Source organism: Schistocerca gregaria, chromosome 1 (assembly GCF_023897955.1).
Source record: "Schistocerca gregaria isolate iqSchGreg1 chromosome 1, iqSchGreg1.2, whole genome shotgun sequence".
Classification (NCBI taxonomy): Eukaryota; Metazoa; Arthropoda; class Insecta; order Orthoptera; family Acrididae; genus Schistocerca; species Schistocerca gregaria.
In genome coordinates, this window is record NC_064920.1 from 1,130,159,768 (window position 1) to 1,130,303,946 (window position 144,179).

Here is a 144,179-nt window from a genome sequence, read left to right on the forward strand (position 1 = left end):
ATTTTGTCTTTCGAGGTGTTTCGAACTATTACTATAAATTCACCATGCTTCCCAGCACTTCCCGTTCACCATTACACTATCAGTGATTTGTCAAATAGATTTCTTGCAATTATACAATTATCACTATCAGTGATATATCAGACAGATTTCTTGCAATTATACCTACATCAAATTTATGTGTATGTCTAATAACTATCACTCTACGCCTTTTTTTATTCAAAATGTTGCGTTTCTTAATATGATTACTGTACATGAACAGAGAAGCGTATGTTATAAAAAAAGGGTAATTTAACTGAATGATTTTCACATATTTATTATTTTGAATTATGCGTTGTTTTATTGTTTGGTTAGTGTTTATAAAGCAGATGTTACGCCATTTCGGAATAGGACAGTCAGCTAGAAACGGAGCTTTATTTTCGGATATCTTAAGCTTCATGCTACTGCTTGCCAAAAAGATTTCAACACTCTTGAAAGTGTTTCACGAAGTGGTATGTTGTGTTTCAGTACCTGTGCCGAGTCCGAATCTCGTCCGACTCAGCTGAATGAAACATCGCTGTTTCGATACCATTAGTCTGTTCTAAGCACAGGTGTACTGAACAACCTTATTTTGAAACAACGATACAGTTTCTGTGCCTGGCTCGAGATCGAATCTGGTCCGGTTATCCGAGACAGGGGCGGAATGAAACACCACTGTTTCGAAACAGTGAAGCACAGCAGTTCCGAAACACTGAAACAGTCCCACATATCGATACACTGTATCGAAGTATAGAAACAGTGGCCAAGTCTAGTGGAAAGTCTCTGGAGCATCTGCTGTCGACAGAAGTACAGTTAGTCGCTGGGCACAGAGGGTAAGGTCATCAGAAGCCGGTTCGGCGGAGCTCCACGATTTGCAGCCGTCGGGGCGACCATCCACGGCTGTCGCACCTGACATGATACAGTGAGCTTACACTTCTTTGGGCCCTTAAAGAATTCCGTTCGTGGAAGACATTTTGAGGATGATGAGGAGGTGATTGACACAGTGGAGCTCTGGCTCCGCCACCAGGACAAGGATTGGTAACGACAGGACATACACGACATTGTTTCGCGCTGGAGGAAGGCCGTAGAACAGGATGAAGACTACGTGGAAAAATTGGGCGTGTAAATAAAACACCATTCTTTTGTGTGTGTAATTCTCATTATATTCATTTAACAACAGTCGAAGAAAAAAATGGTTCAAATGGCTCTGAGCACTATGGGACTTAACATCTTTGGTCATTAGTCCCCTAGAACTTAGAACTACTTAAACCTAACTAACCTAAGGACATCATACACATCCATGCCCGAGACAGGATTCGGACATGCGAGTGTAGCGAAGGAAAAAAAATGCTGTGGATTTCGTTCTGGACAACCCTCATTTTAACAGCAGAATAGCACAACAGCGAGTGCATTTATACTAATTTCCATCCAGGAAATACACACGCCTTATTCAGTTACTCGTGTTATGAAAGAAACTTTGTAATTCCATCATGATTGTTTATGTCTTATATATATCTGCTACTTTCATAGTATATTCGATACATGTATGGCTCAGACATTGTAATATTACTTTCGTGGAATCCTGCATTTATACTGATTTCCACCACTGTGTAAGAGGAGCAGAGACGAAAGGAGAATCTTCTCACAAGGGAACCTCCCCATCGCAACCCCCTCAGATTTAGTTATAAGTTGGCACAGTGGATAGACCTTGAAAAACTGAACTCAGATCAGTCGAGAAAACAGGAAGAAGTGGTGCTGAACTATGAAAAAAAATAATCAAAATATACAAACTGAGTAGTCCATGTGCAACATCGGCAACATCAAGGAGAATTTAAGCTCAGGAGCGCCGTTCGTTCATTGACGTCTCTGTTCACTGTAATAAGTTTAGTGTCTGTGTTTTGCGACCGCACCGCAAAACCGTGCGATTAGTAAACGAAAGGACGTGCCTCTCGAATGGGAAACGAAAACATTTGATCGCAAGGTCATAGGTCAACCGATTCCTCCACAGGAAAACACGTCTGATATAATCTATATGACACTGGTGATGGCATGTGCGTCACATGACAGGAATATGTTGTCGACCCACCTAACTTGTACACTTAGCGAATGGGTAAAAAGATTCTTCTACCTTGCCCGATTTAGGTTTTCTTGTGGATGTGATAATCACTCCCAAAAAAGTGATGAAAACATAAGTGTTTGTCACATAAACTGAAAATAAAAAATTAAACTTTTCACTTGAGGGAAGACTCGAACCTTCCTGTTCCATAGCTGCTCTCGCTGACCACGGGACCACAGCGTTCCTTAACTCCTACTGTCCTTAATGTTGCCTATGTTCACATGGACTAATCAGTTAGTATATTTTACTTATTATTTTCATTGCTCCACACAACTGCTTCCAGTTTTCTCGATTGATCTGTGTTCAGTTTTTCAAGGCCTATCCACTGTGCCAACTTGTAACTAAATCTAAGGGGGGTGCGATGGGGAGGTTTCCTTGTCAGCAGTGGTATGGGCCGCAAATGGGAGAATTTACTGACAAACAGGAACTAGACAAAAGTATGGAAACACTGAGAGAAATGCATCCTTGAACATAAATGCAGCAGCTAGCCAAGCCTGCAGGTTCCGCTGTTATATTTGATCACGAACAACGCCAGTGCAATGGGTTCAACACGTTGCGTGTATCAGTCGTGGTTAGAACCAGTGTTCTGAGTAGTTGTGAGTGCATTATGTCGGAGCGAATTCGAACGTGAGCAAACTGTTGGTCCTCGTATGGTGGGGGCTTCTGTTACCAAGGCAGACGAAGTGATTGGTGTTTCGAGAAGCAACCTGTCAAAGACTTCTACCGCATGCAGGGAAAGCGGAAATGCAGCATCCGTTAAATAAGGTATTACACGACACACCTACTATGTACAAGTTAGGTGTAGACGAGCTGCCGCCTATGGGCAGAATGGGTGAAGTTGTTTTTGATCGCCTCGGGCTGAAACGGCGATTTCAGCAGATGGTTTGTCCGTCGGGGAGAATCGGATCAGTTCTGGTCCGCCGTGGATCTGCGCATGCGCAGTAGAAGAGGTGCACATCTACGTGTGTGTGCATTTAAAGCGGGCTTTCTGCTTGTTATTGTTTCCACGTGTGCTCAGTAGACGATCATTACATGAGCCGTTGGGGGGATCTTTTGGCTATTGTGCGATATATTTACACGATTTTGCAGTGAGAAATTTTGTATAAATACGGAATAAAACAAACGAAAACTCTTTTTTTTGTGTTGCCATTGACAAAAGCTGTGTAGCGCATCTACTGAAATTGTGTCATCACAAAAACGGAATGAAACAAAGCAAGTATAATCGTGCTTACAGAGGCATACAGCGAAGAAAGTTGTCTACATATTCCTTTAGACACACTGGACCACAATGAGATACGTCTGCAAACATTTCATTCTGAGTTTATATGTTTTACGTAAAAGAGCATATAATCTTACTTTTGATATGCGAACGTATCATCTTAACTGGTGAGGGTAGCGCATGTGTTTGATTTGATCGCATGTTTTATATTAGTTCAGCACGCCATGAGGGATAGTTCTGAGAGAATAACCGGAAGAGTCACAATAGTTGTGTCGACCGCGACTGGTGAGAACTATAAAAGCCTTTCTCCACCTTTGCGATCGCACTATTGTGAAATAGCGTTTCTCATTGCTGTATCACTTGCGCGAATCCCGTCACATACAGTCGACAAGGCACATCCATTATGGCGAAGTTTCTAAATTCCTGTGGATCTTCGGGCCTCATCTCCTTCATTAAAAGCTACTACACCGACGGAAAAAAGTCGGAACGTCAAGAAGGCGATGTGTGACGTAAACGAATGTTGACAGGCATGTTTCTACAACTGAAAGATGAGATCTACTCATATTTCGCGCGAGTCGCATAAGAGTAGCGCCCCAATGAGGTTGCAAATCAGGTACACTTTAAATACAGGCTATAACAGTTCTGAGCGTTGGTTAAATTCGAAACTGGATGTGGCCAGTTGATGTTCATCTACGTCTACGTGATTTCTCTGCTATTCACAATAAAGAGTCTAGCAAAGGGTTCAATGAACCACCTTCAAGCTGTTTAACGTTCCACTCTTGTAACGCCCCACAGTGGGCCAGAATCTTGAAAACGTGGCCAAAAAGGGAAAAAAAAGTTTAAAGATGGGGATTTTGGACTATCAGGTTGGCAGCAGCAATGCTGGGACAACTGAATGCCGGCTGTGGGGACGACCAGATGTTCATTGGTCGGTAATATCTCAGGTCAAATGCGGCAGTTCATTGTTAGCGTGCACACAGCTGGCCAGGCTACAAAAACAGTCGTGTTGTTGAAGGAAGTTATTTATGTTTTGTGCAAGTGAAGCCAATACTTTCAATATGGAATTATTCCAGGAGGTATATACTAGTGAAAAAACTCATTAAATGATCAATTATGCACGTTTACATTTCAATTAACGTACTACAGGGAAATGAATGATAAAATCGTAAAATGCGCTTAAGAAATAGAGGTTTTTGTAAATTAAGCTTTAAATCCTGCGACTAGTTGCGACTCTGGCTTTGAGCCACGGTTTAAGCGACACTTGCAAAATGTCATTGTTCAGACATCTTCAAAAATGACAGTAGAATCAATTAATTATGAGTTTTATTTGTACAATTTAAATTACAATCGACATGTAGAAGCATTGTAAAGAATAAAATAATTAGAAAAATGACGAAAAGTGTAACACAGACTTTTTTTAAAAATTTCAGTTTCATCTGATCGAGCGTATTCCAGAATCGGATTTTCGAGGGAAAGATATTTTTCTAATAACAAAAGAGTATTTGTCAAATGATTTGGAAGGGGTCATAGAACATTTGGAAAGGTCGTTGACAGAAAAAAGTAGGCATACAATTAAAATTCCCTATGATGTGAGGCCTACCATTTCGATTTTGTTAACAAAGTTAAGAAGCAAGTATATGGAAGCAACTCGGCGACAAGGATATTTTTTCAAGAAGAATGAAACCTGGTTAAATACAATAGTATATATTCCGATTGATTTGAAACCCGCAAGTGTGACTAAATCAACTGGCCGACCTGCCACAAAATTTGAAACATTATCTGATAGGTCTAAAAGAAGGAGAACTGAGGAGATTCGTACGAAGTTCAGTCCTGTCGAATTATCGTTCGCCACGCAAATGAGTCTTCGCTCTTCGGGGCATCCAGATGCTGCGAAGATTGTGAAAGACGTCACACTCTCAAGTCCATCCAAGGTGAAAAAAATACAAGGCAGTCTTGCGATTTGCAACATCATCGCCATCCTCATATGATGCAAAAAAATGGCTCAAATGGCTCTCAGCACTATGGGACTTAACATCTATGGTCGTCAGTCCCCTAGAACTTAGAACTACTTAAACCTAACTAACCTAAGGACATCACACAACACCCAGTCGTCACAAGGCAGAGAAAATCCCTGACCCCGCCGGGAATCGAACCTGGGAACCCGGGTGCATATGATGCAAATGAAGGTCTAGAACTCCTTTTCGACTTCAAATTGTCAAAAGAATCTTACCAACATTTGAGAAATGGAGCTAAAGGAAAAGGGTTAAACACACTATATCCACCGTATTCAGCTGTTTTGGTAGCAAAAAAAGCTTGCTGCCCTCCAGATGTAACCCTCACTTTTACCTAATCAAAAGCTGAGGTACGGTTGCATGCTTTGTTAGACCACACTGCTGAACATGTTCTACTGCTGAAACGAGACGATATTTTACATATGAGGGATTCGGAAATGTCTAATATGGCCCTTATTCGTAAGTGGGGCTTTGACGGAACCTCCGGGCAAAGCATGTATAAAATGAAGTTTTCAGATTCGAGTATTTCAGATGCAACTTGATTTTTCACTTCGCTTGTTCCACTGAAACTTGCAGGTGTAAATGAAGAAACTAAAGAAGAAAAGATCTTGTGGATTAATCCGAAGCCGTCTTCAACCCTCTTTTGCAGACCACTGAAGTTAGAATGAAACAGAGCAAACATCTTTAAATGAGAAATCGTATTACGACAAACAGATCAAACAACTCCAGTATTCGAAACAGTTATTAATGGGAAAGACATTTCCATTAAATACAATTTAAGCATGACCATGGTAAATGGTAAAGTGTGCAATGCTATCACCAACACGAAATCTGCGCAACGGTGCTATCTCTGCAAGGCTACGTTTGCCCAATTTAATAACATTGACAATGTTTTGAAAAAACAAGTTACCGTCGATTATCTGCAGTACGGACTATCAACTCTTCACGCCTGGATTCGATGTTTTGAATGTTGTATTCATTTGGCATACCAAATGAAAACAAAAAAGTAGCAGGCATGTAAAGCAGAAGATAAAGAGGAAAAAGCAACACTGAAAGCCAACATTCAAAAAGCTTTCAAAGAGCAGCTTGGAATTGTAATTGATATGCCGAAACAAGGGTTTGGCAGTACGAATGACGGAAACACCGCTCGACGTTTTTTTGAAAACACTCCAACATCAGCGCTGATAACTGGAGTTTCCGAAGAACTAATCCACCGTTTCCATATAATTTTGCAGACGATTTCGAGCGACGTCAGATCGACGTTGAAAAGTTTCGAGTATACGCCTTAGCAACTGCCAGGCACTACATGAAAGAATACCCCTTCTGCAACATGCCAACAGCAGTCCATAGATTGTTGATTCACGGTCCAGACATTATTTCTTCGGCCATGTTACCCATCGGTCAACTATCGGAGGATGCTCAGGAATCAACCAATAAGTTGATAAAGCAATATCGCCCGAGTTTTTCTGGAAAGTTTTCAAGAGTTAAGACTATGGAAGACGTGTTCAGGAGATTGTTGGCAACGACAGACCCCTACGTTTGTTCCTTACGCAAATCTTCGCCGAAGAAACTGAAGAGTTTGTCGCCAGAACCCGTTGCCCTCTTAGTTCCTGTGGCGGAAGACTATGAAGATTCAGATGCAGATAATGAGGAAACAGTGTTTGAGCATGATGACGATTCAGTTGAAGCAGAAGATGAAAAAGAATAAGAAAATGAAAACTTGTAAATTAAGTTATAAAAAATTTACAAAATAAATAATTATAATTAAAATGAAATAATTTTTTGTAATATTTTACACCATCTTGTAACCTATATTTGGTCCTTTCTTCGAGTTTTCCATTTTTTTGGTTTATTTTTTAAGCATTAACTACAATAACCCCTAAATACTGACTTTTATATGAATAAAAATATATAAATATAAATAAATAAAAAGACATAGATTTTGACCGCCATCTTGGATCCACGATTTTTAAATTTTTTGAACTCTGTCATCATCAGTAACCTCGATAATTCCCTAAAAATTACTTTTATACGTAAAAAATGATAGTAGTGTACATAGAGCCTGCCATCTTGGGTCCGCCATTTTTTTTCACTTTTTGAGATCATATTCTTAATCAGAAAATCCGTAAACCCTTACATACTAAGTTTAGTACAAATTGAGCAACTACTTCTATTTTGACCAGCTTTTTGGGATTCTGACCCACTGTGCGGCATAGCGAAAACCGAGCTCTTTAATTTTTTTTGTGCGAGTCCTGATTTCTCTTATTTTATCATGATGTAGGTGGGTGCCAACAGAATGTTTTCGCAATCGGACGAGGAAACTGGTGACTGAAATTTCGTGATAAGATCCCATCACAACGAAAAACGCCTATGTTTTAATGATTGCCACTCCAATTCAAATATCATGTCTGCAGCACTATCTCCCCTATTTCGCGATAATACAAAACGAGCTGCCCTGCTTTAAACTTTTTCGATGTCAACCGTCAGTCCCACCTGATGTGGATCCCACACCGCACAGCAATACTCCAGAATAGGGCGCACAAGCGTGATGTAAGCAGTCTCTTTAGTAGACTTGTTGCACCGTCTAAATGTTCTGCCAACGAATCGCAGTCTTTGATTTGCTCTACCCTCAAAATTATCTATGTGGTCGTTCCAATTTAGGTTATTTGTAATTCGGTTCAGTTCAGTCTCTTTATTCATCCGTTAACAATATACATTGTATGGGTGTTGCAATCCTTAAGTATTTACTTGAATTTACATCCTTCAGATTTGTGTGACTTATCGCGTTATCGAAATTTAGCAGATTTCTTTTAGCACCCATGTGAATAACTTCACACTTCTTTTGATTCAGGGTCAACTGCCACTTTTCGCACCACGCAGATATCTTATCTACATCATTTTGCAATTCGTTTGGGTCGTCTGGTGACTTTACAAGACTGTAAATGAGAGCAGCTTGAACAATAGATGGCCTACAACACCTCCTTGGTGAACGTCGGATATTACTTCTGTCTTACGCGATCACTTTCCGTCTGTTACTACGAACTGTGATGTTTCTGACGGGAAATCACGAAGCCAGTCCCACAGCTGGAGTGATATTCCATAGGCATAAGAAGAACTGGAAGTAATCAAGTCAAATTTGATCATTAATTGGTCTTTGAATCGATGAGTAGTAGTGGTGAGATGTGATTTAAAATATAAATGCAGTTGCGCAAAAATGCTTTCAGTTTGTGCACACTAATAAACGTTTAAATAAAGTTATAATCCAGTCTACTTCTCCTCTGAACATAAATACGAAAACTGTGGAGAAGTTTGAGAACAGCATTCACAATGGGGCTGCATTTTTACTAGTGCAGTGACTTGCAGGGCCGGCTGCGGTGGCTGTGCGATTCTAGGCGCTGCAGTCCGGAACCGCGGGACTGCTACGGTCGCAGGTTCGAGACGTGTCTCGGGCATGAATGTGTGTGATGTCGTTAGGTTAGTTAGGTTTAAGTAGTTCTAGGGGACTGATGACGTAAGATGTTAAGTCCCATAGTGCTCAGAGCCATTTGAACCATTTTTATTTATTTATAGGGCAGTAACAATTAACTTTAAATTAAGCCCACTGACTATCTTTTAACCTGTAGATCTGCTGAGATGCTAAATCCCAATAAGAATGGAAGAAAATACGCAAAACAAGATTTCCATTTAGGCAACACAAAAACCTGTGGTAATTTTGTTTCCAAGAACGTTTTGAGGTTAATTATAGCTTTTAGAAGACTCGAAAACAGAGTTAATTTAAGCTAAATATAGGTAATATATAGGACTACTCTTCTTTAAGGAAAAACTGGAAGTAATGCAATATGTTAGGTAGAATATCTGATATAGTAACTGAATCACAAATGGCAGTTTACCACAAATGACTCATAGATTACGCAAAGGACAATGCTTGCTACCAAAAGTTCTTTAAAACACTCATTTATTTGCATTGATACTGAATGAAATTCAGGGGTGTTGTATTTTTTGGCAGTAACTGTGAATCACAAATGCTGATTTGCTATAAAATAGATTACATATCCAAAACAGAGAACCCTTGTACTGGTAACTTAAGAAGGTATAGTATAATAAACATCCAAAAATTCTCAAAAATAACCTGTTTCTCGCATAATTATACAATGAAATTGGAGAACAATTTTTCTGAGAGATTATAGGCCTAATATTCTCCAAAATTTTAAAGGAGCACAATTAAGTGGGCTAAGCCTACAATTGACGATGACAGTACAAGTTCGTTGCGGCACTCACGAATGTTAAATATGTCACAATATATTACAATAGAAACAGTTATTGATGTGATTAGTCAAATATTATGCAGAAGCGACATGAACAGTAAACTATGCGAATCTAGAACATCAAATTGGCACACGAATGTTGTACATGTGGTCTCACACAAAGGCAACATGTCGAATTGTTGGAAGAATGAGAATAAATGTTCTGAAACTTATAACATTGTTAATGAACAACATCATGGCAAAGATGGAATTTTATTAACTGCATACTTCATTTTCAATGGTACTGATTCTTGACATTGTCTTTACTGAAAGAAATTCCTCTTTCAATTTATTCTTAGATTACCGGTACACATGAAGAAGGCATTCATCAGCTTAGCGCTGGCTGCTGTTCTGGTGCAGCTGGCTGATGCTCTGCGAACTCAACACAGTAATGGTTTCAAATCGCTGCCCCCCTCAGACTCCATCATGGGCATCTATAATCAAGCAGCCGTCGCCACCAATGGGTATTTATGTGCAGGTATTGGAAGGTGGGTCTGTAGCTAACAAATCTAGTTCTAAAATGTTAAATTATGTCTCTTACACCCACAAGATGAACATAATATGATACTGTATTCAAAAATTGTGACACATGCTATAGTGCAACAAATTCTTTATTACACAGAAAGTATGGAAACACTGTAATCACTTAATACTTCACAATTCCAGTTCACACTGGTCATTATAAATTGCAGAACACACCAAGAGAATAACTCAGATTGTCCATGGTCAAGCCAATCCATCAATAATTCATATAACACCAATCAAAAATCTAGTCCAATTGCAGCCTGCAAGCAGTCAGGTGACAAAGTAAGCTGTAAGCATGATGGAGACTAGCACAGCATGATTCAAAGTGTATTGCAGCAGCTCATTGTCCCAGCAGCCAGGGCAATGTGATGGCCACTGGCTCATTTAATTGTGCCACGCAAGCTATTCATAGTGGATACCATAGGGTATTGATCTCACTGTCAGATACCAGTGATATATTACTAATTAAACTCAGACCGCAACATATGGAAACAGTAAATGGCTATTTTCAGATCTATTATATTATGGTTTTTTGTGTCTGGAGCTTTGCCCAATTTTTATAACCATTTTAATGTTAACTTTTTCATTCTTAACTACTCAACAGAGTACAAGAAGAAGACTGTGCTTTTGATCTATGACAATGCTCATTTAAACAATGTCTTTGACTGTTTATTTGCTACAGTAACTTGTAAAACCAGTATTAAACATTCTGCATCTTTGTGGCTTTTCAGTGATATATTGCAGAAGGGAGGCAATGCTGTTGAGGCTGCAATAGCTGCACTCTTCTGCGAGGGAGTGATCTTTCTGCAGAGCATGGGAATAGGGGGCGGTTTCCTCATGACAATTTACTCTCAAGAGAACCAGACTGCAGTGACATTAAACGCACGTGAAACAGCACCTGCAAGTTCCTATACAGACATGTTCCATGGAAATTCTACACTTTCTCAGTACGGTAAGCCTCTTCTAAGGATTTCAACTTCTTTATAGCTGCCATTTCAGCACATCCTTTTATGTTATGTATTAATCAATTAGTTGCAAGTGTAAGTGGTCAGATGTTGTCGACTGAAACCTTTGCAACATTCCCCTTTCCTGTTTTCCACTATTGGGTCTGACTTCAGGCCATGGCTCATGGCTCGTAGTGACTGAGAGTTCTCTGATGGCACAATCGTACAACAAGGGCACCCTGCACCCGAATGTGTTACTTACCATGCAACAGGATCATGGTGCCATGTTTCAACAGGACAATAGAATACTCATCTGCACATGGCATATGTCTGTATGAACTGTGTATGTGATGTAGAGGTACTCTCATGGCCAGCAAGATCCCCAGCTCTGTCTCTGATTGAGCATGTGGGTCCAGCTCGGATGTCAACACTGCAACAGTCCAGTAGCCAGGAGATCAAGGACCAGTTAAAACAGCTGTTTGCCATCTTACATCACGAGAGGTTGCAAGGGCTTTATGACATCTTTCCCAACCAAATCAGTACAGCATCCAGGACAGAGAGGGTTCTGACTCAATTCTGTAATTACTGAAATAACATTACATAACCTCTCAGCTTGTGAAGTTTCATTTCAGTTCTTCCACCCCTGGGCACTTTTTTGTCAAGCAGTGTAGGGTAGATTGCTAACCACCACTCAGAAGAGGTGTTGAGTAGCAGATAGGCATATTGTAACTAGAGTACTAGGTATTATAAGCTTTCAGACAGAGTCCTCCAGATGTAGAAAAACACACACACATTCGTGCATGCACAGCTCACATATACATGGCCACTCTCATCCCTGGGCACAAAGACCTGGCTGTAGAGGGAGGAAATTAGTGTTTAATGAGGTCATTAGAGACGGAGCGCAAGGTCGGGTGAGGGAAGGATGGGGAAGGAAATTGGCCCTGCCCTTTCAAAGGAAACATCCCAGCATTTGCCTGAAGCGATTTAGGGAAATCACGGAAAACCTAAATCAGATGGCCGGAGATGGGATTGAACTGTCGTGCTCCCGAATGCGAGTCCAGTGTGCTAACCACTGCGACACCTCACTCGGTGACCTGGCTGTAGCGATCAGTGATCTTGGCTGAGGTGGGTAGTGGGGTGTACAGAAGAGGCTTGGAGATAGGAGAGGGGAAGAGAAATAGAAGGGTAAGGGCAGGGAAAGTTACTGTAGTGCAGCCTGGGTGAGTGTACAGGCACATGGCAGGGACGGGATGGTAGGATGATACATGCAGCATAGGAAGGCTGTGTGTTTGGGTGGGGGGGAGGTAGAGAGGGGAGGGAAGGAGAGAAGAAGAGAAGGGAAATGGACTATGGACGTACACTGACAAGGGGGGGGGGGGGGAGGGAGGAGAGGCTAGCAGCATGTGTGAGAATGGTAAAAGGGAATGGGTTGGAGGCAGGTGAGTAGGGGGCTAGTGAAGATTGAGGGGGGTGAGTGTTGTGAGTGTTACAGGAATAAAGGATACATTGTAGGGAGAACTCTCACCTGCACAGACCAGAAAAGTTGTTGGTGGGAAGAATCCAGATGACACAGGTTGTGCAGTAATTGTTGAAATCAAGCACACTGTATTGGGTGGTATGTTTGGCAACTGGGTGATCCAGCTGTTTCTTGGCCACAGTTTGGCAGTGACCATCCAAGTAGACAGACAAGTTTTGGTGGTCATGTCCAGATGGAATTGTACACGGTAGTTGCAACTAACTTGGTAGACTATTTGGCTGCTTTAACAGATGGCCCAGCCTTTGATGGGGTTGGAGGTTGCTGTGACAGTACTGGTGGTAATGGGAGAGTGAAAGAGACAGGTTTTGCATCTAGGTCTATTACATGGATATGAGCCATAGAGCAAGGGATTGAGAGCAGGAGTGAAATACGGACTCCAGTGCATCTGCATAGTCCTTTCCCCTTCTCCACTTCAATCCCCTCACTCCCTCTGCCCCCTCTACCCTTCCAAGCAGGGCCTCCCAAAGTGTCACCTAGTGTCACATTTCCTGGCCTTGCCTTATCTGTGCACACCACATTCCCACAGGCAGTACTACAGAATCTTTCTCCACCCCTACCCCGCTATCCCACATTTCATAATGATGTGAAACATGTCAGTTTAACATAAGGTTTCTTTATGTTTCTTTTTGCTATTATTTTTTATTTGAATTTCATAAGTGAAAATATGGATTGTGAAGGTACTATGAATATCCATAGTTCCTTAAGTAAATGTCTGCAATGTGACCTTGGGTGTGCTCCAGCTATTTTTCTGATTACCCTCTTTTGTACCTGCAGTAGCCACCCCAATTAAGACTGCTGCTCACCACATCAGTCCTTTGTGCCTGGAGAAGGAAGGAAGATTAGTGGTTAGTGTCCTGTTGACAGCATGGTCATTAGAGACAGAGCATAAACTTAAATTACATTCAGATGGGTAAAGAAAAACCTTTTGGAAGAACCATCCCAGCATTTGCCCAGGATGATTTAGGGAAATCTGTTACACAGGAATGAGAAACACCTTAGTAATTTGCAAATATCATGCTGGAATGGAACTATTTAGTACATCCTTTGTCAGTGCTTCAATTACCTATCATTGTCCCCAGAAGTTAGAAATGTCCCTCCCATAACCTTCCCATGTCTCTCAAAGTGGTATTCCATTATCTATACAGTACATTACATCATATTAATTATTGTTCAGTAGGTCATGAATACCACATTTCATAATGATGTGAAACATGTCAGTTTAACATAAGGTTTCTTAATGTTTCTTTTTGCTATTATTTTTTATTTGAATTTCATAAGTGAAAATATGGATTGTGAAGGTACTATGAATATCCATAGTTCCTTAAGTAAATGTCTGCAATGTGACCTTGGGTGTGCTCCAGCTATTTTTCTGATTACCCACTTTTTTGCATTGAATACTTTTTCTCTCAATGATGAACTACCCCAAAATATGATGCTATATCAAAGCAGTGAAAGAAAATACTCATAGTAGGCTAATTTACTGATATGTTTATCATCAAAATTTGCAATAACTCTAGTAGCATAAGCAGCTGAACTCAAACGGTTCAGCATATCAGCAATGTATTTTTCCAATTCAATTTCTCATCAGTGCTCAAACCCAGAAATTTTGAATATTGTGCCTTAGCAACAGACTTCACTTCTGTTTAAAGTCTATATTTATCAATGGTGTTGTACCATTTACTGTACAGAACTGTATATACTGTGTTTTCTCGAAATTTAGTGAGAGTCCATTTGCAGAGAAAAACATTATAATTTTCTGACAGACATTATTTACAATTTCCTTAGCTATTTCTTGTCTGTTGGGTGTGATTAAGTTATAATTCCAATTACTTTGTCTCGGAGTGGGACATCCAGTGATCCAATGATCCTGCATTTTCTATCACTTGGCTCAGAAATCTGAGATATTCTGATTCATCCGTGTGGCACACCTACTCCCAAAGCTTTTCCACATGGTTTATATCCCTGTGGAAGATCCAGATCCAAGACCTCTCTATGCAGTCAGACAGCACAGCTTAATCTAAATCAGTGACAAGCCTTTGCTACTGTATCAGAGGAAGAACCACATGTGCAAGCAGTCATGTCATGTAGCATCTCTCGAACAACTTTTTCATGGCCTTTAATTTTCACATGACCACTAACCCCATTAAACTGCTGTCCACACAGATAAATAGATACCACCAACTGGGTTTCACTACTTTTACCGTAGGAATAGTCGCCAACTTTTAGCATATGGAAGTCAGTAGATTAACATATTTTGCATATTTTCATTCACTGATGTCTTGTGGGATAATATTTTGGAGGAACTACTCACACAGAAAAAACATGTTCATTGCAGGAAAGAAGGTAATTAGAATTACGTTTGGGGTTCCCATGGACACAGCTTGAAGTCAGCTCTTCAACCCTTAAGCAGATACACCTATGTGTAAGGTGCACCAACCATAAATAAAATTGTTTTGCATCATTCTATTCTTGCTGCACAATTACGAGACCTTCATTATTGCTTCAGCAAACATAGTGATAAAGGGGTGAGCAGCAGTAATATAAAATAAACAATGAGTTAAGTGAGAAGAAATTTACATTCCATGAAAAAAAAAGATCCAGCTGACAAGCACAATTTCACAATATGGCAGTTGTCTACCAGATAATTACTAATCGAATAAGCGGATAGCTGGGATGTGATGCAGAGTGCTATAATGAAAGAAAGTTTATTTCATTATTATGTAATTAAACAGTGCTTTAGCTCTTATTATGTAAGTTTATTTTATCATTGTTTAATTAAACTATGATTAAACAGTGCTTTCACTCATACATGCTTACCTTGTTAATATTAACGCTGCTATACTTTATACGTGTACAAAGTATGCCTTGTGCTTGATCATGTTTTGAAAAATGGTGCACCTGCTCTGGTGTAAAGCAGCCAGTAATACTAACCACAACCTCACTGTACATTTATTTTCTTGTGAAATTTGTTATTAACAATCTATTTGAGATTGAAAGTAGCACATATTCAAAAGTGCAATACTTGAAGGAAAAATTATGACATTATCCTTCAATTAATTAAACTTTGACACAGCAAGGGGTGAAATATGCAGCTATAAAATAATCTCTTTAACTACTTACCCAAGGAAATAAAATGTCTGACAAATAACAGATGTGTTTTCAAGTGTAGATAAAGACATTTCTCTCCAACTACTTGTTCTATGCGATAGAGGAATTCTTGAATGTAAGTAGTTTTCATTTTTTATGTGAAGTGTGTGTGCGTTAGTTCTGTTGACACATTCCACAGCACAATGTTTGATGTGAATATGACCTATGGAACAAGTAACTAACTGATCAACAAAGTAACTAACTAGCTCTAGCCAAGAGCAGAGTCTCTCTCTCTTTCTCTCTCTCTCTCTCTATCTCTATCTCTATCTCTATCTCCCAACTGTTAGTCTAACTTCATCCAGCCTAAACCCTCCCCCAAGTCAAGCTGCAGCAATAGGACTATGAAGTCAAGTGTTTATATGGATATGTTTGTGTCTTCTGTATTATTTCTCTGTAAAAGAATTTCATCCAGAAGCTTTGCAATGTTTTCAGTCTTGTTTATATGAGTAAAGACCACTCGACATCTCAAATATATGGTGAATCCAGAGGCTTTACAATGTTTTCAGTCTTGTTTATATGAGTGAAGAGGGAAAGAAAGGAAATATAAAGATATAATTGGAAAATGGAGTCTACATAAATTTACGAACAAAAACAGCCAAAGACTTGTAGAACTCTGCAGAGAACACAACCTTATATCTAAATCAACATACTTTAAGAGGAAGCCAAGTAAACTTAAAACCTGGAAACATCCAGACTGGATGAAGGGGGAGTGGCAGCTAGACCATGTCTGTATGGACAAAAATTTTCATAAGGAGATCCACAATTTTAAAGTACTGAAAGGAGTAGACACAGGCTCAGACCATTATATAGTTAGAATTAAAATCAAATTCACTCCGTTAAAGAAGAGGACCGGAAAAACTAACAAAATAAAAAGGAGGTTGGGCCCACATCAGCTAATTAAAATAATAAATACCAACAAATAACACAAACCATAAAATTAACAGATGATCTAGAACAACTAGTGCCTAATATTAAAAAAGAAGCAGAGAATCTAGCTCCCTTGAACCCATGAAGGAAACACGCATGGTGGACATCAGAATGTGACAAATTCCATGAAGATAGACACCAAGCATGGTTAAAGTTTCAAACACATAAAACTGAAGAAAATGCCATCAACTTAAAAAATGAAAGAAAAAAATTCACACAAAATATTAGAAGAATCAAGAGAGGATTCCATAAAGATATTATAAACTCTATAGAAGGTAATTATAATAAAATCCAACTCCAGGAACTACTATATAATCTTTGGGAAACAACTACAACAATATGAGGCCCCTACACTAATGAAGATGGAAGAATGACACACAGTAACAAGGAAAATGCAGAAATCATGGCAAAAGCATTTAACAAACTCCTGAATTGCGAGGAACCCAAAGAACCCTTACAGATCATCATAAATACCCAAATAAAAACCAAACCTAACAAACTAGACCCTCCAACTTTCCAAGAAGTAGAAAAAATTCTTAAAGAACAAAAAAATTATAAGGCATGTGGAGAAGGTCAGGTTTTTGTTGAAATGTGGAAATATGCAAGTGACGCAGTCAAGACCTCCTTACACATTGCTCTAACAAAAATTTGGGTAACAGAATGATTCCCCGAACATTGGACCACAGCTATCATCCACCCACTACACAAAAAGGGAGATAAGAGCAACCCAGACAACTACAGAGGAATCTCTCTCCTAGACTGCACATACCATATTCTATCCAAGATTCTATATGAAAGAATCAAGGAGCAATTAGAACAGGAGTTAGGGGAATATCAGGGAGGTTTCAGACCATGGAGAAGCTGTTCAGAGCAGATAATTAGTTTAAAATTGATTATGGCATACTACAAGAAACGGAACAAACCTCTGGCAATAACATTTGTAGATTTTGAGAGGGCATATGACTGTCTCCACAGACCTTCAGTATCAAAAATTTTAAGAAATCTAGGACTCCATCCAAAACTAATTAAAATAATACAACTCTCTCTAACCAACACCAAATCAAAAGAGAAGTTTAGACGAGAAAATTCGGAACCATTCCTCATAAAAACAGGCCTAAGACAAGGTGACTGCGTATCACCATTACTGTTCAACTGTGCACTGGAATACATAATGAGAGAATGGTACAAGGACAATCCAAAGACAATAAGAATTGAAAGTGCAAACTGCTTAGGATTCGCTGATGATCTTGCTCTCCTAGCCAACACCGTTCAAGAAGCCAGGCAACAAGTGAAATCACTACAAGAAATATCAGAGAACGTAGGCCTTAGAATCTCATTTGAAAAAACGGAGATTATGTTAAATGATCCACCACTTGCAAACAAAATTACAATAGGAGAACAGGAAAACAAAATTGTTGATAAATTTAAATATTTAGGCAAAATAATAACACAATCTAAATGAGAAACCATCATGGCAGAACAGAATAAAAAAACTGAACTACGCAAATTACATTACTAAAACTACATACAACAACAAAAAAAAAGCCTATCTATAGATGCAAAAGGTTCTAGGCGCTACAGTCCGGAACCGCGGGACTGCTACGGTCGCAGGTTCGAATCCTGCCGCGGGCATGGATGTGTGTGATGTCCTTAGATTAGTTAGGTCTAAGTAGTTCTAAGTTCTAGGGACTGACGACCTAAGATGTTAAGTCCCATAGTGCTCAGAGCCATTTTTGATATAGAAGCAAAATTAAAACACTATAAAACAGTTACACAACCAGAAATAACGTATGCAGCTGAAACTTTCTTCAAAACAACTAATACAGCAGAAATTAACAGAATACTAAAAATAGAAAGAAGAAGAATTAGAACATGTATAAATAAACAGTATAAAATAAATGGACATTGGAGAATAGCATCAAATGAAACAGTATATAAGAAAATAGAACCATTCATGAGCATGATCAGGAAGAAACGCATCTCATTCTTTGGACATCTGATGAGAACTCCAGAAAACAGAATTAGTAAAAAAATAATACAAAAATCGTGGAATAGCAAGAGCGGCATTAAATGGATCATAGAAATTAAGGAAGATATAAAAGAACTCCAAATTACATTAGATGACCTAAAAAACAAGACAGAGAAAACCAGAATACTGTAAGACCCGCAAACCAGATTACAAATGAAAATCCATAAAAGGAGTACAGGAAGAGTGGTCTCAGATGAAGGAAGAAAGAAAATATCTGAAAGAATTAAGAAATATTGGGCAGACAGAAGAGCAAAACACCTTTCATATAAGAATTGACTCTAATAATTATATTACCTAAGTATCATATTAAGTTATTGTTGAGCCAAATTGTATCCCTGTGTAACAACTTGTTTCCAACTTTGTATTTTTGACTAGAGTGGTCCAATGGAGGCCATAAAATAAATAATAAGAAAAGACCACTCGACATCTCAGATATATGGTGAATTATTACTTTTACTACTTCATTTGTTTATATAACCCAATGTGAACATTTTCTACACTTCTTTGATTTAACCTGTACTCTGGCACAGACCATTCCTTCAGTATATTATGATTATTCAAAAATATTCTAGTCCAGCCTCCTTCAGACAACAGTTCCCTATCTCATGTTTGGTTCCAAACAGAACAGTCACAAATGATATAAGTATTTTGTTACATTTTTTGATAGAGTTTATTTAAACTGTATGGTGAGTATTGTCCATTTCTCTGTTTATTAATCTGATATTCACACATAATATTACTGATTTTTTTTGTTGACTGCGTAATTCTAGGTGGGATGGCTGCTGCTGTGCCTGGTGAGCTGAAAGGTTATTGGGAAGCATTTAATACCTATAAAAGTGGGAATGTGACCTGGAGAGATCTTGTGTATCCAGCAGTTAAAATCTGTCAGGAAGGCTTTGAGGTTAATTCCAACTTAGCAGAAATTCTTAAGTCAAATGAGGACAACATTAAAAAAAGTGAGACACTCAGGTAAGTGACATTTACTCAGGCCTTAGGAGTCTGACTTAAGAAAGCAGAAACAATAACACAGTAATAAAAATAGTGTTGCAAGCCAGTTATAAAGTGATATACTTGTAATAATGAAAAGTTAAAGAGACTGTCATTATCAGAGAAGAATTTAGATTCACCCTTACTATAAATGACATGCCAATGATTTATGGGAAATGAAATTAAATGAGAAATGAAGGCATATCCTATCAGAATGTTGTCGAGTGAAATGCTGGCATAACTGGAACTTGGTGTGGGGAACCATATGATGTAAATTCCAGACACATGGAGGCATTCTCTCATCAGTGCCTGCACGAAGTAACACTAAGCCCGCTACACCCTTCTACCATATATACATATATTAAACAGTTATGAATCATATAGAAATGTGCCAAAACTTGTATACCAACTTGTTATGGGGAACAATTCTGAATGTAAATGTTTACATATAAGTGATGTCTACTTTTTAAACATATTCATACATCTCAGTAATAATCATCTCTGTGAGCATGAATCAAATCAGTTATAACAGAATTAATTGCCAATATCCAATTATTACATTAAAACATTAAGCAGTGGCAGGGTTCAAACACAGGACCCATAATATTTTAGTGATTAGTCAAAGATTACCACATCCCTGTAAGCTCCCAAAGGCAGCACATCATCCCCTACCCCTACATTTTTATCTCTCCCCACTCCAAGCCTCCTCCTTTCCCCATCACCCCACACCAGATTGCTGCTCACGTCAAATACAGTCAAAGTCCGCAGTTGAGTCACAGCGGCAGGAGGCATTGGCCATGTTTGTGTGAGTTGTGCTTCTGTGAATGTGTGTGTGTGTGTGTGTGTGTGTTTCCTATTTATGAAGAAGGACCATTTTGTCCAAACGTTTAAATGGTTAGGAGCCTTGTTCCTCGGTCCCGTCTGCGACTCAATAACTGCCCTACCTAATGAATAGTAATCTATCCTTTTCATCTTTTCATATTGTTGCTCACTAGTTGTTGAGTATTTCTCTGCAGTCTGGGACACTTGAGAAATTGGATTAATAAAGGAAATAGAAAAGAACCAAAAAATGGGAGTGGATTTCATCATTAGCAAATAGAACAAGAAATGATGGAAATGATAGCTGTAGTGACCGAGTAAAACACAAACCAGATCCAGGTCACACAAATATGGCTTTACGCAAGCCTCTGAACAATATGGAAATAGCTCTCAGAACTCCACAAGACACACAACAACTGATGTGCATGATACAAACTAGAATACCATAGAGAGAGTCTGCGAGCACTGGTCCACACATATATAGGCGCAGGCTGCCAGTAGATGTTGCAGCGGAGACTGTGCCGCATGCCACTTCCTACCCGTGGCCTATAGTCACTTGCCCTTGCTGATACAGATGGTGGCAGATTCATATGCACAGGGACAGTGCACTCACACCCACAAGCACTAGTAGCAGGATACAGCAATAGTTGTGCATGAAATACCCTTAGTCACTCAAAGTAAGATGTCTTGTAGAGCACTGATGTGGATGTAAAAGTATCCACAGAGACTGAAATTGGAGACTACACAGAAAGAAAGGGCTAAGTCCAAATTTCACGTAAATGAGTTAGTGATGTCATCATGAAATTCATTGGATGTACTTTCAGTTGGGTGAACTTAAATAAATATGATGGGTATAGTCACAGAGTTGTATAAACGGAGAAAATGGGTCAAGTCCATCCATTACATGGACAGAAGGGGTGGAGTCCAGCAGGTGCAGATTTCTGAGCTGTATTGATTTTTTGTCTGCTTTTATGGAAGTCTCTTTGTTGACGTCGTTCAATGCAATGTCATTGTTCATCTTTCTTACATATTGTCAAAGCTGACTCGGAGCAGAATTGACATTAGCTTTTTTTCTTTGTGCTGTGATGGAACTGAATTTTGTGCCGTGATTTGTGTTGTGATAGTGCCACGACATTTAACAGTGCCGCCACGACAGTACGCACAAACGGCGATAGAGGCGCTCCGCAAATCAGATGAGCGCGGGAGCGCCACCTAGCTACGAACGGCACCGGCCGCATGTCACGGCACAGCAGTCGAATACGAGAGACTGAGTTGTAATCATGTGATCAGCTATTGTTTCTAAAGAGAGTGTGAAAATCCACGCAATTATTGTGATTAAAGGTTATAACACTTTTTGGCGACGAGGTCGGGATATTTTCACCGCGTTGTGGATTTGCGTGTTCGTGACGGGGCAAACATGGAACAGCTTATGCAAGCGCTCATTGAACAACAAACACAGCTGACGGCAGCGATTCAGGCGTTGTCGACGTCGCTTACTCATCGTCTGTCTTCCTCTTCTCCGCCTCCATTCCCTCCTTACGACGAGGCCGCTGAAGACTGGGAGAATTATGAGAAGCGTTTGCGGCAACACTTCTTGGCTTTCGGCGTTGTCGACGCTCCTATGTGTAAGTCGTTATTTCTATCTTGGATTTCCCCTCGGGTCTATCAGCTGCTATCTCAGTTAGCCCCTCTGCGGGAACCAGCCTCCCTGTCCTTCCAAGAAATGTGTGACTTATTGTCTGCCTATTATCGAACAAACACCCACGTCGTTGCCGCCCGCGTGGCGTTCTACCGGTGTCGTAAACAGCCCCATCAATCTTACCGGGCTTGGGCGGCGGAACTACATGGCCTGAGTAGGAAATGTCAGTTTGTCACGGACACTCATCACGAGTCTTATGCGGATTCAATGGTTAGGGATGCTATTCTACGGCTTGCTCCTGATAAAGAAGTTCGGCAACGTGCCCTACAACTGCCAAACCCGTCGTTGTCGGAAGTTCTAAGCATCGCTCAATCCTTTGAAGTGTCTCACGCTGCTGGCGCGCAAATAGACGCGTGGTGTGATGTAGGCGCTGTACAGTCAACTCTCGACAAGGACAATTTGCCTGTTGCACAGGAGAACGAAGATGTGGCGGCGGTTCACTCGCGTAAACAACGTCGCGTTGGGCCGCAACGCTCGCAGCGAAACCAGCAACCACAGAAGCCGGTTCGTTCCGCGCTTCCTTCTTGCCCCCGTTGTTTCGTACAGCACGACAGGGCAGCGTGTCCAAAACGTTGGGCCACGTGTAATTCATGTAGGAAAAAAGGCCACATTGCTTCTGTGTGTCAGTCCCATAAAGTTCCTGTCAACGAGGACGAGGCGTCGGACATGGATGTTCACTGTGTGCTTTCTCAAACAAATAAGTTGTTTGTTACTGTTCGTGTTCTGAATAAAGACATCCGCATGCAAGTGGACACTGGCTCTGCAGTAACTCTCATTAATTCTCGCACGTATTTGGCGTTGGGCTCCCCTCCTTTGTCTCCAGTTACGCGCAATCTGAGGACTTATAATCAGCAGAAAATTCCTATCATGGGCCAGTTTGATGCTTCCACTGCCTACAAGTCTGTTGTTCGGCCCCTCACGTTTTATGTGGTGGATCATGCGGGCACTGAAAACCTGTTCGGTTATGATGCTTTCCAGTTGTTTGGGTTCTCCATTGATGATGATGTGCACCTCATATCTGAGGACATTCCGTATCAACAGCTTGATGGATTGTGTTGTGAATTTTCGTCCGTGTTCTCTGCTGGTCTGGGTTGTGCCAAGGATTTTGCAGCCCACATTACTCTTAAACCTACGGCTCGCCCTAAGTTTTTCCGGGCACGCCCTATTCCGGTGGCGTTGCGTGCACCTGTCAAGGCTGAGCTAGACAGGTTAACAGCTTCAGGGATTCTCCTTCCGGTTACCTCCAGCGAATGGGCATCGCCGATCGTGGTGGTTTCTAAACCAAACGGGAGTCTGCGATTGTGTGGTGACTTTAAAGCCACTGTCAACGCTCAGAGCGTCATTGACACTTATCCTCTTCCTCGTCCTGAGGAGTTGTTTACCAAGCTCGCTGGGGGCCAGTTCTTTTCCAAACTTGACTTATCGGAGGCGTACCATCAGTTGCCGTTGGACACTCCTTCCAAGGAATTTCTCGTTATCAACACTCCTTGTGGGTTGTATCAGTACCAGCGATTACCATTTGGCGTCGCTAGCGCACCGGCCATTTTTCAGCGGTTTTTGGAACAGCTCACGGCTTCTGTTCCCGGCTGCATAAACTATCTGGATGACATTGTTGTCACGGGAGCCTCCACTGCGGAGCACCTTCGTAATTTACGTTCACTGTTTCGAGTTTTGCATTCGGCTGGGTTGAGGTGCAATCTGGACAAGTCACAGTTCTTCCAACCCTCCATTGAGTATCTTGGTTTCCAGTTGTCCCGTGAGGGCATACGCCCTCTCCGTGCGCACGTTGCGGCCATTAACGCTCTACCCCGGCCGTCTACGGTCAAAGAACTTCAGGCGTTTCTAGGCAAGATTGCTTATTATCACAAATTCATTCCATCCGCAGCAGCGGTAGCTTATTCTCTGCATCAGCTGTTACGCAAAAACGTCCCCTTCTGTTGGTCCGACGGGTGTGAGCAGGCTTTTGTCCGCCTGAAGGCTCATTTGCAGTCGGCGCCTTGTCTTGCCACATTCCGTCCGGGTCAGCACTTGGTTCTGGCGACTGACGCGTCACAGTATGGCCTAGGGGCTGTTCTCGCCCATCGGTATGAGGATGGGTCGGAACGACCCATTGCCTATGCTTCCAAGACCCTCAACGAGGCGCAACGGCGTTACTCTCAAATCGAAAAGGAGGCGCTCGCTATCATTTATGCTCTAAAAAAGTTCAGCGTTTTTTGTATGGTTCTAAGTTTCACCTCATCACCGACCACAAACCGCTGGTCTCTCTGTTCAGCCCCTCGGCGTCACTTCCGGATAAGGCAGCTCACCGCCTGCAACGTTGGGCCTTATACTTGTCTCGTTTTCATTATGAGATTCACTATCGCCCCACGGCCCAGCACGCAAACGCGGATGCATTGTCGCGATTGCCGATGGGCCCCGACCCTGTTTTCGATCGCGATGAACTCCTCTGTTTCCACATTGATGAGGAAGAACGTCGTGTGGTCGAGGGCTTTCCACTTACAGGTTCGCAGGTCGCGTCAGCTACTGCGCGGGACCCGGTCCTGCGTCGGGTGATCGGTTTTGTACAACGAGGTTGGCCGGACAGGACCGGGGGCCGGGCATCGGATCCCCTTCGCAACTACCATGCCTTGCGCCTTCGTCTGTCTGTTCGTGATGGTGTTGTTCTTCTGGCCACGGATGGCGCATCTCCACGGGTCGTGGTGCCAGCCTCTCTTCGCAAAGATGTTCTCAAACTGTTGCACGGAGGCCATTGGGGTATTTCTCGGACTAAGTCCCTGGCCCGCAGGCACGTTTATTGGCCCGGCATTGATTCGGACATCGCCCATATGGTTGCTGCATGTGGCCAGTGTGCTCAACAACTGGCGGCACCTCGTACAATGCCCTCTCCGTGGCCTGATCCAGCTCAGCCATGGGAACGGGTGCACGCCGACTTTGCTGGCCCCTTCCTCGGTACTTATTGGCTACTGTTGATTGACGCCTTCTCGAAGTTTCCATTTGTTGTTAGATGTCCGTCGCCCACCACTGCGGCGACGACGCTGGCTTTGTCCAAAATCTTTGCGCTAGAAGGTCTTCCATCCACGATCGTCACGGACAATGGCCCTCAGTTCTCTTCGCAGGCCTTCCGTGATTTTTGTACTGGACAAGGGATTCATCATGTTACCGCACCTCCCTTCCATCCGCAATCGAATGGGGAGGTCGAGCGCCTTGTCCGCACTTACAAATGCCAGATGAAAAAATTCCTTAGTGATTTTTCCACAGATGACGCCCTGCTGCAATTTCTGAGTTCTTATCGCTTCACGCCTCTGGGTGATCACAGCCCTGCCGAACTCTTGCATGGCCGCCAACCGCGCACTCTACTGCACCTGCTTCACCCTGTCAGGCCTTGTACTGTGTCCCCTAGTGCGGGAAAATACTCGGTGGGCGCCGACGTGTGGGCACGAGGGTATGGATCTCGCCCTAAATGGATTCCAGGGGTGGTCAAGGCTCTTCGTGGCCGCCGGCTTTGTGAAATCCGTACGGGCGACGGCACGGTTGTTCGCCATTACGACCAGATGCGCCCACGAGTGGTAGCCACGCCTGTGCCACCGCCCCATCCTTCGCCTCCACCAGCTCGAGACGCCAGTCCTGTCGCTGCTGCCGATCTACCGTCCGTGTTGATGCAGCCGCCGTCGCTGCCGCTTCCAAGTACTCCGGAACCGGCCCCAGTCGCGACGCCGCCTTCTCCGGGACCCATCTCGCTGGAGCACACTCCCAGGTCAATGACACCTATGGATGCTGCTCCGGAGTTGTCACCCATCATCTCATCCAGGAGACACGTTCCTCGCACGAGCTTCCGTCCTGGACATTTTCGACCATACTCCCGTGTCTCTGTGCGGGATCTCCTCGGGGCCTCACAAGAGGCCATGGATGTCTCTGCGCTGTCCATGTCTCCAAGGAAGTGAGTGTTTATTTTTTTCAAGGGGGGAAAAGTGTTGTGATAGTGCCACGACATTTAACAGTGCCGCCACGACAGTACGCACAAACGGCGATAGAGGCGCTCCGCAAATCAGATGAGCGCGGGAGCGCCACCTAGCTACGAACGGCACCAGCCGCATGTCACGGCACAGCAGTCGAATACGAGAGACTGAGTTGTAATCATGTGATCAGCTATTGTTTCTAAAGAGAGTGTGAAAATCCACGCAATTATTGTGATTAAAGGTTATAACAATTTGTGCTAACACAGAGCAGCCTTGACATTCACTTCAGCGCTTTGTGGTGTGGTAGAGAGAATTTTGTGTAAAACCCAACTCAGATCAGTCTTTCAACTGGCAATGGAATATCCAGAGTCAAGCTGCAGTGGTAAGTCTAGAAAAAGACAGAAGTATGGTAGACAACCTGATGTATCTAAAAAGCTAAGAACAATTTCACATGAAATACAAGGGCATTGTAACTGCAAGAAGAATTGTACTGATTTGCTAACTGATGCAGAGAAGTCTACATTAATATCTCATTTCAGTTTGCTGAAGGTATGGAATGAGCAAAATTGTCACCTTACAGGACTGATTTCTGTTGACAATGTACTATGCCTAAGGCCTCCCAGAGATGAGACAGTAGCTACTTTACGTGATTATACATTTCATTACAAGGTCACAATAATGAGAGACATTACTGTGACAGAATTGTTTCATTGTCATAAGGTCTTTGTATCACTTCATAGTATTTCAAAGAAAATATTATAAACTATCAGGAATTCCAATTCATAAATGAGGAAAACACAGAAACCAAGTTCATAAACTGTCAACAGAAACAGAGCAAAACATCTGCCCTCACATCAAATCATTTAAAGGACGGTCCAGGCATTACAGCATAAATAAAACTCAGAAACTTTAATTGACACTTGGTTCAGGGAATGGCAATTGAATCTCAATGTAGACAAGTGTAATGTGCTGCGAATACGTAGAAAGATAGATCCCTTATCATTTAGCTACAAAATAGCTGGTCAGCAACTGGAAGCAGTTAATTCCATAAATTATCTGGGAGTACGCATTAGGAAACAATTACTAACAAAGAGATAGAGGGGCTGGCCAGTACTTACCTCAGCTCAGTACAGCCGATAGAAACACAAAAAACAACCGAAAATTTAAGCTCCTAGCTTTCGGAATAAATGTTCCTTCATCCGGGAGGAGAGAGGGGAAAGAAAGGAAAGAAGGGAAAGTGGATTTAGTTACTCACAACCCAGGTTATGAAGCAACAGGGAAAGGAAAACAGGGAAGGTAGCAAGGATGGAGGCATGGTTGTTGAACCATGGAGTGATTTAAAATGAAATGATCATATAAAGTTGATCGTTGGTAAAGCAGATGCCAGACTGAGATTCATTGGAAGAATCCTAAGGAAATGCAATCTGAAAACAAAGGAAGTAGGTTACAGTACGCTTGTTTGCCCACTGCTCGAATACTGCTCAGCAGTGTGGGATCCATACCAGATAGGGTTGATAGAAGAGATAGAGAAGATCCAACGGAGAGCAGCGCGCTTCGTTACAGGATCATATAGTAATCACGAAAGCGTTACGGAGATGACAGATAAACTCCAGTGGAAGACTCTGCAGGAGAGACGCTCAGTAGCTCAGTACGGGCTTTTGTTAAAGTTTCGAGAACATACCTTCACCGAAGAGTCAATCAGTATATTTCTCCCTCCTACGTATATGTCGCGAAGAGACCATGAGGACAAAATCAGAGATTAGAGCCCACACAGAAGCATACCGACAATCCTTCTTTCCACGAACTATACGAGACTGGAATAGAAGGGAGAACCGATAGAGGTACTCAGGGTACCCTCCGCCACACACCGTCAGGTGGCTTGCTGAGTATGGATGTAGATGTAGATGTAGATGTAGAACTCACAATCAAGAAGATGTTCAAGATGCTTCAAGAGACGAATTCTACTTGTTCTATATCATATGGAAATTATCATAAAATATTTAATACAAAATTTAATATCTCATTCAGTTGCCCTCGAAGTGATACATGCAGTACTTGTGATAAGTTTTCTGTAACTTTCAAATCTCTAGAGGCGCAACTCACACATGCAACAAATGCAAAGGAAAGACCAGACTTTCAAAGTAATATTAAGAGAGGGAAGATTGAATATGAACTGCACAGCCATAAAGTTGATGCATTCTGTCAGTATAAAAGACAATCTCGACAGAGCAGTAGAAAGTTTACAAACACAGAATCAATATGTATGGATTTCCAACAAAATCTTCCATAGCCACACATTTCTGTGGAATTAGGTATGATGGCTTAAATGAATATGCTAAGATTCTACATGTAGAGATTAGTACTTTAATTATCAGCTTCATACCACTATACATCAACACACAGTCACTCCAGTTCAGATCTTCAAAATGAACTGAAGGTACATTATCGGCCGTAAACCCCAAAGAAGGCAATTCAAAGATAGGTCACTCGACCAATTGCTTGCTGCCACAGAGCCCCTCCCTCCCTCCTGCCCCTGGCAGAGCAGAGCACTTGTGGCATTATGCTGGGCGGGGGAGGAAGGCATTGGAGACACTGCTCACAGGTGAAGATCCAGGAGCAGTAGGTACATCTTGTGACATAGTCCTTGTGTCACATGGGTGAGCATGGGAGTGGGAGTGGGAGTGGGGCGGAACATCAAAATTGGTTTGGGGGGGGGGGGGGGGGGGAGGGGAGGGAGGAGTGAGTGTGATGGTTAGGAGGTCTGTAGCATTGATGAAAGAAGAGATCACATTGATCTCCACACCTGGGGAGCAGAGGGGGGGGGGGGGGAGGGGGAGTTTGAGGTGTTTGATGATAGAAATGGAAGAGGTGGAAGGGTCATTGGCTGAGTGGGGAGGGTAAAAGAGCTAGGAGGGGAAGGGGGAAAGTGTGTGAATGGTGAGGAAGGGGAACCCTTGCCATCAGGGGCCCAACTCTAACAGGCTGGAGTTGGAGCTACTGCCGAGCAGCCTTCAGTCAGTGAACTGAAACGGTGAGGGGGTGGTCTCATAGGAGGATGTCAAATGTGTTTGATGCAAGAGCTAACACTTTATGAGGGCCAGAATGTGGGCGTTGTAAAGCTGCATGCACGGAGTCTTGCATAACATCAAATAATCACACTTGTTTAATTCCTTGTGAATAAACATGGTCGGAGTGTAGTGAGAACTGGGAGGCAGCACACGCTGTCAAGAAATATGGGAGCGCGCCTACTCTACTAGAGGAGGAAGTTCAGTGTCTACAAGTGAAGGCAAGTCCTCAATGAACTGGGCTGTAAGAACCAATGGCCAATATTTTGGCCAGGGAGGTCTTGATGTCCTCCTTGAAGGATGCACAAATACCCAGGAGATCCCAGGGTAATGCATCAGACCATGAGGAGTTGTGGCATATGAGAGCAGCTTTTCATGTCTGATGCCACTGCTCCACGAGGCCATTAATTTGGGGGCGGTAGGCAGTAGTCCGGGATTGCGTCACCCTGCAGAATTTGTATAATTTGGAAATCTGTTGTAACACAGGATGGACAGCCGAAGTGAGAAATCCATGTGATTACGAAAGACAGGTGTTGACAGATGTGAAAATTACCGAACTATCAGTTTAATAAGTCACAGCTGCAAAATTCTAACGTGAATTCTTTACAGACGAATGGAAAAACTGGTAGAAGCTGACCTCGGGGAAGATCAGTTTGGATTCCGGAGAAATATTGGAACACGTGAGGCAGTACTGACCCTGTGACTTATCTTAGAAAATAGATGAAGGAAAGGCAAACCTACATTTCTAACATTTGTAGACTCAGAGAAAATTTTGACAATGTTAACTGGAATACTATCTTTCAAATTCTGAAGGTGGCAGGGGTAAAATACAGGGAGCGAAAGGCTATTTACAATTTGTACAGAAACCAGATGGCAGTTATAAGAGTCAAGGGACATGAAAGGGAAGCAGTGGTTAGGAAAGGAGTGAGAGAGGGTTGTATCCTCTCCCCGATGTTATTCAATCTGTATATCGAGCAAGCAGTAAAGGAAACACAAGAAAAATTCAGAGTAGGTATTAAAATCCATGCAGAAGGAATAAAAACTTTGAGGTTCGGCGATGACATTGTAATTCTGTCAGAGACAACAAAGGACTTGGGAGAGCAGCTGAATGGAATGTACAGTGTCTTGAAAGGAGGATATAAGATGAACATCAACAAAAGCAAAATGAGGATAATGGAAATGTAGTCGAATTAAGTTGGGTGATGCTGAGGGAATTAGATTAGTAAATGAGGCACTTGAAGTAACAAAGGAGTTTTGCTATTTGGGGAGAAAAATAACTGATGATGGTCAAAGCAGAGAGGATATAAAGTGTAGACTGGCATTGGCAAGGAAAGCATTTCTGAAGAAGAGAAATTTGTTAACATTGAGTATAGATTTAAGTAACTGGAAGTAATTTCTGAAAGCATTTGTACGGAGTGTAGCCATGTACGGAAGTGAAATGTGGACGATAAATAGTTTGGACAAGAAGAGAATAGAAGCTTTCAAAATGTGGTGCTATAGAAGAATGCTGAAGATTAGATGGTTAGATCACATAACTAATGAGGACGTATGGAATAGAATTGGGGAGAAGAGGAGTTTGTGGCACAACTTGACTAGAAGAAGGGATCGATTGGTAGGACATGAAGGCATGAGGCATGAAGGAATCACTAATTTAGTATTGGAGAGCACCGTGGAGGGTAAAAATCGTAGAGGGAGACCAAGAGATGAATACACTAAAAGCAGATTGAGAAGGATGTAGGTTGCAGTAGTTACTTGGAGATGAAGAAGCTTGCACAGCATAGAGTAGCATGGAGAGCTGCATCAAACCTGTCTCAGGACTGAAGACCACAACAATAACAACAACAACAACAACAACATGAAAGAATGAGCAACAGAGTCTGCAGAAATGTCCACCACAGGAGTAGCCCTATTGATAATTGACAGGATGTATATATAGTTTTGTGAGGGGGGAGTGGACCAGCCAAATCAAGGTTTACATGTCTGAGGCAATCTGGGGGTAAATCAAACATGTCAGTCGGGGGTTGCGCATCCCTACCGACTTTGAAGCATTGGCATGCAACACATGCTCATGTCCAGTTGCAGCACTGAGCTTTAATTCCAGGCCACATTAAGGGTTTGGTGATAAACCTGGTCATAGACTTGATGCCTGGCTGGACGAGGTTGTGTATGGCATTGAAAATCTGTCCTCCCACAGATGATGGTGTGAGTGAGTTGAGCCGTCACACTGCAGTGGGACAGGGCTTGATCTTAAGAGATGTGGAACTGTTGTGAGTAATTTTATTATTTCTGTGACATGATGTTGTGCTAGGGCAAGTGCATCAAAATCAATGACACTATCTATGGCATATGGCAGAGATGTTGGAGAGAAGGTCCACATGGTAGACTGGTGGGAACGGGGGTCCCCAGGTGGGTTGTGTAAAGCATCTGCTAGGGGGAAGTTGTCAGTGAAGATCGTAACATCTCTACCCTCAATGTCTTTGCGGAAATAACATATAGCCTCATACACAGCAAGTAGCTTTCTGTTGAATGCTGACCATTTCTTCTGGGAGGGTGATAACTTTTTTGAGAAGAAATGTAGGGGTTGTACTTCATCTCCTACATGCTGTTGCAGGATGGCGCCAATGGAAGAATCACTGGTGTCTGTGGTGATGGAGATTTTGGTATCCATGACTGGATGAGCTAAGGTGACAGCTTGTGCGAGGGCCTGTTTCAAATCCACAAATGTGCACTCCATTTCCTCAGTCCATGGCACTATGTGTGTGCCTGTTGTATGTGGGCCTGACAGAGCATCTGTTAATGGCGTTAGTAGTGATGTAGCCTTAGGGATGTAGCGACAGAAGAAGCGATCTTGAGTTTACGAGGGTTCAGTCTCCGAGCTTTATGTCCAAGGGCCTTCAGTAGTGTGCTGTTTGTGACATGCACCATTGGTGACAGCCAAAACACTGCAGCTGGTGTTGGGGATCACATTGCTCACTAGGTGAGGAAGGAACACTGACCTTAATATCATCCGTCACATGGTGGTTGGTGGCAGCAGCAGGTGGTGATGCTGAACAGCTGGTGCTGCAAAACCTGGAGATCTCCGGTCTGGTGAGGTCGAGGGCATGAATAGTATCCTCGATGAGTCATTGTAATGTGGCTTGATTAGTTTGGAGGTTGCTAATCTGTTGGCATTGAACTACCATGTCACAAGCTGCACTTGCGAGTTTAGCTGTAAGCAAGACACACTCAACTGTAAAAGAGCTAAGAGAACAGTCACAAGGGGGTGGGAGTTGCACTCAAGAGACAGACATGAGAGGAATAGTCATATCAGTAGGTAGATGACACATGGTATTGTACGTTGTATTGATAGAAAACGAGTGGTGGCCTAGTAAACCAATGCCTAGCACTGGGTAACTGATGTTTGCTATGTGGAATGTCCATGGAAACAGCAGAGAGGTGGATAATTCCAACGTGATTAGAGCTGTACCAAGCACATTGATGTTTGAATCGTTTGCGGCCAATAGTAATGTAGGCAAAGGTCGCAGATTTGGAAGTGCAAGTGATGGGGGGATGACGCATGTGTCAGCCCCGCTGTCAATCAAAAACTTTTGGTAATTGGTACCATCGTGCACATACAGGCATCCGCTGACAGGTGAGGCGATATGTGCTGACTGCTCATGACTGTGGCACTGCATATTTTTGCATAAGGTGAGCCACCTAATACACCTCGTGTTGCATGTTTTTCACAGCACATGATGAGTGACAGATGTGAGCGGCATCGCCGAACCTGGCGTGAAGCCAGCATAAGGGATAAAGTGGGTGTGACTGAGTGGCTGTAATAGTACCAGAGGTTGCTGCTATGCTGCACTGTGTGTCACTCGAGGCTGCCGAAGGGAGTGGGGGAGGGGGCAGTCTGCATCACACGAGGTTCATGGTTCAGGCCAACAGATGGAAGCACTCGTGCTGGCTGCTAGCTGCATGGACATGCGCATCTGATACTGGGTGGTGGAGGGGGCAGTACTGCCCTGATGTCACTTGACTGAGAGGAGGATGCTGGAATGTGAAATGAAAGTTCACGCCGGCAAATTATCTTGAAAGCGCAATCCGCCACTACAGCTTCTTGTCGAGTGAGATCGATGTGAGAGGCAGGAGTTGCAGTTGTAATGTTTCCAGGAGTTTCATTAACCAGATGGACCACAGTGTTTCATCTGGCAGGAAGTTACATGTTGCAAGGGTACATAGACGATACCACAGTGTGGGCACAATGAGGTTGCCTAAATGTTCCTTGTGAATAATGTGATGAATGGTCCCATGGTCCCATCAGAAGGTAGCGATAAACATTCACAGATAAGTTCTTTCACAGTTGTGAATTGCACAGTAAGGCAGTATGGGGGGAGGGGGGGGGGGGAGGATGGATGCACCACAGTGTCACTGATTAAGTCCAAATGGTCATATAAATGTCTGGTGAGGCACATGAATTTTGATTCCTTGCAGTGAACACCAGTAGCACGTAAGAGTCCATGAGTGCAAGCCAGGTGTGTAGCTGGTCCTTTACAAATGTAGGCATTTCAGAAATTTGGCATGTGGGACATCCAATAACACAGCATTACTTGGGGGTTGATTGCGTGTAACCATTTGTGTGGTAACACTGGGGAGAGGGGACATGGCAGGCAAAGTTCCTGTTTCAGTCAGGATGCCGGAAAATGTTGCAGTGAGGTAGTAGCATCTCCCACATCCATAACGCACTGCTCGGAATGCGCGATAGTCATGGGAGAGAGTTTTAATTCAGTCGGAAATGTGGTTGGCACTCACGGCACAGCAGACTCAACCTTGGCCAAGGCAAGATGACATGGGTCGGCCAAACCATGTTGTATGAAGTTGGATGCAGTACATATTGAAGCACGAGGCACAGTAGGTGATACATCACTCTCTTGTTTTAAATGTCCGTACATTAGGAAGGCATAGTTAGAGGCAATATGGTGGTGGTCACATGGGCCCTATTAACCATAGCATTCACAGGCACAGTCGAAAAATGTTGAAAGTTTGTGTTCAGAAGTTCTGTTTGCATAGATGGAAGTGGCGGTGGCATTTGGTTCCGTGATAAGTAATGTGCTTGAGTCGTGGTAGGCAAAGGTAGCTGCTGTTGGCTGTTGAAAGGCCACATGGCGTAGCAACAAAAGGTGATAAGAAACACATGAAAACAGTTTGGAACACTTGTTGTCAGGGTCACCAGTGTGGAAGTAAGTATGATGACTTAAATGAATACACTAAAATTCCATGTGTAGAGATAAATACTTAAATTTTTGGCTTGTTAACATCAACACCCTCCCCCATGAACCATGGACCTTGCCGTTGGTGGGGAGGCTTGCGTGCCTCAGCGATACAGATGGCCGCACCGTAGGTGCAACCACAACGGAGGGGTATCTGTTGAGAGGCCAGACAAACGTGTGGTTCCTGAAGAGGGGCAGCAGCCTTTTCAGTAGTTGCAGGGGCAACAGTCTGGATGATTGACTGATCTGGCCTTGCAACATTAACCAAAACGGCGTTGCTGTGCTGGTACTGCGAACGGCTGAAAGCAAGGGGAAACTACAGCCATAATTTTTCCCGAGGACATGCAGCTTTACTGTATGATTAAATGATGATGGCAACCTCTTGGGTAAAATATTCCGGAGGTAAAATCGTCCCCCTTTCGGATCTCCGGGCGGGAAAAAGAAAACTGGCGTTCTACGGATCGGAGCGTGGAATGTCAGATCCCTTAATCGGGCAGGTAGGTTAGAAAATTTAAAAAGGGAAATGGATAGGTTAAAGTTAGATATAGTGGGAATTAGCGAAGTTCGGTGGCAGGAGGAACAAGACTTCTGGTCAGGTGATTACAGGGTTATAAACACAAAATCAAATAGGGGTAATGAAGGAGTAGGTTTAATAATGAATAGGAAAATAGGAATGCGGGTAAGCTACTACAAACAGCATAGTGAACGCATTATTGTGGCCAAGATAGATACGACGCCCACACCTACTACAGTAGTACAAGTTTATATGCCAACTAGCACTGCAGATGACGAAGAAATTGAAGAAATGTACGATGAAATAAAAGAAATTATTCAGATAGTGAAGGGAGACGAAAATTTAATAGTAATGGGTGACTGGAATTCGAGTGTAGGAAAAGGGAGAGAAGGAAACATAGTAGGTGAATATGGATTGGGGCTAAGAAATGAAAGACGAAGCCGCCTAGTAGAATTTTGTACAGAGCACAACTTAGTCATAGGTAACACTTGGTTTAAGAATCATGAAAGAAGGTTGTATACGTGGAAGAACCCTGGAGATACTAAAAGGTATCAGATAGATTATATAATGGTAAGACAGAGATTTAGGAACCAGGTTTTAAGTTGTAAGACATTTCCAGGGGCAGATGTGGACTCTGACCACAATCTATTGGTTATGACCTGTAGATTAAAACTGAAGAAACTGCAAAAATGTGGGAAATTAAGGAGATGGGACCTGGATAAACTGAAAGAACCAGAGGTTGTACAGAGTTTCAGGGAGAGCATAAGGGAGCAATTGACAGGAATGGGGGAAAGAAATACAGTAGAAGAAGAATGGGTAGCTTTGAGGGATGAAGTAGTGAAGGCAGCAGAGGACAAGGTAGGTAAAAAGACGAGGGCTGCTAGAAATCCTTGGGTAACAGAAGAAATATTGAACTTAATTGATGAAAGGAGAAAATATAAAAATGCAGTAAATGAAGCAGGCAAAAAGGAATACAAACGTCTCAAAAATGAGATCTACAGGAAGTGCAAAATGGCTAAACAGGGATGGCTAGAGGACAAATCTAAGGATGTAGAAGCTTATCTCACTAGGGGTAAGATAGATACTGCCTACAGGAAAATTAAAGAGACCTTTGGAGACAAGAGAACCACGTGTATGAATATCAAGAGCTCAGATGGCAACCCAGTTCTAAGCAAAGAAGGGAAGGCAGAAAGGTGGAAGGAGTATATAGAAGGTTTATACAAGGGTGATGTACTTGAGGACAATATTATGGAAATGGAAGAGGATGTAGATGAAGACGAAATGGGTGATACGATACTGCGTGAAGAGTTTGACAGAGCACTGAAAGACCTGAGTCGAAACAAGGCCCCCGGAGTAGACAACATTCCATTAGAACTACTGACGGCCTTGGGAGAGCCAGTCATGACAAAACTTTACCAGCTGGTGAGCAAGATGTATGAGACAGGCGAAATACCCTCAGACTTCAAGAAGAATATAATAATTCCAATCCCAAAGAAAGCAGGTGCTGACAGATGTGAAAATTACCGAACTATCAGTTTAATAAGTCACAGCTGCAAAATACTAACGCGAATTCTTTACAGACGAATGGAAAAACTGGTAGATGCGGACATCGGGGAGGATCAGTTTGGATTCCGTCGAAATGTTGGAACACGTGAGGCAATACTGACCTTACGACTTACCTTAGAAGAAAGATTAAGAAAAGGCAAACCTACGTTTCTAGCATTTGTAGACTTAGAGAAAGCTTTTGACAATGTTGACTGGAATACTCATTTTCAAATTCTAAAGGTGGCGGGGGTAAAATACAGGGAGCAAAAGGCTATTTACAATTTGTACAGAAACCAGATGGCAGTCATAAGAGTCGAGGGGCATGAAAGGGAAGCAGTGGTTGGGAAAGGTGTGAGACAGGGTTGTAGCCTCTCCCCGATGTTATTCAATCTGTATATTGAGCAAGCAGTAAAGGAAACAAAAGAAAAATTTGGAGTAGGTATTAAAATTCATGGAGACGAAGTAAAAACTTTGAGGTTCGCCGATGACATCGTAATTCTGTCAGAGACGGCAAAGGACTTGGAAGAGCAGTTGAACGGAATGGACAGTGTCTTGAAAGGAGGATATAAGATGAACATCAACAAAAGCAAAACGAGGATAATGGAATGTAGTCCAATTAAATTGGGTGATGCTGAGGGAATTATATTAGGAAATGAGACACTTAAAGTAGTAAAGGAGTTTTGCTATTTAGGAAGTAAAATAACTGATGATGGTCGAAGTAGAGAGGATATAAAATGTAGACTGGCAATGGCAAGGAAAGCGTTTCTGAAGAAGAGAAATTTGTTAACATCGAATATAGATTTAAGTGTCAGGAAGTCATTTCTGAAAATATTTGTTTGGAGTGTAGCCATGTATGGAAGTGAAACATGGACGATAACTAGTTTGGACAAGAAAAGAATAGAAGCTTTCAAAATGTGGTGCTACAGAAGAATACTGAAGATAAGGTGGATAGATCACGTAACTAATGAGGAGGTATTGAATAGGATTGGGGAGAAGAGAAGTTTGTGGCACAACTTGACTAGAAGAAGGGATCGGTTGGTAGGACATGTTTTGAGGCATCAAGGGATCACAAATTTAGCATTGGAGGGCAGTGTGGAGGGTAAAAATCGTAGAGGGAGACCGAGAGATGAGTACACTAAGCAGATTCAGAAGGATGTAGGTTGCAGTAGGTACTGGGAGATGAAGAAGCTTGCACAGGATAGAGTAGCATGGAGAGCTGCATCAAACCAGTCTCAGGACTGAAGACCACAACAACAACAACAACATCAACACACAGCCACTCCATTTCAACTCTTCGCAATGAACTGAAGGTCTGTGTGCTATCAGCCGCAAACCCCAAAGAAGGAAATCCAAAGATATGTCATTCGGACGATTGCATGCCACCATGTTTCTAGTGTGTTTGAGCATCAATATTGTAACACAAATCAGTAAATTAAACTAACTCAAAGAAGTTACAAAAAGTTCACAAGTGTTTATGATCAACACAATAATTGTACTTTTTTCAGTAACTGAAAGCTAATCCATGACTGACGGAAAATTACATAACAAAATTGGATACTGACTATAGTTAGTGCACTCATCGATGATTAGGTACTGACTCAGGAGTTGACTTATTGACTACATGCAGTGAACTGAAAATTTTGTGATTGATAATACTGAGCAAAAGACATTAGAACTGCCACAGAAGTTGTTGATTTTACTCTGGGGCCCTGTCTGATGCCTGCTATCATCAATGTCTATGTTACAGAAAGTGCAAAATGGTGAAGTACAGTACTACGACATTTTTAGGAATTAACACGAAAGACAGAAAAAGAGAAACACACAAACATACAATAGGCAGTGGAGTAAATATGTTTAACCACAAACTATATAATTAGAAAGAGGTAAAATAATAGATACAATTTTATTAGAGGGAAATTTTAACATGCACAGGGATTCCAGAAACTTGCTAAAAACTTTTGAGATGGTGAAATTTCCTATTTTGAATAATTAACATAGAAGATGTTATTTTACTAAAAGTATACCTCTCTGGAAGGAGAAAATTTGCATCTGCAAAACTGTATCACTGTAATTTTTGAAAGAATTACACCTTAAGGTTGGAGTATTCTGGAACACAAAAATTGTGAATCGAAATAACTTTTGAAATATTAAACTTTCAGAAATAGTCAAACATTTGTTTGGAAGAGGAAAATGATAGCTTCCAAATAAAGTATTTGAATCTTTAAAAAACATCATTTTGGCAGTTTTGAATTTTGATGTGTGCATGGTTTATAGGTAGAGCCTTTCATAAACTATGAACATTTATTTACATGAAATGTTTCTGTATGAACTAAATGTACTGTTGTTCACAGACATTGGGAAATTACACTGTGAATGAAATATAGCATGAATGAGTATTTAGTCATTTTGTGGAGCCTAATTACGGTATATCCACTACTATAGAAAAGAGATCAGAAAAAGGAAATAAAAATATTCATAGTGAGGTAACTTGAAGAATATATTGCTAATATGTCATTAACTTTTTAATAATTTATAAAGTTTCTCAATTTCCTCATTTTTGAATGTTGGGAGCATAACAGCTTTCTACTGGAATACAGAATCCACTCTGAGACATAATCAAGGGTCACATTCTAATTGGAGATGAGTTTGAATAATGTACAGAAACATCTGGTTGAAAAATTACGAATTATTTAGGAATAAAGGGGATGACTCACCAACAGGCAGAAATGCTTTGTTGTCAATAGGTTCACAAACAGAGGTATGGAGCTTGGCTTGTTTTCAGAATGCACTTCCTTTTTCTAGCTGTAAGGAAAACATGCACACAAGCAACACACTCTCACTCATATGCACTCACCTGACTGTTCTCTTTTGTTTTGTTGTTATGTACATTGCAGCTCAACTGCCTTATTTTGTTTATTTTAATATTACTAAAAGTTACCATGAAAGAGTAAATTTATTGGGAAATGAGAATAAGAATTCCATGACCTTTGAAGACTGATCTTGGAAACATACTGTTATCTATTTTTCATAGTACTTTTATTGGTCACTTTTGATTACTGCTTATCTTATCTATTTTAGCTATATACCCCAGAAGACAATTCTATAAGAAAATAGGGATTAGAAGTTTTTAATATGAAACAGCTTCATGGGGTATTCCTAAATGTAAAACATGCTCAACAGAACTTATTGTGTCATTTATCTTCATGTCACATCTGCTTAGATTATTATGTAGATGAAACCAAGAAATCAAACAATGGGAAGTCCAGAATGAAATTTTCACTCTGCAGCGGAGTGTGCACTGATATGAAACTTCCTGGCAGATTAAAACTATGTGCCCGACCGAGACTCGAACTCAGGACCTCTGCCATTCAGGAGTGCTAGTTCTGCGAGGTTTTCAGGAGAGCTTCTGTAAAGTTTGGAAGGTAGGAGACAAGATACTGGCAGAAATGAAGTTGTGAGGACCAGGTGTGAGTTGTGCTTTGGTAGCTCAGATGGTAGAGCACTTGCCTGCGAAAGACAAAGGTCCCGAGTTCAAGTCTCGGTGAGGCACACAGTTTTAATCTGCCAGGAAGTTTCAATGGGAAGTCCAGGTTGGAATATCTACAATATTATGATACACACTGTAAAGGTGAGGCATTGAGCTGCAGATAGGCACAATGAAAAGAGTGTTACACATTTTGCCTTCAGTGATAGCCTTCTTCAGAAGAGGAAATAGACACACATTCACACAAGCAAGCACACCTTATGCACACATGACCGTAATCTGTAGCAGCTTTGGCATTCTGGCCAGAGCTGCTGGAGGTAGTGGTCATATGCATGAGGTGTGCTCGTTTGTGTGAAGAGTGTGTGTGTGTTTTTACTTTTCTGAAGAAGGCTATGGCAAAAAAGCTAAATGTGCAACAGTCTTTTTGTTGTGCCTGCTTCCAACTCAGTACAGAACCAAGAAATCTCACACATGATGTTTCATTAAGTATGTAGCCTTCAGAAGCTCAATTTTGTTTGAAATTTTATAATATGAGCCATTGTGAGTTAAACACTGGAATTGTTTCCTACAAAACAATTGTTACCCTGTTCAGCAATATTCTTGCCTCTGTCTGACTGTGTAGAGTTTGGGTCCTTGTTTATTTCCAGTAAATAGTTTTTGAAGAGCCCTTACAGTTCTACAAAGGTCACCTATATTGATTAGGAATTGGACCAAAGGCTGTACTGAACTTTGTGGGATATCAGATTTTTATGTTTCCCAATTCTTAGTTTTGTTTCTTCTTGCCATAAAATTTGTCAGCACAAGCTCTCTGCCTCTTGTGAAGATAAAACTTCATATCAATATGTGAGATGCCATTAGATTTCAGGTTTGCTAATAGAATTTTATAATTTGCACAGTAAATGGTCTTGAGATATCACGTGATAGATTAATGTAATACTTTTTGTTGTGAATCTCTGACCCAACTATATTTGTAAGATCCTTTATGTCTTTCTCTCTAGAAATTGCTTTATAAGTGCCAATTTGGAAGACAGTTACAAATTCATACCATGAAAAGTGAGTCAACATGTTTATAAAAGACTGGAAGGAGAAAAATTGACCTGTAATTAGATATAATTTCTTTCTCTCAATTTTTTATAAATTTATGTCACTACTGGATAAACCAACTGATTGCTTATGTTTGTCTATTTAACATGAGGAACACAGCCTGGTACTGATGGTATAATCTTGTTTTTATCCAAATGAGATTATCACATAACAAAACAAGATTTCTGCAGAGTACATCTTTACTATATAGAATAAGACTGCAAAATACCAAAGTTTTCAGAAAAATGTATAATTTAGAAGATAATTTGCCTAGGTCTGCCAGGAGAAATTCTTAGTATGAGGCATATTGCAAATTCTTAACAGCTGTTGTTCTGTAGTTTATTTTATAGGTACTTTCATTAGAAATGGTTAGAGAATGTTACTGTTTACAATATTAGGAAACAGATAGTTTGCTGCTCACCATAAAAATGACCCTTTGAATTTCAGACAGGCACAATGAGTCTTTTGTTGAATGTTGCTATCTGTAATCCTTGATAAAAATATCTCTGGATGTTGCTACCTGTAATTCTTGATAAAAGTATCTAATTTTTTTAAAAAAAATATGTAGCAGTTTTAAATAGCTGCAATATTTATTAAGTCAAACTTACAGCAACAAATGATAAATTAAAAAGCAACTCCAACAGATTGTCCTACAAGTGTTCAGTGTAAGTATCATTTGTTTCACTGAACACATTCTGTTAATACCAACTTCTGATACTTTGCTCAGGAAGTCTGGGTAACTGTTGCAACAAATACTTAAATTTTGTTTCAAATGTTAGGAAAACTGGCACCTGCAAGTGGAAGCACATGCACACAATCTTTTATAATCACCTGAATAATGGCTAAAGAACTGTAGACAACATGATTAGAAAATATTTCTTTATTCATCAATAGTTTATTTGCAAATTTGGCAGACAAATTGTAGTTTGTAGATGTTATCATTCCTAGTACAAGTGCCATCATAATAATTTCTGTGAAACTTTCCCCACGGATTCCACTGGAATGATTAATTTTCAGTGATCCCTGCTAATGAAGTTCTTAGGTTTTATGTTAAGGACATACAAGATTGACATTCAGTTCAAACTTGCTTTGTTACCTTTTATTCTTCAATTTACAAACATTTCAGTATTTTGATAAGCTAACTGTATGCAGCTGAACCTCACACTACAAAATGATGAGAAGCTGGATAGATAAGATCAGAAGGAGTCTCTAATTTTTTCCCCAACTTTTTATTAATGCTATTCCAAATCACAGTCTGAATATATGAACTTAAAAAAAAAACTTTTGTGCTAGATTTCAAACATCCTAGTGCAGCTTCATAAAATTATCCATCCATTGTTTTTCTGAAACAGTAGCAATGCAGTCACAGTAGCAGAGAGCACTGTGGCTACTTGTTTCATAAATTCTACAGATATTGCACGTGTCCCTATGGTGTTTAATAGGTAACAATGTTCTACAATGTTCTCAAGGGTAGCCACATAAAACCTGCAGTTAGGCTACCACGGTGATACAGAAGTCCTATGAAAATAGGTTGAAATAAAGTAAATACATAGGTTCTGAAGTGGTCAAGATGCAAGTGCTATGTGGCTGGACACAACGTAGAGCATGGTATTATCTATGATTGGCAAGTGAATTCTACTCTTATGACCCAAAATGACCAGCATAATTGATCTCATTGAGAATCAAGTGAACCTAACAGTTCACCTCACTGTGTAATTCATGCCATGATTGAACCCCAGCACACTTCAAATTAGAAAGTACCACCACTGGGTCAGATCTAGGCTTTGGATCATTCATTGAGCTTTTTGGTTGTGGTGACATATGAAAAATCTGTCTGTGATCCATTGGTCAATGACATTAATACAATGAAGCAGTGTGTCCATTACACCTGTGCAACTGTTCAGCAGGAGTAAAAGTGCACTCAGAGTGTCTGTGGATTTTTCCTTTACATGCTGCTACTGGTAATGTTTCACACAATGAGTGACAGGAAGTGAACACAAGTTATTAGTTGGATTTCTCATTTGTAATTTCCTATGCTCTGTAAATGAGATGAACTGGTATTTTGTTTCACTTGCTGCAATTTAAGCTGGGCTATTAGATCCAACCCATCACCTCAGTAACTGAGCAGTCAGTGTACATGGCTGCTGTGCAGAGGACCCAGGTTCAATTCCTGGTACTGCCAAGGATTTTTCTTTGAAAGGAGGACTGTTACAGGGTGAACTCAGCCTCATGATGCCAATTGAGGAGCTACTTGACTGAGAAGTAGCAGCTCCATCGTTTGGAAAGTCTGCACAATAGCCAGGAGAGCAGTGTGCTGACCACATGACCATCTGCAGCCTAACCACCACCTCAGAAACTGTGATATAGTTGGTGAAAAAAGATAAATGTCTCTCAGAGCCAAAGTTATAAATTTTATTGTTGGTGGTTTCACTCACTGGAAAAAGAACAACCAAATATTTTTGACAACAAAGATCATAAGACTGAGCTATTCGTATTGTCAACTGCATATTATGACCTGAATGGTTTTCACTAACTATAATAAAATACCAACAGTAGGATGCAACAGAAGAGCTGTAAACTCTGTAAGTGCATGTCAGCCAAGTTTAGAAAGAGGAAAAGCTCTGACAGTGCTAAAAATCACATTTGTTAGCCACTGTTGTAAGGGTTTTTACAATGTGATACTAAATGAAAATAAACTTTTGGATAAAATACACACAACTAAAATTTACTACTCAAATACCTGTGGGTTTGTACCATCATCCTCAATGCAAAATGTGTGAAATTTGTGTTTATATTTGTGTCAAAATTATATATGGAATTCCACATTGGAATGAAAGACTGCATGAAAATAAATTACTATTAAGCCTATATTGATGGTAATTCTATTGTGTCCGGATTTTTCTTCATTTGTCCTGAGTTATTTTAAAAAGCCCTGAGTTTAGCTAAAAATAATACGGGAACCCTAGAAATACATAACAGTGAAGTGGTACTGGTAGCTTTTTGCATAATGAAATAACACTTGCATTGTGTATGTAGTGTAAGTAGTGGCTAGTGTTAAGAAGTGAATGAATAGAGTAGCACTAACTTTTTCGCAAAAATGTACAAGGAAACTGGAACTGTACACTAGGGTCAAATTGAAAAGAATTGCCAAATAATTGAAAGTCCAGGTTGTTGAAGGGGATTGTGTTATTTTAACAGGCTGTACTTCTGTTCAGGAGGATGGAGGCTCTAGCCCTCATCTGCCCGAACTGATTTTGTGTTACATGTTTTTGCTAAATTACTTCAAGAAAATTCTGGTGGACTTCCTGCTATAACCTCATGCCCAGTTACTTGTACTATACTTGCCAAAACAGACCTTTTAGTATGTAAATGTCTATATATATTAATGATATTTTTTATTCTTAAATTTTAATGCAGCAACTTGACAAATACCCTTCTAAAAGTGATCCATGTACGAATGCTGCTACCACCAGCACTACTACTACTACTACTACTACTACTACTACTACTACTACTACTACTACTATTACTGCACGAACTCACTATAAGTAACTATGTGGTAGCTCTCAACATATTCCGAACAAAACCTATTCAGTGATCTCCCATTACCTACGCTTAGTTTTCAGTAAATTTGGTCCTCAGTGGTGTCTAATGAACGAGAAAAACTAAGTTCCACATGAGCTACAGTTTATGCAAACACAATATAATACACAAAATAATTTAAATTTAAATTTTGCCTCTTTGTCTATGGTTTATGTGTATTTATGGTTTAGAATGGGGGGTCTGTATTCTAACGTAAAGAGCTTTAACAAGGTCCAGTCAGATACACTGATGGTAAAAAAATTGCAACACCAAGAAAAGAAGTTGTGTGGCATAAACAAAAAATTGGTAGGTGTGTTTCTACATATGAAAGATGATGTCTATTCAAAATCTGAATCAGTCACATAAGAGTGGTGCTAGTACTGCTGCTACGAAGATACAAATCAGGTTTGCTTTAAATACATGCCGTAATGGTCATGAGCATTAGTAACCTTTGAGATTGGGTGTGATGTGTTCATGTAAGTCAAGAACACCTTTAAGGCAGCAAAGAGGGCATTATCTCACCTCACTGAGTTGCAGTGAGGACATGTAATAGGTCTACAAGAACCTGGATGTTCCTTTTGCGATACTGCAGAAAGATTTGTCAGGAATGTAACCACTGTACATGATTGATGGCAGCAGTGGTTACAAGAATGTAGGATTACAAGAAGACTGGCTCTGGATGACCACTTGACACTACCAAGAGGGAAGACCCTAGTGTTCAGCTTATCACTCTGTTGCATCATACTGAATCTGCAGCAGCAATTTGAGCAACAGTTGGTGCTGCAGTGACGTAACGAACTATTAAAAACTGGTTATTTTAAAGACAGCTCCAGGCCAGATGCCCTGCGGTGCGCTTTCCACAGACCCCAAACCACTGCGGTTTGTGCACTTTGGTTACAAATTTGTATGTCAGTCTGGTGATTTGACCTGTTGTGTTGCCATTCATGAACAGCATTCCAGGGGGTGTTTTCTAACAGGATAATGCTTTCCCAGTCACTGCTGTTATAACCCAATATGCTTTACAAAGTGTTGACATGTTGCCATTGCCTGCTTGATCACCAGATCTGTCTCCAATAGAGCACATATGGGATGTCATCTGATGGCAACTCCAGCGTCATCCACAAACTGAAGTAACCATCCCTGAATTGACTGACCATATGCAACAGGCATGGTACTCCATCCCACAGGCTGACATCTGGCACCTCTATGACACAACATATGCACGTTTGCATGCTTGCATTCAACATTCAGGCAGTTACACCGGTTATTAATGTACCAGCATTTCACATCTGCGATGGCTTATTTCATGTGTACATTAAGCTGTGAGATTGCAATGTTAATCACTTAAATATGTTACCTAGATAAATGTATTCCTAAAATTTAATTCTTCTCCATTAATTATTGTTTGGTGTTCTGATTTTTTCTGTCAGTTTATATATTAGGAATACCTATGTAACAATACGAGAGAACGAAAGTTACTACTCACCATGTAGCAGAGATGAGCTGCGATAGGCACAATAGAAAGATTCGCACAAACATAGCTTTAGTATATTCCTGTATTATTATGCATGAGGAATATATAAACATGGTTGTCACAAGGAAAGCATCCTCTTACAAAGAATGATCATGGACTGTAGTTTCAGCTCTCTGAGACTGCAGATGTGTGTGCAAGTTGCACTTGCATGAGTGTGTGTGTGCGTGTGTGTATGTGTGTCTACTGTTGACAAAGGCCTTAATGGCTGAAAGCTATGTTTGTGTGAATCTTTTTATTGTGGCTATTGCGGCTCAGCATCTCTGCTATATGGTGAGTAGCAACTTCCTGAGGAAAACGCATGTATTAGAAAAATTAAAAAAAATCTTTCCACTTTGCTTGAAGTGATCTGATTACATCAATTTAAGGGCTGTAGCTTCCTGCTGTGTTGTAAATAGCAATTCTTATTGTAAACTGAACTCCAGTCTTATATTATTAAATAGCAGTTGTTGAACGATAAAAATCAATGTGGCCATGTAATTATTATACAGTAAGTGAGATATAAATAGCAGCTAGTTGTTATACCCAAGATAGTGGTAGTCTTAATTCTACTACACAAGTTCAGCATCAGTGTGCATAAATAATATCTAGTGGATTAATAATACATAATTATCAATGCATTTTGTGGCAGATGGTTCTCTTTTTTAACATATATTGACTTCTTTCATGTTCCTGATGGTTCTCCTTAAAATAGGTTCACAGTAATGAATAAATGATGTGAGATTATAGTACAAAAGCTGAACTGCTCAACTCTTCACTTGCCTGGTATTTGTACTGACTCACAAAATTGTTTTTCACACATGATTTTCTGTTAAAATATTCATTGTTTTTACTTGTTTGATGATTTTATAAATATGAAGATCAAATACACATTTCACTGAGGCACATCATAACTTTCTGTGAACTTCAAAGGAAGTTATTTTTTGTTGAATACTCGCTTTATTAACTTAACCTGAGTTGAATGTGAACTAATTTTCTCATCAGTAGTCTAGCAGTTGAGGAAGAAGTAGTTCGTAGCCACGTGTAAGCTGATATGGACCAAAATTGCAAATTAAAATAAAGAATATCTTTCCAGAATGACATTTTCACTCTGCAGCAGAGTGTGCACTGATATAAAAACTTCCTGGCAGAGTAAAACTGTGTGCCGGATCAAGACTCAAACTCGGTGTCCCAAGTCCTGAGTTCGAGACTCGGTCTGGCACACAGTTTTAATCTGCCAGGAAGTTTCAAAGAATATCTTGTTAACCTCTGATATTCTTAATGTTATATTTCACTTACATATTTCCTGTGATGCTATTAATTTTCTGGTTGTTTTGTACCACTGGGCTTGATGGGCAAAACTGGAATGAGGAACTTTATTTATTAAACTATAAAAACACAGAGTTTGAACATTTGTCTGTGGGGTGACTCATATTCATGCCAGGAAATATATTTGTGTATTTGTTACTTGTTGTCATTTTAAAAGCTTTCATTTTTGTAATGTAAAAAGTAATTACTGTATTATTTACGTGTTGACGTGCAGTTGTTTGCAATATAAGATAACATATTTCTTATCTTGCATTTTGCTATAATGAATTAATATGCTTATAAATGAGTAAATAGTGCTTGATGCTTTGGAGAAGGAATGAACAGACAATGTACATAATATATTCTTCTATGATCAAACTATGAAAATTATTTTGCAGTGAACTTTTGATCAATCCTGAAACTGGAAGTGTGTGGCAGCTGGGTGACATACTGAAACGACCTACTTTAGGTGAAACATTAATTCAGATTGCTGAAGATGGTACAGATATTTTCTATAATGGCTCTCTTGGTGAGAAATTTATTAAAGATGTCACAGATCTCGGAGGAATCATGACAATGGATGACCTAAGGAATTATGAGTATGTTCATGTGTGCTATTCAACTAAAGTTTGAGCAAAAATATTACATAACTTTCATAAATGAAGGTTAAATATCCATAGATTCCCTGGATCTTCATTAATATAACTATTATACTGCTCAGCTCTTGCATTTTTGTGATTGTAGAAATAGCTGTGTTAAAGAGTAACCTAACATTGCTTCTCATTTTAATACTGATACTTTTTCTCATTTCTTACTTTACATTGGATGCTACACATAAATAAATAGACTTTAAAAATATGTTCTTATAACTAATTAATTTATGCAATTATCATAATTTCTTGGGGGCCTCTTGTAAAATTGCTGGAATGAAATTATGCTCAGATTATGTTACATGTTGTATCCTGTCTCAATCACAAGATGAGACAAAACAATCAAGTAGATTTTTACACTAAAATTCTTGTTTTTAAAATTTTGGCAGCACATACCATGTAGAAACTGAGTCAAATGCTTTCTCATTATTAACTTATTTTAGAAAAAGTGATAATTTCATTTGCAACTTAGAGACATTCCATTGTACTGTGTACACTTCTAAAGACAACTTGTTACTTTGCTCAATTAAAATACAATGTTTTCTTCTATGTGGTAGATTATCATTTTAGTAAGTATCTTTCACATTACTGAAGGAGGCTGATAAGCCATAGTTTTGAAATCCTACCAGTTTCATTTCTTGTCAAGCAGAACAATTACAACAACATTCTTATTTTTAGGCAATGTCTTCCTCTGCAAGAATTCTGCATATCATTTTGAATCTTTGCTTTCTGTTACTTGTCTACAGGTTTAAAGATTTCTATTGAAATACATCAATCATGGGTGTCTGTTTGATTTTGTACTTCAGTTGCTTTTTCATTCCATCTAGCACTACTTCCATTATTAACTATATGTCATTCTGATTCTTGTCTTCATTCTTTCTACCATTACTGTGCCACCTTACTGGTGAAATGTAATGACTACCCAATGTATTCTTGTAGTGATCAATTGTTTCTCTTATCAAATTTGCATTGCTCCTTTACATATTAAGTGTATCTATTCACAATTGCACCTTCAGTATGTTGTGCCATTGTCAAGAGACAGCGCACTATAAGGTATGCGATTTTTTAAGAGGACGCTGACTCATATGAACCATATTTACCTATTCCATGTGCATAGGAAGATATGCATGCCATGTCCTTAAAGATAAAAATTCTTGTATTATTATGCATGAGAAATATGTAAACAAGGTTGTCACAAGGAAAGTGTCCTCTTACAAGGAATGATCATGGACAGATGAACTTCATAGTGAACTGTCTTTTGATAAGAGCTTAATAGGCTGAAATTCCAGTTGTGAAGAAATACGTCAAGTAACTGCCTGAGCAGAAAATGTAGCCTACAAGCCATCCTGCATGAAAAGACCTGGAACAGCTGTGCATCGCTGGAGGCCAGTAAGTCCATGGAGTTTGGCCCTCAGCAGAGATGAAGAGTATGCATCACCAAGGATGGGACATAGCACTCTCAGCAATCCTTCTTACTGCCTTCGACTGGACAGAAAGCCTTAGCACAAAGTCACTTAAAAGTGATAAGTTGGCGTGCAAAGGATGTGCTTTAAATGAGTAACCAAAAATAATAAAATTCAAATAAGAGGACAAAGGATGGGAGAATTAATGTCTACACTGTTCTTTCATCCCTCTCTTTTGTCACAAAATAGGAAAACCTCCATAAGTCAGTTTGAGAGCTAAGATTCAACCAATGTAAGATTATTGAATCTGTATTTTGTTGGCCATCCTACATCCACCTGATCCTTCTTTGCAGCATAATCTACAGAAACAAATATGTTCACCTTTAAAAGTTTCAATAAGTTATTATAACATTACAAAGCACAAGATCAACTTTTTATTATTTATTTACATTTTATGGCTTTCATTGGACAATTTTATTCAGTTGTATACAAGGGGATTTTCAGTTTCCTGTCACCCCACTACTTCTTCATTCACTTGGTTATCAAATTTCTTTCTTCACCTGAAATCACTCCCTTGCCATTAGTTGTTTACTGATGTAACCTATAGTTTAATTTGTTTGGCTTTCAGTTTCTTGATTTTTGTCTGGTTTGTTTTATCTTTTTATATTTTTATAGCTTTAATAGCTTTAGTTTTGGTCTTTCCTGCATATTAACTTCATGGTTTTCATATAATTCCCTCTCCCCTCCCCCATAAAAAAAAGCACTGTTAGCAAAATTTATTTTTCTAGAAATTTTACTCTTTGGAGTAAAATGTGTGATTTAAGTAGTGTCTTTTAGTTACTATACTAACACTTTCTTCTTTTTTACTTAGGATTCATTGGGAGCCTCCTGTTTCTGCTAAGTTGAGTGGCAATGTTACATTGTATACAATGCCTCTACCTGGATCAGGACCTGTGCTTGCATTTATACTGAATATCTTGGATGGTTATGTACCTGCTTCTGATGAAATAACAACATATCAGCGTATCACAGAAGCTTTCAAATATGGGTATGGCAGAAGGACAGAATTAGGTGATCCTTATTTTAATGAAGATGTTTTAGAGGTTGGTTCTTGGCTAAAACTTTGGTATCACATTGTTGTAATCCTGAGCACATTTTCATTGCAAATCATCTTTTTCTGTATTCACAGATTGTCAAAAACTTAACATCAAGAAGTTATGCTGAAAGTATACGTGCTCAAATAAGTGATTCTGTAACATACAATGACCCAGAACATTATGGAGCTGTGCTAAGTCAGCCTGATGATCATGGGACAGCACATATTTCAGTGATTGCACCCAATGGGGATGCTGTCTCTGTCACAAGTACCATCAATTTATTGTATGTAATATGGTTTTCAAAAAGTTTAACATTTCTTAAAATAGGAAAAAATAGTTTTAATTGTCGCATTTCCATTATCAAAACTAAAATGAATACAGAAGAGTCAAACTCTACTGGAATATGTTAAAGTATCACCATTAAGCTATAATATTCCTTGAATGAGATTTTATTAGTGTATTATACTTATTGTATACTATACCAATGTTCTGTTTCAAAAAATAATGAAGCAGCATAATCATAGGATAATACAAATTTCTTGTAGTCCCCAGAATTGTTTTTCTCCCACCCAACTTTTAATTTGTTACAATAAAATTTCAGCCACTTCTGTCTTATTAGATATTTTAGAACAGGATAGAAAAATTAATGAACTCCTTACTGGGTATGTGAGTTAGAACCATCAAACCCAGTTAACATAATCCATGTATCTGGACTTTGTGAGCTCACTAAAATAGATTTATTCATTATTTTTATATGTTATATGTATGTCCTAGACTTGTATGGGCAAACAAATCACTTGGGTGTAAAATAAGTCAGTAAATGTAATATAAATACACAGAATATAAATAATAATAATTAGAATGATAACAGCGCAGTAGTGGTAGTGATGTGTTCATCACAGTTTTGCTTAATCTCCTAACAGTGGAAACTCCAGGTTGGAATATCAACAATAATAGAAAAAGAATAGATTGCTAAAAGCCTTCTTCAGCAAAGAAAATACACACATACAAACATTCACACAAGCAAGCACATCTCACACACACATGACCACTACCACCAGTAGCTCTGGCTGGAGTGTGACTGTCATATGAATAGCAATCTGGAGTGGGACAGGGAAGAGGGTAGGATGGCAAGGTACAGATGGAGGGGGAGAAGAGCACTGTGGTTGGGCACGCAGGTCTAGAGACCAGGCAGTGTGTTGGGAGCAGGGAAGGGGAAAGGATGGATGAGTATAATAACAGAGTGAGAATGGGGGAGGAGGTGATAGGATGAGCAGGCAAAAACTATTGGGTGGAAGCTTTTGGAATGATAGGCTACCATAGGTTGTCACTGGGATGATTTTAGGAGCAGAGAACATGTTGTAAGAATAACTTTCATCTGCACAGTTCTGAAAAGGTTGGGCGGGTGATGGAATACAACTTTAAGAGGGGTGGGAAGGATCTTGGGTAATATATCCCTCATTTCAGGGCATGATGATAGATAATTAAAGCCCTGATGAAGACTGTGACTCAATTGTTCCAGTCCAGGGTGGTATTTGGTGACAGAGTGGCACTCTTTCATAGATGTCACTTGAAGGTGGTGACAGGATTGAATTGTTGGAAAAAGGCATGGGAAATTTTTCTGCAGACTAGGTCTGGGAGATAGTGCATTTCTGTGAAGGACTTGGTGAGACATTCAGCATATCGGAAAAGTGTGTTCTTGTCATGACAGATACAACGTCCCTTTGTGTCAAGGCTGTATGGGAGGTATTTTTTGGTGTAGAAGGTACGGCAACAGTCAGAATTCAGGTACTGTTGGTGGCTGGTGGGTTTAATGTGGAGAGAAGTGTGGATGGAACCATCAAAAAATAGGAGGTTAATACCTAGGAAAGTGGCACACTGGGTTGATGAGGACCTGGTGTAGGGGACTGAACAGAGAGATCATGAGTCCCAGTGGATTGGGGAAGAATGGGGAAGGAAGTTGGCCATGCCCTTTCAAAGGAACCATCCTGGCATTCGCCTGAAGTAATTTAGGAAAATCATGGGAAACCTAAATCAGGATGGCTGGACATTTGTTCGAACCATTGTCCTTCTGAATGCAAGTCCTGTGTGCTGACCACTGCATAACATCACTCAGTGAGAGATGGTGTTGAGGTTGTGAAAAACGAGGATAGGGGGTCTTGGCCCTTAGTTCAGATCATAAAGATATCATCAATGAACCTAACCAGACCAGGGGGTTTGGGGTTTTGGGAGGCTGGGAAGGTTTCCTCTAGATTGCCCATAAAAAGGGTGGCATAAGAGGGTGCCATGTGGATGCCCTTGGCTGTGCAATGAGTTTGTTTGTATACCTTCCCTTCAAACGAGAAGTAGTTATGTGTTAAGATAAAGTTAATTAGGTTACTGAGGAATGAAGTAGTGGGTCTGGAGCCTGATGGACATTGGGAAAGGCAGTGTTCAGCTGCATTATGGGCACAGTGGCAGATTGGCAGATACCCACTCTCAGCTCAGGTACCATGTTGAAGCATCAACAGATGCAAAATTATTTTTGGTGACATGAGACAACAATAAACTTGAGGTCATAAATCAATTGTCAAGACAGAGAATGGAAAGCATTACAGAAAATAGAGACCGTCTTGTAACTATAATAAAAACAATCATATTTCATGGAGAGCAAAATATTCCTCTGCAGGGGCATAGAAATGAAGGGATTCTATTAGAAAACGAAAAGTATAGTGAGTAATGAGGGAAACTTTAGAGTACTTCTAAGATTTAGAATTGATGCTGTAGACTTGCAACTACAAAATCAACTTGAGACCACTAAAGTGAATGTCACTTACATAAGTAAAACAACACGTAACAAACTTATTTCATGCTGTAAAACAGTGATATTTTGAAAATACTGGAGGACATCAAAGATTCTTGTTATTACAGCACAAACTTTGATGAGACTACAGACATAGAGCACATCGCACAACTGAGTTTAGCTGCAAGATATGGTGATGATGAAGGTAAATTACACGAATGATTTTTGGGTTTCGTTAACATTCATAAAGACAATGATTGTAGTCAAAACATTGATGATGAACCTCAAGAGAGTCAAGATGAAGAGCATAGCATTAATGGTGAAGTATTAGGTACTATGATTCTAAGGAGAATGGAAAGCCTTTCTCTGTCACTGGAGAACTGTGTGGGTACAGGCTGTGATGGTTACTCAGTTAATTTGTCAGAATTGAATGGAACTGAGGCTACAATAAAAAAGAAAGCTTTCAACATGCAAGAGACTCTGTGACAAAGTCATCAGCTCAACCTCACTGCCTCTCAGTGTTGCAAAATTACAAGTGTGAGAAACTCACTGGGTACTATTGAAGAAGTAGTATTGTTCTTTAAAGTGTCTAGCAGGCACTTCACAACATTGAAGAGTCACCTAAAACACTCACAACAGTCACACAAGATGGGTTGAGTGGCATGATATTGTTATTCAATTCGCAGCTGATCTTGGAACGGTTTGCTAAGTTCTTAAAGAAATACAGTGTTGGAAGTATAGAACAACAGCTGTCAAAGCCAATATCCTCCTTCAAGCTCTCTCTAATTGCAAGTGTATTATCACTCTGTTTACTCTGAGTGACATTATGAGCATAACATATCCATTCAGTAAAATCTTACAAGGCCCTAGCCTGGACGTCATGGCAGCAAAAGCAAAATTAGATTCGACGTTCAAGGTGTACGACAGCATGAGAGCTAATGCTGATAGCCACTTTGCTTATATTGTTGAAGAGGTGAAGGCAGTTATGGAAGAGTTAAACATGGAGATGAGTGTTCCTCATCTTACAGGTAGACAAAGACACAGGGAAAATTGCGATCATAATAATGATGCTATGGCATACTGAATAAGAACTGTTTTTATTCCAACACTGGGCCATGAGAGAATGTATTCCTGAAGAAAATATGTATCATTTAAAATTCAACATACTTTTGCCCTCACAACTACTGAAACATGATGGTAATGATCTGGCACATAAATTGAACGAGTGCTTAACTGAACTACCATTCTTTGATGAAGAATCACTCTTTGTGATCAAAAAGATACTAATGGGAGAGATTCTTCAATACAAGCAAATGAGCATAAATGCTCTTAATGATCATGATTCTGTTGTGCAAGTGTTGTCTGTGTGTCCTATATCTGACTATCCTACTTTGCACATGCTGTACAAAATACTTGGTTGTCTACATCCATCTATTGCTACTGTAGAAAGAAGTTTTTGAACATTGCAGCATACAAAGACATGGCTGAGGTAGACAATGAAGGAGGATTGACTTAATGGCTTAGCTCTGTTGAAGGTGATTGTCTATTGCCGATGTAATTAACCAATTTGCCAGGAAGAATAGGTGCATAGAATTCATCATTTAAGGAAGAGAACCACAATTGTAACTCTTTTATATTATAAAATGACATTGTCTTGTATACATGTATAATCAGTTTAAATAAAACTTTCTTAGACTTTGCATGTGACTTGATTATTTTTTATTACCGTAAAATGAAAGGTAGCTCAAGATATGTTTAGCAGCCCCTCCTTGAGGTTTTTCTGTATCCGCCACAGCATGGCCTTGAGTGATGTTAGTGTATAAGGAAGGTGACCAGTAGGGAACCAGGAGGTAAAGGGGTGGAGACTGAGGAAGTGAAGGAAGGGGTTGGTGTCTTTGACATGGGAGGCTAGATTACAGGCAGTTGGTTGGAGCTGTTTATCAATGGGGGCCAAAACCCTTTCTGTGGGGACACAATAACTAGCAACAATATGACACCCAGCCCTGTCCTTTCCTCTGCTGAAGCATTGGTATTCTTAGAAAAGGATCTGGGGATGTTTGGTGAGGCCAAGCTTGAAGTAAGGAATTCCTGGAAGGGGACCAGTGGTGGTAGTGTGGCAAGGAGGGAGGATCATGGTTGGATGGTGGTATGAACCGGGAGAGGCAGGGTTCAGTGTTGGAATTAGGCTGTCTTACATTGAAGTGATTGGTGGCAAATAAGTGATTCCATTTCAGGATCATTAGAAGGAGTTTAGGTCTATAACAAGTCCAGCATTGTTAAATGTGGAATATGGGATTGGGATTGGATAGAACTGAAACTTCTGTTGAGGTGAGGATTTTGGCAGAAAGGTTACTGATAGTGTTCTGGGATTGTTTAGGCTCTGGATTTGGAATGCAGTTAGGGACTTTTGAGGGTATGGGCAAGTTGATAACAACATGTGTAGATAATATGTTGACAAATTATTCATTTGATGATACCTAAAAATTCTGCATAGATTTGGGTATTTCGGATCATTCTGCACTGTTTTTGGAGCTACCAAAAGTAAATGAACCTGACATTAGAAACTCATGTATCAAATAACGCTTCAGTAAGGACAATATAAACTTATTTTATTGTTGGCTTAAAGAAGTAATCTGGCCAGTGAATAATTGTACTACAATTTCTGAAAATTATGACAGACTTCTTGAGAGATTTTTGCAAGTTTTTAATGGAATATTTTGCCCCAGAGTCTCCTGTAAGAGAAAGACAAGCAGACTCAGATGGATAACTGACGGTATAAAAGTGTCAAGTGCCAAAAAAAAGTTACATAATGAACTGAAACACAATACGAATTTAGACTAAACATATAAAAAATGTTTTGCATCACTCTGGTTTCCAGAACTCCTGAAGATAGACATTGAGTGTGGATATTGTATCATAGACACAGTCCCTTTGACTGTTCAGAGATGTCACTAAACCCACCCAAAGATGTAAACAACCATACAAGAATAGCACCTATTAGATGGAGGGGGTCCAACAGCCGATCAGTTCCAGTCACTCCACCAGGAAGGAGGTACATGACTTGTGTTGTCTGTAGTTCAACCATGCCTAGACAGTCAATACTGTACTTTGATCATGTACACATTGTTACTTTGTGACAAGAAGGGCTCTCAACAAGGGAAGTGTCCAGGCGTTTCAGAGTGAACCAAAGTGATGTTGTTCAGACATGAAGGAGATACAGAGAGAGAGGAACTGTCGATGACATGCCTTGCTCAAGCTGCCCTAGGGCTACTACTGCAGTCGATGACCACTACCAATGAATTATGTCTTGGAGGAACCCTGACAGCAGTGTTGAATAATGCTTTTTCTGCAGCCACAGGACGTCATGTTACAACTCAAATTGTGCACAATACGCTGCATGATGCACAACTTTACTCCTGATGTCCATGGTGAAGTCCATCTTTGCAACCACAACGTCATGTAGTGTGGTACAGATGGGCCCGACAACATGCCGAATGGACCGCTCAGGATTGGCATCACATTCTCTTCACCAATGAGTGTCATGTATGCCTTCAACCATACCATTGGAGACCTGTTTGGAGGCAACCTGATCAGGCTGATTGCCGTAGACACATTTCAGAATGAGATTTTCACTCTGCAGCAGAATGTGCACTGATATGAAAGTTCCTGGCAGATTAAAACTGTGTGCCAGACCGAGACTCGAACTCAGGACCTTTGCCTTTCACAGGCAAGTGCTCTACCAACTGCATTACCCAAGCATGACTCAGGCCCCATCCTCACAGCTTTAATTCTGCCAGTACCTCATCTCCTACCTTCCAAACTTTACAGAAGGTCCAGAGCTTCAGTCTCTGTCTGGCACACAGTTTTAATCTGCCAGGAAGTATCATATCAGTGCACACTCTGCTGCAGAGTGAAAATGTCATTCTGGAAACATCCCCCAGGCTGTGGCTAAGTCATGTCTCCGCAGTATCCTTTCTTTCAGGAGTGCTAGTTCTGCAAGGTTTGCAGGAGAGCTTCTGTAAAGTTTAGGACGTAGGAGATGAGGTACTGCAGAAGTAAAGCTGTGAGGACGGGGTGTGAGTCATTCTTGGGTAGCTCAGTTGGTCATTCTTGGGTAGCTTAGTCGGTAGAGCACTTGCCCGTGAAAGCCTAGGTCCTGAGTTCGAGTCTCGGTCCAGCACACAGGTTTAATCTGCCAGGAAGTTTCCTTAGACACATTGTCCAGTGAGTGCAGCAAGGTGGAGGATTCCTGATGATTTGGGGTGGCATTATGTGGGGCCGATGTAGGCCACTGGTGGTCACAGAAGATACCATAACAGCTGTACAATACGTGAATGCTATCCTCTGACCGATAGTGCAAACATACCTGCAGCATATTGGCAAGGCATTCGTATTCATGGACGACAATGCATGCCCCTGTCAAGCACATCTTGTGAGTGACTTCCTTCAGGATAACGACGCCGAGGGCAAGTACGTATTGCATTTGATGCCACATTGGACAACTTGAGCATCAGAGATGGAGATGAAATGATGATGAGGACAACACTACACCGAGTCCCTGAGTGGAGAAAATCTCCTGCCCAAGCTGGGAATTCAACCTGGGCCTCGTGTTGTGGCATTCCATCTTTTTGACCACTCAGCTTAATGGGGCAGACACAGGATTTTTATATGATCTTATGAAGGCTTTTGACTGTGTAAACCGCTCTCTACTGTCACATAAATTAGTAAGATGTGTAATAAATGGTAGTCCTTTGACAAGGTTAAGATCATTTTTAATACATAGAAAGCAAAGGCAAACCAAACATCAGGTATATGAAATTGTTTCTCAGAATGAAAAATTATTTCGCAGGCATCCCACAAGGCTCCGTCTTGGACCCACTCTTGTTTTATTTTATGTAAATAATTAACTGCAAAATATAAAATCATACTCAGTTTTCTTTGTGAACAACACATTTATATTCATTGCAAGTGAGATCACAGAAGAAATTCCACAAAGTGTCTTTGACACCCTAAGTAGTTTAGAACATTGGTTTGATGTAAATGGATTAAAACTAAACATGAAAAAACCCACCTCACACAGTTTAAAACTGAACAATCACATTTGAGTGACTTACAGATAAAAATCAGAAGTTCGGGGAAACAGAATCTGGAAAATTTCTGGGGATATTAAAAAAAAAAAAAAATATCATGGTTGGCTAGTTAGTTACACATTCCAGGGACTATTTTACACAGTAGATTGTAATGTTGCAGAACGAGTCATTTTACATTCACATTGCAAATTAATTTGAACATATCATTACATTCTGAACATTTATAAGTTTTTTTAAAATTACTAAAAGAAAAGTAATTCCTATTCACCATCTTTTACACATTATGGTAATAGAAATTCTTCTACAGAGTAGAAATAGGAGTATACAAGTTACTTGGCAAACAGTCTTGCATTTGCAATGGCAGTATTGTTCTATGCAGGTGATACTGACACTAGGAAAGTTGTTTACTGCAGTTATTTTGAACCATCATAAGACTGAAATAATCTTTTGGGGAAAGGCATATGTTGTAAATAGAATATTATTACTTCAAAAACCTGTTATTAGAAATATGTGTAATATTAAGCTTAGAAAGTTATTCTGATCTAAAAATAAGATCTAAAAATTTTAACACATCCATGTATTTACATTTAGGACTGTTTGTCTTTATCTGTGTTAATACAGAATTATCTGTATAAAACCATTTCCAACATATGTGTGAAAAGAAAAAGAGATAATTTTACATTGCTGTCTCATAGACTAAAACTCTGCTCACAGACTCCTCAATATGTGGCTATCAAAATTAATAACAAATTAAAAATGGAAAACTTTCACCGTATGGAACTTGTTTTACTGAAGATAAGGTTATGTGTCATCCTAGTGCAAAAATGTTATCATTCACTCGTGGAATTTCTAAATGATGACGAAGAGCAATGACACAAATTTATAATGATTTTTGTAAATTAATATTGTTTTTGTTGTCTGTTTGGCACATTGTATGAATCTCGGGTAGTTAATTAACAAGTCTTTTGTACTTTAAATCAATGGTTTTTGCTTGTACTTCATGAGACAATAAAATTCTGATTCTGATTCTTGAAAAGGGTGCTAGCCAGGGTCTGGGTTCTATAGGGATTGATGAGATGGAGCACTGTGGATAGAATAGGGGTTGGATAGGGGTGCCCCAAGGTGGCAGTAGGATGTCAGCAGGTTGGTTATCTTATGGAAATGGTGTCTGGAATGCTCTTCCAGGTGCTGGAGAGCAAGAGATTCAGTTTCAGAGATGTGATGTGTGTAGTGGGGATTGCACAGTAGCAGTACCTTGCTGAGGGAACAGAGGTGGTTCTGGGATGCATATGCCATGGAAATGTGTTTTTGCAATACCAGGTTAGGTCTGTGAGGGATAGGGACTGGAGGAATCTCAAAAGGTGAAGGTCATTGTGAAAGGGGGTTGGCATCCAGAGAAAGAAATTTTTATGGTTAGGCCATTGTTGGTAATCCAAAGTTTAGTTAGCATTTAAGGAGCAGAATGTGGGTTGGGTTTTAACCAGGAAACGGGATAATTTTCTAAATTGATGCAGAAAGATGGAACAGGATTCATTGTGGCAGGGATGACATTTGGGAAGTGGCAAATGACATAGCAAATGGGCAAATTGAGGTGTTGAGTGGTTGTGAGTGGAATTGGATTACAGATAAAGACCCATAAAAATACGTAGAGCCATGCAAAAAAACAAGGTACAAATACACAAAAAACACACAAAAACATAAACATTCATCAAATATGTAAAAATACTCACAAATACTCAATAATACACACAAATATGTGGAAGTATGCACAAACACACAAATATATGCAAAATACAAATAAAAATGTAGGAGTTTGTTTGTCACAGGAAAGTTTGGGAAATCAAGCTCGAAAATATGTGAGGATAAGGAAGGAGATATGGTCAATAGGAATAATTGTAATTATTGGAGGGAAGAAATTGGGTCATGAGATGTTGCACCAACAATCTACATGGTCACATAAATATTTGTTGTGTACAGGCAAGATCGCTGATACAGTAAGATTCGGAAGTCAGAGCATGTGCAGTTTGGAAGGCAGTGAACACACTTATGAAGGAAGAGAAATACTAACATAGTGTTGTGGGATGGAAGTAAAGCCAATAGGCAAAATCAAACAATGGAAACTCCATGTTGTAATATCAACAATATTAGAAAAAGGACTGTTATAGCTTCAAGTTGAACAAATATATTTCAGGGAAGATGCAACACTTGAAAGTCACAGATCAAGTAAACAGAGTAAGACGTGTATACACTTTAACAGTCAAATCATAACTGAGTCCGAGTCTAGCGGCTGCTGGCTGGCTGGCCACTTAGGTGGCGCTGCTGCTGCATGGCTGGCAGACAGCACCGCATGTAGAGGACGTGTGTAACTATGCAGCGGCACTTTGAAAGGTCAGCGAGTCACAATAAGGATAGAGTGCTACTCACTGTAAAGATGACCCACTGAGTTGCAGACAGGCACAATGAAGTAAATGTTACACATTATAGCTTTCAGCCAAGGCCTTATTCAGCAAAGAAAACACACACATTCACACAGGCAGGCAAACGTTATGCAGACATGTCCACTAATATTGGTGGCTCTGACTGTAATGTGACTGTCATGTGAATAGCAATTTGAAGTGGTCCAGGGAAAGGACAGGGATAGCAGGGTACAAATGGAATAGAGAAGAGCACTGTATGGCATGATGTGCAGGGCATAGAGACTACCAGGCACAACATCAGGAGGTGGGAGTGTAGGAAAAAAAAGACCAGGAAGTGAAAAGGAGAGCAGAAGGGAAGGAGAAATGATTTTTAAGGGGGGGGGGGGGGGGTCCATTGGCAGAGGGCTGCACACAAAAAGAAAAAGGGTGAGGATGAGGCAATGTGAAAAGGGAGGAGGTGATATGAAATGGGGACAAAACCTGTTGGGTGGAGAGTGTGGGGCAATAGATTACCATAAGTTGAGGCCGGGATAATTTCGTGAGTGAAGAATGTGTTGTGAGAATAACTCTTTATCTGTGTAGTTCAGAAAAACTGTCGGGGGAAGGGAGGATTAAGATGGCCCACATTGTGAAGCAGCCATTGGCAGCAGGCATGTTATGTTCAGCTGCATATTGTGCCACAGGGTGCTCAATTTTTTATCCTAAGAAAATCATCTCCAATCCTGAAATCATCCAAGCCTTAACCTACTATCTCCACTCCCTACCTTCAAACACACCCCACCTCTCAGTGCTGTGACTACCCCCTGCTCACCCAGCCAGACAGGGCTCTTCTTTCCCCCCATCCATTCCCTGTTATCCCTTCCTCTTCCCCATCCCAATCCAGAAAAAGCTTTCACTGAAACCTATGACGTTTAACAGTCTTTTTGTTATGCTAGTCTGTAACTCAGTGGGTCATCTTTATGGTGAGTAACAATTTACCCTTTTCCTAATTTTGCAACATAATAATCAATTCTTAATGATATAATGTAATTGGATAGATAAAAAATTCTACACACCACGCAGTGGCAGGAGAATACATGTACAGAAAAAGTTTTACTTACGCAAGTTTTTGGAGCCAGTGGCTCCTTCTTCCCCTTCCGCCCTTCTGCCAGACGAAGGAGCCATTGGCTCTGAAAGCTTGCATAAACCTTGTTTTATATGTTTGTTCTCCTGCTGCCACTTGGTGGGTAGATTTTTTACCCTTTTCCTAATAATGTTTTCTTAATCTCCTTACATCAAGGCAGTCAGATCGATGTGTTATTTATTGACTCCTGAAAAACATTTGACTCAGTACCACACTAACATTATTCATAAATGTTATAGATTTCCTGGGTAGGGAGGATGCTGCAACTCATTACTTTGAATGAAGACTTATGAACAGATGTGGGAGCAACTTCAGGTATACCCCAGGAAGGCCTGATTGGCCTCTTACTGTTCATGTTGACTTATCAACAGATGTAGAAGCAATTTCTGGTATACTCCAGGGAAATGTGATTGGACCCTTACTGTAAAATGTAAACTTTCACGGCCGGAACTGTCATGATTAATAAAATGCCTGCTTCTACACTGGCGATTATCTCCTCAGTGGGCACAACTCGCGGACTAATGGCAAAATTTCCACCCTTGGCAAGCACAGATCTCTCATCGTCAGATAACAAGTGTTGGGATAAATTGATAACAGTACGGGAAGCGTCTAACTGGCGGATCGTCTGATTAGGATGCAAATTATCAAATTTCTTCCTCTGTCTACTAGACGTTGTCAACATGTGGTTCCTAATCACGCCATGCAACAGTCTGTCAATTGTATCCCAGTCACCACTACACAATTTATTACTGATAGTAATATGGAGAGACATTAACTTACAGTTTGTGCTTGCCAAGTCCCGGCGGGTCTGTTGAATCTGCTCTCGTAGTAAAGCGTCTTCCGTCCGTTTGAAAATACGCTGCGCCGTGGCCGAGCTGCATAGTCGCTTAATCCTCAAAAACTTTGGAATAACACCGACCGCTCTGCAACGAAACAGAAGAGAGTGCAGCTTTTGTGTTCACTCACATTTCTGTCTCGTTGCAGAGCGGTCGGTGTTATTCCAAAGTTTTTGAGGATTAAGCAGCTCGGCCACGGCGCAGCGTATTTTCAAACGGACGGAAGACGCTTTACTACGAGAGCAGATTCAACAGACCCGCCGGGACTTGGCAAGCACAAACTGTAAGTTAATGTCTCTCCATATTACTATCAGTAATAAATTGTGTAGTGGTGACTGGGATACAATTGACAGACTGTTGCATGGTGTGATTAGGAACCACATGTTGACAACGTCTAGTAGACAGAGGAAGAAATTTGATAATTTGCATCCTAATCAGACAATCCGCCAGTTAGACGCTTCCCGTACTGTTATCAATTTATCCCAACACTTGTTATCTGACGATGAGAGATCTGTGCTTGCCAAGGGTGGAAATTTTGCCATTAGTCCGCGAGTTGTGCCCACTGAGGAGATAATCGCCAGTGTAGAAGCAGGCATTCGTAGTGTGGACGCGATTACAGCCGAAGAAATCCACATAGAAACTGTGAGAGTATTAGCTCGCGCAAAGCCTCCAAAAAGTAATTTAACCGTGGGTGAGAGGAATGCAATAAAACGCCTAAATGAGGACGATAGTATTATCATTGTCCCCGCTGACAAGGGAAATGCGACGGTGGTTTTGAATGTTACTGACTATCACAGCAAGATTAATGACTTACTAGATCCGCAGACTTACAAGAAGCTGAGTAAAGACCCGACTGATAAAGTTCTTAGAACGGTTACGCGGTTAATTAAGAAGTCCTCTATCGAACAGAACGTTCAGAAAAGTCTGTTCAATTCAGTTGCGCTGCCACCAAGACTCTATGGCTTGCCGAAGGTTCATAAACAACTTGTTCCTCTGAGACCTATAGTGAGTACCATTGGTTCGCCCACCTATTCTGTTGCCAAGTTTTTGACAACGCTATTACGGCCGCATGTGGGACGATCGGACTCCTATATCAAGAATTCTGCACATTTCATCAGTAAATTAAGCGGCATAGTGGTCCAGCCGGAGGACATGTTAGTCAGTTTCGATGTGGCATCGCTATTTACTATGGTTCCTCTCAATGAGGTGTTGCAACAGCTGAATAGAATTTTTCCTCCCGACATTGCAGAACTATTTAAATATTGCCTTACGACCACATATTTCAAATGGAACGATGAGTTCTACGAACAGACTGATGGCGTGGCAATGGGGAGCCCCTTAAGCCCGGTTATAGCTAACTTTTTCATGGAAAAATTCGAGGCGCAGGCTCTAGAAACTGCCAACAAAAAACCGAATGTCTGGTTCCGCTACGTAGATGATACGTTTGTGTTGTGGAGGCATGGCAGAGAGGAACTAGGCCGTTTTCACAAACATCTAAACGGTATTAATCCGAAGATTCAGTTAACCATGGAGGAGGAGGCAGAAGGGAGACTAAATTTTCTGGATGTGCTAGTTTACAAGAAACAGGATGGTAGCTTAGGCCATACAGTTTACCGGAAACCCACGCACACGGATCGTTATCTACACCGGGATTCGAACCACCACCCACAACAAAAGCGAGGCATAATAAAAACGTTGGCGGGTAGAGCGAGGAACATCTGTGAACCTGGGCTACTGGATACGGAACTGGAACACCTCACTGATGCATTACTCAGGAATGGTTACTCGGCTGCTGAGATAAAAAGAGCGTTAAGACCGCCGTGTGAAAATCATAGCAATGCACAAGCGCTTGCAAAATCGAAAGTTTTCCTGCCTTTTATTAAGGACGTCACTGACCGCATAGGGAAGATACTGAAAAAACGGAATATCGCGGTGATTTACAAACCTACCCGGAAGATACAAGAACACCTGAGATTGGCTAAGGATGCTCGTAAACCGCTGGAAAAAGCAGGAATTTACAGGATCCCGTGTAGTTGTGGGGAGGTATATGTGGGTACCACAAAAAGAACGGTCAAAAAACGACTAGAAGAGCACAAGGGCAATTGTAGAAGGGGAGAGATTGATAGATCAGCTGTTGCGGAACACGCTTTCCAGTCAGGAGACCACCACATTTATTTTGATAGAACTCAAGTACTGGCAGCCACAAGCGGATATCATGAAAGGCTTTACAGAGAGGCTATAGAGATTATGAAACACCCCAGGAATTTTAATAGGAAGGAGGAGGGCGTGAAATTGAATGACATCTGGATGCCGGTGCTGAAGAATATGTGTACCAGTCTTCCGCCATGGGATGATAGCAACAGCGGACGGCGGCAACCGACAACGGCCAATTGCGCTCGCGTATTCAAAACATGTGACGTCACGCCTATGCGCGGGAGCACGCGAAAACAAAAATTTGCTGCAGTCAGTAGTGAGACAGTGTGTGTTTCGGAAGTTAACAGAAGCCACGAACCCCCTTGAAGATGTCCTCCGCAGATGGGGACGAAACATTGGGTTACAATGCGAAATCCATCAGACCACGGCATAATAGCCCGGAAAAGAATTTTATTAATCTGGACCCTTACTGTTCATGTTGACTTATCAGCAGATGTGGAAGCAACTTCAGGTATATCCCAGGGAAATATGATTTGGCACTTACTGGTCATGTTGTGTATTTATGACCTGGCAGACAATATTAATATGTGGCAACCACTGACAACTGGAACACTATCATACATTTTTTGATGTTACAATCTTTGACTCTGCTATCTTGATCTTTGCATCTGTACTGTGTTATGAGTTCAACTGTGTTGTGCTTCAATGTTTCGTTAAAGTTTCTGATAATTAATCGCTTGCTGGTGATTTCCATCCTCTACCATACCACTGTTAGGACTGGAATTACCACACTGGTGATCCTGATGATGTTCATGAACATTATTTTCAATGCCTACAGCATAGGTTTGCGATTCATCATGGACAGTAACTTGTTCTCGAAAGAACATTTACTGTTGATGACAGTGCAGCTTTTCCATGGAATAAATGATGACTAACTGACAAGCTCAGCTGCTGACAGGTGTTGTTGATATACCTCGATGTGGACAGCTGAAAATGAGTGCTCCGACCTGGACTCGAACCCGGGATCTCCTGCTTACATGGCAGACGCTCTATCCATCTGAGCCACCGAGGACACACATAAATAGCGCAACTGCAGGGAGTTATCCCTTGCACGCTTCCCGTGAGACTCACATTCCAAACTGTCCACAATTCTACATATGCATGTGGGTGGACAAATGTCTATAAGGTACAATACATGTGTAGAATTGCCATGTAAGCAGGAGATCCTGGGTTCGAGTCCCGGTCGGGGCACACATTTTCAGCTGTCCACATCAAGGTATGTCAACAACACCTGTCGGCATCTGAGGTTGTCAGTTAGTCATCATTCATCATGGACTAACAATGCAGTTATCTTTTGTTGGACTTCTACATTTGCCAGTTTTACAGCTTGTCACATCAGGATGCAATGTACTGGAAGTGTGATTAGTGTGTATTTTCTCAAACTGAGTGTGTACAGGCCCAGATCCACCTACAGTCTGTCAAAAATTATTCTGGTGTTTGTTTACTTCTCTGTGTGCACCTTACTAACTCTGAATCCTGTAACATACAGTGCTCCAAACTCTGTGCTACCTCATTACATTGTGCCAGTAGACTGTGAATGTCAAATGTGTCTCCCTCCACATTTGATCATTAAACTGGAGCAGCAGCAATTCTGGCATTACCCAACTTGAATGGATGCTCTAGCCTCGCCAATTGCACAATGGTGTTAAAACAGTGCACCAGTTTCAGTGTTTGCACACAGCAATGTTAATTCAGCGCTTTGCATGTCATGCAGCCTGTTCACAATGTATGTTCTGTACCTGCTGGTATACCTTGCAGTGTGCAACTACTATGCCACATAGTTCATCACTGCCAATCGGTGGCCAGTGGTCTGTGCACTTATCTTCTACAGATGCCTTCCATTCTCTGCTCTGTATGTTCTTACTTCTTCATTTTTGCACTCTGCAGTTATGGCTGTACCTCCCATAACATTCAGCCACACTTCCACAGCTCCTGTGCCATGCATCCTTGGCCCTCAATTGTGGGCCTTGGCTGACACATCACATTACTTCTGTCTTTCGTATGTTCATGTAATGCTATCTTCAATGACCATGGTCATCCCTGCCATGCCTACTATGCCATGTGCTGTATGCAAACCCCTCATGGTGACCTCAGACAGGTGTCCAGCCCACAACTGCTCAATCAACAGTTCACCACTGCCAGTGCTGTACTGTCTTCATCAGTCACCACAGATTCACCTCGTGCATCAACACCTACACATACCTGTGAGGTTTGGAAGGGAGGAGATGAGATACTGGCAGAACTGAAGCTGTGAGGACAGGTCGTGAGTTGTGCTTGGGTAGCTCAGTCAGTAGAGCACTTTCCCATGAAAGGCAAAGGTCCCGAGTTTGAGTCTTGGTCTAGCATACAGTTTTAATCTGCCAGGAAGTTTCATATCAGTGCACACTCCACTGCAGAGTGAAAAATTAATTCTTCACTTACACATACAATTTTATCTGCAGGTTTCCTAAATTTTCATCATTACTGAAGGACACTCACTTGTGGTTCAAGTTAGCAGATAACATCTTCCACTTTCATGGCATCCTGAATTAAGACTCCTGTTTTATTTACCCGTTTAATTATTTGTGTGGCCGTATAGACTTTATCAGTGTCTTGGTCCTAGCAGCAACGGCCCATTGCACATGCTCTGTGACTAAAACTACTACTACTGAATGTTTGTCATGTCCCCCTTATAAGGTCATGCAACATATTATAAATGATGAGAACTTAGGATCTAGGACTCCAGCCCAACTTTTGTGGCCTCTGCACGCATCAGTGGATGCTGAATTCATGCTGGACATCTTGTTGTGGTCATTGTGGATCATCAAACTCCCAGATGAATTGCAAATACAATTATTGTCACATGCTTCTGATCCATTGGAAAATAAGTTACACCTTGCAGATCAAGCATATAGCTTCCTGCAATCCTGCAGTTCATACACTTTCTCGTTAGCCTAAACAGTCATTCAGATGATGATGTTGGCACTGTGGGCAGGCTCCCTCCTCCCACTCCACTTTGCTCAGTTGGCAGAGGCCACAGAAGAGCACATGTGGTTGCCCGGGATGATACACAGCCATCTGGTGGTAACTTTTGTGCATTACTTGCACTGACTTCCGATAACTTCTGACCATCACTGAAAAAGCAACTGTACAGCAAGACGCCTTTCTGCAAAACCCAACAGAGACGTGTGTGGCACAGCTTACTCCCCACTTCATGTTCCCCTCTGCTGGTTACAAGCTACATTTGGAGATTCCACTTGGAACTGTTGCATGCCTTGTGTGGAAACTCTGCATGCAGACTGGTTTAAGCAGTTTAGCTGTGCCCTTCCTATATTGCGCCTTATCAATTAACAATAGCTAAACAACTCATCTTATGGTGGTCATCTTTCCACTGTGGACAGCTCATCAAACCTCCTATTTTTCATTGGTACTGGTGTGGAGGCTACTGTTAAACCTACGGCACTAGCCCTGCCTTCCACCTTGCATACACTATGTGACTAAAAGTATCCGGACACCTGGCTGAAAATGACTTACAATTTTGTGGCGCCCTCCTTCGGTAAGGCTGGAATTTAATATGGTGTTGGCCCATCCTTAGTCTTGATGACAGCTTCCGCTCTTGCAGGCATACATTCAATCAGGTGCTGGAAGGTTTCTTGGGGAATGGCAGCCCATTCTTCACGGAGTGCTGCACTTAGGAGAGGTATCGATATCGGTCAGTGAGGCCTGGCACAAAGTCGGTGTTCCAAAACATCCCAAAGGTGTTCTATAGGATTCAGGTCAGGATGCTGTGCAGGACAGTCTATTACAGGGGTGTTATTGTCATGCATTATGAACAGGAGCTTGATCGTGTTGAAAGATGCAATCACCATCCCCAAATTGCTCTTCAACAGCAGGAAGCAAGAAGGTGCTTAAAACATCAATGTAGGCCTATGCTGTGATAGTGCCATGCAAAACAACATGGAATGCAAGCTCCCTCCATGAAAAACATGACCACACTATAACACCACTGCCTAAAATTTTACTGTTGGCACTACACATGCTGGCAGATGACATTCACTGGGCATTTGTCATAACCACATCCTGTCATCAGATCCCCACATTATGTACTATGATTTGTCACTCCACACAACATTTTTCCACTATTTCCTTACACCAAGCGAGGCATCATTTGGCACTGACTGGCATGATGTGTGGCATATGAGCAGCTGCTCGACCATGAAATCCAAGTTTTCTCACATTCCATTTAACTGTCATAGTACTTGCAGTGGATCCTGATGTAGTTTGGAATTTCTGTATGATGGTCTTATAGATGTCTGCCTATAACACATTACGACCCTCTTCAACTGTCAGCAGTCTCTGTCAGTCAACAGACAAGGTCGGCCTGTATGCTTTTGTGCTGTACGTGTCCCTTCACGTTTCAACTTCATTATCACATCAGAAACAGTGGACCTAGAGATATTTAGGAGTGTGTATATCTCACGTACTGATGTATGACACAAGTGACACCCAATCACCTGATCACATTCGAAGTTCGTGAGTTCCATGTAGCACCCCATTATGCTCTCTCATGATGCCTAATGACTACTGAGGTCGCTGATATGGAGTACCTGGCAGTAGGTGGCAGAAAAATGCACCTAATACAAAAACATATGTTTTTGCAGGTATCTGGATACCTTTTATCACACAGTGTATCAAACTGACATCATGAGCAGTGAACAACACCCACATCAAAGTCCTCAGTGCTGCATATCTCCAGGTCCATTTAATGTCTGAACTGTGTTTCCCATGGATGTTTCACATTGTTAATGTTGATTATCATTGCTTGACAATGACTTTCTTAGAAATTTTGGACTTTAATTCAATGTACGGTCAGGTTTGCTGCTCTTTATGCATCTGGCATACTAATTCCAGGCTTATTTGGCATCACCCCTTCCATGCTGGCTACAAAAGATACCCCCCCCCCCCCCCCCCCTCCACCTACACTTTCTGTCTATGACCTCTATGTTAAAGGCCCAGCTCACCATTTCACTGGTCAACCGCTCATACTCTTCAAGTGCATGGTGCCCCACTACATCAACAGATGAACACTTCATTTGTACAGCAGGCACAGGCTCTTCACATAGTACACCAACTCTCCAACATGAGTTCCTCACAATCTGGTAATGCGGCTGTTATCAAGTCTACTCTATGTTCATTGCTACTGATGTCTCAGGACTCCAAGGTCAGTGACATTTGTCTCTCCAGCATCACACCCCAGTGTACTCACTCCTCACTCTCTGACACTGATGCTCCTCAGGCAAGCTGATCTCTAATGGCAAGAGCTGCAGAATTAATACAACAGAAGGCCCACCCATACATTATAAGACACTTAATCACCATAAGTTACAATGTGTCTAGGCAGTTGTCAGTGAACTACTCAACACCAGAATCATTCACCCATTGGACAGCAACTGGTCTACCCACATCCACCTTTCCCAGAAGAAAGAGGGCTTGTTTAATCCAAACAGCTTTTACTGGGTCATGAACTCTTGAACTATCATAGATAACTGTCAAGACTTCACCCAATTGTTTAATGTGTCCTGGACTGCTGCAAGATTTCCACCAAATTCTATTTTCACTGACAGTATTCGAAGAGCCACACTGATTACCTCCTTGAGGTTTTGTGAGCACTGCTTCATGCCTTATGGCCTCAAACTTGCAGTCTCTGTTGTTCAACCTGCCATTTGCATACACCTATCTTGATAACATTTTGATTTTTTCATCTACCACTGAGGAACATGAACATCACCTGTTGTAGGCTCAGACATTGCTGCACCACAAAGGTGTTGAAATCAGTCTCACTTTTCCAGGTTATACTGTTTCACCTGAACAGCATCCAACCAACATCTAACTGCCTTGAGTTCATTTCCAAACTATCTTTACCTATGGACGACTATGAACTAGGGTAAGTTCCTGGTATCACAAATGGCTACTGCTGACACCTGCCACATTCCACCTCTATCCAGGATCCCTTACCAACGCTTTCATTGGTAAGAACACTGCAGCTGCTAGAAAGGTGCCTTGGACAAATGATATGACCACAGCTTTTGTCATTCAAGGCCACCCTCAGACATGCTGTCATAATGGCTCACCTGGTGCTTGATGCTCACATCTCAGTAATCGCAGATGCGAGTGATACATCGATTGCTGCAGTTATTGCAGCAGCATATTGTGCCTCTTCAGTTCTTTTCTAGGAAACTTTCTCCTCTCAGTGCAAATGACAAATGTTCAGTCACAAACTCCTCATGTTCTATGAGGCAATCAAACACTACCTACACCAATACCGAGGGATGTGAATTCTCCATCTCCTATTGGCTGATGCCACCCATAACACAGGAAAGGACATCCCCCCTGGACTGCTTCAGCACTTGGACCTCATCTGTCAGTATTCCACAGGTAAATGGTATACACATGGGTCTGACAATGTTGTTGTAGATTGTTTGTCTCATATAAACATTATCTTGACTGCACTGGACAGGAACGAGTTGGTATGCCTATCTCAGGTGATAGATGTTTCAATTCATAATACTAACTCCATTGCAAACACCGATGGAGATAAATTTCAATGATACATTACATGATCCAGATCATCAGGACTGATTTGAGGCTGTATACAATGAAATCAGGTCACTGAAGAAAAATAACACCTGGGAAACTGTAGGCAAGCCAATAGCTGAATTTATAATTGACTGTAGAACTGTTCTGAGGAAAAAATATGGATGTGATGGGTCTTTGCTGAGCAGAAAAGCAAGATTAGTTGCAGAAGGATTCAACCAATGGCCTGAAGTTTACTTTTTGCAAACATTCTCTCCAGTTGCAAGAACTGAATCATTTAGATTACTTACAGCTTTGTTAGTGAAATTTGATTTGCTTCTTTCACAGTTGGATATCACCACTGCATTCCTCAATGGTAAAATTGACATATAAATATTTGTGGAACAGCCAAACTCAGATGTTGATTTATTACAAAAGACAAAAGATGTGGAGAACGATAAACAATATTATGAAAAAGATAGATTGTTACTCACCATAAAAATGAACATTGAGCTACAGACAGGCACAATGAAAAGATAGTTACACATTGATCTTTCAGTCAAAGCCTTCTTCAGAAAAGAATACACAGACAAATTCACACAAGCAAGCACACATCATGCAAACTTGACCACTATCTCTAGCTGTTGCAGCCAGAAGGCAACTGTTGTGTTGAATGAAAGTAGCAATCTGGAGTGAGGCAGGCAAGGAGAAGGGGCAGCAAGGTATGGTTTACAGGAAGAGAAGAACTCTGGAAGAGCCATATGCTGCCTCAAAACTAATTCCTTACCTTATCATAATACCTGAAAACAAAGGTTGCGTCACTGTGTAACGTCATTTTCGGATCTTTGGTCTTGACTAACACTCAGCGGTAGAGAAATGAGATTGTTATTTCTTATGGTTCGGTATCAACATTACAAAAAGAACATAGATGAAATGAACTTGTGACTTCACCAAATGTTGTGATTAAATCATTTATAATCGATGGTTTATCAGTTGCTATTTAAAAATTAATGATAAGTTCGAAGTAGTTCCAGCAACACCAAATTCCCTATACTCTGGTTGTAATCTCAAATCTATAATCAGTCGTAACAGTGTTATTAATTCCTAATGTCAAGGAGTTTCTATATAAGCACTGAGTGCTTCAGTCAAATAATATTGCAGCATGTTATCTCTATAAATAATACTGTAAAACTTAGTCACTTCCTAACAGAGCCATGAGGAAGAAGCTTTCCCAGGTGTTGGGGGGAATTATAAATTATATGCTTCATAACTATCACCAAGTTCCATAGTCCATTGGTTATTATGAATGAAATTGTCTATCTGTGTTCACTTCCTAAATAGTGTTAACTTCAGGTTATCTAATTAAAAGTCACTTCTGTCTAATATATGCAAGTCCTCTATCTGAATTCTAAATAACTTAATACTTGAAGTCAAAGTATCATTTCACTGTGCCGTAGTAGATCACAATAATAAATTCTGAAAAAACAATCTAATTGCGCCTACATATACGAGCATTCAAAAGTATGACTTGCTTTGGCTAACTCTCGTGACGTAGTGACAATAGATTGAATTATCCTTAGCCATTACTCATGAATCTCAAAGAGTACTCACACGGAGTATTCTTTGGGAACGTTGGTTCTACTTTGTGAATTTTAATTATAATGATTTTGTGATTTACTATGATTTTGAATTTTGAGTTTGATTTTACAGGCATCCTATCTTTCTTTCATATGTTAATAAATTACAGAGTATTAGATTCCTGATTCAATTACTGGTTAATATCCAGATAATAGTGTTAACTAGAAATTTGTTTGCTTGTTCATTTTTCATGGAATTTGGAACTTGTTTTGGGGAAATCTTTGGGAATTTTGGAACTAATTTTTGATTTTCATTTCTTGTCCAAGGAAGTGGCATTACAACTGTCATTATAAATCACAGTGACTACCTGGTGGAAGGTCTCTGTTAATTCTGTGACTCCTCTACCTACAGACTCTGCCACAATGATCCCACTCTAGAGGTCCAACATAACCTTCAATCCCTGCTTAAGGCCTGAGACACTTCCCAGAACCTGTCTCCTGAATCCATATCCCTCCTCACCCCTATGATACCCCACACACCCACCTTCTTCATGCTCCCTAAAATCCAAAAACCCAACAATCCTGGATGCACCACTGTAGCTGGTTATTGTGCCCCCACTGAAAGAATTTCAGCCCCCATTGACCAACACCTGCAACCAACTGACAAAAATCTAACCTTTGACATCAGAGATACTACCCACTTCCTTCACTGAGTCTCCAGCATCCCCACCCCTTCACGTCCTGGAATCCTCATCACTGTTGATGCTACTTCCCTATACATTAACATCCCTCATGCCCATGGTCTTGCTGCTATTGAACACTACCTCTCCCAATGTCTTTCAGACTCCAAACTCACTATCTCATTCCTCATACACCTTACTGACTTCATCCTTACATGCAAATAGTTCACCTTTGAAGGGAATGCAACAATATTGAGAAGGAAAGTTGCTACTCATCAGTAGCGGAAATGCTGAGTCACAGATAAGTACAACAAAAAGATTTTCACACTTAAAGCTTTTAGCCAATAGCCTTTGTCAACAATACGCACACATATGTGCTCACACACACACACACACACACACACACACACACACACACACACACACACACACACATACACACACAGTGGCGACTAGGTGGGGGAAAGGAGGAGCCTGGGGCAGGGAGGTGGAGGGATAGTACAGTGGAGAGGGCAGACAGTGAAGTGCTGCTAGTTGGGCAGGGGAGAGGTGGGGAGGGGGGGGGGGAGGGAAGTGGCAGAAAAGGAGAGACGTAGAGAGAAATAAATAAAAAATAAACATAAAATAAATAAAAAAAGACTGGGTGTGGTGGTGGAAGGACAGCTGTGTAGTGCTAGAATGGGAGCAGGGAAGGGGCCAGATGGGTGAGGACAGCAACTAACAAAGGTTTTTATTTATTTTATTTTTTATTTATTTCTCTCTATGTCTCTCCTTTTCCACTACTTCCTCCCCCCCCTAAACTCAACACCTCTACCCTGCTCACCACCCAGCCTGCAGCACTTCACTGTCTTTCATCCCCACCACACTATCCCTCTCCTTCCCAGCCCCTCCCTCCTCCTTTCCCCCACCCAGTCACCATACCCATCATGCACTGGTGCTGCTGCTCACAGTGTGGTTTCAGTTGCCTGAGATGGCAGTCGTATGTGTGAGTTGTGTTTGTGTGAGGGTGCGTGTGTGTGTGTGTGTGTGTGTGTGTGTGTGTGTGTGTGTGTGTGTGTGTACGTGAATATGTGTCTGTTGTTGACAAAGGCCATTGGCCGAAAGCTATAAATGTGAAAACCTTTATGTTGTACCTATTGGTGACTCAGCATATCTGTTATATGTTGAGTAGCAACTTTCCTTCTCATAATATTGTTACATTCCACCCCGGATTTTCCATTGTTTGACCTTTGAAGGGAAGGTATACAAACAAATTTACAGCACAGTCATAGCCACATGTATGTCACCCTTCCTATGTGAACCTGTTTATGGGCCATTTAGAAGAAACCTACCTAGCGTCTCACAATCCCAACACCTGGTCTAGTTAAGGTTCATTGATAATATCTTCATTATCTTGGCTCAAGTGCAAGACACTCTACCCTCATTTCTTCACAACCTCAACAATTTTCTTTTCCACCCACTTCACTGGTCCTTCTCAACCCAGCATGCCACCTTCATGGGTGTTAACCTCATCCTCTCTTGTATATCCATGTACACCTCTGTCCAAATTAAACTCACCAACCACCAACAGTACCTGCATTTTGACAGCTGCAATTCCTTCCACACCAAAAAATCCCTCCCATGCAGCCTGGTCACCCAGGAATGATGTGTCTGAAGTGACAAGAACTCCCTTGCCCAGTATGCTGAAGTTCTCACAATGGCCTTCACAGACAGGCACTATCCCCTAGACCTAATCTGCAAACAGATTTACCATGCCATCCACCTCCCCCCCTCCCCCCCCCCCCAAATCATCCCACCACTCTCAAGAACCAGTTGCAAAGGAGCACTCCCTTCATCAGTAAACCACATCTTTCATCAGGGCTTTGATTATCTATTATTATGCCCTGAAATAAGGGACATCTTACCCAAGAACCTTCCCATCTTTCCTGAAGTGGTGTTTCACTGCAAACACAACCACCATGACATACTAGTCCATCCCTAGACACTACCAGTCCCAACGCCTTGTCACAGGGATCATACGCCTGTGGAAGATTTAGGTACAAGACCTGCTCAGTCTACTCATCTCTTTCTATTCCAGTCCCATCACAGGCTTGTCCTTTCCCATCAGAGTCTCAGCCAGCCGTGAAAGTGGCAATGTCTTATACCATCTCTTCATTCCATCTCTTCTGCAGCCATTGCACAGCTTTTTATATCGGTAAGACTACAAACCAACTGGCCACCAGGATGAATGGTCACTGCCAAACTGTGGCCAAGAGCAAAGTAGACCACACTGTAGCACAACATGCAACTGAGCATAATACACTTGATTTCAATGGCTGCTTCACGACCTGGATAGCATGGATCTTCCCTTCCACCACCAGCTTTTCTGAACTGCACTGCACCTTCACAGCCTGTATAACATTGATCTTCCCTTCCACTAACAGCTTTTCTGAACTGCACAGATGGGAGTTATCCTTAGAACATGTTGTCCACTCTTAAACTTATTCTAGCCCCAACCTACAGTAACTCACCATGCCCACCCCCTCCATCCAACAGTTTGAGCCCCCTCTGTTCTATCACTTCTTTCCAATTCACACTTCCTCATGCTGACTGTGTTCCACTCTCTGCCAACGCACCTGGACCTAGCAACCTTTCCCCATTCTCTGCTCTTCTCCTTTTCCATTTCCCATCTTCCTCCCCCCTCCCCCTTCTTCCTCCATGCTATTCAAGACAGTGCAATTCTATCCTTCTACCCACCCCCTGTTATCCAACCCCCTTTCCTGCCCCACTTCTGATTGTTGCCTTTGTTCAATGTTACAGTCACATTCTGGCTGCAGCAGTTGGAGGTAGCAGTCATGTATGCATGAGGTGTGCCTGCTTCTGTAAATGTGTCTGTTTTCTTTTCTGAAGTAGGCTTTGGCTGAAAGCTCAATGTGTAATAACCTTCCTGTTGTGTCAGTCTGGAACTCCTTGTGTCATCTTTAAGGTTAGTAGCTATCTATATTTTTCATAATGTTGTTGGTATTCCAACCTGGACTTCCATTGTTTGAGAAAGATAAATGTGTAGTGAAGAATGAAAGTCACATACTCCAAATGTTTAAAGCCGGTGATAAAGTGTGTAAACTTAGAAAAACCATTTATGGTCAAGCTTAACATTAAATGGAATGCGACCCATAATTGTATCAGTATTGTCAAACCACACCCAAACTTTTCCACTTCCTGGCATGAATATTTCTTAAAATTTCACGATTGCCCTTGCAGCAGGTCATCAAATTGTCCTCCGTTTTACTGTAATCTTGTTTTGTGATGAATTTTTAAATAATGCTTGCAACACATTATTTAGATTTTTGACTGGTTTCCACATTTATTATCATTTGTAGCAATGTGTTGATAAGTTAGTTTATAAGATTTCATGTAGAATACTAATTACAGACAGACACATCCAATAGTCTACAAAACATTGTGACACTGGCAGGATCTTAACAGTGCACTTTCACAAGCAAGTTCTAATTGTGAATAATACATAATTTCCAGAATGAAATTTTCACTCTGCAGTTGAGTGTGTGCTGATATGAAACTTCCTGGCAGATTAAAATTGTGTGCTGGACTGAGGCTTGAACTGAGGGCCTTTGCCTTCTGCAGATGTATGCTCTACTGTCTGAGCTACCCAAGCATGACTCACACCCCATCATCACAGCTTTAATTCCACCAGTATCTCCTCTTCTACCTTCCAAACTTCCTGTGAAACTTGCAGAACTAGCAATCCTGGAAGAAAGGATATTGCAGAGACATGGCTTAGCATATCAGTTTCATATCAGTGCACACCCCATTCCAGAGTGAAAATTTCATTCTGAAAACACCTCCCAGGCTGTTTCTAAGTTAATGAATTGTCAGCCAAGTTAAACTAGTTACTGTAGTGAGTGAATGTACAGCTATCCAGCTGAGTCAGTCTTCTTAAATTTACTTTTTAGCACATCACATTTTTTTGACCACACAGCACTGGAGCAGCTTTAGTTACAGATTTATCTTATGTAAAGATGTTTTATGGAAAACTATCCATGCCATGGGAACTAGAAGATAAACAGTAAGATTACATTAAAGAACTTGGCCTTTATGTACAGGTGGTATAGATGTTACATTTTAAGTGTAATTAGGAGACAGACAAGAAAAAAATACTTATTTAAGGAGTACTAGTGTAGCAAATGGAATGCTTCCTCTTTCCACTGAAGGTTTTCCTTCTTAATGTGATGCTTGTCCACTCAGCACAGCATCCACTACACCAGCTTCCAGAGCCCTCCTCTTTATATGTGTAGTGCTCCAGGCATTTACCTTTATGTTACGCTCATACTTTTTGTCAGCAACTGCTTGTATCAGTGCTTAGACTGTTTCTATATTTGTCTCTCATGTTTTTGACTGTTGTTCACTTCTTTGAAAACTGAGAAGAGTCTCATATGTTTTTGTAGCTTTGGTGCAATGGTTGTATCAAAATCTACAGGTATCATTCTTAATGATGAAATGGATGATTTCTCTGCACCAAACATGACCAATGCAGCTGGAATTCCTCCATCACCAGCAAATTTTATTCAGCCAGGGAAAAGACCACTTTCATCTATGTCTCCTTCAATTTTTGTCAATGGAAGTGGAGATGTACAACTCGTTACTGGAGCTGCTGGTAGACCTAAAATTATATCAGCAACAACACTGGTATTTGCACATTTCATTAATTAATTGCCTTAGGAAAAAATTTAAAACATACACCAATAATTACAAATCATGAAGATGTTGCAGTACAATATATTTACAGGTATCTATATATAGCCTGTGGTTCAACAAAACTATAAAGGAAGCTATTGACCATAGCCGAATTCATCATCAGCTATTCCCTATGACACTTTTATATGAAGAAGGGTTTGAAGAGGTATGTACAAATTACATGATGCTCTATAAATTTTAATATTTTACACTGTGTAATGTAGGTAACTTAAAATTTGTAGACAGTCAAGTCCATTACAGATTTCCTTATTTGAAAGATGATATTTACAAAGGAAACAAGTACATATCACACAAGATAATTTCATTACTATATATTACAAGTCTGTTCATCCACAGTCCATACAATTAAACAGGATTCACTAGTTCAGATATACAGGGTGTCCCATCTAACTCTGCCACTGCATTGATTTCCAAAACAAAACAAAATGTGAAAAATGCAATTGGCCAGTGATACACCTATGTCAGGGGCTCAAACAAGGGGCAGGAATGCTCAATTCATAAATGTAAATATCACTTTCAACATAAAGTTGACTTGTTTTCGTTGTTCTAAACCTCATACATTCTGAAACATGTAGACTTTAAATGGTGGCAATGGTGCCACAGATTATGTCATAATGCACAAAGCAAAGGTTGTCTGCAGCAGGTTTCATGACAGTGCAGGTAACCAACATCACGACATTACAGAATTAATGCAGAAAATGTGGCATAATTTCCATTATTTGAAGTCTTAAGTATTCCAGAAGATATGAGGTTTAGAGCAGACTTTGCTATCATTAATTCTTTCTGGTAGAAAAAAAACATGCATATGCCACAGTTTAAAAAATGTAACTTTGTGTTGAAAGTGATCTTTGTTTACTTGTATGATTATGCATTCCTGCCCATTGTGGGAGCCCCTGACATAGCATCCATGTTCAATTGCATTTTTCACACTTTGTTTCATTTCAGAAATATGAAATGGTGAAGTTAGGTTGGACAACCTATTTACTTGTGTTTTTGTGTGTGTGGAGGGTGGGGTGGGGGGTGTTAGGGTGTATGCGAGCATGTGCACTTGCATGCATCCACCTAAATGATTGTCATCAGAAATTAAAATCATCACTTTTTCTTGGTCTGTTACCATGAGCCAAAAGTTTCAGGCTACTGACCGATTCACTATGAGACATAGAACTGTGAATTGGGAATTGCTAAAATATTGTATGTGTGTACCATAACAATTGGGATGTTCACTTGAGAACTTTCTCCTGTTAAAAATTACTTTTTGATCAATCACAAATAAAGATAAAAAATTAAAAAGGAAGTTCAGAGTAAATTCTTCCAGCACAGGGATAAATTTTTCTACCTTGACATAAGTGTGTGACCATATTGCATAGGTGGCAAAATAAAGTTTCTAGGCAAGAAAATTTGAAGCATATAATTAGTAAGTAAAAAGAGAGGTAATGAGTGCTGGGAGAAGGGGGGGAAGGGGTGGGGGTGGGGGAATATGGTTACTATTAAAAGGCTTGCTTAATGCGTGAAGCAAAAATTTAGAAAACAGAAATAGAATGATGAGAAAATGAAAATTTGGAAGTGTGGTACTGAATGAGGAGAAAGAATGAAGTAATATGAAAATAATTCTAGCCCATTGACTCTGCAAATTGTAAAAGAAAATAAAAAAGTGCAGAATATGTTTAACAGCAATGAGCAGAAAAAATTGTTTTAAACAGAAATGTTGAAGGGAATGTGACAGTGGAGATATGAATAGTGATGTGCTATGCAGTGTAATATGGTGATGGAAATGTGGAATTTGATATTGAAATAATTCTCTAAGAGTTCAAAATATTGAGAAATTGGAAACACTCTTTAATACAGAAAAAGAATTTACATGGAAAAATCTCACACTAAAAAGCAATTTTTATGTAACATACTTTCCCTCATAACTGAAATATATGATGATGTAACTACAGAAAATCTGAAATTGAGCGTGATTAAAAATAGGCTTCTGGTGCCAGTTGACTTGGCATGAGCCAACCATAACCTCTGTGAGGTCGAACTGCTTTGACTTTTTCCCCTTGAGTTTTCTTATCAGCCATGTTTTGTATGTTGCTATTATTCACCATGGGCTTTGTGTAAAGATATCATTAATAAATTGTATATAACTGAAATGTGTGGCTCTAGTAATTTGTACTATGACATAGCACTAGAATACCCACAGGCTCATAGATCACAAGAATAAACATGTAAACTGCACAGTATGTGTGTGGACAGAACATATGTGTAGAAACATTTACAGCCATGGTAAAATTTATTGAAAAAGCAAATACACAAAAGAGCTGATTGCAGTAAAAGAAAAAAGATGAAAAACTCTGAAAATTCAATAGATTCTGACTCTCAGTAGGTTCCCTGTCAGTTCAGAAACATGTTGGTTTTCAACTGGTGCATTAAATGAATTGCTTTCCTGGTTTTTGGGCTCTGATGTGAGTGAACACTTTGTGAATGATTTAAAGGGCATTGATAAACTGTAAATGCTTGAAAGACATGTAGTTACTGTTGCAAAAACTGGAACTCTTTTGAAGGCAATACACTTAAATGAAATGAATGTCCTTAGCTATTTCAGTGGAAAACCAGTACCAGTTTTGATTAAAAGTAATGTACTTGTTTCTGGGCTAGCTGATAACTTATTGTCAGTGAACAGACTGGAGACAAATGGTTTCAAAGCTGAAAATTGAAGGACAGCTATTCAAAGAGGAAATTACATGTAAAACTGTGTGCTCTGAAATTAACTAGAAATTCCTGCACAGCATTGCTTCTGAAATAATCTGTCATCAAAGGTTATGACATTCAAAGCAATTCAGTTTATTACTCATGACACATAATTTTACATACAGTGCATTTTCAACTTAGTGTAAAGTTTTACACTTACAATTTTTTTACTTTACATTATGTCTTATTACTTTGTAATTCATGATAAATTCAAGTTATAAGGGCATTTTTGGACAAGCCACTGCTTGACTCACTTTTTAAAAGCATTCCCTGTCAATATCTTAACTTCATTTCATAACAAGTTATTAAAAACAGCTCCTGTGACATTGCGGCTTTTCGCTGTTAATCTTCTGTTAACCATATGAAAATCTTTTCTAAGCCTTATTTCATAGTTGTGAATATCCATATTTCTTTTTGTGATCTTAGTGTCTTCTTACACTAGTATTATAGTTTGTAGTATATACTTGGCATAAAGTGTGAGAATATTGTGTTTAATGAATAAGGGTGTGCAAGAAGTTCCTGGTTTTACCTTAGCCATGATCCCCAAGGCTCGCTTCTGCAGTATGAAAACTCTTTCCATATTAATTTGCTATGTCCCACCCCACAATAATATTCCATAAGACAAGAAAGGATACACTAATATTAATTATACTGACCTACAAGTACTTCCAAAATATGTGGAATGAATAGACAGTGAAGATGTGAAGACACCAGATTCATGCACCTTCTGTATGGAAGGGAAGCAAACAAGACTTCAATGTAATCAGAAGAGGACAAGGGCAAAACATTCACTGGAGCTAGTACATAGTGACATTATGGGTCCTAATACTCCCACATCTCACAATGGAAAGATGTATATCATTACATTTATAGATGACTATACTTATTTTATGGATTATATGTGATACAAAATAAATCCCATTACTGGAATATGTTAAACATTATGAAGCTATGGCAACCGCTTATTTCAGTTTTAGAATTAGTAGATTTTCCTCCAGTAATGGAGGTGAGTATTTGTCAAACAGAATCAAAAGCTTTTTTAAAAAGAAGAGAACCCATTGTGAACTGACAAAATGAAATGAGTGGGAGCATGAGTAGGGGCATCACAAACAAGGCTAATTGCATGTTTTGAACAGTAAACTTGAAAAACCATTTTGGTCAGAAGCAGTACAGACTGCTCTTTATGTGTTAAACAGAACACCTGAATGTACATTAAAAATAACAGCTGCTGCTATTATGTCTTATGGTGAAATGCTAAATTTACAGAAACTGAAAGAGTTTGGTTGTGTGGCATATTTACAACTTACTGCAGAAATAATTGCTGAAAAGTTTGATTCCATAATTAAGAACTACTTCATAGTTGGATACTGTGTTAATATATATCATCTAGGGTGTCTGGAAAAGAGACACATCATTCTTGGAAGAAACATCAAGTTTCACAAAAGTCATTTTGATTTTAATAATGAAGATTGGTTCTCTTGTTAAGAAACCACAATTGTTGAGGTTAACATTGATGAAGAAAATTTTAGTGCCTACAGGAATGATACCATATCAAGTGACAATGAAGCTGAAGATAAGAAATCTCATTATATCTGCAGAAGGATAAGAGGAAGGAAATGTCAGGCATGGATGGAACAATAGGCAGCATTAGCACTGAATGCAAAAATGTACGGTGAGTAGTTTGAGAGACTTTCAGTTACCTCTATGGTAGATCAGATACGGAGATTAGATTAGATTAGATTTACTTTCATTCCAATTGATCTATAGTGAGGAGGTCCTTCAGGATAGAACATGTAAGAAAAACAATAATACATGACAAATATTTACGACTCAAACAAATAAGCTAATGTAACATTCCACGGGTCCCAAGTGGAATAATCGTCATTTTTTAAATAAAAGAATCATTTTACAAATACTAATGCACTGAATTTGAGATAAAAAAGTTTATTTATTTATTTATAAGTTAATAAACATATAATAAAACTACTAAATACTTATTTACAATGAACACATTACTGCAATGAACTGGTGCAGAAGTTAGATTGTACTTACACACACACACACACACACACACACACACACACACACACACACACACACTTATTTACAATGAACACATTATTGCACTGAGATTGTGCAGAAGTTATAATGTCACACACACAAATCAGTTACTTCTACTGAGAAATTCATCAATGGAGTAGAAGGAGTTGGCTACCAATAAATCCTTTAGGCTTCTCTTAAATTGAATTTCATTGGTTGTTAAGCTTTTTATGGCTGCTGGCAAGTTATTGAAAATGTGTGTTCCTGAATAATTCACACCTTTTTGTACAAGACTAAGTGACTTTAAATCCTTGTGAAGATTATTGTTATTTCTAGTATTGATTCCATGAATTGAGCTGTTGGTTTGAAAAAGTGATACATTTTTAATGACAAATTTCATTAAGGAATAAATATATTGGGAACAGTAGTTAGTATCCCTAGTTCCCTAAACAGGCTTCTGCAGGATGTTCTTGAGTTCACACCACATATAACTCTTACTGCATGTTTTTGTGCCTGGAAAGCTTTAGTAAAGTAAGCATAGTATGCCAGCTTTTTCGTTTTTATATCCCATATGCCTGACACAATTCATATTGAAAATAGAGATTTATTAAGACACTTCAGCAGTTCTGTGATGTGATCCTCCCAGTTGAATTTATTATCAAGATGTAATCCCAAGAATTTAACACTGTCTACTTTTTCTATCTGCTTGTCATCATATGTTAGACATATACTCAAGGGACACCCTTTACAAGTTCTGAACTGCATGTAGTGTGTTTTTTCAAAGTTTATTGACAAAGAATTGGCTAGGAACCAGTGATTAATGTCCACAAATATTTTATTAACTGATCTTTCTAAGACTACACTTGATTTGCTATTTATTGCAATGTTTGTATCATGGGCAAACAAAATGAACTTGGCATCTGGTAATGTTACTGATGAAGGTCATTGATATACAGAAGAAAAAGTAAGAGCTCTAAAATGGAATCTTGTGGGACCCCACATGTAATTAGTTCCTAGTTGGATGATGCCTGATAGCTTGATACATGTCTCTTTCCTAATAACAGCCTTTGTTTCCTGCCAGAGATATAAGATTTGAACCCTTTTGCAGTATTTCCTGTTACACTATAATTTTCTAATTTACTTAAAAGGATATTGTGATTTACACAGTCAAATGCCTTTGACAGGTCACAAGATATACCAGTTGCCTGCAATTTTTTGTCGAAAGAATTAAGCACATTTTCACTCTAAGTGTAGATAGCCTTCTCAATATCTGAACCCTTAAGAAATCCGAACTGTGTCTTTGACAGTATGTTATTTGAGATAAGCTGGTTATAAAGCCGATTGTACATTACTTTTTCTAAAATTTTTGAGAATGCTGGCAAAAGTGAAATTGGATGGAAATTTGATGCTATTTCTTTATCTCCCTTCTTAAATAGTGGCTGAACTTCAGCATATTTCAACAGAGGAAAGGCTTCATGCTGTGGCAGGTATGAGTAATAATCGAAAACAAGACCTACACAGTATGTGAATTACCTAAAAACAAGAAGTCTATTGCTGTACTTTTAGTCTTTATTGACAATCACTACATACACAAACATTACATCAAGTGATAACTGCACACTGAATAATAACAAGGTTAGAGAAAATTAACTCAACTATTAATGATCAAAGTACAGAGTTCTATCACTGACAACAGAATGCACCCTGGCATAGAACTGGTCTGACTTGAGAAAATTTGTGTATGCTGGAGAAGGTGCAAGTGGACGAGGCCCCACTGGCAGCAGTACGCTGTGTTAACATTTTCCGGCCTGGGGTGCTGGCTGCAGGCAATGGTAGCACACTTGCTTTCCCCAGTCACTGCTGGCACTGAATACAAATACTGCTATGGTGAATTGTGTGGGTGTGCCATCACAGTCCTTCCCTCTTATGTGGAGTCAGCTTCACAGGCAGGAGGACTATGCTGGACAGATCACTGCTGGTGGAAGCTCAGGACATGTGAGGAAGCCACCAGATCTGACCAGGTGATCGAAAATGATGACAGTGATGATTGCAAAGGCACAATGGCATCAGCATGGTGACACTGTTGGCTTTTGTTGGCTCATCATCATCCGAAGACGTGTCACTCTTGCAGGGATGTGTTCCAGACAGTGGTGTGCTGTCCACAGTGATGACCCTGGCTACAGGGGATCTTTGGACTGTGCCACAGAAAGAGACAGAAGCAGTGACAACAGATGCTCTGATGAGTGAGCAGCATCTGGGCAGCCTCTGTCAGACACCTATTGAGGGTCCGGGGAGGGCAGAAGGACCATATTGATGTTGTTGACACCCACCAGGGATGGAGCCTCTATGGCACCCAGCCCTTCTGATGGTGGGACAGGACACTCCACATGCATCCATGGTAAACATTCACCATCTGTGTATCTCCTAAACAATATCTGGTGCCCATCTCAACATCTGACTGAAGGTGCATGCCCAGGCTGGATTGCCCACAACATTTCGTGAACGGCATGACCTTGCAGAACGAAGCAACTGTAGCAACGTCTGGGGCTGTTGGCCATCTAGAGCCTCCACTGGGCTGTGGCCTTTCATCAGGGTGGTCCTGTAGGTGCTTAGGAATGGAGGCAATGCCCTATTGGCAGGCAAATCCAGCAAGCACTTTGCCACTTGCATCTTAAATGTGTGCACCATACATTCCACCTAACCATTCAATTGGGGGGGGGGGGGAGGGGGGGGGGGGAGAATTGTGCATATTAGATTTGATGTGAATAACACTGTAGCAGATACAGAAATCACAGAAGAACACTGAGGAACACTGTGGGTCTTTGTCGAGATGATCATCTATAACAACACTTTCACTGCAAAAACCTGTTAGCATCTGCAAAGGTGAAGCTCATGTGCATGACATACAGATAATTTTACAGTGCACCAATCACTAATAACCACAAGGAATGCAGGAAACGATGCAGAAAATCAATGTGGATGTAGTCCCATGGCTGATCAGGAGTAGGCCATGGAGAAATAGTTCATGGGAAGCTGCATGATGTACACCACACTGTTTGCACCTATGGAACAGCTTTTCAATCACAATCAAAGCTGGACCGTTAGTCAAAATGCCAGGTTAGCATTTTCGTGCAGATTGTGGCCCAGTGGCCATGGTGGAAACGTGCAAGAATCTAGGACTGCAGAATCAGTGGGATGACAATGCAGACTTTGTCTGGATCTGTAGTAAGGAGGAGTATTGCATCAACCACGGCCAGCCAGTTTCCTTTCTTTCTTTCTTTTTCGTCTGCTTTGTGACTGGTTTGATGCAGCCTGCCATCAATTCCTCCCCTGTGACAGCTACTTTCATCAGGATAGCACTTGCAACCTACATCCTCAATTATTTGCTGGATGTATTCTAATGTGTGTCTTCTCTAACAGTTTTTACCCTCTATAACTCCCTCTAGTACCATGGACACTGTGATGTACAGACAGTAGCAGAGGCAGGATGGGGAACGTGTAGGCACATTTATTTGGTCCAAGCCTTGTTGACACAAATTTATTATTTAACAATAATTGGTTATACATCCAAGTTAATACAATTAACAGTTTAAAATAAAATTTTAGCAATAACATTTTTTTCTCTTAAAACATTCTCTAGAAGAACATGCAGCCCCACTCTGACATTACATAAAGGTACTGTTAGTAAAGGGTATATTATATCGTACAATAGTGCAACATGTACAAGAAAAATATTGATCTTGTGATTTGTATTACATGTAAATCAAACCTTAAAAAATCCAATTTGGCAAGAGTGCAACAGACTCCCTATTGCCTGCTTTATTTATTTATTTATTATTTTTTTATTGTATTTTTACCTCCTGATTTCACTTGAGCTTACGTAAACCCTACACAAATGTCATTTATTTTTCTCTCATGTGACATCAGTTCACCTTTCGTGACAAATACACAAAATTTCTAATTTATATTGTATCAGTTAAGTAAGCTACAAGACAGGAATAACATTAATGACTGGTGACATGAGTAAACACTGTCAAGTTTTCAATTTCACGACAGTTGTGTTATCTAGCAATTTTCATTTAAATACTCACCCCACGTGTTCCAAAATCAATTCAGTCAGTCACGAGAAGAAACACAACTTAATACACAAACATGGCAATATTAAGACTTAGATGGGTGTACCCCAAGCAATATTAGTAGAACTAAGAAATTTGCAATTCAAACGCACCGATTTTAACAAGGTCTAATGTAATAATAATTTGGACAGGACTTTCATAAAATGATGGATGATAGTGGATACTGTGCCATACACTATGAAACAAATTAAGAATTATTCACAGTAGACACCTGGCACATGATGATATTATCTGAAGTATTGCAAATCACAAAATGTTGGTTACAAGTACCAACCACATAATAAAGTAATGATCATTCAATATAATAAAAGTATATGAAAATTTCGGCCTTATCCAGGTGATGAGAACCACACCAATGCAGTTTCCTGTTACACTCGAGTGCTAGGCTCAACAAAAAACAGCTGATCATGGAGAACCACACTAAGCAAGTGAGCATTTCATCCTCCCCACACACTAGCAAACAGCCATACTCATTGCAGTCCTTAATCGGGAGGCACCAGTTGACTCCCCACCATCATGATTGAGCCATCCTCCAAAAACTGTTGCTTCGCGCACTAGCGCCAACAGTGCTCAGCGATCACGCCCCCTATCACTGCGGTGAAAACAAGTGAAATAATCTCACGGGTAAATCAAATGAGCTGAGCCATTACATGGCTCAGATGTTATTCCATGATGTATTAACAGGTGTCTTACCTTTATTCTTGTCAGTGTTTTCCATATTCCTTTTCTCACTGATTCTGCCGAGAACCTCCTCATTCCTTATCACTGAGTGAGGTGGCACAGTGGTTAGCACACTGGACTTGCATTCAGGAGGATGAGAGTTGAGAACTATTTCCAGCCATCCTGATTTAGATGTTCCATGATTTTCCTAAATCGCTTCAGGCAAATTCCGGGATGGTTTCTTTGAAAGGACATGGACAACTTCCTTCACCATCATTCCCTAATGCAATGGGACTGATGACCTTGCTGTTTGGTCCCCTCCCCCAAATCAACAAACCAACATTTCGTTACCTTATCAGTCAATCTAATTTTCAACATTCTTCTATAGCACTGCATCTCAGATGCATTGATTCTCTTGTTTTCCTGTTTTCTCAAAGGCCATGTTTCATTCCCATACAATGCTATTCTCAAAACATATATTCTTAGAAGTTTCTTCCTCAAATAAAGGCCTATGTTTGATAGTAGACTTCTCTTGGCCAGGAATTCCTTTTTATCATTGTCAATCTGCTTCTTATGTCCCTCGTGCTAAGACCGTCTCTGGTTATTTTGCTACCTAGGTAGTGGAATTCCTTACCTTCATCTACTTCATGGTCACCAATCCTGAGGCTAAGTGTCTTGCTGCTCTCACTTCTGCTAGTTCTCACTTCTTTTGTCTTACTTCAGTTTATTCTCAATCCATATCCTGTACTCATTAAACTATTCATCCCACTCAGTAGATCCTGTAATTCTTCTTTAGTTTCACTAAGGATAGCAATATCTTATCACCGATATCCTTTTACATTGGATTTTAATTCCACTCTTAAACTTTTTTTTATTTCTGTCATTGCTTCTTTGATGTGCAGATTGAACAGTAGGGGTGAAGGACTACATCCCTGTCTTACATCTTTTTAATCTGAGCACCAATCTTATTGTTTCCTCTTGGCTCTTATACAAATTGTATATTACCCTTCTTTTACCACTATTTTTGTCAGAATTTCAAACTTCTTCATCATTTGGCAGTGTTGAAAGTTTTTCTCAAATCCACAGATCCTATGAAAATGTCTTGACATTTCTTCAGCCTTGGTTCCATTGTTGATGACAACATCAGAACTGCCTCTATTATGCCTTTATCTTTCCTAAAACCAAACATATCATCATCTAACAGATCCTCAATTTTGTTTTTCTTTCTTCTGTATATTATTCTTTTCAACAACTTAGATGCATGAGCTGTTTAGCTGAAAGTACTATAATTCTCACACTTGTCAGTCTTTGCAATCTTTGGAATTGTACGGATGATGTTTTTCCAAAAATCTGGTGTTATATTGCCAGTCTCATACATTCTACACATCATGCAGTAGCGGAGGAACACACATACAAAAAGATTTATCTTTTACAAGGCTTCAGACAAGGTTAAGGAAAAGCACTGGAGAGGTTTAAGAAAAGGGGTACAGTTAAGAAAAGTCACCCAGAATTACCAGATAGGATGAGAAGAAAGGTCTGATTGTGGGGGACTGCACCAGACGAGATTTGGAAAACTGAGCTTAAAAGTGGAAGACAGGGTAATATGGAAGGCAAAGATTACTACTAAAATATCATGCATAAGTTAGTAAGAGTGAAAAGCTAAGTACATTGTATGTAACAGAGGTGGAAGGGGGGATGGTGAAAAATAGACAAGTCAGAAAATGAAAGATGTAGAAAACTAAAATGTAGTGAAGAAAGGAGTAGTTACTGTGAATAAATGCTGAGATGGAAGGATTTAACGTAAATTAAGGCCAGGTGGGTGGTGAGAACCAAGGACACATAGTGCTAGTACCAAGCTGTGAAGTTCGGAGAAACTGGTGTCTGGGGGAAAAATCCAGATGGTGTGTGCAGTGAAACAGGCACTGAGGTCATGACTGTCATGTTGTACAGCATGCTCTGCAACAGTATATTATGTGTTCCTGTATACACTCCCTGCCTGTGCCCATTCATCCTGACTGATAACTGTGTGGTAGTCATGCTGATGTAAAAGGCTGAAAAGTGTTTACGTAACAGCTGGTATATAAAGTGTGACATTTCACAGGTGGCTCTCCCTTTGGTAGTATATGTTTTGCCAGTTACAGGGCTAGAATATGTGGTGGTAGGAGGATACATGGATGCATAGGGAAAGTCTTGCAGTGGGGACGGTCACAATGAGAGTGATGGTGTATTGCTGTAAAGAGTCTGCATCTGAACACATATGTTTGTCTCTGATGCCAAGGCTGTATGGGAGGGAACCTTTGACATGGAAAAGACAGCAACTGTCAAAATATAAGTACTATTGTTTGTTAATATTTTTGATATGGACAGAAGCGTGTAGCTGGTCTCCAGTGAGGATCAGATCAACATAAAAAAAAAAGTGGCATGGGATTCGGAATAGGACCACATGAAATTGAACTGCAGGAAAGTATTTAAAGATTCCAGGAATTTTAACAGGCAGCCTGACTATAAGTCCATATGGCAGAGATGTCATTAATGTATCTAAACCAAACCAGGGGCTGAAGACTTATGGATCCTGGGAAAAACCCCTCCAAGTGACCCAAGGAAAGGTTGGCATAGGAAGGAGCTGGAGCCATCCTTGTTCCCATGGCTGTACCCCTGATCTGTTTCTATGTCTGCCCTCAAAGGTGAAGTAATTGTTGGTAAGTATAAAGTTGATTAAGGTGAGCAAGAAAGATGCCATAGACTTGGAATTAGGTGGGCATTGACTGAAGAAATGTTGAGCAACAGACAGACCATGTACATCTGGGATGTTGGTATAGATGGAGATGGCACCAATTGTGACAAGCAAGATGTGTGGTGGGAGAGGGACAGGCACAGATTTCAGATGGTCTAGGAAATGGTTGGTATCTTTAATATAAGAGGGAAGTCTTTGTACTATAGGCTGTGGGTGTTGATCAATTAAGGCAAATATATGTTCGATGGGTGCTCTGAAGCCAGTAACCATAGGACGGCCAGGATTATTGGGTTTGTGGATCTTACAAAGAAGATAAAATGTGGTGTGTGTGTGGTTTGAGTGGGATAAGAATTCTATGGACTGAGGTGTATTTCTTTGTGAGGGGCCTGAGGTTTTTAGGAGGGACTGCAGGTCAGTTTGAATCACAGGGATGGGATCTTGATGGCAGATGCTGTGTGTACAGGGTCAGGCAGCTGGCGTAGACCTTCACTAACATACTCTTGTCAGTCAAGTACCACAGTGGTAGAGCCTTTGTCTGCTGGGAGGGAATGTAGAGCCTGGAGCTCTGCAGAGGACAGGTTAGGGTCATGTTGTAGGGATCTAAGGAAATCTTGTGAAGCAACAGTGGAAGTAGTCTTAAGTCTTCCAAAGCTCTCTTAAATTCTGATTCCAATAGTGAAGCCCCTCTCTCTTGTGTATCAACTCCTGTTTCTTCTTCTATCAAGCCATCAGACAAGTATTCCCCTTCACAGAGGCCATCAATGTACTCCTTCACCCATCTACTCTCTCCTCAGCATTTGACAGTGGAATTCCCATTGCTGTCCTAAAGTTACCACCCTTGCTCTTAATTTCACCAAAGGTTGTTTTGACTTTTCCACATGCTGAGTCAGTCCTTCTGACTACATATCTTTTTTGATTTCTTCACATTTTTCATGCAGCTGTTTCATCTTAGCTTCCCTGCACTTCATATTCATTCATTCCTAATTGATTGTATTTCTGTATTCCTGAATTTCCCTGAACATTTTTGTACTTCCTTTTTTCATCAATCAACTGGAGTAGTTCTTCTGTTACCCATGGTTTCTTTGCACTTATCATTTTTGTAACTATGTTTTTCTTTCTAACTTCTGTTATTGCCCTTTTTAGAGATGACCATTCCCCTTCATCTGAACTGAGAACTGAACTATTCCTTGTCACAGTGTCTATAGCCTCAGGGAACTTCAAGCATATCTCTTCATTCCTTAGTAGTTCTGCATCCCACTTCTTTTCACACTGATTCTTTCTAACTGGTCTCTTAAAATTCAACCTACTCTTCATTATTACTAAATCGTGATCTGAGCCTGTATCTGCTTATGGGCATGCCTTGCCATCCAGTTTTTGAGTTCAGAAGCTCTGCCTGACCATGAGGTAATCTAATAGAAATCTTCCCGTACCTCCAGGCATTTTCCAAGTATACCAGCGTCTCTTGTGATCCCTGAACAGAGCAGTCATTACTACTAGCTGAAATTTATTGCAGAACTCAATTAGTCTTTCTCTTCTCTCACTCCAAGTGCCAAGCCCATATTCTTCCGTAATCCTTTCTTCTAATCCTCCCCTTACAACTGCATTCCAGTTCCCCTTTATGTACTGAATTACTCATTCAATATCCTCATATATTTTGGCTATCTCTTCATTTTCAGCTTGCACATTGGCATGTACACCTGAACTGTCATTTTTGGTGGTGGTTTGCTGTCAATTCTAATGAGAACAACCCTATCACTAAACTGTTCACAGTAACTTATTCTACCCTACATTCCTATTCATAACAAAATCCTACTTCCATTATACCATTTTCTGCTGCAGTTGATATTAATCTATACTCGTGTGACTAGAAATCCTTGTCTTCTTTCATTTCACTTCACTGATTCTCATTATATCTAGACTGAGCCTTAGCATTTCCTTCCAAGATTTTCTAGCTTCCCTACCAAGTTCAAACTTCTAATATTCCATGCCCCAACTCACAGGATATAATATTTTTATTGGTTATTCAATCTCTTTCTCATGGTCACCTTGCCCTTGGCAGTCGTCTCCCAGAGATCCGAATGTGGGACTAGTCCGGAATCTTTTGCTAATGGAGATATCATCATGACACTTTTAAACTACAAGGCACATTTCTTGGGGATGAACATGTGTCTTTAATGCCATGGTTTCCATTGCTTTCCGAATTCTCATGCCATTGATCATTGCTGATTCTTCCACCTTAATGGGCAGTTTCCCACCTCTATACGCTCCTCTCCCCTGTTAGCTTACAGATATAGTTATTTGTTGAGTATTCATATCTGTGCATTACACATAGTGGCCTTGCACATTGACACTGCCTCCAGGGGAACACCCAGTGATTGAGTAGCTCAGTTTGGTGCCAACCATTAAGGGTGGCACAGAAGGTAATGAGCAGCAGGGAGTCATGTCTAGAGGTCAGGCATGGTTGGAAGATACATGATCACATGCTGTGAGAAGTTTGATAAATCCATTAAATGTTGCAGTGTTCCATAGATGAGACTGTGAATTCATCAGTATTAGAAACGAATCATTAGTAAAGATTGGTAGAGGGAATGTTTACCTTAGAAAAGTAAGAGCAAACCTTACTGTGTGTGCATAGAAACATTGGGAATGTGTACCACGCTTCATACTAGAGACAATAAACCTTTCAATTCTATGAAGTCAACATCGCCTTTTGAATCTTTGTTAAGATGGCATTGGCTAAAGGATGTGAAAAAGATCATCTCTCAATTCCGTTATTAAGTGATTGTTCAGTGTGTAATACACGCTGCAGAAAGGTAGTAAAAGGTATCCTGTGCATGGAATGCAGATGTTGATATCATGATAAGCATGTGAAAATAAATCTAAAACTCATAAACGATGGAGATCAGTGGCAATGCTGAATGTGTGTCGAGCATGTAGCAGAAAACAAATCGAAGAGCTCTGTAACATGACAGAAAGAGGAATAAAGCTTGAAGAACTCCTGCAGTGTCACAAATTAGTGATGGAAAACCTATCTGCTGAGTACTTAGTTGGAAGCAATCTCGAAGTTCTTTTGGTGTCACAGGAAAAGCAAATTAATATACTGAAAGAAGATTTAGCTGCAACATGTTCAGAATACTAAGACCACATGAAGAAAAAGCTGGGCAGCAGAGAAAAAGCTGCCTAAAACTGAAAGTGATCAGCATGTAGACCATATATTGTGTTCGTGTGATCCGCATATAGCGAGGAATGCCAATAATACCAAGCATCTTACTGCAAACCAGGACTACGATTCTACTGCTTCGAATAAGAACTGCAAGAAAAAATATGTGTATCACCAGCAGCTCAAACGGTAAAGTGCAATCATGTCTGTTGTCATCCAGACCTAATGTTCATCCAGAAATGAAGCCAGCACTAATCACAAACTCAAAGTCACCTTTCAGTATTTCCCGAAACAAAACAGAAGTAAACACAAAATTTCAGGGAAAAGAAAAATTGTGTGGTCAAAAGCTCAAGGGTACCATCTTAGGTAACAGACAAAGCCACAATTTATCTAGATTTTAAAATGAAGACACACAGATTGAATCTTTATGCTATGTTTACCGCCAAGCCAATGCAAGTTTAGTACTAAAAAAAGCTAACCAAAACACTCTCAAAATATGCACCTGTGACATTGTGGTAATTGCAACAGGATCAAATGATGTTGCTTGCAATAATAGCTAACATGTAATAAAATCTTTAAAAACAAAATTATCAAGCACTGTATCGAAGAAAGTTTTTTTAGAAGATGTTTCTTTCAAACATGACATCCCAAACTGGTCATGTCTAAACACAGAAGTAACAAGCGTAATTTTGTAGATCTACAAACTGTTCAAAATTACAATAATTAAAGCAAGTGAATTTCAACACAGACTTTTATACATGAAACAGGTCTCACTTAAACAGTCTTGGGAGAAGATTAATCTCAGATTTCATATAAAGATTATAAAGAAAGAAAAAGTACTAAGTGGCCCATTATACCACACAGGTATGGAGAACCAAACATAGCAAGGAAAACATTGCACCCAAATACAAATACAGTGTAAAACATACTGAAAATGCAAATGAGTGTGAAACATTTAATCTTAAAATTTTTTGTGGCTATGTCTCCTATCCAAGAAAACCAATACCAAAGTAACCATAGGCAATAATACAGTATGCCATATCCACCAGAAATGCAAGAGAAATAACTTTTGTGTGTGCCACCACAATGTACAATAAATAATAAACAAATTTGCAGACATTGAACTTATTTACAACAGCCTTAAAATACATAAATGTCATATGCATTACAGAACATTGGCTAAAGCCAGAACAGGTTTGCTCAATAAACACACCTGGCTACAAATTAACATTTTGTTACTGCAGTAAAAGTCATATTCATAAAAAATTGCATAAAATATAAAGTTTCATCCAGTTTGGTTATTTAAATAAAGACAAGGATTTTGAACTAGCTGCTATTGAAATCATAGAAACAAATATAATCATTGGATGGTTTTACCGCTTCCCAGTAGGCAGTACACGTGTCTTCCTCAAAAATCATGAAATACTGCTAAACAAACTCCACCAAAACAAAAAAGAACTGACTTTCTGTGGCCATTTTAATGTTGGTTTTCTGTCTCCATGGCATGTGAGGGAATCGCTATTTAACCTCATAAACTCACTCAACTCAAAAACAACAGTAACTTTCATCACAAGATGCAAAATAGCATCAAAACAACTCTAGACCAGATATTTATAAACCATCACTATCAGGTTATAGAACCTGTGGTTACAGGCTATAGTGATCACAGTGCCCAATTCCTACACCTTACAAATGCCCTCCCTCGAAACTGCAACAAAAAATACATAACCAAAATAAGAAGTTATATGAGGGTAAACCCAAAAAGAAGATCTCCTATTTTTTTATAAGTACAGAACTCTGTTTGTGTGACGGTTGGTCACACTGTTGTGAAGAGTTCTTCACACACTGTGTGTAAACATAGGCACGCTGCACTGAGGCACTCAGTCTTGGCTTGGCAGCTGTTGAGAGTGGAGCTCCTGTTGGATGTTACTGCCAAGTTCAGACTGTGTGCAGTTATTCGGTTTTTGAATGCAAAGGGCACTATGCCGATTGAAATCCATTGCCAATTGACGGAAGTGTATGGTGAGTTGTGCATGGATGTCAAAAATGTTCATCGTCAAGCCACCAAAGGTTTGCGGTCTGTGCAAAACTTGACCAAGTGCACAGCTTGTGGGATAGCGTGGCTCTACTGTGAAACGTGCCTTTCGACTCCTCTCTCTGGCTACAGTATGCTGTCGTCCACAGTGGCACTGAAGTTGCCCATGGGGCTTCATGTAAAGTGGTGTAGAGAGTTTGCAGCTGATCGGACCTAAATTCACGACGAACAAAGGAGCGGGAGACCGTCAATTTCTGAGGACACAGTGTTTAAGGTTGAGCAAAGCATGCATGAAGATCGACGGATCACCCTGGATGATCTCTGCACCTTGGTTCCTGAGTTTTCCTGAAGCACTGCTCACAGAATTTTAACGGAAACATTGAACTACTGGAAGGTGTGTGCAAGATGGGTGTCGTGCATGTTGACTGAGGACCACATGCGAGTTGATGCTTCCCGCTCATTTCTGCACTGCCTTGCAGCCGAACAGTACAACTTTCTGGAATCAGTTGTCATGCGTGACAAAACCTGGGCATACCACTTTACACCTAAGACCAGGCAACAATCATGCCAGTGATGGCATCCATCTTTGTCAAAGCCTCGGAAATTCAAACAAACACAGTCTATGCTAAAGTCATGACAACCGTTTTTTGGGATCGGAAAGGGATATTGTTGGTCAACTTTATGCCCACTGGGACCACAATTAACACTGACAGTTACTGTGAGAGACTGAAAAAACTCAAACGGGCAATTCAGAACCAGAGAAGAGGAATGTCAAATAAGGGCATACACATTCTCCATGACAATGCTTGCCCACACATCAGTCGGCAAACCGTTGGTCTCCTGCAACAGTTTCAGTGGAACATAATCAGCCACCCACCCTACAGTCCTGAGTTGGCACCCAGTGACTATAACCTTAAATTAAAAGAACATTTGGCCAGAAAGCAATTCAGCTCTGACGACGAGGTGAAAGAAGAAATTCATAACTTCCTGAACAGCATGGCAGGGAGCTGGTATGACATGGGCATACAAAAACTGCCCCAGCATCTACAAAAATGCATCAACAGAAATGGTGATTATGTCAAAAAATAGTTAAATGTTCAAGGTGTAAACTATTGTAGAAATAAACAAGTCTTTGCACTTATGAAAAATAGGATATCTTACTTTTGGGATTACCCTCGTAGCAATGAAAATATGAAAACATTCAACAATTCCCTGGTAGGAGAAAAATGGAATAAGGTATACAAAGCATAAGTACATACAAAAAAATGGACTCATTAAATACATTCCTGTACCACTTCAGTACTGCATTTCTCTGAACCTGAAACATATCAAATCAGAAGAACCCAAAAAGAAGCCATGGACAACAACTGGCATGATTTATATCATAAGAAATGAAAAAAAATCAACTGCCCTGTGAACATGAAAATACAACACTGACCCACAAAATTCCAAAGTTACTAATCGACAAGAAGTTGCCAATATTTTCAACAATTACAATGGAAGTACTGTAAAGCAACTACTACAATGTATGAACAGTTCAATGACCACACCCGATAGACAAAAAAAAAAAAAAAAAAAAAAACTTCTGTAGGCTGTATAGTCTTCCAGGAAACTACTGCTGACAAAATTATATTAAGCCCAAAAAGCCTTTGAAAACTATAATCTGGAATTGATGACATTCCAGATTTCATCTTAAAGAACGACATAAATAAAATAGCTATCCTCTGTCCAATGTGTACAACTCATTGCTGATGACAGGTGCATTCCCTGATTGCATGAAAGTGGCAAAAGTTATCTCAGTATTTAAGAAAGGTGCGAAAAATAATGTCAGAAACTGCAGACCTATACCATTGTTACCTGTGCTTGGTAAACTTGTGGAATGACTAATCTGTCAAAGATTAAAGAGCCAAATCTTCTCTACCACCCAGCATGACTTCAGGAAAAATAAATCCACAACAACAGGTATATATAATTACAAATACTCCATCCTAGATAATTTCCACATAAAGCAAAAAGCAGTTGGGATCTTCCTAGATTTGTCAAAGGCATTTGATGTCATAGACCATAGTATTCTACTTGACAAATGACAGTTGTGTGGGATCAGAGGCATCCCTCTAAACTGGTTCATATAATATATCTCAAACAGGAAACAAAAATTAGCAGTAACATGCAATTATCATAGACATACTGAAAATTACTGCACTGACTGTAGTGGTATTGCACAAGGTGTGCCCCAAGGTTCAATACTTAGACCATTCCAGTTCCTTCTTTGCATTAATGACTTGTCATTGAATATCAGTGCCACTACCAGTACACTCTTTGCAGATGACACCAGTATCCTCCTTACAAGTAGAAATGACTATGAACTGGAAGAGGGCATGACTAAAAGTGCAGAAGAAGTGGGTGACTGGTCTGATGGAAATGATCTGATAGTCAATACAAAGAAAAATCACCTTCCTAAACTTCCACCTGAGAAACACAAAATTTATGCCTGACATGCAACTACATGGGCCTGTAATATCCTCCACACCAGAAACAAGATTTTTAGGCCTGTGAATCCCTAAAGTGGGAAATACACATCAGCAAACAAATAGTAAGCTGAACGAAGTGTGCTATGCCTTACATATCCTCATATACTGAACAAGCACAGAGACTGTCTACACTGCTTACTATGTGCAATTTAATACTGTAATGCAGTATGGTATGACATTGTGGGGAGACTCATAGCAAAGACATTCTCCTTACCCAGAAGAGAGCTGTGAGAATTATGAACAGGGGAAGCCAACTGACAGCTGCGGACCTCTCTTTCAAAGTTCACTCATTCTTCCTCTTGGCAGTCTCTACATTTATAAACATGTAAAAAACAGCACTCCATATTCAGGCCATGAGTGGCCTACCAGGACCATCTGACCACCGTGTCATCCTCAGTGGAGGATGCGGATAGGAGGGTCGTGGGGTCAGCACACCGCTCTCCTGGTCGTTATGATGGTATTCTTGACCGAAGCCACTACTGTTTGGTCGAGTAGCTCCTAAAATGGCATCACGAGGCTGAGTGCACTCCGAAAAAGGGCAACAACGCATGGCGGCCTGGATGGTCACCTATCCAAGTGCCGACCAAGCCCGACAGCGCTTAACTTCGGTGATCTGATGGGAACCGGTGTTACCACTGCAGCAAGGCCATTGCCATTACAAACATGTAAGTTTGTAAAAAGTAATATTACTGAATTCAACAAAAATGTGGGTGTTCATGTCATGGTACAAGACTAAAAGTGAAACTCCATGTTCAAAATATGCATACCTCCACCTTCAAAAACTCACCATTTAACCACGGCATCCAAATATGCAACAGTCTGCCATCAGAAATACAGAACAGGAAGTATCTGCCTTTGTTTAATGAGACTTTGAAAACCTTCCTGCTTGATCATTGGTTTTACACAGTATCTGAGTTTTGGCCCATTTGTGTGAAAAGAAATGCACTTGGCAGTAAGACTGAAGTAGAAAGGCACATGCAAATAAAACTGCGTGTGACAAGCATAGCATTTTCAATATCATCAGAAAGTGTGTCTTTCAATGTTTAATATTTTTGAAACATTTACTGGGTAAAATGGAACTGTACACTTCTGTAGATAAATCTAAAAGGAAAATGTAGATGAGGAGATTGGATTTTAGGAAGTGACAAGTATTTCAGATCAATCATTAACTGGAAGTCAAATTCAGAAGGATAATATGTCTCTAGGAATAATGAAAAATCCATTAGGAAATTATACAAAAATAATGGTAGGACACAGAGTGGAAATGGCGAGCATGGTAAACATGGGAGGGTGGCAGATAAAATGCGCAACAATTCAGAACACACCATTAACGGAAAACATAGTAGAGGAGGAAATGATGGTTTGAAAAGGGAAAAGGCTGTAATGCAGTGATAGAAACACCAATAAGAAAAGTAGACAAGGAAGTTGTAGCAAACAAGCCATAGATTCCATGAAGGAAAATTTTAATGAACTGCAGTCATCAGTTGCATTGAACGAAAGTTTTAAGAAACTAGAAGAAAAATTGGAAATGGCATTAACAAACTATCAACAACTTAGTAATAAAATGGATAAAGGACATTAATGAACAAATATAAAAGATAAAACACGAACAATCAGTGGTGAGTAAGGAATTAATGCAGTAGGGGCACTTACACAAGGGTAAAATTGGGAAAATTCATAAAAAGCAAACTATATTAGAGGATAGTGTGGTAGCGGTTTCAGTTCGAGAGTGCACGGAGGCTTCCATAACCAACAAAATGACAGTTTGTGGGGGAGAGCACAGGTCAACTAGTTGAAGATATGTTTCCAGGTTCACAAGGGACGTAAAGTATGTGGTGTCAACCTCGAAAAGAAATGGTTGTTGCGGAATTAACTGTATAATGTAAATCTTGCTGAACATCGAGCTTGTAGCCATAGACTGGCATAAGATTATGCACTTCTGTGAACTCCACATCCACATCCAAGTGCTGACTGCATGGCTACTTATGGCAGCTGATGGCCATCTAGCCTTGTTTACTGCAGGTGGCACACGTGGTACACCTATGTGGGCAGTAGCACTGGGAATGTACACAGTAATAATCAGGACACAATGAGAAACAATGGTGGAAAACAGGAATGTCAGATGGTGACCCGAATGAATTAAAAGCTCAAATCGGGGACAACAGGGAATGTCACCGACGTTTTGCCAATGATCACTCTGATGCAACATCACTGACATCCTCAAACTGTTCAGAAGCAGCCTGTGACACAATGAAAGCCTTAGCTCTACCCAAAATCTCATCAGCCATTGGATCTTCTAAATGCAACATGTCCCAATGAACCTCTGTTCTAGGGCAGAACGAACTACAATCTCGAAAATCAGAGAATCAGCATAGATTGTTGGCAGTGCGCAACACACAAATTCACACTTCTTACTAAACCAATAGAGGTCAGCTACCCACCATTGATCGGACTGGCTTGGATCTTTTTGCCATTGGTGGAACTCCATATGGGAAACCACCACTTGTGTTTGCTTAAAATAATAAGCACTAAGCAAGTGACACATTTCAGAAAATGACAACACTGATAGGTCTTTTAATGCGGCAAGTTTTTGAAGCAAATGAAACATTTCAGGAAAGACCTATGAAAAAAAAACAACCTTATTGTAATAATGGATCTTCTACCTGAAATGCTGCTGTAGACACCACATGTATGCATCCCAGTCTTCCTTTGCTTCTTGGAAAGGTGGAAAACTGAGGGGCAGGGGGGGGGGGGGGAGGGGGGGGGGAGTGGCTCAGATTGGTGCATACGCAGCAGTGGAGGGCTGCTTTTGCTCCCAACGAATTTTTAAATAATTGATGGAACAAGTCTAACTGGTGCTGTTGTTGCTCAAGTTTGTTACTATACTATTTATTGACAACCACTACATACACAAAAATTACGTTGGCTGATAACTGCATACTGACTAATGACAAGCTTACAGAAAATTAACACAACTATTAATTGTCCAAGCAGGGAATGCACACTAGCACAGAGCTGGTCTGACTCGAGAGCTGTGAGCACGGTGCGTAACATCCTATGAAACATTCTTCTTTGCTATCCATTCTTCAAATGTGGGCATTAGAAAATCCACATGCAAATCAACCAGTACTACTTCATCCTGAAAAGGTCACTGTGTGGTGCAGATTTATGGCATTATTTATCATAGGTTCATATTTTTTGAAGAGACAGGTGCTTCTGGGCCTGTTACCCGTACCATCACTGGTAAGCACTATGAGTGTCTTTTGTGCAACCATGTCATTCCAGCTCTACAACAGCATGGATGTGTGGAGGGCATCATTTTCATGCAAGATAACACACTTCTGCACATTGCAAATCCAGTTAAGTAGCTGCTGAAGTGCCATTTTGCAAATACTAGAATTACCAGCCACCGTTTCCCTACAGCCTGGCTGTCCTGATCACCTGATCTTAATCCGCGTGATTTCTGGCTGTGGGGCTATCTGAAATATGTGGTGTTCATTGTTATGATTGCAAACTTAGCTGCATTGAAGGTGTGCATTTCACAACACATTCTGAATGTGACCACAGAAACACTTCGATCAGTTGTGGAACGTGCTGTTTCTCGATTTCAACTTGTTTGCAGAAAACGGTGGACATCATATTGAACTAGTTTTGTGCAAATTATGTGGAAATTAATAATCCAATTTGATTTTGATTGATGATTTTTATGTGGTTTCTGGCCTCAGGACAATTAAAAACAGGTGTGATTGATGCTTTTCATGCAGTTTTTGGCCTCTGGACAATTAAAAACTGATTTTTCCCACCCGATGTGATACAACCTTGCCATGGTGGATGGGCTTACATAACTAACTGTATCACACCTGCACACCCATGCACACTGAGTAGTACAGTTTGTTTAATGTCAAACATACATCTTAGGCATTGTTGTATGATTCATTTGTCATTTGCAGTCAACCACTATTAAATTATGATGCTTACAGTGCTATCCATTGCTACATTTTGTAGCTATTTATTTTTCTTCTGCCATTCATTTTCCCCCTTCTCCAATGATGTTCCATTGCAATTTGATGTCATCCTGGCCAGTGGTGTTATTTCTACGGTGGTTTGAAAGTTTAATTATAATCACCCTGTATATCACACATTGTTTTTTGCTTCAGGAATAAATCATTTAAAACTAATATTTCTTGCTTTCAACCAATTTCTGCTTCCAGTTTTCTCAACAATACTTACCTCCAGGATGCTAAATATGTAACAATGCTCATAGACCCAAATAAATGCATGCAACAGTATCCTAGATTTTGGAAAGCTAGGAGAGTCTCATGTATCTTTATATGTGTCAATTGGGAGTATTAAATTTTTTGTCTCTTGAACGAAAGTATTAGCCGGTAATTCCAGCCCATAATTTTATAAACATATTTTTATGTGGGTAGAGAAGTCTTAAACAATAGTGATGATATGTACAATAAGGAGTGTATCTAACACTACTAAAGTCATCTCACAGTGTTTGCATATAAAGGAGAATCCACACATGCCATTTTACTTTGTCAGTTGGAACCAGTTATTAATTTAATATCTATATTTAAAATGTTAATAGGATTTAGCTCAGACATTTGTTTGCTGAATTGTTCAATTAATTTACAGAATGTCATTGAAGGCCTCAGCAAAATTGGCCACAGTGTGCAAGAATTTCCTCTTGGTGGGACATCAGTGAATGGAATTGGAGTGTCTTCAAGAGTGACTGGAATTGCCGTGTCTGGAGGAAAAATTTATGCAAATTCAGACTTCAGGGTTAATGGAGTAGTTGCAGGTTTTTAAGACTGTAAACCAAACACTGTGGAAAGATTAGGATGTTAAAATATGTTAGGTCATATCTAAATCTACCATCTTGTTTTCATACCTCTTAGGCTTCCTGGATATTCTTCTTTAATCTTCCTCCCGTAATATTGAACGCAGTAAACAGTTATTAAATAACATACCCAACATTACAGAATTTGATTTTCATTCCCTTCACATCTGTTAGTACTAAGCACAGTTTCAGTGGTCAGCTTTTTAGAATATATGTGCATTAATATTATAACACAGATCGCTAGTTACATCAAATAGAAAAAAGTTTGAGAAAGTTCACAAATGGCAATGATTAACAAAATAACTATACATTGAAAACTAATCCATGACTGATGAAAAATTATGTGATGAACATAGAATGCATGAGTCCATGAACAGAATCAAAAACTAGTGTCCCAAGAGGTGGAGATATGAAACGGCAAGGCCAGTTTTTAGAAATATCTCACCAAAACAAGGTTTGGGATCCATCCACTGGAAGCCACCTTAGTTCTGGCTCAGTTTTTTTGCTGCTGATAAGTTGATGTAATTGTACACCCATAATCTGTGCTGGCAACAGTAGCTTATAGTTGATCTAGATAGAGCCAGAATTAATTTGAGAACAATAGTCTGGTATTATACCGTGAAATTTAAAATTTTTTTTGTGAGAATATTCAGTTTACTATGGAATCAGGTACATTCTGTTTATCATAAGTCTGCTCACACAGATTTGTCCTTACACTTTTCATGTTGCCACCACCCATTCCAAAACATGAGTGTGCTTAAAACTCTTACACAGAGCCCATACAGTGCCAGATGCAGATAGTTTACCTAAAGAGCTTGCACATTTAAAGACAGTGCTCAGAGTCAAGGGATACTCTACTTGGCACATTAACATGACATTCTCTGCTAAAACCAAAAACCAGGAAGTGTATAAAGAGGAGAATGTGCCAGCAAAGCCCCTAGCTTTTCTTCACTTTGTTGGAAATTTACCTTCAAACCAGCAAGAATTCATAGTAATTTTCAGGTGAAAGTGATTTTCTGACCACCATCTAAGATTTCAGACCTGCTGGGATCAGTGAAGGGCAGTTTGTTTTTGTGGAAGCTGGGAATTAACAAAATACCATCCAGTGTAGTATGATCTATATAGCCAAACAACATGCCCACTGGAAGAATGCTGCACAGAATGTAAACATAAACCCAGCAAGTATGCAATTTTAGAACATTGTATCGCCAACTGATATTCAATAGATAATTAATGGAAAATCTCATATAAAGATGTGAAACAAATACTAACAAAGAGATAGAGGGGCTGGCCAGTACTTACCTCAGCTTAGTACAGCTGATAGATACACAAAAAACAACCAAAAATTTACGTTCCTAGCTTTCGGAATAAATGTTCCTTCATCAGGGAGGAGAGAGGGGAAAGAAAGGGAAGAAGGGAAAGTGGATTTAGTTACTCACAACCTAGGTTATGAAGCAACAGGGAAAGGAAAGCAGGGAGGATGCATGGATGGAGGCATGGTTGCCTTTACTTCTGTATGCATCCTCTTTGGTTTGAAGCTGGCACAGTACTTACAGTAGAATATCTTTGGCTTCCCTCTGACAACCATGCCTCCATCCTTGCTACCCTCCCTGCTTTCCTTTCCCTGTTGCTTCATAATCTGGGTTGTGAGTAACTAAATCCACTTTCCCTTCTTCCCTCTCTTTCCCCTCTCTCCTCCATGATGAAGGAACATTTATTCTGAAAGCTAGGAACATAAATTTTCGGTTGTTTTATGTGTATCTATCGGCTGTACTGAGCTGAGGTAAGTACTGGCCAGCCCCTCTATCTCTTGGATATTCAATAGAGTATGACAAAACATTAATTTTGGCCACAGCAACATCTTTTTGGGGTTCCATTATAAAATAATCTATTGAAATACGTACCACAGAAAATCTAATGAACCGTGACAGTGGCTACCATCTGGATAATGCATGGAATCCTATCATCTACCGAGCGAGGTGGCATAGTGGTTAGCACACTGGACTCGCATTCGGGAGGACGACGGTTCAATCCCGTCTCCAGCCATCCTGATTTAGGTTTTCCGTGATTTCCCTGAATCGTTTCAGGCAAATGCCGGGATGGTTCCTTTGAAAGGGTACGGCCGATTTTCTTCCCAATCCTTCCCTAACCCGAGCTTGCGCTCTGTCTCTAATGACCTCGTCGTCGCCGGGACGTTAAACACTAACCACCACCACCATCCTATCATCTCTGAGGTTTGCTCCAGATGAAGATGCCAGAATACCCCGATGACACTGGCAAGCAGCTATGCCAAAGACAACTGACCTTCACAGTTCTACTAGTGAAGGCACTGCTGCTGAGCAGTGTGGTCCATCTGTCACTGTGACTCTGACCCCAGCATGGCAATATTCTCAGTGCGCTATTTAGGGTGGAGCAGAGAACATCTTTGTTAGTCTTTGATTACTCACTTGAAGATGACTGGCTATCAAAATATCTTGGAGTGAAGTTTATGATGATTGGCTGCAATCCTGAAATCTCTCTGAACATGTTACCATATTGTCTGCCCCCTCACAAGGTGAATGTTTGTTGTAAATTGGCTGAAAAATTCCAGCTGGCAACAATATCTCAGTGAAAAGGATTTACATAGCATTTGAAATGCAAAAATAAATTTAGGATCAGTAAAGACTCATGCTTCTATGGATGTCTGAAGCGCTTAATAGCTTCATACACTGCTTATAGTTGCTTTTCATAAGCACCCTACTCTGTTTGTGAGTATGACAACTACCAGGAGGGAAAACCAAGTGGCTTCCATATAAAGTTTATTTACTGGTGAAGCAACACCCCTATCAACACTTGACTAGTGTCCAATACAATGGCAAGATGTTTGAAATGGACAAGATGCACTAGCAGGATGGGGACACTTAAACTGGACATTATCTTGTTGAACATCTGTAACATAACTGTAACCTAAGTAAGAGGGCACTGTCCACTGGAATTTGGTACTGATAATGGGTTAGTTAGGGGCACTTATGTGGCTGCCACAAATTTTTAACGCTAGGTAGTCTCTGCATAGTCTCCATGAACCATCTTTCTTTTTTAGGAGGTGTGAGGTGATACTATCAGAATGGCTGCTTAGTCCTGCAATTAATAAATCACTAAACTCTTTCTGTGCTGAAGCATATTTTTCCATTGCTAAAATGTGAGCCTTGAAGGTGATAGGTGGTCTGGGAGAAGGCTAAATGTTATGTCTGACAGTGTGTGCAACAGGAGAAACAGGTATAGATTGCTCTTTAGTGGTAGTGGCTTGAGACACTCGAGATGTAGATGCAGGAAAATGTCCACACAATCTCTGTAGTTCAGCTTGGGCCTCCTCCACTTCCTCAGATTTTGCAATCATTTTAGAATATAACAGTTTATTCTCCATAGCAATGTCTGTTTTCTCTTCTATTAGGGAAAATAGCTTGTCAATTTATTCACAGTAAGCACACTGTAATGTATGAAGATCCTCTGGGAAGTAATTTTGTTGTGGAAGCCGGAGCTGACAGAATCCAACCTTGTCACCATGGTATCCAGTGCAGGAATGCTGTGAACCTCACCATGTTGTGATGCGCCCTATTGTGAGGTACAATGCAGAATTTGAGAGCTGTTTGCTCTACCAAGACATCCATGAACCATCTCAAAACCCATATAGATTTGTGTGTGGCATATGGAAATGACTATGTTATAATGGTGCAAGAAATCACTGCCAAGTATGGGTTCCTTGACATCAGCTGTTAGGAAAGCCCACTGTAGAGGTTTCTTGAAGCCTTGGTTTACAGCAGCAATGCGGAGTAGCCTGGCAGTCTGAGGCATCCTGTCACAGTTCGTGTGGCTCTCCCCATCAGAGGTTCGAGTCCTCCCTCAGGCATGAGTGTGTGTGTTGTCCTTAGCGAAAGTTAGATTAAGTAGTATGAAAGCTTAGGGACCGATGACTTCTGCAGTTGGGCCCCATAAGATATCACAAATTTCAAATTTTTTCTTTGTTTACAGCCATGATCAATTTAGCAAGCATAATAGTTTTGGAGTTATTAGCACCTGTAAGCCAAGAGTCAGCTAATGTTTCTTTGTCCTGATTCATAGTAAGTACTCTGACATCAGATCTGAAGTCAGCAAGTTATGTGCGCAAAACAGAAGTGTTTACAATGTATAAATGATGTGGTCCCCAAAAAATGGCAAGAATGTTGTGTCACTCCTGTGTTTCATAAATAATTCCATTGTCAACACTGGGCGTGAACACAGACCCGATAGCTTGGCGACAAGCCATTTTTAGGTCGTGATTAATGGCAAAAGCATTGACAGCTTTCGACAGATTCATACACTTTTCTGGTGAATGTTGATAGGTACATGCATCATCTCAGAGTTACTGGTCACACTTACAACCACTCACTGTTGTCATTTAAGTAACCACAAGGGAAAGTGCACTTCTGTGCCTATAGCCTGAAGTGTAAGTGGTACCAACAAGTTTGTGACCACTTGTTGACATTTCCATATGAGTCCTATTCACTGCTGTTCCATTAGCAGTTGTGAGTCAGCATTTCTGTGCGAATTTCCATTATGTGCCGGTGGAAAGTGATGAAGTCCTGTTGTTCTCCTAGTGGAAGCTGCTGCCATATAGTAGCTTTTAAGTGACATTACTGATGTAACACTATTAAAAGTCTGAAGGGCCACATTTGAATTGTCATTTTGCAAAATATTATGCATTTGGTATGCCACAGGCAACCGTGAAGATAAGTCTTCCCTGTTGTTCTAAGACACAGCACATTTAACAACAAATGGTATCTGGTCGAACTGCATTTGTTGTGTGGTTGCATCTGAAATTTCTGTGTATATAACTGATATTCAGAGGTGACACCAAAACTCCGATGGGGATTTGTCACCAATTACTTCACTATCTAAGACTTGTTGTATGCAGTTTTTTCTTGTTTTCCACATACATGTTGCTCGAGGTGTTGATATTTGCATATGGTAGGGGTGGTATGAATAATGTCTGACAATAATAGCAAAGTATGAGTGGCCAGAGCAAGAATAGTAAATATAAACTGTATGTCATAGGCAGTAAATGAAAGTTCTAGCATTTTGAATCATAGGTCTGGCTAATGCAACATATATGGGGGAACTATGAATAACTTAGGTACATTGTGCTTAATATGTGGTGCAGCCAGCTGATAAAATGTTCAATGATTGCACAAAAGCCAAGAGTTCTGATGAATGTCAGTTGGTTGGAAACATTTGAGAACCAGAACTGGGTCATTCAATAACTGGTCTGATGAGACAGCATCTACTGTAAGCAACATTGCAGATTCATGGTTGACATGCTTCTCATTATTGACAGCTATTGACGGGTACACCAGTTGCAGGAATACTATCCACAGTAAAAACAGAACATAACTGCTAAAGATGAAATATTGCAATTTATTATTGCACACTTGCAAAAGGGTGCAACACGAGACTGTATAAAATGGCAACCGCAAGAAAGTAAGACAAAAGGGAAAATAACAAAGACAACAGTCCAAAAGACATTGCCCATTTTTAGCCCATCAGAAACTCTCTTTACTATTTGATTAATTGTGCTGTCACAGCTTTATAATTAGAAAATGACGCAATAATAAATGCTGTTTCCACAGAGGGAAGTTTTAATGTGTACCAGGATTTCAAAAGTTTTCCAAGAATTTTTGAAAAAGTGGTATTTTCTTATTGGAATAATTAATAAACTAACAGTGGAAAGTCAAGGATGGAATAATAATGATATTATGAAAAGGATAGACTGCTACTCATCTTACACAGGGAATGCTGAATCACAAACAAAGAAAAGGCTGTTCCACTCCAGTGGAAGGCCTTTTCAGGATCTTCATTTCAGTGACTGCTTCACAGCCTGTGCCATATGGATCCTTCCCACCAACACCAGCGTTTCTGAAAAGTGCAGGTAGGAACTCTTCCTGCAACATATCCTACGTTCCTGTAATCCTCCTGGCCTCAATCTTCGTTAGTCATGGTCCTTACCCATCTAGTCCCTTTCTTGTTTCCATTCCAGCACTACTCAGCCCTCTATTCCACCAAGGTGTCTAGTCTTTTTACTTCCCTCCTTTTCCTACCCTCCCTCTACCTCCCCTGTCCACTGTCTAACCTCCTGTCTGCACCTAATTGTCCTACCCTCTCTCCAACTCGCCCCAGCACACTCCCACTAGCAGCACTTTACTGGCCCCCACCCTAACCTGCTATCCCTCCTCCTCCGCATCCTAGCCTCCTCCTTATCCCCCACCTGGTTCTCTCTCCGATTGTGCAGCTTCCAGAGATTGCGGCATGTTTGTGTGCGTTGTGCTTGCATGTGTGTGTGTGTGTGTGTGTGTGTGTGTGTGTGTGTGTGTGTGTGTGTGTGTGTGTGTGTGTAAGTTATCCACTTCTGACAAAGGCCTTATTGGCTGAAAGCTCACTTTCAAACAGTCTTCTTGTTATGTCTATATGTGACTTAGCATCTCTGCTATATGGAGAGTAGCAATTATTCTTTTCATAATAATGTTACACAATTTAAGATTGAAATATGAAGATTTTGTATAGGAATAAGTTTAAAAAAGTCTGCTTGAAAGAAGAGAATATTGTGGCTTTTAAATAAGCAATATCAAGCTTAAGAATGAGAACTCTTTGTGGGTAGAGTTTTGATATGCACATAGTTTACAGGCATTCTAAATTATGAATATTTCCTTAAATAAAATGTTTCTACATGAATTGAATGTACTATTCTCATGAGGAATTTTTCAATTATACTGTGAAAAATTAAGTTAAAAAAGATATATCATGAATAAAAAATTAAATACTTTTGGGCTAAAGGAGAACACTCACCAAATGGAAGAAGCATTGAGTTGTCCTCCAATGAGCTAGAATAAAACACATACACACACACACACACACACACACACACACACACACACATGGAATTGACACACACGTATGAGTGCATGCTTATACTTGTGCCTCTGCTCCTACATGATTGTAACAGAGACTTTTTGGCAGGTGGACTGGTTGTAGTGGGCTGGGAGAGTGACTGTGAAGTGTTTTTGACCGTCTTGTTATGTGTTTGGAGCTGAGTCAGAATACTCTTATTTGATCTGTCACCTGACATATCGTGTGTTAATTTACATTTAATGTAACTTGGTCACCATTAATTATCTTCTTTATGTGGAGGTCCTCCAAAGCATTATCTTTGTAGAACTGTGCTTAGCTCTGGAAAGACATGAACTCTTGCCTTATGCAGCTGTTATTGGTGGAAGGAAAAATGATATCTACTCTAATAATGCAACATTTCATCACTGACTGTTTTGTATTTGTTTCAATGGGTGTACTGATCAACATTTACTTCATTACTTGGAGTGGATACAATATAAATTAAATAGAACATCTGCCTTGAAGGTTTGACAAGAAGTAAGTAATGTTTCATTTTAAGGCTTCCTTTGTTTATTGCTGTTTACATTCATCAATAAATTGTCTGCTCCTTGACAATGCCAAGGTGCAACATTAAAACATAAAAGGCCTAGCCCACAGCAGCTGAAGATGTTTACTCAGCATCATGTCTTGCTGATTACTTGAACTGTATACCTCTCCACTCAACTCTGCACAAACGTGAAACAAAACATCTGCACACAGCACATGTTTTGCAGTTTATTCCCTACCTAATTCTACTTCACTATTTTGTCATGGGCATCTTTACTTATCATCAATAGGGAGTGAGAAATCTCATTTGCCTAAAGGGCATGTAACACTGCAGATTCCGCCACTTACAGGAAAGTTGTCAGGGACACTCTTTACTCTGCTAGCTACAAATGAATTCTCATAACATAAAACTATAAAACCCATAATTACTTAATGCTAACTGACCCTTCATTAAGGAGAAAATATTCCATCTTTAATAACAAGCCCCAAGTCTTGCATAATCCCATCCATTTATAGTTCTCATCCTTATTTTTAGTATTGTCCTTTAAATTTTAACGTTATAATAAAGTGATAAACCTTTTATTTAATTTTCAGCAGATTCTGCTATGCAGTGTTACCTTAGGAGTATTTGTCTTCTATACTTGACATTCTGTTTATCTGACGCAGAAACTTATGTAATGACCAATCTCTCTAAAAAGAGAGAGATATCCTTTTCATATGGATATGGATCTTCTTGACAAGATTTAAAGTAAGAAAAATATTTAAAATGCTTTTTTGTGGTTTCTGTATTCATGCTATTATCTACTGTATCATCTTTAATCTAGTACAATATTTTAGATATCTTTTTATTTATCTATTACTTGAGAATTACATCCTTATTTTATTTGAAATAACTATGTGTGCTTAAATACCTGTGTGAGTTTGAACACATTTCCAACATTGTCTGACATAATTATTATTTGAGGAGTTGTCAGTCAGGTATATGTCTTCTGTATGATCTCTAGAGTCAAATCTCAGTATGTGCTTTTGTCAACTTGTGTGGAATATCTCTGCTGCAAACCATCTTTCGTCTTGGCTATCAGGTAAATCTATTCAATTTTATTACTAATTTGTAGAAAATTCCTACATCATGAGCATCTGTCACTATACAGCTTCATATGTATGTATTAACTTTACTTACACTCATTCTAAAGGCATACACTATATCAAACCTCTATGCAATTACAATGCAGGTATTGTCCTTTTCCCTGTACACACAAAAAAGTATGGCACAGGTCATTCTCCCAATGGATTCACCTGACCAAGGTATAGACTATCCCTTCCTAGGATTCGCCTATCATTTCCAGGGATTTGCCTATCCTTACGCTTCTCCTACTTACATATATCGGAACAGGTCATTCCAGCCATGGATTCACTTGACCAAGGAAAATGCCATTCCTCCTATGGATCCACGTACCCTTTTCTTCTCCTACACCTATTTTGTGATTTTTGATATGCACCTTCATCAGTAAACACAGCTATTAGCCATTTTCTACAATCTTTATACACTGTGAATGAGAATTTTCATCACATGAGATCTTTGACTGTTTAAATAATGGTCCACATCGTGGATGATAGGCTGCCTCCTCTCCCAACCTATCCCCACTGTTGGTACCACACTGTATTTGGTGATGATGCAAAGAAGTGCCACCCTCTTTGCAAGCATCCGAAAAGCCAATCGTCCAATAAGTACCAACACACACTACATTCTGTCCATACCTCCATCCCGTCAAACGGCTACCTTTATGTCAAAAACTATTCTTTGAGTCACAACATCCTCATGGACACCAGTACTGACATCTCAATTGTACCTAAATCGATGGCCTCATGCACCTCACATGCTCTCTCCTGTGAGCCATGAACTCAGCTACACTTGAGACCTGCAGCTCCATCAAGCTTCAACTCCACCTCTCCAACAGCCTCTCCCTCCTCTTGATCTTCCATGTGGTTGACATCACAGAACTGACCCTGGGAATCAACTTCTTATTACACCACCAGCTGTCTCCAAATGTCATTTGAGGTTCTCTGTTTCATGACACCTCTAACTCTCACATCTAGTGTGGCTGTGTTCCACCACTATCTCCAAGTGTAAACACTATTAACTGTTTAGCGCTCTCACAAGCAGGACTTTTGCAACCATGAATCGAGTCCTGGCATAAAGTGTCAAGACATGCACCCTCTGCTCTGAGAACGCTGTTTTGAAATATTGCATTGCATGCACCGAGGATGAGCTTGCCATGATCACCACCTGCATCAATTCACACCGCTCGGCAGTGCTGACACCCAAGCCTTCATCCGCCACACTTGACAGCTTCGTCAACAACAGCTCACAGGTTAGCAACACCACACCTATCTCGTGTGACTCCAGTCTCAGCCACATAGTGCCACCCTTGCCCCCACCAGGTGTGTCAATGTCTCTCTCACCTGTTTCACCAACTGACACTTGTGCGCCTCAAGACAATCCAGCTGTCCAGGCTCCGCCATGCCCATCGCTGCCAAGAGTGAGCGCACCCACTGTGTTGGTAAACATTCCCCCTCCCCCCTCTTGCATCTCCTCACAAGGCTCACTCTAGAGCTCTGCTTGCACCCACCACATACTCAGCACTCACAAACTGCCATCTACACTAGCAAAAGATAACAAACATAAGACTTTTTCGCTGCCATTCCCCTCTCGAGCAGACAACTATGCTGCTTTCAAGCCATGAGCCCCTAAAAAAATCAACCACCATCATGCCCTGCCTGCACACAGTCATCAGACATTCAGTTTTCACCATCACGAATGGAACTGTTCATAACATTGTCACATCCGAGGGTCCACCTATTCACCACAAGTCTCGCCGCCTTAACCCACTCGAGTTATGCTCGGCTTGCCATCAAATACAGAAACTTCTTGAGGCAGGAATTTTACTGTCCTACCATACACCTCATCCCTCAACAGGACGGCTCCTTTCATATGTGCGGCGATTGCAGATGCTTGAATGCTAGAACTGTGATGGACAATTATCCTGTACTGAACATTGCTGACTTCACTCACCTCCTTGTGGGCTACAATTTTCAGCATACTGCATTGCAAACGCGCTTATCATCAAATCCAAGTCGCACCCAAGGACATTCTGAAAACAGCGATTATCACCCCTGTCAGTTTGTATGAGTACCATTTCACCCCATACGGGTTAAAAAACACCACAGATGTGGCAATGCTTTATTGACTCTCTCTTCCTCCAGTTTGACTTTGTATATCTCAACGATAACCTGATCTTCAGCAAATCCATGAAAGATCAAAAATGCCACATGATGATAGTAAAGGACACTCTCTCATGTAACGGAGTCTAGATTAACACCAACAAACTGCAAATACGCCAACAATCTGTCCAATTCTTAAGGTATACACCCCCTTGAATTGATGGTGCAATCAATCTTATCCATGCTACTCCCTAACGCATACAAAGAGCTCCGTCAGTTCCTGGGAATGATAAACTACTTCCATCATCATCTACCTGCAGCAGCCGACACCCAGGCCACCCTCACTAATGCCCTTGGAGGCAAGCATGCTTCAAGGACACACCCCGTTTCTTGGATGGAACCAATGTGCACAGCCTTTCAGGCCCTGAAAGACTCTCTCGCATGAGCCATCACCCTCGCTCATCAAATCTTGGATGCTGAACTCTTCATCTCGATGGGTGCCAGTGGATCCATGGTAGGTGCGGTCCTACAACTTAGCCACAATGACGTGGTCATGCCACTTCAGTTCTTTCCAAAGAAATTTCCACGTTCCCAACAAAAATACTCAGCTGTTGACCGCAAACTTTTAACATTTTATAAGGCGGTGATACACTTCTGCCATGATGTTGAAGGCCGACCTTTCCACATCCTGACCAACCATAAACCAGTAGCAGATGCCATAGGCAATGACCCTCTCGACACTCAATCCCGTTGCTTTTGCCATTTCGATATCATCTCTCAGTTCTCTACTGACGTCCGCCATATCAAAGGCACCAACAACATCATTACTGATTTCCTTTCCCGCATTAGCTCCATCTCAACAGTCGTCGACCTTTCTGACCTGGTGTCCCTACAGAATGAGGATAAACAGCAACTCCTCAACTGCACCTCCACTTCGCTGTCTTTCACCAAAGCAAAATTCGCTGGCATCTGATGGGAGGCCTGGTGTGGATCTTCCACTGGCGCCCTCCACCCTATCATCTCCACCCCCTTTGCCATTCAGTGTTTGACACACTATATTCTCTAGCACACCCCAGAATTAAGTCATCAACACACCTTGTGTCCGAACAACTCATGTCGTGGGACATGAATCGTGATTGTCAGACTTGGGCCCAAAACTGCATCACCTGCCAGCGCAAGAAAGTCACCAGGCACACTGATCCACCTCTCCGAAAACTCTAAATTCCATCTGGATTCTTTCGCCACGTCACCTGGACCTCATCGGCCCTTTCCCCCCTCAGAAAGCTTCTGTTATGTTCTTTCTTACATCGATCATTTATCTCGGTGGGTAGAGGCCATACCTCTAACCAACATAACCACCAAAACCACGGCTAAGGCTTTTGTTTCTTACTGGATTTCCTGCTTTGTCTGCCCTGCTACTATCACCGCCGACCAGGGCCGGCAATTTGAACCTTGCCAACGTTCTAAGTTACTTAGCTCCTACACAATGCACTCACAACTACACAGAGCACTATTCTGACCACGAATGGCATTTGCAACATATTGAGGGCATTTCACAGGTGCTTTTTGTGGTCAAATACAACACCACAACCTGCAGCTCAACTAGTATCTGCATTTATCTTCAAGTATGGATTTCTTGCGTTGTTTTCACATGTATCCAGCCCTTGTGATTGATATGGTTGCCCACTGATGCTTAGCATTATTACCAATGGATCCCACCTCTGGGATAAAGTTGTGCGCTGGCTATCTGATGCAGCTTGTTCTAAAACATATGCCACATCGTGGGATAGACATCTGGAGAACACATAGCTCACTGAGTGTAAAAATACAGTGATGTGTTCCGTAGTACTAATGTAGCATATGCTGAGAAATTTGTAGCTTGAGATTCTTAATTAGGATACACAAAATCCCTTACCTATGAACTTTTACGCTATTATACGTTTGGTTGACATACGGGTTCTTTTTGTTTGCTGTATTGAGGAACCCATTTTAAATAAGCAGCAGATTCATAACAAGGGACCTCAAAAATCCCTCTGTAGCCACCTTTTTGTAAAACACACCATGCTCTCATATTCTGGGCAAGTTTTCGAACACTGGCTTCGTTGTGCGATACCAGAGCACAAGGCGACGGGATGAGCGGCACAGTGAAAGCACAGGCAGACGCTACTGAAGAGAAGAAAGTGAGTGCAAGCAGCTGACGTCACTTCCAGGCGCAGCGCTTGCATCTGCCGAAGCAGCGGGCATGCATCCCGGAAGGCAAAGCCTCTACGTCTAATGCCTTCCGTGACAGCCGAAGGAAAGTTTCCCAGACCACTCTGTCCTTTCGATGGCAGTTATGCACAAACCTGAAATGATATGAAACGATCGATAATCAAAATCATATTCAAAAAAGAACTTAAATAAGGTTAATTAGCAAGAGTTTTTATAGTGTCAAGAATACTTAAATCAACAGCATTCAATATACGGTAGCTTATTTCCTTCACCACAATGACCCAAAATGCTCATTGAAACCTTACTGTATTCATCTACTATTCTAATTTAGCATATTATGAATGTTGTTATGCACATGGTTTCATGGTATATGTGATAATACTTTATTTATGAGCATATAACTGTAAATCTCTTCATGTCCTATTTTCTATGTAAGGCAATGTACACTACTGGCCATTAAAATTACTACACAACGAAGATGAGGTGCTACAGACGCGAAATTTAACCGACAGGAAGAAGATGCTGTGGTATGCTTTTCAGAGCATTCACACAAGGTTGGCGCCGGTAGGAACACCTACAACGTGCTGACATGAGGAATGTTTCCAACCGATTTCTCATACACAGACAGCAGTTGACAGGCGTTGCCTGGTGAAACGTTGTTGTGATACTTCGTGTAAGGAGGAGAAATGTGTACCATCACGTTTCCGACTTTGATAAAGGTCGGTTTGTACCGTATCGCGATTGCGGTTTATCGTACCGCGACATTGCTGCTCGCATTGGTCGAGATCCAATGACTGTTAGCAGAATATGGGATTGGTTCAGGAGGGTAATATGGAACGCCGTGCTGGATCCCAACGGCCTCGTATCACTAGCAGTCGAGATAACAGGCATCGTATCCGCATGGCAGTAACGGATCGTGCAGCCACGTCTCGATCCGTGAGTCAATAGATGGGGACGTTTGCAAGACAACAACCATCTGCACGAACAGTTCGACGATGTTTACAGCAGCATGGTCTATGAGCTCGGAGATCATGGCTGCGGTTACCTTTAACGCTGCATCACAGACAGGAGCCCCTGCGATGGTGTACTCGACGACGAACCTGGGTGCACGAATGACAAAACGTCATTTTTTCGGATGAATCCAGGTTCTGTTCACAGCACCATGATGGTCGCATCCGTGTTTGTCGACATCGCGGGGAACGCACTTAGGAAGCGTGTATTCGTCATCGCCATACTGGCGTATGACCCGGCGTGATAGTATGGGGTGCCATTGGTTACACGTCTCGGTCACCTCCTGTTTGCATAGGCGGCCCTTTGAACAGTGGACGTTACATTTCAGATGTCTTACGATCCGTGGCTCTACCCTTCATTCGATCCCTGCGAAAGCCTAAATTTCAGCAGGATAATGCTCGACCGTATATTGCAGGTCCTGTATGGGCCTTTCTGGATACAGAAAATGTTCGACTGTTGTCGTGGCCAGCACATTCTCCAGATCTCTCACCAATTGAAAACGTGCGGTTAATGGTGGCCGAGCAACTGGCTCGTCACAATACGCCAGTCACTACTCTTGATGAACTGTGGTATCGTGTTGAAGCTGCATGGGCAGCTGTACCTGTACTCGTCACAATACGCCAGTCACTACTCTTGATGAACTGTGGTATCGTGTTGAAGCTGCATGGGCAGCTGTACCTGTACACGCCGTATAAGCTCTGACTCAATGCCCAGGTGTATCAAGGCCGTTATTACGGCCAGAGGTGGTTGTTCTGGGTACTGATTTCTCAGGATCTATGCACCCAAATTGCGTGAAAATGCAATCAGATGTCAGTTCTAGTATAATATATTTGTTCAATGAATACCCGTTTATCATCTGCATTTCTTCTTGGTGTAGCAATTTTAATGGCCAGTAGTGTATGACAAATCCTATATAATATTTTATAATGATGAGATACAAGGGTGCTAAATAAATAAATAAATAAATAAATAATCATTGCGTAGTTTCAGAACAATTGTCGTAAACGTCTTTTTGTTCTCAGTGATTGCTGCCAATCATAATTTAATGAAGACTTGCTTAATCATCTTGTGGTGTTGCAGTTCTTCGTTATTTCCATGCTTGCTAAGAAAATTGGATAAGGAATTTCGCCTTATGAAATACAGCTTTGGAGTTTTGTTTTACCCTGACATGTTTCAGCACTTTTTGTACTATATTCAATGGATTACTTTATTTCTTTTCTTTAAAACTGCTATTACATATTAACGTTTGGAGAAAACATTTGGTACAAAATGTTTACATTTCTGGATGTAGTGTTCGTTGCCAACTATTACACTTGGTGTGTGTGCAGTTTACAGTTGAGATATGTGTTATCGCTGATGCGTTGTATTACAGTATGTCTAAAGTCCTGGTTTTATAACTTATTTTAAAAAGGGGTGGATGTATGCATTAGTTAACATACCTTACACGAAATTATTTAACATTTATGTTGGAACTGTAAGTCTGCTACACAATCTACAACTTTTCAACTGCAAATAGCGAAACGTAACTATTTATTTCTGTTTATTATGCATTTCCGAGCTAAAATGGGTATGTATTGCGTTATTTTGCATGTCACTTACGGCGTCGATGTTGTGGTGTTTGTCTCCTTTGTTACCACACCACAAACAAAAGAGACAAACGCACAACATCAAAGCCGTTAATAACACTCAAAATAACTAGTTACATACTTATTTTCGTTCGGAAATGCATAATAAACAGAAACAAAAAATTACGTTGCGCTGTTTGCAAATGACAAGTTGTAAATTGTGTAGCAGACTTACCGCTACCAACATAAATATTCCATAATTTCATGTAAGATATATAAACTAATGCTGGCCGCGGTGGTCTCGCGGTTCTAGGCGCGCAGTCGGGAACCGTGCGTCTGCTACGGTCGCAGGTTCGAATCCTGCCTCGGGCATGGATGTGTGTGATGTCCTTAGGTTAGTTAGGTTTAAGTAGTTCTAAGTTCTAGGGGACTGAAGACCACAGCAGTTGAGTCCCATAGTGCTCAGAGCCATTTGAACCATTTTTTTTTTTTTGTAAACTAATGCATATATCCACCCTTTTTCCAAATAAGCTATAAAATCAGAACTTTAGACATACTGTAATAAACGACATACAATGCATCAGCCCAGTAACAGATATCTCAACTGTGAACTGTAAACAAACCATGTGTAATATTTGACATCAGTCAGTTCATTCACAAATGTAAATATTTGGTACCAAATGTTTTCTCTAAACGTTAATGTGTAATAACAACTTTACAGAAAGTAAATAAAGTAAACCCCTGAAGACAGAAAAAAAGTGCTGGAACATGTTGGGTAAAAGAAAACTAGAAGGATGTCTTGCATAAGGCGGAACTCCTCATCCAAGACTTGCTTACATTACACGACATGTTTCGAGGCATAAGCATCATCAAGAGGCTATCACAAACGCACATAAGTCGTTTAGGACAGACGCGTTTAGTGTTTTTAATGGTACTGCCACGTCTTGTGCTGAGGGATGTCTGTGAAAGTAAAGAAGCGCAGTACGTCTTTGAGAGGATGGTACTTCTTTTATTGGTATTTCGTAAAATGTAGTTTCTTTTGACGTCACCACTGCTTTAGTTAGTCTGGGATATTTTCTAGTGCGGTACTGTCCTTTTTCTGCCATTGCAAGAGGCAGCTTTTCTGTGATCACCTCCTGGGATCTCGTACACTTCATTAGTGGCGTGCCATGTTTTCGCATGCGTTTTTCAACATATTCAACAACATCTATTAAAAAATAAACGCCCTACACTTATGCGAAACTATTATTGTATTCTCCAGATTGCCTCATGGTGTTGAGTAAATAAAACTTAAGTAACGTTTCAACAAACAGTGACTGAGGGTTGTTACTTAACTGTGTCTTTATGTAAAATGGCTATATCATTAAGAGAACGAACCTGTCACTCAGTCGTAGTGTGAGCTGTTGTGTACTTTCGAGAGTGATTAGCATTGGGTAACGCTCTGGGACTCGAATCAATTTTCTTGCCAATTTTTTACGTTCAACAAAAGACAATAAACAGAAAAAATTTATCCACCTTTAAGCTTTAAACACGAGAAGGTAAGGTTAATGGATTCTTGCACATTTGCATGGTTGAACAATCTCGTGATTAAAAATGACAATGGAATCGTGATTAAAAATGACAATGGAAACTATTGATGTACTACGATATTTGTTCACTCTATGAACTGGATTTCGGCTTACAGGGACAGCATTTGACAATTACTGACTGTCGTTGGGAAAGACATCATCATCGTATTCTGAGTGTTGCTTGCGACTGCAACCGCTTCTCGCTCTCCATTTTCACCTCTTTCCATTCAGCCAGTCTCCTTCCGGGAGGCCTATCATTGTCATTGCCCTACAGACACCTTCCTTCGTTGTTCTTGGTGAGTGTGCTCTTTTTTTCTCCCTTTTGGAGTCAATTTCAAAATTCGCTTTGACCGCCTGTTTCTAAGTGGCTGAACCATGATACACTACTGGCCATTAAAACTGCTACACCAAGGAGATATGCAGAAGATAAACGGGTATTCATTGAACAAATATATTATACTAGAACTGACATCTGATTACATTTTCACGCAATTTGGGTGCATAGATCGTGAGGAATCAGTACCCAGAACAACCACCTCTGGTCGTAATAACGGCCTTGATAGACTGGGCATTGAGTCAAACAGAGCTTGGATGGCGTGTACAGGTACAGCTGCCCATGCAGCTTCAACACGATACCACAGTTCATCAAGAGTAGTGACTGGCGTATTGTGACGAGCCAGCTGTCTCGGCCACCATTGACTAGACGTTTTCAATTGAGGAGAGATCTGGAGAATGTGCTATCCAGGGCAGCAGTCGAACGTTTTCTGTATCCAGAAAGGCCCGTACAGGACCTGCAACATGCGATCGTGCATTATCCCGCTGAAATTTAGGGTTTCGCGGGGATCGAATGAAGGGTAGAGCCACGGGTCGTAACACATCTAAAATGTAACGTCCACTGTTCAAAGTGCCGTCAATTCGAACAAGAGGTGACCGAGACGTGTAACCAATGGCACCCCATACCATCACGCCGGGTCATACGCCTGTATGGTGGTGATGACTACACGCTTCCGAAGTGCGTTCACCGCGACGTCGCCAAACACGGATGCGACCATCATAATGCTGTAAACAGAATCACGATTCATCCGAAAAATGACTCCCATTCGTGCACCCAGGTTCCTCGTTGAGTACTCCATCGCATGCGCTCCTGTCTGTGATGCAGCGTCAAGGGTAACCGCAGCCATGGTCTCCGAGCTGACAGTCCATGCTGCTGCAAACGTCGTCGAACTGTTCGTGCAGATGGTTGTTGTCTTGCAAACGTCCTGATCTATTGGCTCAGTGATCGAGACGTGGCTGCACGATCCGTTACTGCCATGCGGATAAGATGCCTGTCATCTCGACTGCTAGTGATACGAGGCCGTTGGGATCCAGCACGGCGTTCCGTATTACCCTCCTGAACCCACCGACTCCATATTCTGGTAACAGTCATTGGATCTCGACCAACGCAAGCAGCAATGTCGCGATATGATAAACCGCAATCGCGATACGCTACAAACCGACCTTTATCGAAGTCGGAAACGTGATGGTACGCATTTCTCCTCCTTACACGAGGCATCACAACAACGTTTCACCAGGTAACGCCGGTCAATTGCTGTCTGTGTATGATAAATCGGTTGGAAACGTTCCTCATGTCAGCACGTTGTAGGTGTCGCCACCGGCGCCAACCTTGTGTGAATGCTCTGAAAAGCTAATCATTTGCGCGTCACAGCCTCTTCTTCCTGTCGGTTAAATTTCGCGTCTGTAACACGTCATCTTCGCGGTGTAGCAATTTCAATGGGTCAGTAGTGCATGTGGTTTGTTTAGTTGAATCGATTTTCGAATTTCTGCCTCCCATAATCTCTCTCATTCTTCACATGGTCCAACCTCGTAATTCCACAACTTCTTTTCCAAAAGTCATTTCCAAAACCTGTGACTTCCTTGTCTTTTCAGTTTACGTGTCTCTTTCCATGCAGCAAGGTTCTCAACAAAGTATTTGTATATGATTTTCTTCATCCTCTTCGTTACATTGCTGTTCCAGAGGACATAGCTGAGTCTGCCGCATACCTGTGTCTGCTTATCTACAAACCACCGTTACGTGCATGGTAGAGGATACGTCCCATTGTACCAATTATTAGGATTTATTCCTGTACCTTTCATGTATGGAGAACAGGAATAATGATTGTTTGAATGCCACTGTGCTGCAGTTATTATTCCAATCTTATCCTCACGATCCCTATGTGGGTGAACCCTACAGAAAGCATTTAAAGCCGGTTCTTGAAACTTTGTTAACAGACTTTCTCAGGATAGTCTTCACGAGTTTGCCAGTTCAGTTCCTTCAATATCTCTGTGACACTCTCCCAAGGATTAAACAAATCTTTGACCATTCGTGCTGCCCTTCTCTGCATACGTTCAATATCCTCTGTTCGTTCTATCTGGTACGGGTCCCACGCACTTGAGCAATATTCTAGATCAGGTCGCACAAGTGATTTGTAAGCAATCTCTTTTGTAGACTAAATGCACTTCCCCACATTCTAGCAACAAACCGAAGTTTACCACCTGCTTTACCAACGGCTGAACCTATGTGATCATTCCATTTCACGTTCCTGCAGAGTGTTACACCGAGGTATTTGAATGAGTTGGTCGATACCAACAGATTCAGAGCAGCATGTCGGTAGGCAATCCAACGAAGAACCAGTGTGTCACGATACATATATTTTTTTCAACTGCGACCGCGCGCTCAGAAGAATGAATGCCGAAATTCTCAACAAGGCGGTTGCAGTGAACGTAAAACTATACAACCCCATTAATTCAAGCAGACCAGACGCTGCACTACAACAGTACGTTCCTCTCCTGACAATGCGCTATTCTTGTTGAAAAACGGTTTTGTATGGGACTACGGTACCGACCCTTCGTAGCGTGCATTTAGACATTATCGCAAACAAGTTCAGATTCTCTGAAAAAGTGCCATTTCATGTTATTAGTGAGATAGTTATGTACAAATTTCTTCTTTCGAACAACTCTTGATACACGCAGTAGTATATATTTGGGTGAATTTTCATAAAGATACACTGCAGATTCCACTAGATGTGCGCTCTCATACGTCAAATAAACAAATCCTTTCCTAATACGTGTTCTCATGTGTCTTACAAATCCGATACATGGTATCATATTACATTTTTCATATATTGTCCAGATTTCTTCCTTTTCAGTAGACAACGGAATATTTCCCAGGAACACAGATCCGAATCATGCTTAATTGAGTTTAAAGCCCAGTGTGCAAATATATATCGAACTTCAACGATTGTTCCATTTGCAGGCAGTGAGTCGATTTTAAGGCAGACGATCAAAATCCTGACATAGTTGATCTCTCGGCATGAACTTTATCTTAGTTACAGCAAATTTTGCGGGTATTTTTCATGTCCTTGACAGCAGCGTATCTCAGTTTTGTGGCTTCAGCTTCACCAAATTTCTTAAGGCGCCTCTCAGTTTTCTTTCTGTCTGGGTTGTACGAAAGTATGAATAAAAAGAAGGAAAAGTAAGGTCTCCCATTATTTTGCCGCTTCATTTCCGTCCATTAAATGCTTTGCCAGTTAGATATACGGGATGATTTTTTCCATCCTATACAAACTCTAGGGATTGATCGATGAAAGGATATGGAACAGAAAAGGTCTAATGAACTTATGTCTGGAAATGCATGGTTTCCATGCTAGAGACCATTTATTGTTGTTGTGGTCTTCAGTCCTGAGACTGGTTTGATGCAGCTCTCCATGCTACTCTATCCTGTGCAAGCTTCTTCATCTCCCAGTACCTACTGCAGCCTACATCCTTCTGAATCTGCTTAGTGTATTCATCTCTTGGTCTCCCTCTACGATTTTTACCCTCCACGCTGACCTCCAATACTAAATTAGTGATCCCTTGATGCCTCAGAACATGTCCTACCAACCGATCCCTTCTTCTAGTCAAGTTGTGCCACAAACTCCTCTTCTCCCCAATCCTATTCAATACCTCCTCATGTGATCTACCCATCTGATCTTCAGCATCCTTCTGTGGCACCACATTTCGAAAACTTCTATTCTCTTCTTGTCTAAACTATTTATCGTCCACGTTTCACTTCCGTACATGGCTACACTCCCTACAAATACTTTCAGAAACGACTTTCTGACACTTAAATCTATACTCGATGTTAACAAATTTCTCTTCTTCAGAAACTCCTTCCTTGCCATTGCCAGTCTACATTTTATATCCTCTCTACTTCGACCATCATCAGTTATTTTCCTCCCCAAATAGCAAAACTCATTTACTACTTTAAGTGGCTCATTTCCTAATCTAATTCCCTCAGCATCACCCGACTTAATTCGACTACATTCCATTATCTTCGCTTTGCTTTTGTTGATGTTCATCTTATATCCTCCTTTCAAGTCACTATCTATTCCGTTCAACTGCTCTTCCAAGTCCTGTACTGTCTCTGACAGAATTACAACGTCATCGGCGAACCTCAACGTTTTTATTTCTTCTCCGTGGATTTTAATACCTACTCCGAATTTTTCTTTTGTTTCCTTTACTGCTTGCTCAATATACAGATTGAATAACATCGGGGAGAGACTACAACCCTGTCTCACTCTCTTCCCAACCACTGTTTCCCTTTCATGCCCCTCGACTCTTATAACTGCCATTTGGTTTCTGTACAAATTGTGAAGAGCCTTTCGCTCCCTGTATTTTACCCTTGCCACCTTCAGAATATGAAAGTGAGTATTCCAGTCAACATTGTGAAAAGCTTTCTCTAAGTCTACAATTTCTAGAAACGTAGGTTTGCCCTTCCTTAATCTAGCTTCTAAGATAAGTCGTAGGGTCAGTATTGCTTCACGTGTTCCAACATTTCTACGGAATCCATACTGATCTTCCCCGAGGTAGGCTTCTATCAGTTTTTCCATTCGCCTGTAAAGAATTCGCGTTAGTATTTTGCAGCTGTGACTTAAAGGCCTGCCCAGACAGAATCCGGCGTGCCGCTGCGACGGACGGCGCAGCGAGAGGCCGGGCCCGTCAGCGGCCAGGGACGCCACACAGGCAACGGCTGGCCGCAGCGACTCTTGATGCGTCAGCTGTTACGTTACACTGTGGAAGGGGCCGAACCCCATTATTAAGCTTGCAGGCGTACCGCAATTGGCGTTAGACGATTTGGAAGCTTCACGCGGGACACATCATCTTTGTGCGAGTCCTTTTTTGTGTTAGTGCAGAAATGAGTAGCTCGCACAAGCGATACGAAATGGCACCAAGAAGAGATGTTGAGTGCACGACATTAATAGCAAGAGAGGAAGCTTAGGAGAATACCTTCGTCTGTGTGTTGATCTAGAGTCTGACGAAGATAGGTTCTTCAAATATTTTCGTATGTCGCGAGAATGTTTCGAGGAACTGCATTGTCTGATTAAAAGGTAGCTCCGAGAAGTTCGCAACGAACTGGAGAAAGCCAATTGATACAAGACACAGACTAGCTATTTGTCTGAGGTAAGTTTTACCATTTGTGGCCTCTTTGTGCATCAAACAGAAGTCAAATAAATTATTCCATTTCAGTTTTGTTGTATCATATGAAAGGATCGGCGGAAGAAAGTGCTATTCCACAACGTATTTACGAGTGGAGTGATAAATTTATCTTCAGTGTTCACGAATATAGCAAACGATAGTAACATCCAGTTCCGTATGTCCCGCTAGAGAGAACTTTCTACTTAATAGATTGTTTTGTTTCATTGTATTCATAACATTATCATTGAATTTAAACAAGCAAATCTTTGGTCGTTAACTTATCTATTCGTTCTGTCGGCATAATTTATTTTAGTCTTTTCTAAATACTTGACTACAGGTGACAATCATCAGACCATAGCTTTTTCTTTTCTGTTACGACGTTCAACAGTTTAAGAAATTGTGAATTAAGTGTGCCAGGCAATATGGACGGTTCTACAGCCCAAGTATTTACCTACTCCTACAACAGAGATGTGGAAGAAAACTGAAGAAGGATTTCTAGAACTTTGGCGTTTTCCGAACAGACTTGGAAGCATAGACGGAAAGCCTATCAGGTTAAAATGCCCGAAGGATAGTGGATCCCAGTTCTTCTGTTACAAACAATTCTTTTCGCTGCTTCTGCTGGTGACCGTTGATCCATACTACGAGTTTACAGTAGTTGATATTGGAAGTTATGGACATCACAGTGACAACACTATTTCTGAGAATTCAGCTTTCTATCAAGAGTATAGCGAGAGCAAAAGTATTCTACCTCCAAATCAGGATCGCGTGTATCGTACAAAAAGTTGTATTGTCTCACCTCCTCTATAAGTCTTTCTGTGTCTAAGATGCATGCACTGCGAGCTGCAAGACAGAAACCGCGTCACGCCGCTGCTTCCAGTGTGACCACAGAGTAGTTCAGTGCGCCAACAGACGCAAGCTGCCGCTCCGGCTTGTGGCGAATCTGTGATCTGTGACAACCCGGCAGCGGCCGGAGCGGCAGGCCGGCTGCCGGTGCGTCAGAGCCACACTGTGTGAGCGCCGCCATACAGCAACGAGCGATTCAACAGTGCGGCCTGCTGGCTGCGGTTCAAGGCCACAGGCCGGACGGCCAAGCCGCATTCTGTCTGGCCAGGCCTTTATTAAACTGATAGTTCGGTAATTTTCACACCTGATTTCTTTGGGATTGGAATTATTATATTCTTTTTGAAGTCTGAAGGTATTTCGCCTGTTTCATACATCTTGCTCACCAGATGGTAGAGTTTTGTCAGGACTGGCTCTCCCATGCCGTCAGTAGTTCCAATGGAATGTTGTCAACTCCGGGTGCCTTGTTTCGACTCAGGTCTTTCAGAGCTCTGTCAAACCCTTCGTGCAGTATCGTATCTCCCATTTCATCTTCATCTACATCCTCTTCCATTTCCATAATATTGTTCTCAAGTACAGCGCCCTTGTATAGACCCTCTATATACTCCTTCCACCTTTCTTCTTTCCCTTCTTTGCTTAGAACTGGATTTCCATCTGAGCCCTTGATATTCATACAAATGGTTCTCTTTTCTCCAAAGGTCTCTTTAATTTTCTTGTAGGCAGTATCTATCTTACCCCCAGTGAGATAAGCCTCTACATCCTTACATTTGTCCTCTAGCCATCCCTGCTTAGCCATTTTGCACTTCCTGTCGATCTCATTTTTGAGACGTTTGTATTCCTTTTTACCTGCTTCACTTGAAGTATTTTTGTATTTTCTCCTTTCATCAATTAAATTCAGTATCTCTTCTGTTACCCAAGGATTTCTACTAGCCCTCGTCTTTTTACTTACTTGATCCTCTGCTGCCTTCACTACTTCATCCCTCAAAGCTACCCATTCTTCTTCTGCTGTATTTCTTTGCCCCATTCTTGTCAGTTGTTCCCTTATGCTGTCCCTGAAACTCTGTACAACCTCTGGTTCTTTCACTTTATCCAGTTTTAATCTAAAAAAAAATGGTTCAAATGGCTCTGAGCACTATGGGACCCAACTGCTGTGGTCATTAGTCCCCTAGAACTTAGAACTACTTAAACCTAACTAACCTAAGGACATCACACACATCCATGCCCGAGGCAGGATTCGAACTTGCGACCGTAGCAGTCGCACGGTTCCGGACTGCGCGCCTAGAACTGCGAGACCACCGCGGCCGGCTTTAATCTACAGTTCACAACCAATAGATTGTGGTCAGAGTCCACATCTGCCCCTGGAATCATATATTGTTACACAGACTGCGGTCTAATACGCGCAGTATCGTGCAGCCACTGTTATAATATTTACTGAAAGTGGTTTCCATGTGCCTCAACGCAAGTGTGTACATGTCGTAGCGTGTTCTGCCTCACTCTTAAAAGGCCGGTTGCACACTCGGCGGATTCTTTCGCCGCCTTTCCGCAGTGGTGCACAGGACTAAGTCAGAGCTTGCACAGTAAGCGGAAGAAAAAAACGAGCGGTAAATCTACCGTCGGCGGTAGCTGTGTGACCGCCGGCTGCCGGCATGGCCAAAGTAGTGGCGCACTTGACCAAATGCACGCTTACACACGTAGCGGTTTTTCTACCGTCGACACCTGTTTTGTTCAGTGTGAATAGAGTCGAGTGGTGTTCACAGTTGTTAACTGGTTTTTTCTTTCAGACATGAGTAATCTAGACATAGATAATGAAATTTTAATTTCATTGCTTCAAGAAAGGCCTGTTCTGTGGGACAAAACCCTCGACATATACAAAGACCGAGATGCTACCAGAAACGCTTGGCATGAAGTTTGCTGGGAATTCGTAGCGACTTTGATGTGTTGGACGAAAGGGAGAGGAATGATTTTGGTAAGTACATGCTTTTTCACATATAGGTACTAGAATAAACTCGATTTATAGATTCTAGAAGTGATGGCGCTCACTCTTTGCAGTGGAACAGGATCTTCAATTCACATTGCAGGCGTTTCCTGACTTTATTATTTTTTGCTTTATTATCGTGACAACCATGGTGGGCAATTATTAACAAATGTTTTATTTTATAAAAACGAACATCGTTGAAAAACAATAACAATGTCCATTTTTAAAAAGTATTATTATTTTTGCAACTTACTTCTAGTAATACAATAACGAAAAATAAGTCATGTACTGGAATACTTGTGTCTAATGTGAAGACGGTCTATTCCACCGTTATCTGTTCTCGACATCATGCTGTTCGGAATGCCCTTATATCATGGACTTCTGGCAGGAAACGCTACCTACACTTGAAACAAAATATTTACACAGAATGTCTCTCACACTGTTTGCTTTGAGGCCTCCTCTTACAGTATTTTCTGCCTGAATATCTTCCAGCCCTATAATTGACGTTGTATCCTCAACAGTGTATCCATCTCTATCCCTGACATAATTATGCAGAACAATGCAGGCTTTAACAATGTCATTGACAAAATGCGGTTGGACATTTAATGGTCGATGGAGTATTCTCCGTTTGTTAGTAGGAATGCCGAAAGCACATTCTATGTACCTCCTTGCACAGCGCAATCGATAGTTGAAGATTCGTTTGTCGATTGTTCAATGTGTTCCAGAATAAGGCCTTAGCAGATGTTTATGTAACCCAAATGTTGCATCGCCAACAAAAAAATGTGGCACTTTCGGACTTCCTGTGCCTGGTACGCACATCTCATCAGGTAGATTTTTTGAACTGCTTTCAACAGATTTCCACAGCTGAGTCGGTTTAAAAATTGGTGAGTCACAATCTTTTCCATAGCTACCAATATGCACATAAACAAATCGGTATATTAACACAACTGATTAGTAGTCTTTATAATTCAAATACTTAGCTCCATTTTCTATTGGACTCATAATGCATGTTTTCCATCTACTGTCCCAGTGCAATGAGGAAAGTCTGCTGCATGCTGAAATCCATTTGCTACTGACTGCCACATTCCATTTGTAAGGGGAAGTATGCACTCGCTTTGCATAACATTCCGTGCTCGACAAACATCTTGTGGTGTGCATACTGTAAGACCTTGGTACACACACCATCAGATTATTTGATTTGTCGCTCTAACGAAGTAGGCGAGTATCAGCAATATGTCTCGTGGTCTTATTGTGGCGTGTTTATCTTCTGCCGTTAGGTCAGACGATAGAAATGCCACTTGCCCGCTTAGAGTAGCAGATTGACGGTGACAAACTTTAAACAGAACTTGATTAATTTTCACACATATTTACTAAAATAATAAAAAATATAGACATTACGTAACTTGATTCTGAAGGCTGTTTACAACTGACAATCTGAAGTTCCTTTCATCTTGGTACGTTAATCTTATTCTCACATATCTCTGATACTTGACAAAGTGTTTATACACTTCTCTTCATGGCTATATACAGGAATATGATACTGTTATTAGGCGCAGACTGCAGACTGATGCAGACTGACTAATCGAAGGTCTGTACACTCGTTTTAATACCTCGCGCGTTCATGTATCACTGAGCGAGTGTGATCCAGGAGAAAAGGTTCTACGTTAGCAGCAATCTCATTGGCTGCGTTACATACTAATACGCGGATCGGCGGAAGCAGAATTTGGTCCGTCTCTAAGACAGCGCCATCTCGTAGTCGGGAGACGGAAACGTGCTGCGCCTGCGCTGTTGTGCTTGGCGGGGCGCGCTCTAGTGGGAAAGTTGTGCACGCGCTGACTACGCGGAACTATGTACACAGCACATCTCTATCACTCTTGCGGTTGAGATTCCTACTCTGAAGGAATAATGAAAGTTTGTGAAAGTACGTCCACTGGCTAGAATCTGAAAAAAAACTTATTTAAAATGTGAAGAGCTGACGAATTATTATTCACAATTTTTTTGTAATGCAAAATAACTATTGTGTATTTTATCGTAGCTAATGTAGGCGTTAATTATTTTCATTTTTAGGTAAGGAAGTGATAAAACGATGGAAACATTTACGTGGCGCCTTCGCCAAGGCTGAAAAAGGGCAAAAGAAAGCAAAACTAGTGGCTCACAAGATACAAAAAAAAGTACATATTTCATGACGAACTTCAGTTTTTTAAAAAGTATACTAAACAACGGAGACTACAGAAAGTTTTAGCGCAGAAAAAAAGAACAAGGATGAAGCCGATGCCCCTTCGCAACCTCGTGAGAACACGGAACATGAAGTAAATGTATCAATTGGAACAAAGGAAAAACCTCTGTCCGCCACTCAACCTCGAAAGAAGTACAAGAAAGTGGGCGAAATAGATCTGAGGCTTTTAAAGGCACTGGAAAAAATAGAACCAGAGAAACCAAACTCCCAAATGTCCTTCTGCCACAGTCTGCTACCACATACTGAGAAGTTTGATAATAATGAATGACTACAGTTTCAAATGGAAGTTCTTAGAGTGGTTTCCAATATTAAGAATCGGAAGGTTGCGCCTCATCACTATCAAAGTGACACCACACAATCCGTTTCCCACATCCAGCAACAGAGCTAATCAACGCCATACCATCTCCAACAAGAGACCAATCCACTGCCACCTCAACAACAGTTCTCTGTTATCACTTCACAATACTCACAACCACAACATGTCCCACATTATGCCCCTCCAACGATTCCCTCAGTTTCAACTCAAAATGCACTACGTACTCCAGTATCCTAGCCAGGGCGAACGCATTCTGCATTCAGAACTCTGTACCCCTCACAGGTTCTACAGCTCCCAAATTACGATCCACTATCGATTCCCTCGATGTCTACCGTAGATGAACTACGTATTCCACCCGCCCAACCCACAAAGGATAAAAAAAAAATCTGCAGCTGAACATTATGAAAATTTTCCTGTGAGTGTTGAAGGAGATTTTGAAAGTAGTTCTTCAGTAAATTCGAATTCGTCCACTACAATGGACATCAATACTATATTGTGTACTAATGTGTGTTTGTTTATTAAAAGTCTTGATAATGTAGGTATTTTGTATCTTTCTTTGGAATTTTATCAATAAATACCGTTACATTAAAACTAGGTTGAAAATGATTATCCCAAACTTACTCAGTGTTATTGCCAGCATTTCTACAGGCTGAATACAATTCCTCATGTTGGTATTTTTACGCTGAATAGTATCTTTCAATCGCCCATAGTATCTTTCATGCCATCCTGCCTCAACTCTTCAAACAACGTGTAGAAAGCTCCAGACTCCCTTCTTCTTTCATTAATTGGATGAACCCAAATTAATCGATTATTTCTTCCCCTTTTGATTCGCCGACGTAATAACAATAAACTTATAATTCGCACTCTGTTCATTTCAGACGACACCGTGTGCTTAAAAGCAACAAATGCTTCAAATAAAGTAGTAAACTTGTGTGAACTGGTTTGATCATGAACGAGCACTGCCAGTAGAAAACTGCCTGACTCGTTTAGATGCCCAAGCGCACGGCAAAGCGAATAGCCGGCAACACAGTAAGCTGTTGACGACGGAGGTTTTACCGCCGTGTGTGTAAACGCTAGAGTTCTGTGAGCGGCGACGATCAACTGACCGCGGCGGAAAAAATCCACCTTGTGTGCAACCGGCCTTAACATCGGCCACGATGCATCCGAACAGTGTCAAGGGCAGCACGAATACACTGCTCCAGTGTCTCCACATATGGAATAGGCTGTGCATACAAAATACTTTTGAGATTGCCCCATAACCAGAAATCGCACGTGTTGAGAGCCGATGAGCTCGCAGGCCATGCAGCTGGACCCCCTCGTCCGATCCATCGACCAGGGACGCTAACGGCGAAGTGGGCTGAGTGCCATCATGTAGCAGCCACATGCCCTTCGAATTGTCAACGGCGCTTCTTTCAGGATGGGAGGCAAAGTCACCCACAAGAAACGCTAATAATTCTGGCCTGTCAGGCGACGTGAAAGGAACACTGGTTCCAAAACACGGTCACCAGTTATCGCGGCCCACGCGTTCTGGCTGCGCCGATGCTGATGATTTGCTGTTCCCGTACCATGGAAATTCTGCATACTATCCCACTGGTAATGACACGGTGGCCACCTTCCGCAGTATTAATCACATTTTCCTCCAAGTCTGGTGTGCGAACATTTCAGGTACGTCCTTCATGATTTCCTGCTTCCTGAAACGACTCTGTCTCAGACAAACGGCGGAATACTGTTGGAAACATTGAATGCTGTTGTTGTCGGCGGGGACAGGTCTCCCGATACGACGTTGCGGTCCGCCCCCGTTGCCATTTGCCTTTCCGTAAGTACACACCATGTCGGCAAACTCTTGATTCGAATACGGTACCGTTGTGTACAACACTGTATCACATCCACTACAAGGTAAGTCAGCAAGAGAAGCGAATCGGACACAACATTACCAATTACTGTAGCAGGCGAAGGGTCTAGGACATGACGTTGGAGGAAACCTTGCATACTGTTAACTGTAGCTGTATGGTACAGAGCGTATTAGACCACAGTCTGTGTAACAAAACAGGATTGAATAAATGATCTCAGGCATGGAAACCAGGCATTTCCAGTCATAAGTTCATTAGACATTTTTTGTTTCGTATACTCTCATCGATCAACCCCTAGAGTTTTTACACGGTGGAAAAAATCACCCTGTCCACTCTTCACATCAGTGTTGGGTATTAAGCTGATGTACCATGTAGTAACGCAGCTGAAAGCCTAATCTCACCTTCAGAAGCGATTTCAGTTCTCGGTACTTTCTCATTCTTTTCGGGTCAGTACTTCTGTCTTCCGTAAATTTTTGCCCGCTAATGGAGGTAATCTTGTGTAGCTTTATTTCAAGACATAATGTTTCTAGTTTTATTTTATTTAAAATATCATACTTGTTGAACTGCCACCTTCATAATCCACATTATAATCAGGTAGATGTTAACCAAGTCATGTAAAAAATGTTCAGAACAGCATGTCGGTACACAATGCAATGAAGAATCACTATGTCACGATATACTGGTATGCCGCACTGCTGACGTATGTTTTCAACGGCGACTCCATCTTCAGAAGAATGAATGAATCCTGAAATTCCCAACAAGGCGCTAGCAGCGAACGCAAAACCATCTCCATTCCAGTAATTCAAGCAGACCAGACCCTTCACTATAACGATATGTTCCTTCCAGCCGTTTCATTATATGCTACAAGTTTTCTTAGATTCCTCGTTTTGCTTTCACTTTTGCTCCAGGCACGTCGAAATCTGTGGAAGGCATTCTATATTATTTCGGTATTTGAACAGTGTGAATAACAAAGGCCATACAAAACTCAGTGGATTAAACATTTTTTTTTTAAAATGGTCCTCATTTGCACAGGTTGTACGTTTTAACGGTTTAGCCGTTCTCTTCGCCTCCGTGTATTTTCAGCGATAGTGGTGTTATGAAGTCGTCTCTGTCGACGACGTTAATGCTCCATAATCACGGGAGTACCTCCACAGAGACACAACAAAACAATTAAGAGATTGTGTTATTGAGGTTTAAGAAGACCATAAAGGTAGCATGACTATGAGGAAGTGTTTTACGCTGCAATGTCTCAGAAGGCAGTACTCTGTTTGACGTCTTGCTAATGCTGCCCTACCTTGAAACAAAATTCTGTGTCCCATAAAAGAATATTAACTTTAAAAAAGTGTCATGGTATGCTGCTAGAAGTAAGAACACAATCGTCTTTGAAAGAAAAATCACCAGAGAATCGTACATGGATACTGCAGCGAAAAATACTTTTACTTGTGTAAAAGACTCTGAATTTTCTAGAAATCTCAGGAATGAATTTAAAATTAGTGCTCCAACTGAAACGTTCCTTTGTCTCGTCTTCGAAGAAGTCTAGCCGTCACACAAAGTCTCACTCGTGGTCTCTAAGAGCGCACGGGACAAATTACGTGACGTGTGCTCCGAAACGTAACTGGGAAGCGTTCATTAGTGGACCCGTATCAGTTTTCTTCACTGCTTCACTTACAAAATAGTGTCAATAACGATTGACAGTCTCAATTTGATCCACGAGGCAGGAATAAAATTGTCAGTGATCAATACTCAATGATATTCCCAGACTTCTGGGAACTGTTTGAAGCAACACCCCACTGCATACTGTTAACGTAAATCCGAACGGAACAGATTCTCGTAGATGTGAGTAGCTCTAACACTTCTCATGGAACTGAACCCAGTACGTTGTATTGGAGGGCAAGTATTCATGAGCGACAATAATATCGCCAGGAGTGCCCCAAGGAGGTGTGATAGAACTGCTCCGGTTCTTTATATCGTGTATATAAAGTCTCCCCACCAACGGCAAGTTCTAAGCAAAGAGGGGAAAGCAGAAAGGTGGAAGGAGTATATAGAGGGTCTATACAAGGGCGATGTACTTGAGGACAATATTATGGAAATGGAAGAGGATGTAGATGAAGATGAAATGCGAGATACGATACTGCGTGAAGAGTTTGACAGAGCACTGAAAGACCTGAGTCGAAACAAGGCCCCGCGGGTAGACAGCATTCCATTAGAACTACTGACGGCCTTGGGAGAGCCAGTCCTGACAAAACTGTACCATCTGGTGAGCAAGATGTATGAGACAGACGAAATACCCTCAGACTTCAAGAAGAATGTAATAATTCCAATCCCAAAGAAAGCAGGTGTTGACAGATGTGAAAATTACCGAACTATCAGTTTAATAAGTCACAGCTGCAAAATACTAACGCGAATTGTTTACAGACGAATGTAAAAACTATTAGAAGCCGCCCTCGAGGAAAATCAGTTTGGATTCCGTAGAAGTGTTGGAACACGTGAGGCAATACTGACCTTACGACTTATCTTAGATGGAAGATTAAGGAAAGGCAAACCTACGTTTCTAGCAGTTGTAGACTTAGAGAAAGCTTTTGAGAATGTCGACTGGAATACTCTCTTTCAAATTCTAAAGGTGGCAGGGGTAAAATACAGGGAGCGAAAGGCTATTTACAAATTGTACAGAAACCAGATGACAGTTATAAGAGTCGAGGGGCATGAAAGGGAAGCAGTGGTTGGTAAGGGCGTGAGACAGGGTTGTAGCCTCTCCCCGATGTTATTCAATCTGTATATTGAGCAAGCAGTGAAGGAAACAAAAGAAAAATTTGGAGTAGGTATTAAAATCCATGGAGAAGAAATAAAAACTGTGAGGTTCGCCGATGACGTTGTAATTCTGTCAGTGACAGCAAAGGACTTGGAAGTGCAGTTGAACGGAATGGACAGTGTCTTGAAACGAGGATATAAGATGAACATCAACAAAAGCAAACCGAGGATAATGTAATGTAGTCGAATTAAGTCGGGTGATGCTGAGGAAATTAAATTAGGAAATGAGGCACTTAAAGTAGTAAAGGAGTTTTGCTATTTGGGGAGCAAAATAACTGATGATGGTCGAAGTAGAGAGGATATAAAATGTAGACTGGCAATGGCAAGGAAAGCGTTTCTGAAGAAGAGAAATTTGTTAACATCGAGTATAGATTTAAGTGTCAGGAAGTCGTTTCTGAAAGTATTTGTATGGAGTGTAGCCATGTATGGAAGTGAAACATGGACAACAAATAGTTTGGACAAGAAGAGAATAGAAGCTTTCGAAATGTGGTGCTACAGAAGAATGCTGGAGATTAGCTGGGTGGATCACATAACTAATGAGGAGGTAGAATAGGGGAGGAGTTTGTGGCACAACTTGACAAGAAGAAGGGACCGGCTGGTAGGACATATTCTGAGGCATCAAGGGACCACCAATTTAGTATTGAAGGGCAGCGTGGAGGGTAAAAATCGTAGAGCGAGACCAAGAGATGAATACACTTAGCAGATTCTGAAGGATGTAGGTTGGAGTAAGTACTGGGAGATGAAGCTGCTTGCACAGGATAGAGTAGAGTAGCATGGAGAGCTGCATCAAACCAGTCTCAGGACTGAAGACCACAACATCAACATATAAAGTCTGGGAACACTTTCAATTAGTTATTGCACAAGAATCAAACATTGTACAGATATCAAGCAAAGGTCGTTTTGAAGAGAAACTCTGAAAGTTTTTTTTTCCATGTATACTGCCACAGCGTAGTTTGGTAATTTGCCGCTAGTCGGAGCTAGTCGCAAACATGGCGAGTTCAGGTGTGGAGCGAGCTTTCTGTGTGTTGGAGTTCGACAAAAACAAGTGTGCTACAGCTGTTCAGCGGGTGTTTAGAACCAAGTACGGTAAGAAGCCACCAACAAGGACACATTAAAGATCTGGTGTATGTACCATCTCTACCACAAGATGTATCAGAGCTCTGGGAGAGAATACGGGAAGCGACTGCCACAGTCGACAATGCCATGCTGGGATGGGTATAGCAAGAATTTGATTACGGTATTGACTTCCGCTGGGTCACTCATGGTTCGCATATCGAATGTTTGTATATATAAAAAAACACTGTCAGAGTTTCTCTTCAAAATGCAATATGTATGATATCTGTACATGTTAAGTTCTTGTGCAATAAATAATTGAAAGTGTTCCCGGACCTTATGTACCACAAATGATCTGATGGATAGGGTGTACAGCAATCTCCTGATGATGCAGCAGTATACTTGGAAGTGTCATCGTTGAGTGTTGGTAGGAGAATACAGAATGACTCAGGCAGAATTTATGGTTGATGTGATCAATGGCATCTTGGAAGTCATTGCTGATGAGTCGGAAAGACAATCATGTAATGTTTGTATACTGTATTAGAGGTATGCTCCTTGACACAGTCACGTGAGTTAAGCATTATACACTGAGGTGACAAAAGCCAGGGGACAGCGATTTGCATATATCCACATGGCGGTTGCGTTGCATATAACAGTTATAATACAGTAACAGTAAATTGACGGACCTGTCATTTGTAGTCAGGCGATTCATGTGTAAAGGTTTCCGACGTGATTATGGTGGTATGACGGGCATTAACAGACTTTGAACGCAGAACGATAGTTGGAGCCAGACGCATGGGACATTCCAATTCGGAAACTGTTAGGTAATTCAGTATTCCGAGAGTCATAATGTCAAGAGTGTGCTGAGAATACCAAATTTCAGTCATTACCTCTCATCACTGGCAAAGCAGTGACCGATAGTCTTCACTTAACTATGGAGAGCGTTTGTGTAATGTTGTCAGTGCTAGCAAACAGGCAATACTGCGTGACAAAACTGCAGAAAACAGTGTGAGACGTACTACGAAGCTATCGGTTAGAATAGTGTGCCGAAATTTGGCGTTAATGGGCTGTGGCAGCAGACGACCAATGTGAGTGCCATTGCTGTTGTTGTTGTTGTTGTTGTCTTCAGTCCTGAGACTGGTTTGATGCAGCTCTCCATACTACTCTGTCCTGTGCAAGCTTCTTCATCTCCCAGTACCTACTGCAGCCTACATCCTTCTGAATCTGCTTAGTGTATTCATCTCTTGGTCTCCCTCTACGATTTTTACCCTCCACGCTGACCTCCAATACTAAATTAGTGATCCCTTGATGCCTCAGAACATGTCCTACCAACCGATCCCTTCTTCTAGTCAAGTTGTGCCACAAACTCCTCTTCTCCCCAATCCTATTCAATACCTCCTCATTAGTTATGTGATCTACCCACCTAATGTGCCATTGCTATCAACACGAAATCGCCTGCAGCGCCTCTCCTTGACTCATGACTGTATCGGTTGGACGCTACACAACTGGTTAGCCCTGGCTTGATCAGATGAGTCACGATTTCAGTTGGTAAGAGCTGATGGTAGGGTTCGAGCATAGCCCAAGACCCCACGAAGCCATGGACCCAAATTGTCAACAAGGCACTGTGCAAGTTGGTTGTAGCTTCATAGTAGTATGGGCTGTGTTTGCATAGAATGGACTGGGTGCACTTGATGTTCGACTGGTTGGACACCTTTTGCAGCCATTCATGGACGTCATGTTCCTCAACAACGATGGAATCCTATGGATGAGAATGCACCATGTCACCGGGCCACAATTGTTCGAGATTTGTTTGAAGAACATTCTGGACGATTCTGACGAATGGTTTGTCCACCCTGACAGCCCAACATGGTTCAAAATGGCTCTAAGCATATGGGACTTAACATCTGATGTTAATCAGTCCCCTAGACGTAGAACTACTTAACCTAACTAACCTAAGGACATCACACACATCCATGCCCGAAGCAGGATTCGAACCTGCGACAGTAGCAGTCGTCGGATTCCGGACTGAAGCGCCTATAACTGCTCGGCCACAGCGGCCGGCAGCCCAGCATGAATCCTATTGAATATTTATGGGACATAATTGAGACATCAGTTGGTGCACAAAATCCTTTCGCAATTATATATGGCTATAGAGGCAGCATGGCTTCATATTTCTGCAGCGGAGTCCCAATGACTTGTTGAGTCCATTCCACGTCGAACTGCTCCACTACACCGGGCAAAACGAGGTTCGACACGAAAGTAGCGAATATCCCATGAAATTTGTCACCTCAGTGTTTCATACCGAGGCATAACGGTGCAGCCGGCCGTGGTAGCCGAGCAGTTCTAGGCGCTTCAGTCTGGAACGGCGCGACCGCTACGGTCGCAGGTTCGAATCCTGTCTGGGGCATGGACGTGTGTGATGTCCTTAGGTTAGTTAGGTTTAAGTAGTTATAAGTTGTGGGGGACCTCCGATGTTAAGTCCCATAGTGATCAGAGACATTTGAACCAACCATAACGTTGCAAAGCAGTATGAGATGGAACTAGCATATGAGATCGGGAGCACAGAAGGCGAATGGCCGACTTTGGTTTATTAGGATAATTCTAGGAAAGTGTAGCTTATCTATAAAGAAGACTGCATATAGCACACAAATGCAACCCATTCTTGAGTTGGTCGAAAGTCGGGGGTTTGAACCGCCAACCTCCCGTATGTGAATAAAGTGTGTTGACCACTGCGTTATCTCGCTCGTTCCCACCAGGTCGGATCAAAGGGAGACATCGAAGCAATTCAGATGCCTGCCGCTATTTTTGTTCAAATGGTTCAAATGGCTCTGAGCACTATGGGATATAACATATGAGGTCATCAGTCCCCTAGACTACTTAAACGTAACTAACCTAAGGGCATCACACACATCCATGCCCAAGGCAGGATTCGAACCAGCGGCTGTAGCAGCTAGTTTTGTTACCGGTAAGTACGATCAACATGCGAGTATTATGGAAATGCTCTGTGAACTCAAAATGGGAATCCTTGGAGTCTAGCAGACGTTCTTTTCACGAAACGAGATTGAGACAGCTTAGAGAACTGGGATTTGCAACAATCTGCAGAATGATTCTACTGCCACGATGTTACCTTTCGAGTAAGAACGACGCAGGCTGAATACAAGACATTAGGTAGGATATAGACAGTTGTTCTTCCTTCACTCCATTTCCGGGTGGAACAGGAAAATGGATGACTAGGAGCGGTGCGAGGTACCCTCCGTCATGTACCATATAGTAGTCTGCGGCGTGTATATGTTCCCCGTGTGTGAGTCGATGTACACTACTGGCTATTAAAATTGCTACACCAAGAAGAAATGCAGATGATAAACGGGTATTCATTGGACAAATATATTATACTAGAACTGACATCTGATTACATTTTTACGCAATTTGGCTGCGTAGATCCTGAGAAATAAGTAACCAGAACAACCACCTTTGGCCGTTACAACGGCCTTGATACGCCCGGGCATTGAGTCAAACAGAGCTTGGCTGGCGTATACAGGTACAGCTGCCCACGCAGCTTCAACACGATACCACAGTTCATCAAGAGTAGTGACTGGCGTATTGTGACGAGCCAGTTGCCCGGCCACCATTGACCAGGCGTTTTCAATTGGTGAGAGATCTGGAGAACGTGCTGGCCAGGGCAGTAGTCGAACATTTTCAGTATCCAGAAAGGCCCGTACAGGACCTGCAACATACGGTCATGCATTATTCTGCTGAAATGTAGGGTTTCGCAGGGATGGAATGAAGGGTAGAGCCAAGAGTCGTCAAACATCTGAAATGTAACGTCCACTGTTCAAAGTGCCATCAATGCGAACAATAGGTGGCTGGCCGCGGTGGTCTAGCGGTTCTAGGCGCTCAGTCCGGAACCGCGGGACTGCTACCGTCGCAGGTTCGAATCCTGCCTCGGGCGTGGATGTGTGTGATGTCCTTAGGTTAGTTAGGTTTGAGTAGTTCTAAGTTCTAGGCGACTGATGACCACAGATGTTAAGTCCCATAGTGCTCAGAGCCATTTTTTTTTTCAACAAGAGGTGATCGAGACGTGTAACCAATGGCACCCCATACAATCATGCTGGGTGATACACCAGTATGGCGATGACGAATACACGCTTGCAATGTGCGTTCACCGCGATGTCGCCAAACACGGATGCGACCATCATGATGCTGTAAACAGAACCTGGATTCATCCGAAAAAATGACGTTTTGACATTCGTGCACCCAGGTTCGTCGTTGAGTATACCATCGCAGGCGCTTCTGTCTGTGATGCAGCGTCAAGGGTAACCGCAGCCATGGTCTCCTAGCTGATAGTCCATGCTGCTGGAAACGTGGTCGAACTGTTTGTGCAGATGGTTGTTGTCTTGTAAACGACCCCATCTGTTGACTCAGGGAACGAGACGTGGCTGCACGATCCGTTATAGCCATGCGGATAAGATACCTGTCATCTCGACTGCCAGTGATACGAGGCCGTTGGGATCCAGCACGGCGTTCCGGATAACCCTCCTGAACCCACCGATTCCATATTCTGCTAACAGTCATTGGATCTCGACCAACGCGAGCAGCAATGTCGCGAAACGATAAACCGCATTCGCGATAGGCTACAATCCGACCTTTATCAAAGACGGAAACGTGATGGTAGGCATTTCTCCTCTTTACACTGCTGTCTGTGTATGAGAAATCGGTTGGAAACTTTCCTCATGTAAGCACGTTGTAGTTGTCGCCACCGGCGCCAACCTTGTGTGAGTGCTCTGAAAAGCTAATCATTTGCATATCACAGCATCTTCTTCTTGTCGGTTAAATTTCGCGTCTGTATTACGTCATCTTCGTGGTTTAGCAATTTTAATAGCCAGTAGTGTATATCGATGTAGATTAATGCCCTGTAACTATACGTCTACAGAAGGATGGGACAGAAAATTGAGGACCGGATAGATAACAGTTTGACTTTAGGAAAGGTTAAGCACCAGAGAGGTATTTTTGACATTGCGCTCGACAATGTAGGCAAGTCAATACAAATAAAGACGCCTTGATATGATTTCTTGACCTGGAAAAATAATTTAACGTAATATGGTACAAAATGTTTCAAACACACAGAAAAGCAGGCATTAGCAGAAGGTAACCATGGGTAATACACTGAGGCGACATAAGTCATGAGATGCCTCTTAATATCGTGTCGGACCTCTCGTCGCCTAGAGTAGTGTAGCAACTTCTGTGGCATGGATTCAACAAGTCGTTGGAAGTCCTCTGCAGAAATACTGAGTCATGTTGCATACGTAGCTGTCCATAATTGCAGAAGTGTTGGAGGTGCAATGTTTTGTACACGAACGGACTTCTGGCTTATGTCCCATTAAGGTTCGATGTGATTCATGTTGGGTGATCTGGGTGTCATCATTCGCTCGAATTATCCAGAATGTTATTCAAATCAGTTGCAAATAGTTGTGAACTGTGACATGGCGCATTGCCATCCATAAAAATTCCATCGTTATTTGGAAGCATGAAGTCCATGAACGGCTACAGTCTCCGAACATAATCATTTCCAGTTAATGATTGGTTCCTTTGGACCCGAGGACCCAGTCAATTCCATGTAAACACAGCCCGCACCATTATGGAGCCACCACCAGCTTGCTCAGTGCCTTGTTGAGAACTTGGGTCCATGGCTTCGTGGGGTTTGGAGCACACTCGAACACTAGCATCAACTCTTACCAACTGAAGTCTCCACTCACCTCACCAATGCACGGTTTTCCAGTCGTGTGGGGTGAACTGATACGGTCACGAGCCCAGGCGAGGCGGTGCAGACGCCGATCGTCTGCTGCCCATCCTAACGGATACGTTAGTAGCGCGTCCCACATTGATTTCTGCGGTTATTTCACGCAGTGTTGCTTTTCTGTTAGCACTGACAACACTATCCAAACGCCACTGCTCTCGGAGTTAAATGAAGGCCGTCGGTCACTGCGTTGTCCATGGTGAGAGCTAATGGCTGAAGTTTGGTATACTCGGCCCTCTCTTGACACTGTGAATTTGGGAATATTCAACTACCTAACCATTTCGAGAATGGAATGTCGTATGCATCTAGCTCCAACCGCCATTCCACTTTGAAAGTCTGTTAATTCCTGTAGTACCATCATAATCATGTTGGAAACATTCAGTACAAATGACAGTTCCGCTAATATACTGCTGTTTTATACCTTGTGGACCGATATTACAGCCATCTGTGTATAATATGGATAGAGAGCAAACCGAAGAAAGACCAAAGTAATGGAGAGTAGCAGAACTGAGATCAGCGATTTTTTCTACTTTGGAACCCAAATAAAACATTACAGTCGAAGCAAAGAGGACATAATTAGATGTTTAGTACAGCCAACGACAGCATTGCTGGCCAAAAGAAGTCTACTAGTATCATGAAAGGTCTTATTTTAAAGAAAAAAATTTCTGAGAACGAACGTTTGGTGCACAGCATTGTATGTCAGTGACTCATGGACAATTGGAATCCGCGGCTCGTGGTCTTGCAGTAATGTTCTCGCTTCCCGGGCACGGGGTCCCGGGTTGTATTCCCGGCGGGGTCAGGGATTTTCTCTGCCTCGAGATGACTGGGTGTTGTGTGTCTTTCATCAGCATTTCATCCTCATTCACTCGCAAGTCGCCGTAGTGGCGTCAAAGAAATTGTGGAGCGGCGGATGGATAATTGGAGAAACCGGGAAAGAAGAGAATCGAAGCGTTTGGAAAGTGGTGCTGTCGAAGGGTGTTGCAAATTAGGTAGATTGATAAGGAATGAGGAAGTTCTATGCGGAATTGGCGACGGAAAAAATATATGGAAAACACTGATAAGAAGAAGGGATGGGATAATACGATTCTTGTTTCGATGTCAGGGTATCACTTGTGTTACTAGAGGAAACTGTAGAGGCAGCAAGTGTGAAGGAAGAGAGCGATTGGA

At 41.0% G+C, this 144,179-nt stretch overlaps 1 protein-coding gene and 1 pseudogene across 2 annotated transcripts; one reads left to right on the forward strand and one right to left on the reverse strand.

Annotated features, from left to right (window-relative positions):
* Nucleotides 1–8,752: 8,752 nt before the first annotated feature.
* Nucleotides 8,753–103,763, forward strand: LOC126283998 (scoloptoxin SSD14-like). Of its 2 annotated transcripts, XM_049982542.1 has the most exons (10): nt 8,753–8,819; nt 9,966–10,154; nt 10,923–11,143; nt 19,546–19,744; nt 47,975–48,175; nt 50,501–50,732; nt 50,819–51,009; nt 78,440–78,680; nt 78,781–78,894; nt 103,423–103,763. In XM_049982542.1, exons 2-10 carry the CDS (start codon nt 9,979–9,981, stop codon nt 103,594–103,596), a joined length of 1,749 nt encoding a protein of 582 aa, XP_049838499.1. In that variant the 5' UTR covers nt 8,753–8,819; nt 9,966–9,978; the 3' UTR covers nt 103,597–103,763. The 2 variants fall into 2 exon arrangements, with proteins under 2 accessions (XP_049838499.1, XP_049838504.1); XM_049982547.1 differs by lacking the exons at nt 8,753–8,819; nt 103,423–103,763 and adding an exon at nt 83,015–83,058 and having other exon boundaries at nt 9,971–10,154.
* On the reverse strand, nt 99,318–99,435 carry LOC126291617 (5S ribosomal RNA; annotated as a pseudogene).
* Nucleotides 103,764–144,179: the final 40,416 nt, after the last annotated feature.

Excerpts from the sequence above, each read along its gene's own strand:
- LOC126283998 (XM_049982542.1), top strand. The coding sequence starts at position 9,979 with ATGAAGAAGGCATTCATCAGCTTAGCGCTGGCTGCTGTTCTGGTGCAG. Across the intron at positions 11,144-19,545 it reads TTCTACACTTTCTCAGTACG|GTGGGATGGCTGCTGCTGTG; the intron begins GTAAGCCTCTTC and ends GCGTAATTCTAG. Across the intron at positions 48,176-50,500 it reads GATGACCTAAGGAATTATGA|GATTCATTGGGAGCCTCCTG; the intron begins GTATGTTCATGT and ends TTTTTTACTTAG.